The sequence below is a fragment of the Thunnus thynnus genome, chromosome 5 (assembly GCF_963924715.1).
Source record: "Thunnus thynnus chromosome 5, fThuThy2.1, whole genome shotgun sequence".
Lineage (NCBI taxonomy): Eukaryota > Metazoa > Chordata > Actinopteri > Scombriformes > Scombridae > Thunnus > Thunnus thynnus.
The window spans coordinates 22,503,677-22,610,556 of NC_089521.1; the positions used below are offsets into that span (position 1 = coordinate 22,503,677).

The following is a 106,880-nucleotide window of genomic DNA, read 5'->3' on the forward strand; positions in this document are numbered from 1 at the left end:
CTTCAAAACAAGAGTTACACAGTGCTTCACATTAAAAGCAACAAGCAAACATGAAAGTAGCAACAAGGTTTATGTTTACAGCAATTTTAGCATGCGCAATAAGGCAGCACTTTTAGCATGCACACAATTTTGTGATGTTGTGTCTGTGTGCTTTGGTGGATCATATTATGCTAAGGAGTAAATGTCCAAAACTACAAGTATGCTTGTTATTCGGTGTGTCTTACAAACCAATTTGAGTTATTTTGCAAAGTTCTCCCAAATTTGCAAATGCCTGGAGACTATATTTAAAGCTCACTCCCCAGCAGCAACCAAGTACAGCAGCTAATGATGTTGAGTATGAATTATTTTATCTTCATCTGGTCTGTTACTATACATAAACATACCCACAGGTGTCAGTTGTGAGAAAAGGTACAGAGTTATGCAAGACCAAATTAGCACTTTTTGTTCAACAATAATGTGGTTTGTAGATGTCTCTCCATGCATATCCTGTACAATGATTCATCATGTCAGAAACCTTTTTTACTCAGAATAGAAAATTGCACTGTGTTTCCACTGTGAGAATCCATGGTTGTACTTTGCCACAACCAAATCCATGCTTGAGTTATCATTCTTTACTCCTGCATCTTGGACTCTAAATGATTTTCTCTCCTGTCAAAGTATGAAATGATTGTGTGTTGCAAATGATTCATGATCTCAATGGACAGAGCATATAAAATGATGTTGATGGTGCTCCATCCGTCTTTACACATGCGAATGCATGCACAGATCCTGTGCTAAACTGCAGCCATAAGTATGGATATAAATAGTCCACAATCTGTGTTTTCTGCTGAGCTGTTTATGCTGAGCTCAATAATGTACAATAATGTCTTCTGTTGACAATTAGTGGTGTCCCCACTTCAGGGTGTGACACTGTACTTCCTGGATATCTGATTAACCCTAGCCAGTTCTGCATCTCTTTGAACGCTGTCTGAACTCTGTTAATCAGGGCTACAGGATACTTAATGATATCTATATTTCTGTGGGCTTGGGGCTATAAAACTGCCATCTAATGTAATGTAAATACATTACAGTCCCCAATCTTCCCAATGAGATTTCATTCCTCCAGGATGCACTGTGTGCTAGTCCTGTAAGACCCAGATCCACTCAGAGGCAGCTGCTCCATGCCTTATTTTTCATGGGACAAACTGTGTATTATGGTCCTCCTGCTGTGCCCCAGGTTGGAGGCTGTTGTCATCATTAATTCTGGTCTCAGCATAGTGTCGCTACGACCCATTACAAACCCACACCTCCATCTTGGCTCTGTGTTGATGCATTGCTCTGTGCTTCTCATTAATAACCCTTGCTGCATACAGCTAGGTGGGGGAAGAGAGGAGAGAAGTGGGCCACAACTGACAATGAAGCCCACAGAGTTCTTGGTCCATATAGGCACAGAGAAGCAGTAGACATTGATGACACAACAAAGGAGGGAGCAACAGACCACCTGCATAGGCTAATCACTGCGATAATCCAATAGTTCAACTAAAACGTCATCCATCATACAATAGCTATTTCCATTGATGCTGCTTGGAAATGGTTTGCAAGTATTTAACAACTGCATGTTGGTTGTGAAGAGGTTGTGAGGTATGGCTTTACATTTATCTTTCAGGAGATACACCAGTGAAAGAGAAGCTGAAAGTCTGTAGAATTAATAAAAATAGCATCCAGGTCCAGTCCCATTGTTTTTCAGTGGGAACCCATTGTTCTTCTCCTGGTTGCTTTCCCAGTTTTGGGTGCGAGTTTCTCGTAGTGTTAAAAAAGCTTTCATTTACTGTCAAAGAAACGTGAGTTCATTAAGCTTTGTGTTGAATTAATATAATTTCCAATTGTGAGCGTCTACAGCATCAGCGTTGAAATTGAGAAATCAAGTCATTTGTGATTAATAGGCCTTTATCTTCCTGCATACACGACTACAATATGCTATAGTAGAGGTCTTTACAGGTCCACTCCATTACTAGTAACTGAGACCCAATTTAGAACTTTGTTGGGTTGGGTCAAATTATATTTAGTCCATTACATCTAGATTAAATTAGTCTAATCAGTTCCAGGTAAGGTCCTCAATTACCACAGTTCATGGGTCTTTTCCCAATTTGAGTATTAGACATACTGACACACAATGGACTCGCTATTAGCTCTGAACCCATCGTGTGTCATAATCATTGCAGGAGACAGAGCCACAAGACAGAGAGTCAAGTTCTGGAAAAAGAACCTGTATTCCTACTCTTGTCGACTACGGCTGCTTGCTTATTGGTGTCGCATCGTGCTGCTGCCAGTGCTGGTGTCTCTCTATTTGGATCTGTTGGGGTTGGCACTTTTTTAGTGAGTCCAGTCAGGCCTAGTCTTTTCAGACTCAGTTGAGTCTGTCAGAGAATTGGTCTGAAGTTTTGAATCCATGAAGATCTCTTCTCCAGTGGTAACCAACCCTGCTCCTGGAGAGCTACAACACACCCGATTATTATTATTAACTCGTTATCAAGCAGCTGAAACTTGTCAAGGGCTTGATAAAGAGTTAATAATCAGAATCATGTGTGTTATGTGTGTTATCTAAAACATACAGGGCTAAAACATGCCACTGGAGTAGAGGTCTTCATGGATTCAAAACTTCGGACCCAATCTTAAACAGACTCAACTCGAGGACAGTCAGGCCTGGTCTGAAAAGACATGATGATAACTAAACTCAATAGAGAAAAGTGCCGACCCCAACAGATCCAAATAGAGAGAGAACACCAATTGGTTTGGTGACCACTGCTCTACTCTATAGCTGTCAATAATAATACCATTTCTAAAACAAACGTTAATGTCCATAAATTGCACAGTTCTGACAGAGATACATCACAACATATACCATTAATTACATAAATAATAGATTGTTTGGCAGACTAGCCTCTGCTTCTCAAAGTGTTCCATAACAATCACAGCAAAGGATGCTCTTATTTTTCCTTTTAGATTGGGTGACATTGCCCTTTAAGACCTTTGGCTTACCTTTTACACAGCCTAACACACAACAGCTGCCGGTATCCCTGCCCTTCACATTTACGTATTTGTTAGAAAAGGGGGAGCGATGATGTGTTCATGATTCATACACTGTCAGATTGAAATGTTCCAGTTCAATATTACAGGTTTCTGTGGCGTGTCACTTGAATTTTTTTAATGAGTTGTTGAAAAGTTTGTGGTGTTTTTCAGGACTCCACGTAATGCTCTACCAAAAAGTCTTCTCTGGACAGTTGCTGAGTGGAACATTTTTACTGCATGCAGTTAAAATATTTAGAGTATTAAAATCCAATGATTACACGACTTTCAACTCAACTTCAAACTTCTTCTTCAATAAAATATTTGATTGTTTTCAGCTCCATATTTCTTTGCTACAGTGCCTGTTAGCAGTACAGACTTAAAAACAGCTTGCAGGTGATGTCATGGTGTCTGCTTTATGTAGGCCATTTTTTTTTTTGTTTTTTTTAGGCTGCTGCATCTAGACAATTATTTGCATGTGGAGTCATTTACTTTTGTATTCCAATTAATTTCACGTATTTTTCTTTTGATTGTTGTTAGCACATTCACTACAGTGCTTCATGCTGTTGATATAATTATATTTTCCATATCATAATTAGATCAAGAGAAAACAAATGAGCTGGGTTATAGCCAAGATGCAACTCCCAAATGCCAAATATCAAAACTGTACATACTCTGTAGTCTTATACATCCAACTCTTTTGTCTGTGTGTCTAATACCCAAGTTAGTCAGAGTGGAGTCACTATTAGCTCTGAACACGTGGTGTGTCAAAATCATCGCAGAACACAAAAGTGATTTTTGCCACAAGTTCAGGAAGAGTTCAGGAAAAATGTTTTCCTTCTTCTTTCAACCACAGCTGCTTGCTGATTGGTGTTGCATCATGCTGCTGCCAGTGTTGGTGTTCTCTCTCTATTTAGATATTTTGTATTATGTTACCCTCCCCAGGCATCCTCATGTCTTCTCAGACCAGACCTGACTGTCTTTGCACCCTTTTTTGTTGGCACCCTGTTTAAATTTGCAGTGAGTAAGTAGGCCTACTGTACTGCATGCCATAAGCCATTACTCTTACACATATCTGTGACAAAGTAATTGTTGAAGAAATCAGGAAAACTGTGTGATGGAGAAAACATGTCTCTGATCAGTGACATCTACAAAATAGGAAGTTTATGAGTCAAGGCCCAGAGGAAGAGCATGAGGATCTGGGTTTGACATGGTGAAGATAACAGAAAGGTAAAAAATGTTCAGCTGCTTGTTGGAAAACATAAAGAATTAAACCTTCCTTCACATTCCTGTTGTTTTAGACGGTCTCCACTATTTGGTTTTCCCATTTCTTTTTCCATTGTTTTTATCACTCCCTCGACTACTTGGAAAGTTTACCTGTGTTGTGCTCATTTTGTGTTCTCTCAACACAGTACAGCTCTGTCAGTTACTCTAAATGAAGCTGAGTGTTTTTATTTGTGCAAATCAAGAACATGTGCCACTTGCCGTCAGGGTGACCGTAAATCTCCATAGAGAGACAATTTGGCACATAACATTTCCCAGAATGAAGAGTGTTGAGGGGCACTGCCAGGATTCCTTCGTGGCACCATCACACTGTCACTTGGTGGTATACACAGAGGCTTCCTCATTAATTCAAATTATCATGACAAGGGCAGCTTGTATCACTTAATTTTGATATTTGACTCAACAGTATATCAATTGATATTCAACAGAATTTCATTTTTTCAGTTGACTGTCAAATAGAATAAAAGTCTGTCAAACTGGGTACTTGACCAACAACACATATTTTAGATTCTGTTGCTATAACCCTGTCAAGCTCTGTGCTCTTGCACTGTGCATATGCAATACAAAATGTCAGTTTTGCTGGCAGAAATAAGTACTATTTATGGCATTTTATCAGCAATTTTATCAGCTATGGCTAGCTAGCTAATTAAGCTAACATTAGCTTCATGAATTGGTTCAAAAAAGCTCCTACAGCTAACTTTTTAATGTTTCCAGTTGACTGGTTTTTAAACTAGAATTCTGAAAATGGGTCTTAAATGAGCACTTGATGGTTACGTACTTGATATCATGCTAAAGGGCTGAGGCTAAAGCTGCATGTCCCAGGCAAAACATCATTCAAGTAGAAGACTGGAAATAAAGGAGCAGCATTGTTCTTGTATTGCTAGTTAGTCCTAAGAGTATTATAAGTATTACAATATAAGGAAAAATTTAAGATCAGATTGCATTTTATATTTGAGCAGACAAATGCACTGTTAAATTAATTTCTTATCATTTTGTACCTGTCTTTTTGGTTGTAGAAAGGCCAAAAAAAACACTCCACTCTTTTCAGCATTCAGGGAAATCCAAATCTTGACAGACCCTCTGCGGCTAGTTATAGTTGTTAGCTATGATTGAAGCATTTAGCGAACAGTTCATTTATATCCTTTACCTGTAAGGTAATTGTTAGGTAGCTGAAGCCTGTTGAGTTATTTACAGGTATTTACAGTAAAGATGAATCATTATAGTAACAGTTTGTTGATCACATGTTGTGTGTGCAGCGAGAACAGAAACGAAAGTACTGTATATCGAAACGTCTTTTCAGCTAATTCTGATGGCATTCAAAAAACATCCTACATGGTCTGTTTTTGAGGCCTTTTGGATGGAGTTGTACAGTTTGAGAGGATCTTTAGTCTTCGATGAGGAACATGCAGCGAGACATTAAAGCTCCTGAAAACAGGGACTGAGGAATTTGTGAGTTTTCTTGCTTAGGAGATTTACAGGGTGTGGATTTAAACTTAGGACTTGTGAAGATGACACTATATTTCCTGCTCTCTTTGTACCGCTCGCTTTAAAATATTAAAACTCCATGAGAACAACGCCATCAGTTGTCCTTTAAAGATTAACTTCTGAAGTACAGACATCTAGGGAGACATCCTTAGCAATTCTGATGAGAGCTGTTAGCTTTTGACTATGCTCTTACACTGACAGCAAACACTTAACAGTCTACAGCTAGTGAGTTTCTGAAGTGCCTCTTATGGCTGATAGTTAGATCATCACCTATTGTAAGTGTGAAAGTCCAGACATGTCGCTCCATCTGTTGAGAGGGAACAGTGATTATTAGCTTGCATTGGGGTTCTTATCACTGCTTAAGCTCTCCAAAGAGTCATGTGTTCAAAGATGAACCATCAAGCTCAGAGGATTAATGTGCCTGCATGAGGTGGGAATAGACTAGAGTGCTGCATATCCCTTTTTTTAAAAACAACAACAATGTCCTCAAACCCCCAAAAAAGCATCACTGACCACTTGAAATCCATTTTCAGCAGACCAAGCCCAGTTTCTCCAGAAATAAAAGGGGTCCGGTTCGTTTGATAGTGATAATAGCAGTGGAAAGAATCAGATAACAAGCAAGGCGCCGATACAGTCTCCTTGTCTGTGTCTGATCCCTCTAACTTTTCTCGTCTTTCTTATCCCCAGAGTGTAACTGTCATCTGTGGGCCAAGCTCAGTTTCTTAGCTTAAAAGATCTCCTTTCCCAAAGTACAGGCTATACTGGTGTTTCATCTTTCATCCTTCTGCACAGCTCTGAACTGGACAACCTTTAAGAGAAATGCTATTAATGGAGAGTTTGACAGTTTTGACCTCTGCCTGCATATTAAGTGGGTATGATTGTATAAAGTTTTCTCTATGGGCAACCATGAGTAACAATACCTTTGTATTTCATTGTTCACCTTGTTATTTTCTGTCCTGGAACATGAAAAAGCAAGAAACATTCATTCTTACTGAGTAGAAATGAGTGTAAGAATAGACACAAATTTATTTCTGTATAAAAAGTAGCACAGGAAACAAACAAATGATGTTGGTGTTTGTTGTATCCCTCCCAAAAGTTTTTTGTTCTAGTATAATGACATATAAATAAAATGACATATATGGAGCATCTGAAACAAGCACCTTATTTGCATCATGGACTAGCTGCTTTGGTTCTGAAGTTATAAGTGTTTACTCTGTCAATTGCTTATGAATCAAAATGAACTAGCAAAGATTATTTTTAAGCTGTCCATTCAAAACAAAGGAGGTCTTTCCCTTGACTAAAAGTTGCCCAGTTTTTGAACAGTATTTATTTTGCTGCTTACCCGTCTCCTTTTTTGCAAGGAGATCTTCCACATATCATCTTTCATGTGGATGGCTGAAGGAGGACAGAACAGTCCAACAGATTGTGACATAACACTCTCCCTTATTTACATAATATGTAAAAAGCACCAGTGAAGAGAAAGGACAAGACCACAATGATTCATTTACAGCCTTTACTTGTGTAAATGTTTTGACACTACTGCGTCTTCATCAGAGTCACAGCAAGTGTGGCCTGCAGCGTGTTTCTGTCCTCTCTCCTCGCTGAAGTTTCCTGACCTTGATCAAAGATGCACTTCACTCAGCTGCTGGAAGATGTGCAGAAATCCCTCTTAATGTTAAATGCTACTCATAGCCACTGATCAGACTCAATCCCGGAGCCAGAGTATGATAAAGTAGGTGTTGTAATCATAGACTGTAAAAACTAATGGACGTAGCCACCATGACGTCATCCATCGGATTGTGGACTCCCGTTTTGAAGCCTTGAGTTTGCCATTTTGACTGTCTCCATCTTGGATTTTTGGAGCCAGAAGTGATGAGAAGTGACTATATTTGGACAAGAGGGTGGAGCTGACCCTAATGCTAGCTGCCAGCTTGGTTTGCACGGTGCATTTACAGTCTATGGTTAACTGTGATAACTAATTATCTCTCGCAAAAAACAGGTTTAAATATATTAAAAAACTGAAAAAATAAAATAAAACTGAACATCCGACTCCTTAGAGGGTCTTTTAGTCCAACCAAATGCTGAACAAGACTTTTTTTAGGTGACCAAAATATTACAATTAACTTTCATGAACTGAAAACACACTGAAATAGCGACGGCTATGCCTACAGTCTGCGAATCTGGGCTATGGTTACATTACCTAACCAACGTTGTCACTGTGGTAGCGACTTGTCAATCACAACATAACCACGCCCTAAGGCATACGCCACTTTATCGTCAAATTTAAATTAAATGCACCCATAATTTACAAAATGAACATCATGCTGTATTGAAGAAGACTTGAAACAAGCAATTGAGACCATAAACTCATTAGGAAAGTGTTTACTGAGGTAATAAATCAAGTGAGAAGTAGGGTCATTTTCTCATAGATTTCTATACAAACTGACCTCTTTTTGAAACCAGTGGAGTCGCCCCTGATAGCTTTTAGAGAGAATGCAGTTTTAAGCCATATTGGCTTCATTTTTCAGACCCGGAACTACCCTCTTGGTTGTAATTTAGCACTGATGGGTGAGTTTTCTCATTTTTAGCAACATAGCATCTCTTAAAGGGTAACATTATGTCATATAAATAATGTACAGGACAAATTTCTTGCACTGGCCTGGACCAATGTCGGGGGAGCTGTGTAGGACACAGCTTTACCCCAGAGTTAAATAAAAAATATAAATTACAGAATCAGTTTTTTTCAGAAATGCTGCATCCCTGACCTGTGTGTGAGACCTCTTACATGAATGGGACAATGGGACCTTCCTCTGAATTGCCAGGTTTTTGTTTGTTTGTTTGTTTGTTTGTTTGTTTGTTTTTACATTAAAATACCAAACCCCATGCATGCTGTATTAAAGTCTGTGTATGATCAGTTGTGTCTGTGTGCCTCAACCTTGAGTTTTCATTCCTAATTTCCCCAAATTGTCTAAAGAGGTATTCACTCATGTTCAGGACATTTTAAGGATATTCCACCGGCAACTGCAGATGACCCTTTTGCCAGTTTAAGGTCACTTCAAGGAGTCAGGTCAATTCCCTTTTCTTCCCTGGCGGTCTCAATTATACCAGAGCTCTCAACCATCTTTGACGAACTTGCAGTTTTTCTGGATAGTGACTGATTTGACATGCAGCCGTTAAATTATAGTGACAAATAGGCTCATTTAAATAGCCAAGCACTTCAGTAAGTGGATCACAGCACACCTGGTTTGAAACAACATAGCAACACAGCGGGAGAGTGATAATGATATGCGTGCAGTGGGAAACAGTGCTACAATTCGTTGATATCATTAATTTAGCTGGGATGTCATCTTTTCTACTCCATTAGGTTGCAAAGGTCTTCAGGGGAATACTGAAATATCCTACATGTAGAATGTAACCACCCAGAAAGTAATTATTGCACAACCAGCAACCTCTAAATTTTCTCTCTGGCCAATCCTGCAGAGACCACATGTTAAACTTGGTCTTTGACAGTTAGAGCGGCGGATCTCTTGGTATTTTCCTCACACTTTCACATTTTCCTTATGTGTCTGTGAGAAACTGGGCTAGTCTCCTGGCACATGGTGCTCCAGAAATACCTGCAGGTGATAACTAACTGAGGTTTTGTAGCGGCTGTCCTCTCACCTTGACCATTATGTATGCATCATACCTGTGGGTGGAGGTGGTAATTAACTGTTGCTTTGCCATATTTAGAACGTTGCCATGACAGCTATCTCCGCTATCGCTTTCTTCTCACCATTACTGTCACCTATTTTCAGCGTTTCTCTCTGTTCCATTGTCCCTTCAGATGTTCGTTATTTCAATTTTTTTCTCTCCCTCTTGTCCTTATTTAATATTTTTAGCATGCAGTGTTTCCATAACGTATAGTAGAAACGCAGCTGACACAGAATCCTCTTACTCTACATACATGGTGAACGTGTCTGTGCACGTGTGTGTGTGTGTGTATGTGTGTTTATAAGTTCAGAGTGGTCCTGATGAGCTGACAGTACCATCCATCATGGGCAGATCAAGTCGCAGACTCTGCCTACTGGGCTGTGGCCTGCAGGTAACAGCAGCTGCAGCACAGTGTCTCAGCTGTCATCTTTTTTACAGAGTGTCAGTCTGACAAGTCCTGTTCACTTCAGTCTGCTGCAGTTCTCAGGACATTGCTGTGCATAAAATGACCGGTCTCTTTATGCTCCAAGTCCGCAAATAAAACCAAATGTTTTTGCTAGATTGACATTAATATCCAGGTCTGTGGCTGATTATTTATGGTCCTGTCACTCGTGAGTTTTTTGTGAGGTTTTTGGGCCGCAGCTGATTTCACCCGCTTTTATAGTGTAATAAATCTAATCACATTGAATAAAGATACTTTTATAGTCATGCCTTTATATATGCAATAAAGCTGAAACAATTAGTCAATTAATCAGTTGATTGACAGAATTAATCATCAGAATTTTTAAAATAGATTTAAGACGTTTTAAAAATGTCCAACATTCTCTGGTTGCAGCATTTCCAATGATTTAGGAATTGCAGCTTTTCTCTTTAATGTCAATGTAAACTTAATATCTTTGGGTTTTGAATGCTGTTGTTTTAGGCTCTGAGAAACTACGCCCAACAATTTTCAGTATTTTGACATTTTTATAGACTAAACTGACTAATTTATACCAACATCAGAGGATTAATCAATAACAACAAAAGCTGTTAGTTGCAGCCCTAATATTAACTTGTTATAGCAGTTTTTAGTTAAGTTCAAAACCTTAAGACATTCAATACATGACAAAGGAAAACAGCAAACTGTCACATTTGAGAGGCTGGAAACAAATCATATTTGGCATTTTTGCTTGGAAAAATCACTGAAACATTCACATTCAGTTCAAACCACCGCTGTGTCTTAGTATATCCTCACAGAGCTGCTAGTGTGACTGTAGACTCCTAGTCTTGTTATCAGTCAGTAACCAAACTAACCACTAAGAAAACATGAGTGTGTGAAATTCTTTCATTTATTCTGTCAGCATGTGGTAAACACTATAAAAGTGACACCTGAACAGCCCTGCATTAAAAACTCTTTTTTGTTAAACCTGTTCTATTTTTTGTTGAGACTGTATTAGAGGTTGTGATTCAGCCCTGATCATATTTGAGACTATGGTTTGTGGTTCTGTTGTATTGCATTATAAAGTATATTTGATATAATTAGTTTCTGTAGGTAGAGCAATAAGCAATTAAGTTCAGCTATACTACAGACACAGACATTACCTGCACTTACATCCCTTTCTGTAATATCTATTTTAGTTTTATAGTTTTAGATCACATTACATTATCCAGGTTTGCTTTTAATCTGTCCATCCCCTGAATATAACAAGTACAATTTGTCACATTGAAATGATGATTCCCTCTCTTGTTCACAGCTACCATTCCTTGACAAATGGAATAATACAATGAAACGGCTGCCTGCGGTAAAATATTTAATAACCAGGATAGCAAATATTAATGTTTGAAAGTAGAAGTGCGATACCATCAAAGAGTGAGCGTTAGTTTAAGAGGGAGATGACATTTGAGTGATGATAATCTGAGGTCTGCGAAAGCTCCTCTCTGTGTCTGTTATTACACTGGAGATGGAGAACAGAGGGGATGTAGTACAGACATGCCAACATTAACATGTTACTGTAAATCAGTCATGCTTCTCCCTCTTTTGGGGTGATGATTGCCTGCAAGACTCAATCACTTGTTATCGCTAAGGATTTTCAGCAGCTTATAATATCTAATATCTTCCCCTATGTTCCATTTTCAAGTAGTTGCTTAGCCAGGATTTGATGTTGTAGTCCTATTGTGCTAAAATGCTGGGAGACTTTACACAAGTCCATTACAGGACAGTGTTCCTGCATACAAATGGGGCCAGGACATTAATCTAAAGGACCATTAGGCAGATGGCACTATATACCTTTCTGAATGTTATCTGTAGTTTCCAGCAGAGCGAGCTTACCTTTTCGTTTTACAGTCTGAAATTGCAAATGAAAAAAAAAACAAAAACACACTTAATTGAGAACAGACTGTAGCCAGTGTTTCAGAGGAGCAATATTAGATGTAATATACACACGTGATGTGCAGACTGGATATCAAGGATTTGTCCATACCACAGGCAGGCTTAGAGAAGCAGGCTATTAGATTTTCATTGATGTCCCCAAAGATTCAATAAAAGATACGACGCCCAGATCCAAAGCAGTGCTCGCTTCCCTTCTTCTGTGTCCTTGGCACAGACTAATTCTCACTCATGGTGGCATATTTATGGTGTGAAGCACTAGTTGACTGCCAGGTGACAGTATTCACCTTTGACTTTTATGTGTGTGTTTGTGTGTATCTGCGTGTGGCAAAATCTCTGATGGCTTGTCAACAGTCAGAGATGTTGCCATAAAATTTATGCTGTGATATCTGTCCCTTTTAAAGGATAGGTTTGGGTTTTATCAAGTCTGTCTTAATACAATACTGACGTGCCAATGTGTACGTGGAAATAGGTGTTGGTTGTTGTAACAATTCCTACTCTCCACACCTTGAAGCTATTCTCCTGGAATGTGATTACACTGTAAGAAATGTGAAAAAATGCTTTCAATGTTCAGCTGATGCTAATATGATGCTTCAGCCGTCTGAGTTAAGTAATCAAGTCGGTATCTTCCAAAGTTGCAGCCTGTTTAGAACAAAATTCCCTCTTTTTGCTTCTCTGAAAGGTTCCTGCGGCGAAAGGAAACATTCTAGTAGTCGTATATAGATTTGTTGCTGGAACTGACTTTTTACTCACATTACAGATTGAACTACATACTACGTATTCATTTACACTTACTCCCCTCGTCAGCTGTTGTCAGGTGCGGCCGTGTTCTGCAGACATTTTCTTACAGCTTCTCATCTTCTACAGAGCCTTGCAAACGCTGTATTTATGTCCATTTTGGAACCCTTGTGGATTTCGTTCCCTGTTCCTTACAGTGTAGTCCTGTTCTTTGAAAATAGCTTCAGGCTCAGTGTGGAGAGCAGGAAGTGTTAGAGTGACCAAGACCCATTTCCACGTACATATTGGCACGTCAGTATTGTATTAAGACAGACAGCTTTTCAATAGATTTTCCAGAAACATTACTATATCACGATGTTTCTACTTTGTACATTTACAAAAACACAGTCATTGCATGTCCATAAATGCATACATACATGTGCCAGCTGACATGACCACTCTTTTTAATTCATATGTAAAATACTAAACCCTGATTTAGTCAAAATGATAATAATTCAATTAAATAGCAGATTTAATTTAAGAATTGATGGTTGAGTTTGTTACCATTTACATTTATTATAGTGACATTATTTCCAAATAACAAACACTGTACTGTAGCTCTCCATAGGGAAATGGTGACAGTTCGTCAGTAGCTTGTTAAGTAGTCCATGACCCATTATCATCTCAAATAACTCTGAAATACAAGTACGCCTACACCATGTAATGATCATAACAGTATGTCATACCCTCGACAGCTGTTCTGCTGCAGCGGATGTTGTATAAGAACTGGTGGCTTCACTATTTGGATGAATTAGTCGGCTGCATGATTTCAAATGTCTTTGTTGGTCTCCTGGTACCACTGCAGCTCACTTTAGGCAAACAACTCCGACTACTCTCAAGCTCCTTAGCAAAATAAGGAGGCAATAATATTAGATGAGCATTGCAATGGTGAGTTAATGACAACAATCTAATTATGTTTTAATCCACCCTAAAATATGTCAACAATCAATGATTAATTTCCTGTTGGGGTCTCACTAACAAGCATTTTATGAGACCCTATAGAAAGAACGTTTCTATTAAGCCTTCAGCAGATCACTGGACCATAATGTGAGTAGAGTCAGGTGTCTGTCTCCGTCTGTCCCTCCTCTCTCTGTCATGTCTTGATGTCTCATTAGCTGCATGCTCTAGGGTTATTGATCTCTGGGAGACGTTAATTATGTTATCAAAGCTTGAGTTGTATCTTTCAATATAGTAAACACAGGAAATGAGGATCTGAGGTTGATTATGATTACTGTTTTCAGTCATGTACTGGCTTGAGCCTCCGTCTGAACCCTGAGTATAATTTCTCAGAAAATATGAATCGATTCATGTGCGGGAAGTAATAAAAGCTTGTTGCATCTCGTTTTATGACCATGGTTTTCACAGAAGGGATAGTTTTGCTTCTATAATATCCGTTTCATTATATTAGGGCTAACTAACAATTATCATTATTATCAACATTATTACGTAATCTTGCAATATTTCTTTTTGATTTCTGGGTAATTCCAGATATCTTCCATGTATCTACCCAATACCAGTCCAAAATCTGTAAACTTAACTGTGTGAAGCCCTTTGGGATCATTCTGATGTACAGTAACATGACTGTAACTTCACATCACTTCTTAACCATCATACTTTTTAGGTTTGTGAGATGTTTTAATTATATTGTTCTTGGCAGTTTATGAGATTGCATCATTATAATGCATCAACCTCTGTTCAATTTTTTTTTTATCACATATGGACTTGAGGGCAGACATCACGTTCAGCAGCTTGATGAAACCAAAGAGTTCAATAATAAGATTGACGAAAAATAGAGTGGAGCTGCAACGATTAGCTGCCAACTGTTTTAATTATCAATTATTCATTTGGAGTCATTTTCTAAGAAAAAAATTCTCTGGCTCCAGCTTCTCAAATATGAATATTTTCTGGTCTCTATGATGGTAAACTGAATATCTTTGTGTTGTGGACTGTTGGTCGGAACAAAAGAAGACATTTGAGGATGTTGTCTTGGCCTTTGTGAAACAATAAAACAGCAAATGTTTGGGTTTTTTGCTGTGGATTAATTTTGTGTTGATAAAAATGATAATTAATACTTTCAGCTCTATTTTATATTTGTTGTGGCACAACCTACTCTGTTGGACTACAAAACCAGTCACCTGGAAAGTGACTGGGGCCAGACGTGGCTGGGCTCGTGTCTTTCTACATTAACAGCTACATAATCCGAGGCTGCAGCTATGAGCATTAGAATGGATTAGTATGCTACGCAGTGGTTGTGTCCCCGGCTTCTCTTGAGCTTACTTTCACTCTTATGTGATTTCTGTCCTCTTGGCTGTTCTGTTGTTCGGCTGTCAGACCAAAGTGCAAATTCTATCAGCAGGGGTTTATTCAATTCAGTTCTCCGTTGCCAGAAACCCGTGGACCAAGAAAATGGAATGATTTTCCCCCTTTCACAGTGTTCACACACCATCCAATTAGGGCACCGAAACACAAGGGAGGGAGCAATAGGCAGGCAGAGATGTGGGCAGGATAACAGGACAAAAGAAGAGCAGTAGTGTGACTGGTTATAGAATATAGCTGGAGAAAGAGAGACAAAAGAGGAGGGGTTTATGATGCCTTAAAGTATCAGTATATGCATTGTTAACCTGAATTTATGAGTTGCGCTTGATCACCGTTTTCACTCAATCACTTCAATGTGTTTTTCTATATTGTGCAGAAAATTAATGCAAAATTATCTGTCTCACTGTACTAGAGCTGCACCGATATATCGACCCTGCACAGAGACTGAATGATAAGAACTTTCAGCAAAGTAAAATGAGAAATATGTACTGTAATATACATATTAGCCTATCTATAGCTCAAGTTTCAAATCTCTGACATAAATGAAAGTGACTGTTTGGAAGGAAGGAAAAACACTCTTCCAGCAGTCAATTTCAATATACACTCAGAAAATATCTAATCTATCAATCATGTGGCAGCAACTCGATGCATAAAGCGTGCAGACACGGTCAAGAGGTTCAGTTGTTGTTCAGACTAAAACATCAGAATGGGGATGAAGTGTGATCAAAGTGACTTTGACCGTGGAATGATTTCTGGTTCCAGACAAGATGGTTTGGTTATCTCAGAAACACAAGAGCTGTAGAAGGGATTTGCTCATGCACCCGTCTCCAGAGTTTACAGAGAATGGTGTGAAAAACAAAAACAATCCAATAAGTGGCAGCTCTGTGGATGAAAAGAGAGGTCAGAGGAGAATGGCCAGACTGGTTCAAGCTGACAGGAAGGTGATTCAAATAACCACTAGTTACAACAGTGGTGTGTAGAAGAGCATCTCTGAACGTCAAACCTTGAAGCAGCAGAAGACCGCATCACGTTCCACTCCTGTCAGCTAAGAACAGGAACCTGAGGCTTCACCTGCTATAGGTTCTCACCAACTGGACAGTAGAAGGTTATTAAAAACGTGGCTTGGTCTGACGAATCTCAATTTCTGCTGTGACATGCAGGTGGTAGGGTCAGAATTTGGCGTAAACAATATGAATCCATTGATGCATCTTGCCTTGTGTCAACAGTGGTGGTGTGATCATGTGGGGAATATTTTCTTGGCACACATTAGGCCCCTTAATACCAACTGAGCAGTGTTTAAATACCAAATCCTACATACTAAGTATTATTGCTGGCCATGTGACTCCCTTTATAGCCACAGTCTACCCATCTTTTAATGGCTACTTCAAGAGTCTACAGTGACCAGTCCACAGTCACCAGATCTTAATCGAATAGAGCACCTTTAGAATATGGTGGATCAGGAGAGGGTCACAATATGAATGATACCGTCATGTCAACAAAGGACCAGAATCTCAAAAGAATGTTTCCAGCACCTTGTTGAATCCAGGCCATGAAGAATTTAGGCTTTTCTGGGGGCAAAGACAGTATAAAAAATGTGTACCTTTATAAAGTGAGTGTCTGGTGTGTGGTATTATGTAAAGAATACTAATTTGGTCCAATTAGGAAAACAAAAGTGTTCTCACTGCATCAGAATCTTTGCTGCAGCTTTATCTGTGTGATCTGCACATCACCACCAGTCAGGGAGCAGAGATTTATGTTTGAATGTTGCTCAGCGTCGCCTCCTTGCAGCTGTGATGGGCAGGACCACTGCACCTTGCGCTCCTGCAGTGGGTTTTGTGATAATAAAAAAAAAAAAGTTGACAGGACAATATTTACTGTTGTTGGCCTCTAAACAGCTTCAACAAAGGTGAAATATTTATAAGTTTTGAAATATGCTGTCACAGAGGTGAGAAAACCTCAGTGGGATTATGACTTTATTTTAGGTTGTGGCAGAAAAGTATCAAAGCACTGACGCAAAATGATAAATTACACACACACAAAAGTATATATTCCAATAGATTTCGGAGTGAAGAAGGTGGAGCCGCCAAAGAACTCATCAAAAACTCTGTGAACTGTTAAAGGTTGTCAGGATATAAATGGCATAAGGAGCCCTTTTGTTGCTCATTCTTTTACCACATACTTCGCCCCTGCCAGTTTTGGCAAGTCAGTGAATTTGCAGAAATATTGAGCTCTCTTCAAATGTCAGGGCACCACTGAGCTGTCAGCGACGGTTGAGAAGCAGAAAAAAGAAATCCACTCATCTTTTTTTTTTTCACCTGCATTCATCGTCTTATTGTTAGCTTCTTGTTTTAAATGGACACAGTGTCTTGCACAGTGATTCCAGATAAATGAGCATGAACGTGCAAAGAGAATCCTTAAGTACTTCATGCTACATTTGTTGAAGTGATCGATAATCTGTTAATATAAAAATGAAGACAGGTGCTGTTTGAATCACGCTCTAGTTTTGTTTTAAAAGATCGTGTAAGATTTATGCCCGGTGTTAAAAACTGTATCGTGTTCAAACTAAATCCTGTATCCATAACAAAATAGCCGTTTAGAGATGACTGCCAGACACAAACACTTTGCTTCTAACAAAGACAGAGAGTCTGCTATCTCTCTGTGAATTACTATAGCTAATTGCCCCTAATTATGAAGCCTTGATTAAGGTGCAGCTTCTGATTTAAGAGGAAGCCAGCAGTAATGATCACTGTCTCAGTTTCTCTCTATTTTAATTGTCCGTTTTAGTATTCACTTCTTCTTTAATTGTTCCAGTCGTAGGACCTTATGCATAAATGCATTACATTTGTGCAAAAACAAGCCTTTCCTGAATGACTTAGTCTGCGGATTGCAACTCTGTGAACTCAAATTAATTAAAGTATTACTTTATTTTTCACGCACTTCAGTCCTCTATATAATTCTTTTAAAAATAGCTTCAATTACTTTAAATTTGTCTCGTCACAGCTTAGATTAACCATCGCTTTATATGGTTTTGATATTACATGTCTCTTGTGATGCTGGCTAAGATTTTACATGTTTCATTTCCAATTAAACTCCAGTACAGCAGCCATTCATTCACTCATTAAACCTTTATTTATACAGGGTGGTCCACTGACAGAAGTTCACTCTGTTTCGCATGGGCGCCCTGCGCACACAGGACAATTAAAGCAAGGGCAAAAAAACAAACATTTAGACTTATAAAACTGCAAATAAATTTTAAGGATGAAATGGTAAAAGTATAAGAAAGACATTAAATCAGAAATAAATAGTTTGACGACAACAGTAGTCAACCATAAAGGTCTACACTTTACTCAGATGTAACCATTGCAGGTACAGGTCTTGTCAATGACAATGTCAGTTTTTAATCAGCCAAAAATAATGAGGCTTCCAATCATGCTGCAGTTTATTCCACCTGAGTGAAGCAAAACATTTTAAGGCCTTTTTTTACCAAGTTGTTTTACATTTTTGGAACCTTCAGAGAGTGAGACAGGCCAGCCTACACTCCTGAACAAGTGAGCGTGACGAATCCTAAAGCCACTGTTTTATGAAAAATTAAATGTTAATCAGAAAATGATGGGTGTGGTTTTACAGCATCGTGCCATGTCCCTACACTCCACACAGTAAATGTTCATAAACAGACATCTTTGCTTCCTCTCATGACACTGACACAGTGTTTTAATTTACTAAAATGTGACAAGATTTGAAAAATGTTTTTAAATTTTGATCGCAATAACTACGATATTTTATTTAGTCCACCTTTTAAACTTAATAGCACTGAGCCAGAAGCACATTGGATGTAATTTTCCATTTCTTCAAATACTCCATAAAGTACTCAACCCGGTTCATTTTGGAGTGCCCGGTTACGGGTTTGCTATAATTAGATTCCTATGCTTGAAAGGCTTGCGGGGTGTTGATCATTGTTATTTCATGAGGCATGCAGCACTATGAATCTCATCCTCTCAGACTACCCATTCTCTTCTTACAGACAAGCAGGGCCCTCAAGATATTTAGAAATATGAAAATAATAACTTCCCAATGGCCATAAATCATGAGGGGTCTTAGGTTGTTTTTTAACTTTCAGTAAGATCAAAAGTAAATTATTTTGTGCTATTTTTATGGTATTAAAAAGACAACTGCAACATGTTATTGTTCCCTAATCCATAGATAATCTCTATGGTGATTTTATAACATTATCTTTGACAAAAGATAGATGAGTTGGGAGACATTTATACACAGGGAAGAGCTGCTTGAACAAAAATGGAGAGCTGGCGCCCTCTGGCTCTAACAATGTAAATGATATCTTAAAATTGGTAATAATATTGTATATTTCTACCACTTCTTTCTATAGCGCCTTTATGTCTATACAAGCATCAGTCAGAAAGGCAAATTAGGCTAATCTTGCACATCTAACATCATCACAGGACGTTTTTATTCTTAAGTGCTGTGAAAATACTGGAGAACATTGTCTCCAGTTAAAAGCTTATGATAATGTGTTCTTTCATTTTCATTTCCTTTCAGATCCCTTTTTTCATCTCCAGGGGAGGAGGCCATGGTTCCAGTAAGTATAAGATTCAATTAAAACCTTTAACGCTATCCTCATTCAGTCCAAGAATGAATAATCCTGCTGCAGTACAATTGCTACTTGAGAGGCTTTGTTAGCATCTGCGTGTGATGGTTTTGATGTAGCAGACCAGCAGTGAAACAGGAGAATAAAACACTTTAAATGTGTTATTACCTGAAAACAACAGGCTTTACTTGTTGGACGTTTACATACATGGATATTAAGAGCTCTTAAAGCTTAAAGGTAAAATTTGCCTGGTTCAGCGTGTCATTCAAGGACTCACACTTGTTCATGAGAGGAAGCTGATAATTCAAAAGGACAAACAAAACTGGTTAACATGTATTCAAAAACAAAGCCAAGCATCCCAGCAGGCCGTGATTACAAAACTACAGTTTATGAAAAAGAGCCAAACACTTAGATAAGATGCAAGTTTAAAAAAAAATATTTATAATATGATACAAGGATATTTTGTGAGGTTGATGGGGTTGTGAAACCTGTACATTATGAACAAAGCACTTGAAATTCAACCTGAAAGCTGAACATGGCTATTGGGCCATGATTGTGTCAAACGGCTAACTGTCAAGATACTAGCTGTATTATACAAATGGTTTCCACTAGTATACAATGGCTGTATAGGATTAGATTACATATTTATATAAAGTGCAATAGGAATAAACACTTACAGTGAAGGCCTGAAGTCCTTCGTGACTGAGTGTAAACCACCACATGCTGAAAGCCTTCTCATCATATGGCCAGGTGGTTGGGCAAGAACAATCTACAGACTTGGCAGGGCAGTATCACAAACTGTTGGCCAGAGTTCAGTGGCAGAATATATACTGTATTACAAAATGTATGAAAGGGTTACCAATCTGTGCAATATATCCAATCTTACAAATATAATCAGTATGAACAGTTGTGAGAAAGTTATCTAAAATTCCCCTTTTTACAATTATAAATAGACACTTGTTTACTGCTTCTACTACAATGAATCATAGCACCACAGACTCTCATTTTTTTTTCAACCTTGAATATGAAATAACCTGAAATAAATGAGAAGATTCATTCTTATCTCAGGGGAATAAGACATCTTTGACATTAAAGATATAAGAAAATATATGCACTGTTAGTGACTAGATTACATGCTTTGTTTATAGTTCATAATTCTTGTTTTCTTCTTACTGGTTTGTCTCTATAATGTTTCAAGGTTATAAAAAGCAAGTGAATTCAGCATCACAGTTGAGTCTCAAGAATACAGGAGAGCAAAGAGGCATCAAGCGGTCTATCAGACTCTGTCCAGCACCTCTCCATGCCAAACACCAGCAGCTGGGGATTCTGGGGGATTATCTAGGTCTGCTGGGAACCCTGTTGAAAGACAATACAATATAAGTGGTACGTATATGGTGGACACATGAGTGAAACGGAAGACTGGGTAAATATAACTATATATAACAAGCTACTGAGTGGTACACTTCATTGAAATTGGTCCTTACTGAATTGGTTCTTTTACGTTTCCAGCAGTCTGGATTGAGCCTTTTCTGCTCCTCAGCCAGAGCCTTGGCCTCCATGGTGTACATCCTCCTCTCCTCACTTTTCATCTTCTTCCACTTGTCACCCAGGATGACACTAATGGCTCTGAAATGAAAGGTTAGAGTCAGAAGATCAAGGGCTCACCTTTTTCAGATTATTATTGTCTTAAAAGGATCTGTGAAACTTTCTTTTTCTTTCTCTTTTTTTCCCCATTATCTTTTTATGTACTAAGAAAATGACTAAAGCCTGTGTGCATTTTTACAGGATCTGCAACTACAGCTCTTTAAAATTAAAATTTATCATTTAATTTTAGGTCGCAGGTATTAAATGATGAACTAACAGTATACACTGTGTGGTTTTCCAGAGTGCCTAATTAAATGACTTAATTTGGTAAGCCAACATATTCACTGGACGTAATGCGGAAGGTCTTCTATGATGTCAGCAGTGGGACCCACACTGGCTGAGTGATGATTAACTTAATAAATTATCAGGCAAATTCTGGTGGTGAGATAAGTGCATTTCTCATGGGCTCCTTGGTGGAGGAGAGAGGAGAGAGTGTTTTTCATTTGCTACCACATTTTCACAGCTGGTCCAAGTATTAGAACTGGCAATCTACCAGTGTAATTGTCACTTTTCCTGCCTCTACATTACTGCCAAAACAAATACAGAGCTGAAAGAATGACCCAGATGCTCCCTGGGCTCCTTTTTTTTTTTTTTAACTTTCTTAAGATTTTACTATCCAAGAGTGTTACTTTATCCTCGCCCTTTGGACTGGGTACTGCTTGAAAAGAACTAGTTCATTCGACGTGTTCTCTGACCACATCAGAAGACAAAAGTATTTATAGCTGTTCTGAACGGCGACACTCGAAGGCAGGGTGAAAAGCTGACCGTCATAGAGAGGGAAAGGCAATCATAATGTTGCGCTTGTTTATACACACAAAAAACGACAGAATGAGAAGAGAAATCTTCAGAGAGAAGTTCAAACCCTACTTTCACCTCCACACACCTGGCCAACCACTGTGTGAAGTGGGCACGCATGTTGGATTGGCTGTTTCTGAAAGTTACAGAAATTGTCGGATACAGCCACCTAATTTTCAGTGTTAAAACTGTGTTAACACCTGATGAAGAACACTGGCAGCTTTAGGGTCTTTGAGGTTCATGAGGCATAGCATTAGCCTTACACTACCAGACTATAAACTGCAACACTGTGCTCGTGATTACTCTGCTCAATATTTATTTATTTTTAACATTGGACCATGACACGGTTAGTTGGAAGGCCTAACGTGACCTTAAGATGTGACACAGTGATGAAGACATTCATTAACCTCATTCTCCTATACAAGAAAAGCTATTGTTATGTATGATAGTGTGATGAGTGCATTGAGTCCATTTAGCACACCTGTTGTCCTTCCCAGGATACATCTGTGTGTACTCCACTCTGTACTTCTTGGCAAAGAGCATGAAGGCATTCATTGGCCGCTTGCATTTTGTAGGTGTGGCACCACTGGCTGTCCCTGAGGCGTGGCTCCTGTTTGATTTGCTATTCGAGGATTGTGGGGAGCTGGAGCGCTCAAGTTTATCACAGTCTGGACTGACAGCACCACTGCTGGACAGGGAGGTTCTGCGCTGACGAGCCATGCTGCTGAGAACATACACTGCTGAGGAATCTAATGGGGTGAAGTCATAACTGTAGCAGAGGGGAAGGAAAAGAAAGACAGAAATTAATACTATGTTCCTCTAAGCGGTCACATTTTATCTGTAACTTTTTTTGTGTATTTGTATGTACAAGTGTAGTTTGTATATCAACCAAAAGTCAAAAAAATGGCCTTTAAACTTTGGTCAAATTGTCAAGATTTCTCTTGAATCTATAAATAATTTTGAACAATTGTAGACACACATGTTCCATGTAATGAGTGAACACAAAAACATATTTATGAATTAGTTATTTTGTTTTCAGGGTGCAATATATTATTATTATAATATTTGTAACTCTTGTTTGTAGTGGTCTTTATTCAAAGCTATATATAGACAGAAGAACAATCACACTTTATGCAGTATAATTTGTTCTACAAGCTTTAAGTCATAATAAAAAGAAGTCTATGAATTGTTTATATACTTTGTTAAATAAGATAATAAAGATGTAAAATATTTAAATACAATTGAGTACAATAAAGTTTCATGTTACCATTGTATAGATAATAGATGGCATTTATAGATATTAACTTTGAAGTTCAAATATTTCTGTCCTGAGAAGAAACAAGACTGTACTTAATATCAAACTTAATATTATGTCAAAATTCAAGGGGAGCAAGGCTGCTTCTTTGGGGTGTGTGTGTGTACATTCAACTATGTGTTTGCATTAGACTTTCATTAACGATATAAGCAGAAAGTGTTCTTCACACAGATACTGTAGACACAAATGCTGTACTTCAGTCTCTTATGCAAAGAAAGATCACATTAGTTGGGGGGTTTGTACCTTCTGAAAGTGTCAAAGACAACAGAGTCATCACAGTTAATGGCATCTGGGTGGTTTGGCGGCAGGCACACATCGCCCAGTTGCATCTCATAGCAAGGGATCCCATGGTGCACCACAGTAAGGCTCGGATAAAAGGAGGCCCACCCTGAAAAACACAGATGGTTGATTACAGATTAATTTTATCTCAAAGCTGTTTATTTTTTAAAAAGCTGTTATTCATAAAACTAAATAATTTGCATTTGCAAACAACATTTGGTCAGTGAAAGCAAAGCTTATGTTGGCAAATACTCATTCCCCATATTGCTTTAAAAATCTGTTTTTGATGTAATTTTGCCAACAAAGCTGACATGTATCTTATGGACTAAAAACAGAAAACAAGAAATAGTTAAAGAATTGATTTTAAACAGTATTATTTTACCTTTACTTCTGACAAAAAATGGGTGATCCAATCGGCATTCAGCTGTCAAAAGGCCGTCATCAGGTGAGCCAGGGTCAAAGGTCAGTTTAAGAACTGCCTGGCCAAAAGATATTGTCTCTTCATGGCTCACTAATTTAAGCCCCTCTGAACCAAATCTCTGTAAATGAAACAAAAGGCCAATCAGATGAATCTTTACTCACCAGCAAGACAAAATAACTGAAATCACCGCCAAATAAGAATTGGTGTAAAAACAACTTTGTGCCCAATTGTCTGAAAACTTAGTCTATGTAATACTTTATTAGACTGCCACTCCAACTCATCAAGGATGTTATGTGTTTGAGGACTTTTCTTGCACTCAGTCTCCGTCACTGTAATTCTTTCTGCCATCTTGTGGCCATTCAAAGAATTTGTAAAGTCTACAGAAGACACACTGAAAAGGAATCACTGATCTAGCAAGAGAGGCAGCAATGCTAGATTTCAGGTTTATATGAATATATCAAGTATTCTAGAGTATAGCAGAATATTTTGGATCATTTTACAGACATATCACTATTTGTTGCCCACCTTGAGAGAGGAGGAGGATGACATCATAGTCTCATCATCTGAATCATCATCAGAATCCCCGAGTTCATCAGCCTCCTGCCACTCCACATTAGGACCTCGATGGAAGCGCAGGCGAGTTCCTGAATATCAACACAACAATGTAAAATGATGAATGAGCAGATATCTCTTGGGGCTGATAGGAGAATGCTGGAAATGAATGCAATATTGCTGTTTGGACACCAGAGGGCAGACCTTCTCTATAAATACTTTAATTAATGTTTTTCTTGGTTGGGAATGATTGTAAATGAAGGATCTTCTCAGCAAACAACAGATTACTGTCTGTCATCAGCACACTTCAAGAGCCGTGAAGTTAATGGCCCAATTAGTAATGTTTTGACCACATAAATTGCAGGCATATTTACATACATTGTTGAAATGTTTGACTGATAGATGGAAATAAAATTGCTTCTAAACTGATCATAATAGAAAATGTGGTATAAAAACTTTAATCAGCTTTATGTTAATGAATGACTTTGTTGTTTTGTAGTGTTATTACAAGACCTGTCGATCCATTTAGGAGCACGTTCCATCCCTGTAAACTTGTGACTGGGCAACACGTACGTTAACATGTGGACTGTTACCTTTTATTGTGCTTTTAAGCCATGAGGCTTTTCTTTTTCTAGAAATTCTAAGAAAAGACCACGGTGATACTGAATGTGAGTGTGTAGATGGGTGTAAGTGTGTGTATGTACTGACAGATGACTATGTACATGAGTGTATATCTACATACCTTTAAGGAAGCAGTGCCAGGCAGTGGAGGGCCAGGAGTGAGACCAGGCCATGTCTTCGTCATCAGAAAATGATGAGGACATCGAGAAAACTCCAGACTCTGATTCACTGCTGGCCTGTTGTACATAATTAAAAAAAACATGTTAGAACACAATGAACTCTAAGAAACAATGTCAGTATGCCAGTAGGCAATACTGATACAGAATTTAAAAGAACATAATCACAGGACTGGATGTTTTTTAGAAGTGAAAAGTTACCCTGACACGCCTGCGCTCCCTGAGGTGGCCTCTGGAGGGGTTGGGTGCACTACTGGCTAATGGGGGCCGGGCGTAGGAATGTAAACTATTACTGTTGCCAAAGATGTGGACTGGAGATGATCTGAAAAAAAATAAAATGTCATTAATATATATTATGATCATAAGTGAACATATGACATGTGATACTGTATATTTTTTAAAGTGATATCTATAACTACTAAAAACAGAATGAAATCAAGTATTCAACACCACAAAATTGGTTAAACAGGTTTATTGTGAAAATTATTTTGCAATATCCTGGTCATAATGGTGTTAATATAGTAAGCCATTGCTGAAAAATCAACAAAATCTAAGAGGATATTTCATAACAGCAATGTGACTAACTTGCCAATCCTACATGTTATGACATGTGTTGTGAACTTCTTTTTGTGTTTTTGTCAGATATATGTATTCATCAGACTTAACTGATTTTATTGCTGGTAAGCATTCGTACAAACCTCTTATGTGGGGCGTCCTTCAGCAGTGGGCTCTGAGGACTGGTGGCAATGTTAGCCAGCTCAGCAAGCCAGTTGGTGCTGGGAGAGCAGCTGAGCTCCTGGTGAGACACTCCTGCTCCAACCTGAAATAACCCCGGAGACCTCTGGTCCTCCTCCACCTCTTGCAGCTCTGGCATGTCATCTTAAGAGAGGCCACCAGTAATACCCATAATTAATATGTACAATAGTTCATTTTGCTTACATATGGAATGTGATTTATAATGCTATTTTGGCATTTTACCATAATCCATTTGGCACCCAGGTGAGGAGGGCAGGTCCTCATTACATTTCAGTGGATCAAAGGATTCATCCATTCTTACAATGATCTGCTGTCTCCTCTATGTTAACAGGCTGCAGGTCAATTTACTCAGCTTCCATCATCATATTCTGCCACGTCAGCTGGTTTCAGGCAAAACCAAAAGACAAATTTAGAGCTTTCACTAACAAAGGGAAACTGCTGCACAGTGCTATTTCAATTAGCGATAACCACCACTCACAATAGTAGGAAAAAGAGTAACTATTACCACATGTAATTCCATAAGTAAGTCAGAAAGATGGTATGTGGATTTGGGACAGTAATATTGTAGTTTCATTATGGCATGATAAAAACATACAGATTAAAAAACATTAACATAACACACTTAAGCTACCAAAGATTTCTGACCACAGCCAATAATAAAAAATCCAGACAGCATGTAATAATTGCAAGACATGTCATGTACTGCCATGTATTGCGTCAATATCATGGAAAAGGTAGGCAGCCTTTTGGGAATCCTTTGTCTCTGAATCGACACAGTAAACCTCTGTGACTGGTCATGTGACTCGCTGCGTGGAGGCCTTGTTTATAAACTTAAAAGGATTTGGCGCATGCGCACCAGAGCTCATTCATTCATAACTGCGTAGCAAAAGTGATAAAAAGCTGCACTTCGTTGTAAAAAGTGGCGTATAGAGACTCGAAAACACTGCGTTTAAAGTATGTATTAGAAAGCGAACGGCAGAATTAAAAATATTCAGTGTTGATTTGTAATTTATCTGGTTTCACACGACAGTTAAAGAAAATATGTTTAAAATATAAAAGAGGCTGTGAACGTCAAATAAATCAGATTACATGGAGCAACTAACGATCCGTTGTGTTTCTCACAAGCGTTCAACTGTCGCTGCACGCTCTGACAAACCGTTGCTTCGTGAACGCGGATATAACGTTACTGACGACATTATTGTCAGTCCGTTAATGTCAGTCAATAAAACGTTTCTGTAATATTATCATCTCCAAAAAAGACTGTCTGAAGGCCAGGCCTGCTGTTTTCCCACTCGTCTAGAGCAGCAGCAGTGTCCTCAGCTCAAATACAGAGGTTGTCGGGTCTAACACTGTAAACAAAAGAATGTCAACAAGTTGAGGCATGACGCAACCCCTCTGCCCCGTTCAAAATGAATGACATGAAAACCTCTAGAAGCCTTTCGACGACATTTTCACACTCATTAAAGCAAATTTTATCGACTGAATGACTTGTTGCGAAACAATAAACTGCTATCGAATTTTGTTATGACCAAAACAACAAGCGTCACAGCGGAAAAAAAATGTCAAGAACACAACCTGTCATTTCGACATTAAATAAGCGCTTGACAACCTCGCTAAAACATCGTGTTAGAATTGCAAAGACACGGGTCACGCATTGTTCGCGTTAAAAAATAGTTTAAACCTTTTGTTTCATCGAAAAAAGTAGACAACTTCCCACTTACCAGATCTGTCGCCATCAAGAAACTCTCTGGCATTCACTCGAGGGGTGGGAATTAATGTGTTCAGAGAAGGCCTCCTATTGGTGAATAAGAACGCCAATAATGAGAATCTAGAGATTCTATTGGATTAGACAGTTGGGAAAAATACAAAAGGCGGGGCCTAGTTTGTTTATCATCGTTTCATTGGATGAAAGTACACGCCTGTTACTACCCAGTAACAGCTGATTGGCAATAACAGGAACAATACATGGTTATTTTTTTATCTGTTATGTTGCAAGTACAACAAGAGCTAATTGCTCACATTGCTTTCTCTATTACAAATGTCCTTTTTCTGGAAATAACATCATTGCTTAAACTTCTGACTGCATGAACCAATGAATGAATAAATTAATGACTGTATGAAAAGGAATGAATGAATGGTGAATGAGTGCTGAATGAATAGGTTTGAAAATGTGCTACCCCTAATTTTAACAAATAAATATACAAATAAATATAAAAATGTTCTTTATTGACATGAAAAGTGAAACATACAGTACTTCCAGCCAGTATTATGGGTTCGCCTTCAAAAATTACCAGAACTACCTGCACATGGGGGGGAAAATAAAAGTATAATGTTTTAATGTTAAACCAGCTTTAAACAATTTAAGCTGCAGTAAACCACAGACAAAATACAGAAGACTTCAATTATTCATTTTAAAAAGAGAGAGAGAGAGAGAGAGAGAGGAGGGGGGACCCACTGTAGTTTCCTGTTGAGAGGGAACATTACAATATATGTTTCCAAACAGCATTAGTTGTTGGCAGAGGTAGACAGCAATAATGGATGTCATAATCATAATGTATGTTTCACTGACACAAAAACAGTATGACTTAAATTTTACATTAAAACACAAGAAAATTAACTGTCTCGAGACATTGCTTATAATGACTACAGTCTAGTGGGGCAACTTATTCAATTAAAGGTGGGCCTATATAATAACAGTAAATACTCAATTTCAAATTGTACAGCAATGTGTTTGTATATTCATACAAAACTATCAGCTATCTCTCTGAAGTTTTTTTTTGTTGCAAAAGCATAGTATTAGGCTAACAGCCACAAACACTTACCAACAATGATATACAGTTTATGAACATGGATTGAATCTTATGATTAACAGAAATGTATTCTGTAAAAATGTTGAAGTACTGCCAAATCTACATTCTGTAGTGATCAAAAGTGTGAAAGATGTTATTCAAACACAGAATCAAATCAGTTCCTTTACAAACATTGTTTATCTTTCTTCATGTTGGGGCACTCTTGTACTAGTGTGCCTCACGTTGCAAGTGTTAGTGAGTGCTCTTGCCAGAAATGACAAGAGACTGTAACATATCTGCTCACAATTATCCAGTAAGAAATTACCTTTGGCATCTGATTTTAACAAACTATGTTTAGAAATTTACAAAGGATATTAATGCTGTAGGTGCAACTATAACACTGTGAAAAAAAGGTGAGCGTTAACAAAAGTGTTCAATATACAAACAAATCTGACACTGACAGGTAAAATGTACACTTACATTTTTAAAGAGTCGTGAGAAATCTAATTTAAACAAGCTTTAAGCAACTCTGCTTTGGCTTACATTACTTTTCTCATAACACTCTGTGGCAAACTGTTAAAATGTCTCACATGGGAAACTGACATAGTCTGTTTTATTTATCTGACACACAAATCTTGTAGTGTATATTCACATTTCTTGTAAGAAAAGCTGTTTAAGTGGTTATGAGGGGAAAAAACATCCGTACAAGCCTTTTTTTTTTTCATCAACCAATTCATGGTCCATTGGGGCCGTCTCATGCACTTTGTTGCTCAATCTCAGTGCTACTTCCAAACAGGGTCACCAGCTGCTCCTCATAGTTAGCAATGTTTCTCTTCATGATGTCCATGCATGGACCCAACAATCTCTCAAAGGCTTTAACATCCATGACTGGCAAACAAAAGAAGAGAAGAGTCAGACATGCGTGTAGTTTAAGGAGAGTAATGCAACGGAAGAAGACCTGCCTTTACTCATATTTATGTTCTCTATTATAAAGATAAATCTAAACTAACATAAGGTAATTGGTGGCATATTGGGAAATTTAATGGCTAGAAACAATGTATGAATTGTCACAAAGTTGCACAAAATGTACCCAAGCATTTGACGCTTCCCACAGCATAGGCTGATGCAGCTCTCGGCTTGTTTGTGACAAGCGCCAGTTCCCCGAAATACTGGCCCCTGGAGCACGTGGCAATTTCCACCTCCTCTTCCTCCTGGTCTTTTTTCGTCTGAAAAGAATGAAACATGCATACTATAAGATACCACACAGAAAACACCAATGTATAAACTGTATGAATATAATCAGAAGTAGACTGCTTCTCGTCTCATACCCTGCTTCTCTTCATGTTGATTTTAACTTGGCCAGACTCAACAATGTAGAAGCAATCAGCTAGATCCCCCTGTAATACAAAGCATGAATGGAATTGTAAACGAGCACAAAAAAGAACGTGTGTTTATAAATGCTGAAAAGTCTGATCTAGGTACAGATAATACAAAGAGATTAATCACCTGAGCAATAATCTGCTGTGAATCAGTGTACACTCTGGTGGATATCACATCTACTACCTTCATTCTCTCTGAGAGCTGTGGATGAAAAGAAACTTAGATGACCATGGCTTTACTGTAGGTGCACACTGCAGCTTCTTAACGCTGGAGGATGAAACTTATCTTAACCTCTAATGACGTAAGCAGTGGTAGTGTTTCAATGAATGCCTCATACAGCTTCCTTTTCTTGGCATTGTTTTTCACTATGATCCTCCTGAATGTCAGACGATCCTGAGAGAGAGATTCAGAGGAAAAAACATTCAGGTTTATGTTAACAACCACTTGAGAAACAATCCGAGTTGCTCAATAAGTCTGGTAGCCTGTAACATGTATTTTTAAATGCTGCACTTGTCCCTGTACTCTCTGGAAATCAGGATAGCTAGGTACTCATTTGCATTTTCCCTCCAGTTCTAGACATTTCCGGTACCCTTTCACCAAATAATATCTCATATGAAACAACATTTCACAGCAGGGGTCGCTGTAAACCAGATTTTAAGTAAGCAGGTCCCCTGAAAACCATAACACCACCCAAGATAAACTGCAGCACCCATGTGCTCAAGTCATTCTGCTGCTTTTGATTACAAACTTTTAAATTTCATTTGTCATTTCAGGATGATATACAGTTTAGAAACAAATGATGGCCGGCGACATGTTACATGGCAACAGTGGTTAGGTGGTCACACACTGTAGAGTAGGCATTATAGGCAGCTGCTTAGGGCTCATGCTACTATAGTCTACTGTTTGCTCAGAGGCCCTTCAGCAGCACTGTCCCTCCTCAACCTAAAGGGCTTGATGCTCGGACTTGGCTGACACAAAATGCTGCACACTGTTCCACTTGGCTGCTTGTTCACAGACCGAAACACACACTACAAGTACCCAGGTCAACAGGGGATACAGCTGGAACCTGCCCGGTCTGCATACAGATGACATAACAAAACCGTTACCCACAGTTTAAGGACACAACTCTCACTGAGTCATTAATATATAAACTGCATCACAGAAACAGGATCAAGTAGCAACGGAATATTCAAAACAGCTGTTCTGGCTACAATTTAGAAAATAGTTGGATGTTGTTTAGCTAAAATACCATTCAACTGAAGCCATTCAGACAATACTATTTATTTCTACTTCATGATGGGTTTGGCAGCCCCAGTTTGCAGATTTTGATAATTTATAACATCTTGAGTATTTAGCTACCTGAGTTCATCTGAGGTGCATACTTACTAAAACAGACAAGTTTTGCCTTGATTGTCTGAACTGATAGTTGAGCTCTCTGAATGGGCCTGTATTATCATTCATGAGTATCATTTCTCATACCCGGTTTGCACATTCATTAGTTTTAATATTGGCATTAATGAATTAATGTCCAGGGGCAAGATTAGAGTTCTCTCATTCTTTAGGGTTTGTGTGTTAACTCAATGAGACGGCTCGATCTCACCTGTGGCACCAGGGCAATCAGTGCCACAGACAACATGGATATTTACTGTAAATCATGAGAACTGACTGTTATAAAACCGAACTATGGAGCAGACTGTGCTCTTACATGAGGATTTTTTGGTTTACTCACTAGGCACCAAAGGGCTCCAAGCGAAGTGGCAATTATTGTGGCTGCCCTGGGGGTGTTGTACATCAACGCCAATTCTCCGAAGCTGCCTCGGTTGTCATAGCTGCCTACCAGCTTCTCCACACCATCAACCTTTACAAAAATGTTATACGTCCCACTGAAAAAAAAGGAAAACAGACAAGCAGAGAAAATATGAAGACACAACAGGCATACTGGTGTTTCCTTAAATCTTTAACAGCAGAAAACATTTTCCAAATACATTTGTCAATCATAATCTGATTCAGATGTAACCACTGACTAAGCATGACATGAAAGAGCACCTTTCAAGAACATAGAAGTTGTCCCCATCATCATCTTGATCAATGATGTGCTCCCCTTCTGTGCAGAACTTCTCAAACATTGCATCCAGCACCTGAGACATCTCTTCCTGTGATGGTATGATGTAGCAGTGTTTAACAAAAAAACAACAGTCAAGTATTTGAATTTTATGTGTTGAAACAATCCACTCGGTGTGTTGTTTCAGCTTAAATATGACCATCTTTAAATATCATGCATGGTGCACTGAGTTGTGGCAAAAACCCGCAGGTTCTGCATGTTCTCCTTTGTGTAATTTAAGAGATGGCAGAGCACAAAGTAATCTACTCACCGGATCCAAATTCTTGAACAGAAGAATGTCCCTACATGCTTCCTGTAGTCTCTGTCTCTGCTCATCTGTTTTTGGGTGGGTGACCTGCAAATTAAATCAATCTTGTTAGTCGGCCATATAGCAGCCTACACATTAAATTACATACAGAAGACTATTTTCTTTAGACTCAGAGTTTCGTACTCTTCAGGTAAAATCAAACCAGACAAGAGAACCAAATGTTTGTGGCACAAAAACACAGTTTACCCGTGGCTCTTTATCCTCATCATCTTCATCAGGATTGAACGCTTCAGCACACACTGCATGACAGAGACCAACAAATTAATGAACTACAAGCTGCAAATTCAACTAAAACTTCAAATTTCTGACGGGTCTTTCATAAAAGGAGGACAACAAAATTTTAACACAAACATTGAAGTACACACAATCCTCATTCAGATCTAACAACAAAATCCAAATCCCAGGGATGATTCAGCATCAATTCATGCAATAAAACAGTAAACACAACTTTTCTCATCTTAAGTGTGGCGCTTTAGGGGGGTGCAGTGATGGTGGTAGCATTTCACATTTCCTTCCTGTATTTTAATGGTAAGATACAGTTGTAAAATCTTTTACTTGAATGAACCTAACTGGCTGCTATTGTAGCTTCTTAATTTATGTTGAGGATGTTAATTTCCTATTTTAAGTGATAAAAAGTAAGAAATATGCTTCAGGAAATGTGATCGAGTACATTCACTTGCTCATACTTGTGTCCATTCAGACTGTCAAACAGCAAAGTTACTCTTGTGAAGCTACAACCTCATTATTATCGTAAGCGAGAGATTATGATTAGTAGCAGTACTTGTCTTGAACTCCCCGCACACATCATTCATTGACATTGTTAACCAGGCTCGAGACAAAACTCTAATAAATCAACACTATTACATAATGCTGAAGACAGTGAGAAAAGACAGATGGAAAAATACTTCCATATTGTTTGTACTGGAGCAAATCTGATGCAGATGTGTATGTCAAAGAACTTTTATATATTTGCAGCAGTGACACTGTCCAGAGTCTTCCTCTTGACAGATCAGGCTCTTAACAGCAAGATTAAACCAGGCAGCAAATGACAACTCACCAGATGCTCTTCTGATGAATCTGTTTATTACCGGGGCTGCAAAAGCATAAAATATAGATTAACGTGTTAGATTCTATCATAAAGTAAATCTATCTTACAGTAACTGAATTATCACTGGAAAGGGTTGGATGAATGTGCTGTTGTTCAAAATCCACAGCACTATACGTGTACTAGAGAATACCCAGCCCTGTGCTCATTAGGGATCCATATTCATTTGGGTAAAACCTGAATAAGGACAGCTGCTTTGAAGTGTGTTTGTCTCTTTGAATCAAATTTAAATGAGAGACAAATTCAAATGTAAAACACAGTAAAAAAAAAAAGTGCCAAGCTCTGACACAATAGCTTGGTATGAAATATACATTAGATAGGAGGTCTCATCCATTAATAACCTGGCAGCCAGTGTTGTCCCAGGGAGCTCACTGGAATATCAGGGGCACACGGTACCAGTCGTGTCATTTTTGGGCAATGTCATGACCCACAAATACTACAATAAATACTACAATAGTTAGTTTAATAATTGAATATTGTGCACTTGTCCTTATGTAACCATTGCAGCCAGCCTCACAGACCCCACCACTCATCGGGATGCTGTGTCAGAGCTCTGGGTTGCTATGCTACTTGCTGCACCTTATGGCAATCCTGCACCGGCCATTGTGTTAAATATGACCCCAGTTTCTGTAGCAAAAATTAATCTAGCTCAGTATTTGCTATTTTATATTTGCTTGCATCATCATTCAGTTTTCTACCTTGGTCTGATTTGTCATTATTATTTGATACATAATCAGGGTAGGCCCATCAGGCCTGCACCTAAAACTGAAAATATTCAAATGACCTAGAGGTGCAGGGTCTCTCTGAAAACACACACACACACACACAATCCCTTTTTTTCTGCAGCTATTGTGCCTTAACGATGTCCTTATCACAAAAACGTGTCTGCACAGATGAAGAGCAGGAGACGTTCATTAAACCATCATTCAGCCTCCCTGACCATATATGGCAAATGACAGAGCCATGGTGGATGCAAGGTGGCGGGCGCTGGAGCATCACTGCGCTCAATGTGTTTCTTATTCTCACCAGCCAGAGCAGACGGGCTACTGCTCATCACTCAAAATAAACAAAGGTTATCCATATTCACATATCTGCCTGGCATCTGTTAGCCTACCTATGAATTCCTCGTCATCGTCGTCCTCCTCCTCTCCGTTTTCCGAATCGATCTGCATGGCTTCGTCAATGAAATTGACCGCTTTTCCAGGTCTTGGGGCCGAATTTTGGTCATTGCCAAATGAGGCCTCTTTGGTCTCACTGTCCTTCAGCTGGGTGAAGTACTGTAATGCAAACTCGAGCAGGTCCCTGGGCTGATTCCTCAACACTTCCACGGTAAAGCTCTGTAACAGCTCCGTCAGTCCTTCAGGAATTTCTATACTCATTCCTATTATCAGTCTATGGATGTGGACAAAACCGGTTTGCTGCGAATTTGAAATAATCAAAAGCACACAGCTGAGGTTGTTTTTTTTTGAAAAGCCAAATTAGCAGACGGGTGTAGTCAGGTCACCCAGTCAGTCAGCAAGCCATCCACAGCGGATCCCTTCTTTTTCTTGAGTGAAAATGGCTCTGGATTTTTGATCCAAGCATCTTCTGCTGCTTCTGGCTACAGGAAACCCACGCATGTGACCCAGGAATCCATGGCAACCACCTATCCAGGGATTGCGTATGAGCAGCAGCAGCAGCGCAGAAGCTGCAGTCAGTCGCAAAATACAAATGATGAGAAAGAGAAACAGGAAGCCTCGATTGTCCCTGTCAGATATCGATAGAGAGATGAGATGGGAGATCGGAGGTCCATATTATGTCTTTTGTTAAATAGTAAGTTTAAAATGTTGTGTTTTATGGACACAATGTTTTTTTTTTGTTTGTTTTTTTTTATCTTTTCTGAATTCACACAGACGGTAAATATCTTATAAGATGGCTCTATAGCCTATAATGTTTTTAAAAAATGGCCATATAAAATAAAAACGGGTCTCATATAACATGTAATAAAAAGATCAAGTAATAAAAGCCTAGTAAAGATTAAAAAACATGATATCACAGATTAATGAATAGAACATTTGGGGGAAAATGTGTAGATTTTCTATATAATGCAGATGATAATTAATGATTTACTTTGGGATCAAACAGCTAAAACTTAAAGTAGTAATGTACAAGAAGAGCAGTGGGGATAAAACAAAAAATACAATTATTAATTAAGATTAATTAAGATTATGAACTAATTAATAACCTTAAGTCAAGGCTCATTATAGTGGGACTGTCCCTTTAATAGCAGCAGCAGAGTATGGACTCAATTCCTTGTACCAGAGGAAGAAAAATTAATAAATCTTATGCTTATGTTAATATTACGGGACCTCCCAGAACATTTTGACTCACAGGCAGATAGTTTTTAATTGTGTAAACTGCGAGCATAGATTAAATGTTTGAAAGAAAACTACTGTGACAAAAATATTTTTGGTCTAGACATCTACAATGAGCCTTCATACTGAAAAGCTGCAGTTATCTGGGTTTTAAAAATACTGATAAGTGAATATTGGCCATATTTCCCAAATGGACAAACACTTTTTTTTAGAATCTAGCCTTTCCTTTAAATTTTCTCATAACAGAAGAAAATTTCTATAATCCACATGTGCCCTTAAACTTGTAAAAGAGGAAACTACATCTGTGCTCTTAAATGTGGTTTCTCAGGTTACTCAACTCAACTGAACTCAGTTTTATTTACTGGAAATAGCATCCAAAGTGCTTCACAACAAAGGGAGAAACAGAGGGGGGGAAATGGGAGGACAAGAAAAATAAAATGTTTATGACAACATGCACGAGACATCAAACTCCTACAGAGAGAAGCAAATGATATATGGCTTTAGAAGAAATACAGCAGGATGAGTTTAAAAGACAGTAAGTAAAAGTGCATTTTAAGTGTTATCTTAAAAGCATTGATGAGTAAAAAAAACTATTACAGGAAGAAGAGAATTCCATAGTTTTGGAGCAACAGACAGACCTGTCACCATGGTATTTAAACCATGATTTAGGGACAGTCAGGTGGCTGTGGTCAGGGGATCTGAGGTTAGTGTTTTGATTGGGAGAGATGGTGGTCTAACTGCTATTGTATGGAAACAATTGTGTGTGCGCAACATGGACTATCATATTGTGATGGAATTTGTTGAGCAGAGGGCAAAGAGCAATGAATGAACAATGCTTCAGATTATCAGCAGGGAATACAGCTATTATATGCCACGGTTATCAGTCCTCTGTGGCTCCACAATGAGACCCCTCCCCCTGCCGTGGCCCATATCTGTCACCCTTTATTAAGAAGCCACAACATTTTCTAACTCAGGCGAACATATGGGAGCAAGACCATGGTTTGGCCTGTAATCCTGCATTGTTGCTGCTTAACCGAGCTCTTCGACTCACCATTGGAGACTACAGGTTTCAACTGTGAGCTGTGTGAGGGATTTTACTCGGGTGTGTGCACTACAGCCCCATCCTACTGTAAGAAGACATCAGAGACAGTTGTTGGTGGAGAGCAAACAGTGTGCATCAGCCCTGCTCTCTGAACCGTATATCCTGAAGATTGTTTCTGCTTAATGCTCTCCAACAGACCAACAGAGCTTTGCAGCTGTGGAATTACTATAATTCAAAATGCAACGAATATCTGAATTGTTATCAGGGGGTGAAAAAACTTTCAGCTGTCATTGTAAAATGCAATAATGTTAGGAATGGTTAGGAATGAGGTTTACATGAAAGCAAGAAGGCTCTGTTGACATTTGAAATAAGACTCCTTATTTAAACAGAAAGAACAAAAGGCAGTTAATCTACTGTATTTGAAGATTAGTTGAGAGATGTGGGTGACAGATTAGACGGTTTATTAGGTCGACCTAGCTAAAACTAATGTTATCTTACACAACAGCCCTGTAATAAATCCTACCTTCATGAGGGATATGATAAAATATTAATATTTAGCCCACCCTAACTGATATCAACAGGGTGGACAAATATCAGAAACTTCTCTCAGTAAAAAACATTACAGTTCAACAGCACCACACTTCAGCCTAAAAATGAACATGAAGTTGACTCGATATCTCTTTAAAACAGGCTGAAAAAAAGCTAAACATTAAGCTAAACATTAAAACCTTCATGAGTAGACATGCTGCCATCTGCACTTAAAGACATGTGGTGTTTAAGTGGTCAAGCAATGCAAATTAAATTAGCTTTTTTTAAAGTATTGTACACTATGTTAATGGATTTCCCATATTGCCACCAAAACTATGAAGTGTAATAGCTATTAGGAGGTGCAGAGTAGATGAGAAACTGGCCAAAGAGTCTATTAAGGCTCAGTATCATATAAAACACATTAACACAGTATAAGTGACATCAGCTATTCCCAATTTAACTCTAGTGGTGTAATGCAACAAAGTACACTTACTCAAGTACTGTACTTTTTGAGGTACTTGTACTTTACTTACTACAAGTCCATCTTATGCTACTTTATACTGGTACTCCACTACATTTCAGAGGGAAATACTGTACTTTTTACTCCAGCAGATTTATTTCACATATCTCAGCAGTTAATGCCTGTTATAAAACCAAGATATGCAGCTTCTGTAAATGTGACTTATGATGGCAAAGACAATAAAGAGGTGAATGCTTCCTCCCCATTTAGGTCTAGCCATCAGGGGCTCTTTAATAGTCTGAAATGCATTTTTTGGATTGTTTATGGTAAAGATCCTGCTGTATGACTGAACTATGCATAGCTAGCTTTATTGTGTAATAAATTTCTCTCATAATGGCAGCAATGTAATCAGCAATTTTATAATGACATAAATTATATGATAAAGAAGAAGCAGAAGAATGAATCGGAGCTAGAATGCATAATGTTGCTCATTAAAGCCTTAAACCAATCATATCTGCTATTATATCTCCTTATAGCTTTTTGGTGTTAGGACCAGAAAATGTTGTACTGGAGGTCTGATTAAGGCAAGATAATTTTTAGCTGCGTCATGAGAACGGGTATAAAGTATGTATGGTGAGGGGATATTATGCAGTGTTTGTCTTTAAAGGTTTTTAATGATGCACATTATGTAAATGAGCCAGAATAGTTTTCTCACGACTCAACTGATAATTTTGGAGATTCTTTTAATATAGTGTGTAAAATAAAGATATAAAGCTAAATATCATCATCTTATCAGCTTTTATTAGCCTTTGAAAAGCTGTAAAGGTGTTCTTTATTAAACTCTTGTGAACTCATAGATTTAAAAATGAAATATCTACTGATAAGTCCAAAAAATATTGTATGGTTATTATAGTTTGAGGCTGTCCTGTCTAAACACATTTACTAGAAGAGTCACCTTTCTTTGAGGTGGGTGACTGTGCCACCTGCTGGGCATAGCTTGACATTGTAATGCATTGTTAAAATTAATTACAGTTTATTTTCTCTTTGCATATCTAAAGTCTGATGAATCATTCTGGTATTTAGTCAGATCCTCCATTAAACAACATCTTCCTGATCTGTTTCCTGCAACTTAATGACAGTGTGCTGGAGGGAACATAAGATGTTGTATAAAGAGAGGCGTTTGAGTGTATAAATAAAGTGAGATTGGGTCGTAAAATTAAACATTCAGTTATTCATTAGATCTGCGCAGGAGAGAAAGGGCCAACTTCACCAGCTGTCACAAAATAGAGTGTTAACATTTTTATCACATGGTATATGTGGTATTACATTAAAAAATGTACTGTGAACTGTGAATATTCAGATACATTTAACCTTTTTGGTTGTACATTCTTTTTTACTTTTTAGTGTTATGCTAGTATAGAGGATAGTAAATATGAAAAGCATAATAACTAGCAAACTAAAATAGCAAAGAAGCTTTGTAAACCATGATAAACCAAGGTTCTGCTGTATGAGTTTCCACAACAGTAACTCTTAGATATTGAGATAAGGCCATACAATTGGCTCATATCAGATTTCAGAGTTGTTACTAAACTACACACAGACGCCGCTGATAAGAAGAGTCAACCCTGCAGTTTCCACTGAAGTCTTGACATTTACATGATGGCAGCTTAAGACTTCATGAGTTGAGATATAATTCACTTATTATTCGCCTTATGTTACGGCTCTATTGACTGAAGAATGATTAAGTTTACATAATACATTTCTGTTGATGCATCAACACAATTGATACACAGACGTGTTTATTCCATAAAGGCTGATTGTTAGATTCTCTGAGGCCCCACCCTTTCCTTCACCTCTTCTCTCACAGTTAGAGGTTGGTTAGAACTCTGGTACTACTTTATTTGTGATATTTGATATTTGTGCTGCCTGGGATGACCACAGTGAAAAGACTGTGTGGATCAACTTTTACCACCTTGATTCCAACTTGGATTTGTATTGATAAACCCTCTTTACAACAACAGTATAAAAGTACAACTATAGCATCCAACAAGACAGCAAGATATTGCTATTAATATGCAAATTAAGTGTAGAATGTCCATTGTGCATTAGCCACTCAGTGGAGGAGTTTCCCCTCCCTACTAGGGATGTGCCCGAAAACAAATACGTTATTTGGCAAAGCACAAATAGTGGGTTTTTAACGAATATTTGTTTCATACAAATATTTTGAAAATTATTTGTTTTTGGGAAGAAAAAAAAAACAGGTTTGTTACATCGCTATCTCAGTCTCTCTCCTCTGCTCCGCTGTGACGTCTATCAGCAGGTCTAAACAAGGGGAGTCACATCCAGCTGCTACATGACACACATTTCCTAATTTGGACATGACTCCCGGAGTTGGGGGTGTTCCCCAGAGATAAAGCTGAGTTACTCTACACACACAAAGTGTTTACAAGAGACTCTCCATAACCTGTTGTTGCTCTTTTTCCTTTCCACAATGTTAGGTTGTAAAAAATAGGCAATAATTGAAAAGTGCAGAGCAATAATCGCCGTTGAAGTTCTTCCCTACATGTTACAGGCTGTGCTGTCTCTGTGTTATGGGTGTATAAATAGGTAGAGGTCTGTGTGCGATGAGGCAATGAGTTAAGTTTTAGCTCAGTAGTCAGCGCAGTCGTCTATGATCTGGGAGACTTCATTTTGAGACCCAGTGTGGGGACCTTCTTCATAAGGTAGTTCATTCATGAACACTTATTGTAACACTTTAATTTTCTAAAATTAAAAGTGTAATAAAAAAAAAAACAGGACTTTTAAGCCTCTTTCCACTTTTATTCAAATACAAGTACAAATAATTTTGCTGCCTCAACAAATACAGATACAGATACTGGGCTCTCTGCACATCCCTACTTCCTACACAGAGGAGTCATTGTAGATGGCTACTGCAGTGAGCAGAAATGACCTCCTGTAACGGTCCTTATTGAAGCGGAGCTGAAGGAGCCTCTGACTGGAGACACTCTGTTGTCTGTCCAGAAGGTTGTGTAGGGGGTGTGTAGTGTTGTCTCTTATGTTGAGCGACTCGTGCAACATCCATCTCTCCACAACCAACTCTAGGTGCTCCAGAGAAAGTCCCCAGCACACAGGCCGCCTTCTTTATCAGTTTGGCAAACCAGTAGTAACAAGGCATCATGGGTAATAATGAACCATATGTAAGATGTCAAGGCTGAATATGCTCTTTTAGGGGATGAAGTAATCGACTGGAGTGGCTGAGGGGTCTCACTATGGCCGCGACACTGCCAGATGATTTTAACTACTGAGCATTTGTCTTTTGTAGTTTGAAGAAGCTTCCAAGAATATTTGTGATGTTTCCATTAAACTGTTGAAATTTGATGGCATCCTGTTGATTCAAAGTTTTTACCTCGAAAGAGACAAACAAGTAAAGATGACAATCCATGTGAAAAAGATGACATTGAGCAAGAAATCGAATTTCTCACAATCCATTTTTCAGAGGCATACTTTAAGAGACTGGTTGAAAAAATAAACATTTTGACAAAACTTGTAGGAAAGACTCAGTTGGTGTAACAGAAAAAAAACCCCAACACACAAACTGCTTCCCTTCTGTTTGACAATATTTCACCTTTTCCCCTTTAGCATTTTAAATAATTTTGCAGTATTTTTGACCAGTGGATCTGCAACCTGAGCACAGATGATTTAGCCTCTAGAGACTAGTTACATCAGCTTGCATTTAAAAACTGAAAGTGCTGTCAGAAACAGCACTTTGTAGCTGGTAAAATGCTGACTGGCAGTCAACCTGACATGCTTTACCTTTGAGCAATTCTGAGTTAATTAAAATCCTTTTGTCATTGTTATTCATACAACCACAATCTGCTGTGACTTTATAAAATCCACATTACATAGTTGCTCCCCTCTCTTCACTTGAGCAGGCTTTTTCAGTTACCTGTCCCCTTTAAACACCAGACAAACATTATGTCCTTTTTTCAGGAAACATTTATTTGATCAAGAGACAGGATCGCATCTTTCCATAAACAGGTCAGTTAAATATTAACAAATTTACAGTCATGAGGAATGTAATAAAAAAAAAAAAAAACAAACAAACAATGCTCGCCTTAAAAAACCCCAACCCAGGGACCCCACCCAGGATAATGTCAACCACGGTGGCGCTGGAACAAGACTCCAGCTTCATTGTTACATGCTCCTCCATTCAGTGTTTCACAGTTCAATTTTGTGTCTTTTTGTCTGTAAGGAAACAAAATTTAAGTTATGAATGAAAAGCCAGAAGAGCACATACTCCAGAATTTTATCAGTTTACATTCTTAAGATGCCATAGCATGTGTTCTCACCGATTCGTCATCATCTTCCTCATCTACAATTTCCTCTTTATCTTCAGAGTCTTCCTCAGCAGGCTCTTCTGCTTCTTCCTCAGCAGGCTCTTCTGGTTCTTCCTCTGGCTCTTCTTCAATCTGCAGGACAGTCACATAATATTTAACACAACACACCCACACAATCTCCAACCATCGCATCGCTAACACACTTAATGACCACACTGGCCAACTTAAAAACCCCACTTATAGTCAGTAAGTAAATATAGTCAAAGTGGAACTACTGTATTTCCAATGCAAAATGAGCCCTGTTTGATCTATTCACAGATAGGATTAGTTCACCGGCTGTGGAAGAGCAGATATGACTTGACACGTACACACTGAAACTGAAAACATTTGCCATTCAAATGTTCCCACAGTAATGTGACAGCTGACGTTGACTTGCCTGTTCGTCCAGGGGAACATTCATGCTGAGTCGGAGCATGCGCTCTATCCTGTCTCCATAAGCCTTTGTGTCAGCCAGCTGGTAGCCTGAGCGCAGCGTGGCTGTCTCAAACAGAATCACAGCCATATCTGACGCGTACTGGTCCTCAGCGTCATCCTGAAGAACATCAAGAAAGGAGACTATTAAGTTCTCTGCTCTGATCAGTGCACTAATACCACTGAATTCATATCTATCTTACAGTTCACATTACAAATCACAACTACTTAGTGTTCCTTTGCTGTCAGCTGTTAAACTGTAAAATGCTGCTGACAAAATTTGTTACTTTTTGGTACGTAATGTATCACCATTTAAATAACACATATGAAGACAAACTGTTTGACAATAATAATGTTGAAACTTACATTGACTCGTTTAAGCATCTGCTTAATGAGAGGATGTTTGGGGTTGAGTTCTAATGTTTTCTTCTGGCTGGCATAATAACTGAAAAAGAGGAAATGCAATGTTTAAGCAAAGCTCAGGGTAAACAGTCAGACGTGCTCTAACATGTTACAATGAGGTAATAATGAGGAGTATCAACATTCTTAGTACACACAGGATCATCATTACTCACTTTGTGGAAATGTCTTTTCCTGTCTGGTAAGCTTGTGCCTTCATGATCCTCTCCATGTTTCCTGACCAGCCGTACTGACTGGCAACCAAAGCACAGGGCGAGTTGGTAAGCCTTTGAGAGAGGACGGCCTTCTCAATCTGTGGGGGAAAAACAACATGAGTATGAAATAATGTGACTGATGGAAGAGATATAACAGCTGCAACAAAACGTCAGCACTTCTGTGGCTAGTGTTTTTCATGTGTTGATTATTACAATATAATTTGTACTCTACCTTTTCCTTCAGGGGATGGTCCTTCAGCCATGTGGTGAGTGGTTCAAACTCCTTCTCCATGGCCTCCCTCTTCTCCTTCGCCTTGTCGCTCTCGTCGAATTTGACACCCTCCTTTGCCACGTTCTGGAAGCGTTTTCCATCGAACTCGGGTAGTGCCTGGATGCAGTACTCATCCACAGGCTCCGTCAGGTAGATCACCTCATAACCCTTCTTCAGCAGCCTCTCCACGAAGGGAGAAGCCTCGGCCTGCGGAGGGAAATTAGGGCAAATGATCAATGCCATGACTCTTTCATTGTAAATGTTACCTGGGTGTTCAATTAAATTAGAAAAGCTTTGTGCAGTATAAATAGGTAAATGTCATTAATTACAGTTTTATACAATTTCTTTTTTTTACATCCTCTCACCTCCTTCCTGCTGGTACCAGCCATGAAGTAGATCTTGTCCTGCTTCTCCTTCATGCGCTCCACATACTGCTCCAGGCTGGCCAGTTCTTTATCGCTGTTGGAGGTCTGGAAGCGGAGCAGCTTGGCCAGACGGGTCCTGTTTGAGTGGTCCTCAATGACACCCAGCTTGATGTTGGTTCCAAACTCCTTCCAGAACTTTTCGTTGTACTGTTCCTCTGCAATCTTCTTGATCATGTCCAAAGTCTTACGCACCAGCTTCTTACGGATAACCTGAATAGGGACATGAAAAATAGTGACTTCCTTTGTCATTTTTCCTTTCCAAAAGCTTTTATTTTTCCTTAGATAATCCTGTCACATTAAATTCAAATGAGAAACTGCAGAATGCATAAATCATTGCTGTACTTTTTTTTTTTTTTTTTTTTATAGACATGAAGCTCACCTTGAGCAGTTTGTGCTGCTGCAGAGTCTCTCTGGACACATTCAGGGGAAGGTCATCAGAGTCAACCTAACAAAATAAATTTCCATTAATCATAGTGCAGGCACTATTAAAGAAAAGGCCAACTAGCTTCTGTAGTTTATATCTTCACATGGCTGCATCACAACTAGAGTTAGAAATAACTCACCACTCCCTTGACGAAGTTCAGGTACTTGGGCATCATGTCGTTGAAGTCGTCTGTGATGAAAACTCTCCTGACGAACAGCTGTGACAGAAAGAGACGTTAATTTAGAAACTGTTGAAGGAATTCCTTAATACCACCCTAGAAGAAAATACCCCTAAAATGGATACTAAATACTGCTTAACATACCTTGATGAAGTCATTCTTCTTGGAGCCATACTCGTCAAACAGGCCGCGAGGAGCTGAATTGGGCACAAACAGGATGGACTTGAAGGTAACCTCACCCTCAGCGGTGAAGTGGATATGAGCCAGAGGGTCATCGCTGTCCTGTTGAAACAGTTATAAAAACATTTACTTGCTGGACCTTCAGATAGTGCTTAAAGAACTCACTCTACACCACAGTTTGACATAGCATTATTGTTCAAGCGTCTACCTTAGAGAAGGTCTTGTAGAAAGCAGTGTATTCATCCTCCTCAACCTCCTTCGCTGGTCTCTGCCAGATGGGCTTGATATCATTCATCAGTTCCCAGTCCCACACAGTCTTCTCAACCTACAAACACAATCACACATTTTCAAACATGCCCAAAAAATATTCCTTTTGTAACAAAAAAGAATAACCCAAATTGTTTCAATACTCTCATGGTTAAAAACTTGTGTATAAATAAAAGAAGAAACATTTTATGGATCTCAAAAGCATTCAATTCTCTAGCACCTCCAGCCATTAAAATACTGTTGAGATAATCATTAACATATTAATCTTGTCCATATCAACCAATCCAACAATGACGTCCTACCTTCTTTGTCTTGGGCTTGTCTTTGTCCTCCTCCTCTTCCTCAACCTCAGCCTCATCTTCAGCAGCCTCTTTCTCGGTTTCATCTGCTGCCTCAGCATCTTCCTCGATGGGCTCTTCAACTGTCTCAGTCTGTTGTGTCAAGAGGAAGAAATTGTGCAATGGCCATGTGTTCATTTGCATATGTTTCAGTTTCATAATATAACTGTGTCTCTTGAATATTGAGTAATCACCTTGCTGGCCCAAACATAGATGGGGAAGTTGATGAATTGAGAGTACTTCCTGACAAGGTTCTTGATGGTCTCCAGCTCCAGATAGTCTGAGGCCTCCTCTTTCAGGACCAGTCTGAAAAAAGAGAAAGGGGAGGATTTAATTTCTCTGTCAATACTATTTGTTATAACATAATACTATTTTTATACATAATTGTCATCTGAATAAAATGTAAACCCACGTGATGGTGGTTCCTCTGCCCAGTGTGTCGCCACGAGGGTCCTCAATGACAGAGAACTGATTGGAGTCAGACTCCCAGATGTGCTGGGTGCCATTGTTGTGCTTGGATGTCACGATGACCTTGTCGGCGACGAGGAAAGCAGAGTAGAAACCCACACCAAACTGGCCGATCAACTCTGAGGTAGATTGATCCTCAGCCTGCATCTCTGTCATCTTGTTGAGGAACTCGCTGGTGCCAGACTTGGCGATGGTGCCCAAGTTCTTCACCAGATCCTCTTTGGTCATTCCAATACCCGTGTCAGTGATGTGGAGCATGTTCTTCTCCTTATCAGACTGTAGAGAGGAACAACACAGTTGTGTTACAAACAGAACAAAAACTATTAACATGACCAGTTAACGCTGCAGCACTGATTAACACCAACCCCTCCCCCCACTTCTCTTGTGCATACTTTTATTTTGATGGTCAGCTCTTCATTGGCAGCCATTGCATCTTCATTGGTGAGTGACAACAAGCGGATCTTATCCAGAGCATCTGAGGCATTGGAAATCAGCTCCCTAAGGAAGATCTAAAAACAGAAAACACACAAATAGTTCATTACCTCACCCCTCCTTGACAACATCTGCAAGCCATACTGTGTAAGTAAATCCATAGAAATTATCACATACTGCTTAACGTAAACTGATATGATGATATTTATTCCTGCTCACCTCCTTGTTCTTGTAGAGGGAGTTGATAATCAGCTTCATCATGCGGTTGACCTCTGCCTGAAAGGCGTGTTTCTCTGACTTTTCTCTGATTTCCTTAATCTGAGCTGCATTCAATCCATCCAGCTGGATAGCCTCCTCCTCTCTGAGAATACACAGATGCACACACAGGTGAGATCAGGGAATTGCACAACAACAAGTCATTGCTGTCAAAGCTGTTCTCCCCTCTAGGGATCAGTATCCAGATTGAAGCCAAAACACACAAGATGTCCTTGTCTTAATTTGAGATGTGCAATAAATGAAAACACTGCAAAGCTTGGCCACTACTACAATGCAAGGGTTGCTATGAGCATTTGTGTGCACAAGCTTGGTCATGCTGACCTTGTGCTCTTAACTAAAGGTTCAGTCGATCTTTCCTGATAGGGACAAGTGCAGTTCATTCAACAGGCTGAAAGTGACAAGATATTCAAAGAGACACCTACCTCTGAACCACCTCATCATCTGTTCTGGAGCCATCCCTGCTTTTACCCAGGTCCTCCTCTACTGTCCCATCCACATCAAGTTCATCCTCTGCCTTTACAGAAGCTGCAAAGGAACAAAAAGTTGTTAGATTAAAAAAAAATCATCTGTCTTACTGTGTATCTGAAAAAATATTAAGCATTACAGATTATATAATCGTGAATGGAGCTCTGCAATGACGCGCTGAAAATCATCAAATGAGTCTGGTTAGCTGTTAGACATGCTAGCTTTATTAAAGACAGAATATGGACATCTATGCAACAATAAGACTTCTCCTGAGTGATGTTAGCTGTCGTCAGGTAGATATAACATGGTTTCTTCTATGAGAAACTTCTGGAAAAGCAAGCAAGTTAGGAAAGACGGATAACGTTACTAGCGTTGCTATGAGAAACGTGTTGACGCCGTATCGATAACGCTGTTTATCGCTAACAAATGGCCAAAATGAAGCAAGGAAAATGCAAAATATCAGGCTTCTAGTCATGAATGAGCAGACAAGGAAACACAAAAGCAAGTTAACGCTAGCTTATTGGCTAATGTTAGCTAAAACGTTAACTAATGATAAAAAAGTGACATAAGAGAGCAAATCCTTCCGCTACTCACCAAAGGCTAAAAGTGCGAAGAGGAGACCTATCACCCAGGCACGTTTCATTTTGATATATTGCTCGATTGACGACGTGAGTCTTGAGCTCCTAAGACAAAAGCCGGGGATCAGTGCACGCAGCACTGCCTTTACAAGAGAGACTGACAAGACACCTCTCCCACCGAAAGAGCCCACTCTATTAAACCCGTGACAACCGACCAATGGCTGCGCACCACGCACAAACTTAGACCAATCACAGCACAGTCTACGGTACATGACGTCCAATCAGATTCTTCTACATAAGTCAATACCCGCAAATCGTGGCTGGCCACCATTGGCCAAGAATGAATAATCAGCACATCACTTCCTAAAATTTACCTCTCAAGCTGGGGAAAAAAATCTCTGTCAACACGTTAGTTAAACTTTGATTTTCTGCTGCAATGTCAAAGTCAAGTGACACGGAAGCGTAACGATACTCAAGATGCAGACACGTTTTAGTTTATGGCTCTACTGCCATTGTAGCATATTGTTTCTGTGTGGTGTAAGTCTGTGGCTTGTCTAAAGAATATTTATCTATGCATATGGTATAGTAGATAGGTTATCTGCATTTCCTTCCCTAAAATGGTGTGACTTCATTGTTCCGCTGCAGACACTGAACATTGAATGAGTATATAATGAGTAGATGAGTCCATAAGATGGCACTGTTTAGCTCTACTGAGTTGAAGTCATGGATGTACTGTGGAAAACAACCTTTTTTCTTTAAAGTTTTGAGGAAAAACTGTATAGATGGTATGTAAAATTATCACACAAATGTGCTCATTATAATATTGTTTTTTTAAAAACCTGTCTGCTGGCTGTGTGAGTATATGATCAGGCTTGGGCTGTTATGGTTGTGGAGGGGTGGGGTGTGTGTAATATTAGGTGTGTATGTGGGGGAGGAGGTTATGCTGACTGTAACAATCCTTACTTTGTGCATTAAAGTATTGGTTGAATTTTCTTTACACTAAATACAGTATGATAACTCATTCTAACACACAATTATTAAAGGAGAGAGTGAATATATACTTTGAAAGATTTGAAAGTCTGTATGAAGTTTGATTGAACACAGTGTCGGCTTAAAACAACAGCCAGGTGCTCATATGAACACTGAAAGAGGTTTTCCTCACTGTTATCATTCCTCCTGTTCATACTGGCTTCAAATGCACTTTAAATGTAAGTGATGGGGGTCAAAATCCACAGTGTGTCCACACAGTCATTTTGAGTAAAATGCATTTAAAAGTTTATATGGTTATATGAGGCTTCGGCAGTCTGAGTTAGTCATATAAAGTGGATATCTCAGTCTTTTTAGCATAAGCTTCCCTCTTTGTGTTTCCTCAGTCAGTGTTTCCCTGTTGAGCTTTTGAAATCATGAGATACTGAGGTAAAAGTTTGAAATAGTAAGTCAAATTTTTTACTTAAAAAATCTCATACTGTTGACGTAAAAAGGCACAAGAATGAGTTCATAAATGTACTGAGTTCAATATGTGTCTCATAACTCTAAGTATCTGAAGTTTGAATAAGACTGATTATTTTTTACTTAGTATATAATAAGTTTGATTTAAAAAGTCTAAATTATGACTTAGTATCTCATAATAATTCTGACTTAATGATTTTTCATTCTTAACATTTATCAATATTGTTTGATCTCCAGTCCATGTGGAGCTTGAGAAAGAGAAAATGCTGCTGGCTTGTACGTTACATTAGCTCTGTGTAATAGTGAATAATTTTCTGGGTTATGCATATTTAATGCATGTATCTGATGACATATCGCAGATGTTTATGGATAGTAGGAGGTGCATCAGCCTCGCCGGTTGGCTGGTTGGCTGGTTGGTTGAGAGACCAGGCTGGGACTGTACCAAACGCGGAAGTGACGCGCAAAGCTGCCATCCAGGGACCTTTTCGGTATTTACAGAAGACACCGTCCACCGCATGCAGTCGTCTGGGAGCCAACCTCGACCTATACACGGGCTGCCACGCAAAGATCAAAGCCATGGCTCCCTTGTCCTTACCCCTGTTTTCTCTTCTGAAGCACAAGGAGTGTCTGCAGAAGGCGAATATTTTCTGTAATGTCTTACAAGGTTTACAGCACCGGACGTTCAGATCTCGTTTATGGAAACGGAATTTCGGTGCGGTATCTCATGGAGTAGGTCAACTACTGTCACACCAACCCAGAGCCAAAAACTACGCAGCATCTGTGTGTAGCAGCTCTGCAGACGGCCAGGACATGACAGAGAAGCTATGGTCTGTTTACAATGAGACCAAAAGGCAGACTGAAGGTATGAACGCACAGTGTAGAAACCATTGATATATTCCAAACTGTTAATAACCCTGTTATGATCAATATTTCCAGCAGCTAATGCACCAACTATTTCCATCGCCACACTGTCTGCCAAAGTCTCACTTTAGCAGCCTTTCAAGCAATAAACACATCCTGCAAATGTCGTGGAAATGATGCATACTTGTTAATACTTGTTAATTTGTTGTTCAGATAAATGGGGGTGGACAAAACAACATGAACACTTGACAAATTAAATGCAATCCATACCTTTATGAAGCTCATAACATCCTAATTATGTTTGATTTCAGTTGTGTGCAGGTGATGTATTGTATTATAATCGAAGGTGTTTCTGTATTTTTGTCCATCCCCTGATCATAAGATTAAAACACACATGTCTCTCAAGAAAGTAGGTCATAGCCAAATCTTTACAGCGTCAACACAAAACCATGAAAATTCCTGAAGAATCTTAACAGATTTGGAGGTGCTAGCAGAAATCGAAGCTCAACTATGTTGTATCTCACACAGCTGCACATTTTTGCCTCCTTTTGCTGCATGTTTGAGCAGGAAACAGGCTCATTTCGCCTGACACTTAAAATAATTACACCATGAGCACAACCATTCATTACAAAGTGGTGCTGCAATAGTTGGACAGAAATCTAACTCGCAGGTACTCCATATCAGTGATTAGTGGCCTAATTTAAGCACAATACTGAACACCATATCTAAAGCAACACACCCACAACCCTCAAGAAACTTTGTCATACGTTGTTATCAGACCACAGCTCTTGTCATCTTAAGATATATCTTTCTATCGTAACAACCTGCAAGTGGAATGCTCTTGCAAAAGTTGTTTAGTAGTGTTTCTTCCAACAACATAACCTCAGTTGTTTATCTCCTCTCAGGTTTGATCCCGGATATATCCACAAACTCGGTTGACCCTGACACCATCTTTGCCAACAACGAGATGAGCCTCCGAGACATAGAGATCTATGGCTTCGACTACGACTACACCCTGGCGTTTTACTCCAGCCACCTCCACACTCTCATCTTCAACATAGCACGGGACATCCTCATCACTAAACACAGGGTGAGTGTGTGTGTGTGTTTGTGTGTTCTCTCTAAAACCAGGCACATCAAACATACAATACTTCTGCTCCGGATAGTGACAGAATCATTCATCTTTTTCTGAAACTGACTTGTCAGCTTTGTAACTGATCAACTCATAGAACACAACAATACACAACAATATATGTCATTAGTAATATGTCCTATAAAAATCTGATCAGGCTTCCATTAGATAAACACTGTCACATTTCCAGTAAGAGATCAGTAGTGGAAACTTTATATTCACCTGACATTTCAGGTTTTTAAATGGCTTACGACTGTGTAACACCATCAAGCACTGTTTTACCTGCATCCTGTAGGTGGATTGTGGATTATTGTTATGGTTTACTCTAATCATCTGTTTTGTTGTCATACCAACTTCTGATTTTTTGTGGGGACTAGTATCCAGAGGGTCTGCGAAAGTATGAATATATTCCCGATTTTGCTGTAAGAGGACTTCACTATGATGTTCAGAAGGTAGGAAGAGCTTTGTCTATCTCAAAAACTGGCAGCTTTGTTTAAAATAAATGTTTGCATCATTTGTACTGTAAGTACTAATATTCAATGAATTTTGATAGGCACTGCTGATGAAGATTGATGCTTTTCACTACATCCAGCTGGGAACTGTATACAGGTATCTGTATTATATACTACATCTCACATCAATCAATCAATCAATCAATCAATTTTTATTTATATAGCGCCATATCACAACAGAATCTCAAGGCACTTTTCACATAGAGCAGGTCAAGACCGTACTCTTTACACATCAGGGTAGTGGGTTAATGAATAAAACACTGATGAAAGTAGAAGGTTTTTTTTCTTGGTTAACAAAATATTACAGTAAACAACACAATCTTTTAACATTTCAGGGTTCACATGTCTTTTTTGGTGTTTCATTATCCCCCTTGTTGTCCAAGCTGCACATGACTCACCATGAATTCTATTATTATCATTATCTATCTTTGTGATATTTTGTGTTTCTTCCACAGGGGTCTTCATCCAGTTAGTGATGAGGAAGTAATTGCCATGTATGAAGGTTGTCACATACCTCTAGAGATCATGAGCGACTTCTACGGAAAGGTAAGATCACTTCCACACCTATCTGTACTATCACAGGTACTGCGAACATAAAAAAACAACAGAATATGACATATGTTAACTGCTGTCCTGCAGAGTCATCATGGCCTCTCCATGAAACAGTTCATGGACATATTCTCCCTGCCAGAGATGACCCTCCTGTCCTGCGTCAATGACTTCTTCATGGGGCACAACATTGACTATGAGCCAGTCCATCTGTACAAAGATGTGAAGGTGAAATATCTTGTTATCTTCTACATTCTTTGATCAGTGTTTTGGGAAAATGCATGAAACAATCCTGCAATAATCTGATCAGATCCAGTCACATGTACTACAAAATTGTGCTGTCATACTCCAGCCATTCAATGCCATCTTAATTTTAGCTCTGAAAACCCGGTGTCTAATTTTAGTCGAGCAAGCCTGCCTCCAGCCATCTGCGCCTGTTCTCCGGTGGCTCTGCCACTTCAGAGGGAGTGGGGCGAGAAATCAGCGTTGTGTTCCCCCTTTGAGGGCAGCTGTCATGCTGGTTTTGTCTATTCTGTGTGGCGCTGTAGTGTTTTTGACAGAGCGCTGCCATTAAAAGCCCTCACACACACTCTCCGCTCCACGAGTGCCTCTCATATCTTTTCAAAGGCACCCTCCTAAATCTTTTCTCTCCAAGCCTGATTTAGTATTCAGTATTAACCCTGTCATTTTTCAACTTTATTTCCCCTTGACTTTTGTGTGCATCAAACAATCTTTGTATATGATAAACTTCCTTTAAGTTTGCCTTTAAATGTGCAACCTTGCCGGGGAGAGCCTATTCACTCATTCACGTATTCAAAGGCACTTTACACTGTTAAAAATGTGGTGGAAAGTTTTTCTCAGTGTCACCGAAGTAACTGAACTCCACAGCTTGCTTTCTTCATATTTAATTTGTATTCAGAGATGCACTTTCTTTGTGCTTCTAAGTCAACCGTTTATATACAGAGCAAAGTGTTGCTACTGGAGCTGAATGTTAACATTGTGCCATTGAAGTCATGACTTCCTGGCTGAGAGCTGTTTACTTTTTCCTCTTTGCAGGAAGCCATTAGAGATGTTCACGTCAAGGGCATTATGTACCGAGCTGTGGAAGCAGATATTGGTAATGTTCTTTGATTTATATGACTTTGTTTGAACTAATATAAAATGAATTATACAGCCACATTTGAATGGTTGCCAAGACATAAAAAATTAATTCAGAAACAAAGAGGCTGTGATATGGAAAAAAAACAGTTTTGTTTGCACAAATTATATCAGGACAACTCATGCCCAGCCTTTTCCCCCTAACCCTCTATTTCTGTTTGTCTTTCGCTCTCTGTTTTCTTAATTTGCAGGGAAATACATTTGCTATGGCGAGCAAAGCCACGCTGTGCTGAAGAAGCTGTCAGAGCACGGAAAAAAGATGTTCCTCATTACCAATAGCCCCTTTGACTTTGTGTAAGTGTGCGTAGACAGGGTGCAAGTGTTTGTTAGCACGGTTAATTAAAAATGTCAGGAATGAGCGCTGTACTATTTTTTTTTTTTTTTTATTGTCGCTACCATATAACACCACAACTTGTATGGATTTGCAAAAACACATCAAAGGGTTTTCCGCTCACTAGCACTTGTAAATCATTGACTATGATATTATGATTCCTTTGATGTCAGAGTTGATTGCACAAAATGACCAGCTACACGTATCCCACCTCAAAGGGCTTCCCAGAGCAGAAAAATATTGAACCCATGTCCTTGAATTAATAGTTTGTTTGTTTCGTGCAGAATTATAAGCAGGAACTCACTCCTTCTACTTGGAAAAATAGTGTGGGATGGACACACACTAGGGTTGCTGGTGTTTGCATCACTATCTGTCTGCTCTGTGCCCTGAGCTCAGACGCTTGTTAAGGTATCCTTATGATGAGCTCTAAAGTGTTGCAGACACAAGTATAAAAGGTAATGTCTTGAATTTCTGCCTTTCTCAGGGACCATGGGATGAGGTACATCGTGGGGAAGGACTGGAGGGACCTCTTTGATGTTGTTATTGTTCAAGCAGACAAACCTAGTTTCTTCAACGACAGGAGAAAGTAAGTGCGTTTGTGTGTCTGTACTGTAGTTTATACTACGCCCATGCTGTGCCTCGTTTACGCCAGTAGAGGTCTCATGAGCACGTGTAGTATGGTACCACACTGCCAGTAGATTGACTCGCCAGTAGACCTTGTACACTATTTGTACAGAAAACATGGATTGATGCATGTTTGTTTGGGAGCTGCCAGTATTATAATGAATAAGGTTTGTCTTTGTGTATTTTGCTCCAGACCTTTCAGGCGAGTGACAGACAAAGGTGCGTTGCTGTGGGACAGGATTCACAAACTGGAAAAAGGGCAAATCTACAAACAGGTGTTGTGCCAAAGAATTACAACGATATGCCAGTTAAAGATTTCTGACAAGTTAACTCCTGGATACACTTTATAGAGTATATTATTGATTTTATTTTTATGTGTGTGTGTGTGTGTGTGTGTGTGTTTGAATACTCTAGGGAAACCTTTATGAGTTCCTGAGACTCACCGGCTGGAGAGGATCCAAAGTGCTCTACTTTGGTGATCACATCTACAGTGACTTGGCAGTAAGCAGCAGCAAGACATATTCACAACAAAGGACTTCCCATAACAATACACAAGTGTTAGTAGCATGAAAGATTATGATACTATGAATAGAGAGAGTAACCCCGCATTGATCACTCGCCATTTAAGATCTTATTTTAGACTCAACTGTGATTCCCTTGAACTTGAATGGCTGGAGTTATAATCAGTAAGTGTCTGTGAGAAGATGCAGATAGTGAGATACTGACTGAATGTTTGAAAGAGAACAGTGACGCTAGTCGAGAATATAATCCTCTGTGCATAGTTACATTAGCTCTGCATTGGGTTTGGATGACATTTATGGCGTTTTAATGAGAGACAGTGTCTCTTGATACTCCTGCAACATATACAGTAGTGAGAATCATTGCACTTTATTTACATTTCTATACCTTAAACCTGTGAATTTACCAACAGCTGCCTTCCAGCTGACAAACTAACCAACATTAGTTTTCTGCTGCATCAGTGAGTTATAACGACATGAATATGTGAATGTTTGTCACATCAACTTTAGGTGGTGTTAATGAACGTTTACATCTTTGGCGTAATGCCTCGCTGGTGGCTGGCAGCCAGCTGTCAAACATGTCGTCTTGCTTATTTAGAAAGATGGAATGTGGCGTGTGTGGTTTACACCAAGCACAGCGTACACTCTCTGACTGTAGGATGAGATCATTACTGCAAATAGACACGCAGCAGAAACATCTCTGAGCTACCAGGGAGATACAGAAGAGGGAGAGATGGATGGAGCAATATTTTATTTCTCGATTATGCGGTTTTATTAAAAATTCCAAACGCACAAAATCCGAAAACATGTTCTCACAATCCTGGATCCATTTAAGCTGGAATTTTCATTCATCCATCTCTTTTCCAGCCATGTAACAGTGAACAAATTCTTCATTTAGGCTTAAAGTCTATTTTCTTTCATGTCATATGTACAACTACATTGATTGTGTATTGAGCCCTGAGCACTATCAAAATGCTTCTAAGTACACAACAGTACTAAGCGTATCAACTGTGACACTGTTGCTATTGTGCTGCTGATGTGCTGCTTTCACCACATGACCGTCATAGACTAGGCCTTTTTATAATAATTGTCTCAATAGGTAATCAAAAATGTCAATGACAAATCCACAGTGTAACAGCAATTATAACACTCAGACTGTATGATATGTACCTCAAACCCTCCCTTGTGTTTATTATTGCTTGATTATTTCCTGCATGTAGACACATGACTCTCAAGCCAAACAAGTGAATTCCTAATTGTCAAATTGACAGATTATCCTGTACCCGGTGTTGCGATTTAAAACGGGCCTTTTACCTTTCAGGATCTGACGCTGAAGCACGGCTGGAGGACAGGCGCCATCATCCCTGAGCTGAGAAAGGAGATCAAGATCATGAACACAGAGCAGTATGTTCACATGATGACCTGGTTACAGGCACTGACTGGACTTATCGAGCAGATGCAGGTAAGGAGACAGTGGAAATCGTTTGTGTGTGTTTCCCACGTGGTGTTTTCTCCTTTTCTTTCTCTCTTTTCAAAATGATGTGCTTAGCCTCTGTGCTCTGCTCCCAAATAGGTACACAGGGATCCCGCATCTCAAGCTGTCGTTGAAGAGTGGATCAGAGAGAGAGATGCCATGAGGTAAAGGAGATTATTACTTAGGAAATTACTTTTGATGATTTATTCTTGTAAAAGTAATCTAACCTCCTCTTGATGTGTTTTTTATGGAAGGCCACAGACAAAGGACATCTTCAACGCTCAGTTCGGGAGTCTCTTCCGGACTTACCACAACCCCACCTACTTCTCACGCCGACTGTCGCGCTTTGCTGACATCTACATGGCCTCCATTAGCTGCCTGCTCAACTACGACTTCCAGCACACCTTTTTCCCTCGCCGCACTCCTCTGCAACACGAGTCCCCTTCTGGCCTGAACACTCCCCTTAGGGTCTGAGCATCTTCTCACAGCTCCACAGGACCAAAGCAGAGTCCGATTAGAGAGATGATCAGAGAAAGAGGAAGCTGACTTAAACATAAGCGTGTTGTAAGTTTTGAGATATGTCGTTTTAGAAAATGCACGGCACATTTTAACTTATGTACAACGGTAACAATCATGTAAAATGTTGATGTTTGATTTATTTATTAAGCTTTAAACTAATTAGTTATGTAAATCCTTTCAAAGAATTAAGTGTGCTAAAGGGACAGTGGATCTAGTGCTTTTTAAGCCAAATGAAACATGCAACAGATTGTATTTACTTTTTCATTTTAAACCTGGATACCTTGTATTTTATGTTATTAATATTCACACAGACTTTGGAACATTGAATGTATTGATTGTTTCAGGTTTGTGTGTGTGTGTTTGTGTTTGTGTGTGTGTGTCTTTGTATGTATGAGAGAGAGAGGGGTAGTGAGAAATGATATAAATATGATGCACTTACACAGTCTAAGCAATAGGGGGCAGTCACACATTAAGTCTATCATGGTCTATATCTGTACTGTAGTATTGATTGTACATCCTTTTAAGATTATATTTGCCTTTTCATCATTTGCATCTATAACACTGTAAGAAACTGCTGGTTAAATGGAAATACTGAGATGTGACATTTACATCATAAACTCAGTTGCCTTAATCTCTTATTCACATTACTGCGATGTATATTTTTGTAATAGCCTAATATAATTTATGGTAATCAAGCTTTTCAAATGTTGCCAGGCAGCATTTTAGTCAATTTCATCATGAATTGCACATTGATGTTCTGAGATCTTTGAGTTTAATTGTGTTAACCATTTTTACACAACGCGGCCTGTATGTCTCATTTTAGCAGATGGAAAATGTTCACATTTGTCAGGGAAAAAAATGGAACATCATTGCTATGTTTAGCACTAGTGTTGCTGTTTGATCTGTGAAGGCAGCACTGAGTTTTGTCTTTATGGGTTTAACACTTCTGCAAAAAATGTGTGAACTGTGTTATCATGTGCAAGATTGAAGAATTCAGATTGATATATTTGATAAACAAGCTGGAGCTTTTAATAATTTGGAAAAAGGAAATTCTTAAACAGTGGCCACAACCCAGACCTCATGGTTTTATTTGTGTTTCTGTAGCTTTTAATTTTTGTTGACTTTTTTTGCTTTTGGTGGAGTGTATTTTTATTTCACTATTTATTAAAATGTAAATGATCTTAATGATCCTATCCAAGTGTTCATGTCATTAATTTGAATTTATTTGGATTAGGATAATTGTCCTGTAATTAGATTTAATTAGCAGGTGTTTGTTTACTGAATGTCTTGTCCATTCTTGCATCATGCTCCTATTTTCCTTTGTTATTAGCTGTATAAACAACAAAAGGACATACTTCCAAATTTGAAAACTGATTTTGAGGACTAACTGGCCCCATGTTAATAACCCTCAACTTTCCAATTACCATTATAGCAGCTGGTTCATTGGGATTAATCCCTCCAAATCGTGTTACCGACCAATTTCCCATATTACATTTGGGGCTTTCTCTATCAGATAGAAGCACAATCTGAGATCTCAGAAAATAAGAAAAGCTGAGTGGTTGGACAGGGATCAGAAATGATAAGATCAATGACGCTGGGTCCTGAGCTGAGCAGAGTGTCTGTGGGCTCAGTGTCACAGTTTCACCAAAGCTGGACTTCATTTAGGCACCATGGACAGCAACAGCACGCCGTGGAGCTCCGGCTCGCATCCTCCATCCTTCCACGCCGAGTTGGAGACTGTGGTGCCCACCATCTTCCCGCAAGTGGGCTACTGCATACTTTCTTTCCTCATGTTCATCAACACAGTTTTATCAGTTTTTAACAACGGTCTGGTAATAACCGTGATGCTGAGGAATCCGTCTCTGCTCCAGCCCATGAATGTGTTCATCCTCAGCCTCGCCGTATCTGACCTCATGATAGGCCTGTGCGGCTCTCTGGTCGTCACCATCACCAACTACCAAGGCTCTTTCTTTATTGGTCACGCAGCCTGCGTGTTTCAAGGATTTGCAGTCAATTATTTTGGTAAGTGGAGCTGTGAGAGAGCAGTGAGTGTGTTATACACCATTTAGAGACCAATGGCTGGAGGTCTATCATTGTGAAACATCATTACAAAGAATTACAAAATTGTTAAGGTTAAAACCAGAAATGGTTTCTTCATTTCACGTCTGAGTGATTTCTAACTGCAAAACTGTTCATGTTCTGGGCTTTTGATGCTTTTTTAAGTCTTTCTACACTTATCAAATGTATTTTCTTCAAACACTCGGAAACTAAACAAAAAAATCTATAGGTCTACTCATTAGCTTTTTCCAGATCTTTTAACCACATCTCGTGCTCCTCTCAGTGGATGGAGTTATTGGAGATGTTCTCCATTACATCCAAGCATCTTACTGAGATGTGGATGTAAGCTTTGGAAAAAGATAGTTCAAGATTGTTCATTTGTTCCTCTCTTCTAGGTCTGGTGTCTCTCTGCACCCTGACTCTGCTTGCCTATGAGCGGTACCACGTTGTGTGTAAGCCTAAAGCTGGTTTAAAGCTGAGCATGCGGAGAAGCATCAACGGGCTACTAGTTGTCTGGGTCTTCTGCTTGTTTTGGGCTGTGGCACCCTTACTCGGCTGGAGTTCTTACGGACCCGAGGGAGTCCAGACCTCCTGCTCTCTGGCCTGGGAGGAGAGGTCGTGGAGCAACTACAGCTATCTCATCCTCTACACACTCCTCTGCTTCATTATCCCTGTTGTAGTCATCATCTACTGCTACTATAAAGTGCTGAAATCCTTGAATAAGGTAGGTTATTAATGGCTTCTGCATATTTATTGCACGTGTGCACCATTAGAGCAAGATCTAAAATTCATCCTGTTTGCAATCTACCGCCTACAGACTAAAACAAGTTATTAGCCTTTAATGGGAGTCAAATTTGCTTTCTACTCATAGCTGAACAGGAGTGTGGAGCTTCAGGGTGGGCGTTCCAGCCAGAAAGAGAATGAGCACGCCATTAGTATGGTACTCGCTATGATCATAGCTTTTTTTGTTTGCTGGCTGCCCTACACGATCTTGTCGATGGTGATAGTTATGGATCCAGAGCTCTACATCCCTCCACTGGTTGCCACCATGCCCATGTACTTTGCCAAGACTAGCCCTGTCTATAACCCCATCATCTACTTCCTTTCCAACAAGCAGGTAAACAGCTTTAGTGTATGACTGCTCTAAAATTGAAATACAAAGTCTGAGGGTGAACAAATATAGAAAACACAAGGAAAACATTGTGTTTGAGTGGCTTGTTATGTTTCCTGACAGTGTGTTTGTGTATTTTCATGTCCAACAGTTTCGTGACGCTGCTCTGGAGGTGCTGTCATGCGGCCGCTACATTCCCCACGGGCCTACCAGTGTCAGCATCAACATGCGCTCCTTGAACAGGTGGAGCCGGCTGACTTCCCTAAGCAGGAACATCAACACTCAAAGTAAGGTGTTGCCTCTGTGACTTTCTCCAGCAAACACAAGAAGCTGCCATGGTTGTTACTGTTTATTGGTGCTTCATCAGGGACACAGACCTGCACATCTACAGGCCCATGTCTTTCAGAGAGGTCTTCACTGTAGCCCAATGAGAACAGAATCGGCTCAGAGACTAATAGCTGATAAACAGAAGGTGGACAAAATAGGAATCCTAATGCGATCCAATACAATACCACTCAAAAGAGTGCTTATTTTGTTCACTTTTTGTTAAGACTGTGTCCAGGTAGAGATGATTAATCTCTTTTCGATGCTGTAGTTCCTTTTGGCATTTTATTGAATTGCATTATATTGCAGGGTGTTCATGTAGTATTTGTCCATCACTTTTTTTTTTCTAGAACAGTGAGAGCATTCAGTAAGATGGCTTTATATCTGTATGTTTAGATCAATAAAATGTTACCTTTTTTCATATTGATGTTTGCAAGTGTGTGTGTGTGCATGTGGAAAAGTAGTCCCCAAAAAAAAGAAAAAGGTGATCTTGAAAGGACAGAAAACACCGACTGAATTGAATGTTTTGTGAGAAATGTCTTTTCCATATGTAATTTTCCATTTGTATACATTTTTCACAAGACTGGGAGAGTCAAATACAGCTGGACTGCAGAGAGAGAGAGAGAGCCTGTGAGGAAGTGAGACCCTTTACCCCTGAATTTTTGTTCATAAATAAAATGCATTGGACATGTTTTCATGCAGTGTGAGAAAAAACTTCCTCCTTTCTGAAAGTCAGTTAGATGCTTAACATTTTCAGGGTGTTGGGCAATGCATTCTGTGTGTTTATTGATTCATGCTTACAGTAGACTGTGCAACACTTTTTATATTACAAGGTCTTTTTCTGGGAACAAATACTTTGATTTTGTGTTAGTTAAACACCTACTGCACTTCTCTTCTTCTGACATAATATCATTACCCAGCTACATCATCTAATCAACACTCACATCCAGACCAAATAATTGTATTTATTGTGGATTACTCAGTATTCAAGTCCTGCCTTTTGCCAACTCTCACATTTTTCAGACGTCCAAACCCAATTTACTCGGGAAAAATATTTATTAGTTGTAGGAAAACAGCAAAGGCAACATAATATGTTCTCCCTCAGATTGTACAGCTGACCTAATACATCAGAGTAACATAAGGCATATTTTTTTAAATCACTACAGCAATACCAACAACATCACATGGGAAATTTGGATGCACTTGTCAGGCGATCCTGCCTCACTTAGTGCATATTATAATGCTGAGAATCAGGGGAGTCAGTGATGCAGTGAAAGACTTTGAGCCTTCTTGGCTGACCCGCTCTGTGGTCTGCCAGGTTTTTACATTTTTTTAAAAATCATTTTGCAGTTCAGAGAAAGATGACGTAATGACAAAGTCTTTGGGTCTGATACAAAAGCATGGTTTCGTGTCTCACATGGCACACGCCTGAGCCCCCTGAGTCACCAGCATGAAGATTAATATGAATTACTGAATAAAGATGAAATAAGAGGGCCTATTTGGGGAGAAATTTAACCGTTGAGTTGGTGTTTGATATGCTTCACTTGATTCAAGAGGGGTTTTCTACTGGTGTAGTTTACTTTATTTTATTCATTGATATATTTTTCAGTTTGTTGATATGTTTGCTTTAGCCAATGATGTCATTAGACCTATAAAACCTCGACCTTTAATGAAAATAAAATAAACCTGTAAAATGTCAATGGACTTCCTTATTTTTCCAGAAATTTACAAAAATAGGACTGTATCTTACATGCAAGTCTGGTGGCACTATTTTTTCTTCACTTTTTCTTGCTTGATCAAACCCTCCAAGTATGATCAGCTTGTCCTTCCCACCGTTGAACACCAGAATCGTCTCTCACAGGTCAGATTGAAATCCAGCAGTCCAATCCCCAGCATGGACAACCAAGCATAAAGACTATTAGCATGAAGAGAAAGTTAATTCACCCTTTGACTTTGCTTGCCTATTCTGTGCTCTGTAGAGCAACCATGTGGTTTGACAGATCTGCACTTGGTCTGCTCATTACACTGTGCACACAAAAGTGATATCTATACACCAGGTTAGTGGTGGGTACCCCTATTGTATTGATTTGAAATAGTCTCTTTGTAGCTATGTTAGGATTTTTTGATTAGTTTGGTTTTGTTCGTGAGAATAGTCAGGGTGAATTTTCTTTTTTTTTGGTACCACCAGTTTTGTCCTGTTCCTTCTTACTTGTTTGGCACCCTTGATGTAAATATTGTAAATGGAAATCTGATTCTAAATAAAGTGTTTCTGATTTGCAATTACTCTTTTGCCTCATCATTTCTATTTAAACAAGTTAGTTGTCACTTTGTCTCAGTTCATGTTAAAATTATTTGTTAGCAGCAGGTTTTATGAAAGCTTTGTAGTTGTAGTTTGGTGGAGTTTTCTCTTCCATTATGCAGTTATATAATTTTTAAGGGGAATTTGTCTAATAATATGATGGTCAGGAGGAAAATATATTGTGTTGATCTAATCCCAGATTTGGCATAGTCCATAAGCTTGCACATTTGAAGCAAAGAGCATTTCACACTTTATCTCCAAACAGGATTACACAGTGTCATGCTATAATCCAGCAGCATGGCTTTCTTTATTTCCTGAGCCAATTCAAGAACTCCCAAGTCATCCATCTGGCACAGTTAATGCAAAGCTTTGTGTTATACTGGTTTAAATGAAATGGACAGCTGTTCACTTCACACACATATGCATGTCCTTTGCATCACAATACTATATCATTCAAGACTGGATATAAGGATTGAGACGATAGTGACGTAACTACTTTTCAATTAACAGCTATCCTTTTTTCCCCCCTGTCGTCTCTTCTGTGAATACACAGCACAGTTTTTAATGAATGTGAATAGTGAGGACTCCCAGGTGACTTGCTGGTGCTGTGGAGTGATAATGAAAAGGGCGGATGCTTTGGCTTAACTTGTCTAAAGTACAGGTTCAATTAGTCATTCAGTAGAGAATCACATGCCCGACAAGAGAAGCAGGCTTAATGTATGTTTGGACAGCGTAGTAAGACTGAAGATACAGAACTAAACATGTTGACTCTTTGAGCCTGGAGATGAGAGGCGAGCCTACACCTGCATGGGACTATGGGAACAACACCGTTTGGGAGAAATACATTGACATCTCTTTCATTGTGGCAAACTGCTTGATTCTGTTGATCACTTCTCTTGTAGGTATTGCAGCAAATATTTTTGTCATACTGGCAGTCTACCACCAAAAATCACTGCAAACGTGGAATAATGCGCTAGTGGTGAATCTTGCAGTTATTGACATTCTTCGATGTGTAATTGACTGCCCCATTCTCCTTTTCATTGTTCTGGTTGGGTATCAAAGAGGACATGTGGACGAGTTGATCTGTGATACACAAGTGGCTTCTTTCTCTTTCAGCTGCTGCATTCAATTGATTACACTGGCTTGTATAAGTGCGGAGAGATACCAGGCCATTGCACAGCCTTTCAAAACTGCTCAAAGGAGAAGACGGATTATGGTATTGATTCCTCTCACATGGATCTTAGCTATTCTGGTGGCTGGTTTTTGTCTGATATTTGTGAGAGACTCACCCGTGCATGTTAAATGCAAAGGATCACAAGGAGAAACATCATCCTCCTATGATACCTTTGGACTTTACATGTTGTTCCCACTATGGGCAGCTTGCTTTGGTGTGATCAGTGGATTCTATGCTCGCATATTTACCCTTGTAAGGTCACACAATCGAAAAATATTTGACAAAGGTACTTTTCCCCTCTCTAAAAAAGAGAAAACAGAGGATAAACAGAAGAAAGAAGAATCCGTGGCTGTGGAAAATGGACAAGGAAAGTCAGAGCAAACCCAGACTTTGAACAGTGTTGCTCAGGTGGAGCTGGTGACACAAGCTGAACCAAATTCATCCAAGAAAGATTCAACAACTGCTCTACTGACCTCAAAAAAAGTGACACAAAGTGTCTCCATCGATTCAGAGAATAAGAAAGGATTAAACAATACAGTGGAGATAACTGAGTTGGGAACAGAACATCATCATCCTGCAGTGCAGACTGACAAGAAACCTTTTAAAGCAGAGCAGTCTAACCCGTGTACTATGAAAGTTGAAGCAAAACTATCAAAAAGGGATGGTGCCTCTAGTGTTATGAGCTCAACCGCAAAGCCCCAGAAGGTGTCAGGCAATTTCGACACAGAAAAGCAGTCCAAAGAGAGAGTGAAAAGTGACAAAGCACCCTCTGAAATGAAAGAAACAAGTCCCCATGTTCCCTCCTCTGCACAGTTAGACAATCCTGAATCCACTTCTGTTTTGCTGATTGAACCGAAACAGGTTAAGAACAGCAACGGAGGAGTAACATTGGCTGTTGTAACAGTAGGTCAAGTGTCTTCATTGCCTCCAGTGTCAAATACCCTCCCTGAAGTAGAATCTACAAAACAAAATGTGGAAACGGAAGGTGCCGTTTGCATGATGCCTTCAAAAGCCGGTAAAGAAAGAGCGAACAAAAAGAAGGAAAGCAAGATGGCCAAACGTGCTGGTTACATAATTATGACCTTCCTCTTATTCTGGCTACCTTTGATCACAACTATCCTGATAAATTTCATAGTTCACAAAAACAAGAATACACAGGTAAGTGTAGAGATAAGGATGCATCTTTTACTGGCAATTTGTATGTCATACAGTGGAAGAAACAGTTTTTGTTCATAGTATGCGGTGCTTCTCAACCTTGTATGAATTTTGGCTGCTTACTTTTAGGCTTCCAAAAATTGTTATGAACCCAGCAAATATAAAATTGTCAAATATATCAAACAAATATGTATATATTAGCCTTAGAAATTTCCCATGACCTTGTTCACATATCAACTGACCCAATGTGGGGCCCTGAACCCAAGTTTGAGAACCTGAATTTGAATTAATATAACCTAGAAACTGATTAGCTGTGACATGTTTGTTTAACGTTCCTTAACACTTTCTAAATTCTCCATTATTTTTTCAGATTACAGTCATTCAGGACGTGGAGATCCTGTCGGTGTCTGTTGCCTGCATCACATCACTGAGTGACCCAATAATATACGCCGCAGTCAACCCTCAGTTTCGGACAGAGTTTTACAGGCTCAAGAACAGGGTTAAATCCATATTCAATAAGAAATGATAATGTTTCCACTTTTGTCTACCAGTGAGTGACACTAGACCAAATGACCACATTCAATATTCACTATTATTCATTTATTCTTATTCGAGATTATTACTATTATATTAAAATGGTTAACCTTTGTCTAGTCATTGCTCAGATATGAACTAAATTAAACCCCAGACTTACAAGTGTGAATTTCCATTTTGCTTATAGGAGACCTATCATTACAGTGTGCTGCTGTGTTATCTTAGATTTTATGCAGATTGACTTCTCAGCAGTTACTAAACACTGCAGAGCAGAGGTGCTGCACGCTGTGAGAAACAGCCTGGACCAACATAATCAGCCCAGCAGGGGGACACTGTTGAGCTCCCAGTCAAACAATCACTGAGACCTGCTTGTCTGTCTCCAGAGACCCTTCAGCCAGGACCCACTGCTGGGCCAGTCAGGTCCTCACATGTCCTCCAGCAGCACCTAATTATTATGTTCCCATCTGGTTATTGAAGATACTCTTAGAGTAATCAGGCAAAATTTTATGACATCCATCGAAGTGTGTTCTCTTTGTCTTATTAAAAAAAAAAAAAAGACATGGGTCATTTAATGGATGTTTCAGTAGAGCTACAGTATTTATTTTATCCACTGCATCAAATGCACAATGTGTGATTATTTGTCCCTTGTCCTTACCCTTTATATATGTAGTCCATGACAAGATTTGTATTTCATTAAAAGCAGTGTTGCAGAATTTACATCATAACATACACCAGCCTCATTGTGTTTCCTTTCATCAATCTCATTTTTACTGACAAACCTCCAACAGTAAGCAGAGACATACTTTAATAAAACAGAATTCTGCAATGACAGCATGCAAATCCTTAATTCAACCAGCTAACAGACAGAAATAGTATGCCAACAACTGTCAACTAAATCTAGAAATAAGAGGATCCAACTTCGAATGCGGTTGATAAAGTTCTAAACGAGATATTTACAATATGAAAAATGTACAAAATGGCCCTTTAACACAGTGAACTCTACAAAGTCTTGCTTTTGAATATTATAATTTAGGATTAACTCAATCGAAAGGATGTTCAACACTCTTTCATATTCCAGGTCAATACTATGTGTCCAAATTAGGGTTAGTATTAGTTAAGTGTTGCTGAGAACATTCACTTATATTTCTACCTTGTGACCTAACTAATATGTACCCTGTATATTTCTCACTGTCAATTGTTATTTAATGAACGTGGCTTTCACATAAATCCATATCAGAATGTCAAATATGTAAGGTAACACAGACTTTGTCTTTTTGACTTTCACTTGCACATTTCACAAACATGTCATGATGCGTAGTATATTTTACTCATCAAGCGATGACATCAACCAGTTAATGAATCAGTTAATGAATATTCACAACAGTTATCCATTCCAGTGGATGCATGTTTTCTGAATTTACAACAGTGAGGGGACTATTAGAGACCAGTTAATTGAGGGGTTTCAAAACAATCTATTTAACTGGGTGGTGAGTGAAGTGAACATTTCTAATGTGTAAGTAGACTGATTTAATATTCACAAAGATGGTCCCCAGTTAATGAATATGTGTGCTTTGTCATCAGAGGTCATCAAGAATGACCTTTAAACATCTGCCTTTCGTCCTTTGAATCAGAAGACAACAAATACGACTACATTACATATTCAAAAATAAAGTTTTTCTCAGTACTTTTAGGCAACAACAATAACCACGCAATCCCAACTCTTCCTTGCTCTGCTGTGCTTAATGGAGCAAGATCTGCTGGTCGCTTTTCTTCCAAGGAAGCCGTCCACACCACTCTAATACCATGCAGAGTTTGACATCAGATGAGATCACTACTTGAAAAAACCCCGACCTCTGCTAATCTTATAATCCCTCTAGATTATGGCAGGTTGATGCTCGGTGGTCCCTCTCCTCAGCATCTGGTGCTTCTTGAGACCAGTTAGCTGATCAGATAGGCATGACATCTACAAGGCAGATACTCGGACAATGTTGCTCTGAGAGTATGTGGTGGTGGTGGAGCCGTCCCTGTCTGATGAGGTCACCACCGGGGCAGATAGGCTGACCATGGAGGGAGTGATGTAAGGTTCTTCACATTTCAAGGGCACAGTCTCATCGAGTTTGGCATTCAGGCTAGAGCGGCTGTAAGAGAAAACACAGGATGAAAGAGGATGAGAGACCTGACCTTGTGGATGTATTACACAAAGCCTGTATTACACAGTGTCCTTTTGTACATTTTCAAACTCTATAAAAGCCACTATTAAGGCATATTCACATTCTTTGTACAGCAAATATATGGAGGATAATTGGTTGAAGGTACTCATAAAGGTACATCTCAGTTTTAAGTGTGGACTTCTGCAGCCTTTGTCAGAGTATAAGAAGTATATAATGCATAAGAAGGAAGTGTATATAAAGTCAAATGTCAAGACTCAATATTGTATGTCTTGCATACAACTCTCTTTGATATGTAGTCCATCCTGTAAAAAATTTTAAAACCTACATACAGTATAAAATGTATTTGTTAAATGTGCATGCACAGTATGAACTGTCTTGTATGTGAAAGTTTCTAACATTAAATTAATATTATCATAAGCAGGCGCACTCAAGAACAAGAATTTGCAATTCTCAACTAAAGTATAAAAGAATATTTTCACACCAAAATTAATGGATCAGTTCACCCAATTTATGAAATAACTAGTTTTCCCACTTACCCCTCGTGTTATCTGGATATGCAGACAGTTTTTACTAGCCTATGTTTTGAGATATCTTATCTATCTTTGAGAGTACTCTGCTGTTCCCCAATGTAATGGAGTTGAATGAAATCTCATTTGTGTTGCTTACAGCACAGAAAAATTACATTTTAAAAGTGTCTTTCCAGAAACAATGTCCCTGTTATTCTGAATAACCCACAGAACAAGCTGTTGACAGGTTTCACAGGGAGCAGTGGCTATTTCTTGGGTAGAAAGTAGTTCTACTAAAAGATTTTCACAGGGAGGTCTGCAATTTATCTAAATAAACAGGGACACTGTTTGACATGTTGGTATTTTGCACATTTTAAATGCTTTGAGCACCACAAACAAAATGCCATTATCCTAGGTATTATGAGGATACCTTCAAACCTGACGAAAAAAAGTCAAACTATCTACATACCCCCAGGGGTTAAGGGAAAAAAACATGATTTTTGTACTTTGGGTGAACCAAACCACGTGATGTATAAAAAAACCTTTTCCCAAATGTCATCTTATCATCAAAAAAGAAAAACAGCTTTGTGACAGTGTATTTTTAGGTCATTCAATGAGATTTTAGAGGGATTTTTAGAGATACGAGAGAATTGAATCTCTAGATCTACGTGGTTTTCAACAAACAGCCAGAATGTGGATTTTTACTTCTTTATAAGGAATAATTGTCTCTCAGTACCAGTCAAAAATTGGGACACATCCTCCCATTCCCTTGAATGAGAAAGTGTGTCTGTACTGTAAATCCATCAGTTTATGTATTATCTTATAATACAGATTCAGTTTTTAGCATGTGTGTGAGAGACAAAAAAGCAAGAAAGACTGACCTGTTGGCCACTGGCCTCTCTCTTATCTGTATGGTGCTGAGCTCCTGGTTGTTTGTGCTGGGCAGGCTGAAGCTGCTCTTCTTCCTGTGGCGTCGAGAACAGCACGAGCTGAGGCCATGCGGGGACGAGGACAGCGAGGAAGTACGGGAGCCCGATTTGTTCATTATGGAGATCTCCATGCAGTTGGCCTGAAACGTCTGCTCGTCCACAAACTCATGATTCTGGTATAGGAACATAGTGGAAATTTGGATGTTGCTCATGAATCACTCTATTACATCAATGATTGGCTTTGCTAAATAATGAGTAAAGATGTTTCACAGTAAAGACTAAACAGACTGAACAGAATCCACAGCAAAATTGGTTAATAATTGGAAAATGAATCATCAAGGGAATAGAAATATATTGGCCCAGATGTCCATATTAAGTACCATCTGTGAAAACATTCACAACTGTTATCCCTGTGACAAATGAGCATGACTTGAAGGTCAGTCTCCAAGTACGTTTCAGGTCCTGCCAGCAGGTGGCAGAGTGACACCATGCAGAATCTGATGCCATGCCCTGAATCATACCTCCTTTCTTCTAACCTTCCTTCTGTCACTCCTGCTCTATACTCTGCCATCCATAATGCACAGCATGAGAGGTTTGTTATAAACATGTGCGCTGGCATCTGAATGGCATGAAGCCTTTATGGAGCTTTTCCCAGATGACCGGCAAGCCTTTTACTGAGGGGGGATCATCTATGAAGAAGAACAGTGATTTACTGCCTGTCCACGTCTCTGTACAGGGTTTAAAGCTGCAAGTGTAAAACTCATGTCACAGCCAAGCATTAAAGAGGCTCTTACGTCTCTAAATTATAGATAGTGTAAAATCAAGTATGCTGGTTTGTTTGGAGGGAATAATGTTACTTGCTGGCAGAGTCATGTTATCTTTAGCATGTTGCTGGTGAGAGGATTCAACATTTCCCAGCCCCATTTACAGCTATTTTTAACTTGTGCTGCATATGAAATAGACTCTACAGTTTGTGCATGGATGAAAAAACTCACTTTGTTTCTATTTGTAACACACTGTAACAGGATGGCACTATGATGATGCAGCGCAGACTGCAGAAGTGATGCAACTTTACATAAAAGGCAGTTTTTACAGTGAACAATTTTAAGCTGTGTAAAATCTCTTACGGGAACGGTTAAAATGAAAGATGTCAGAGTGATTGAGTGTTTTCCAGTGGACACTGCTTTTATTGTCCATAAAAAAAGGGATTTTACCGTGGTCTTCTCCAGGCAGTGCAGCAGGTGATGATGTTGGCTCTCAAATGGAGGGGTGGCGGCCTTCCCCACCAGGGCTTGTCCTGCCTCCTTGGAGGCCTTGGAAAACAGAAAGTAAAAAATAAAAGAACAGTGTAGTTAAACACGTTCAGACTCTGGATAGAAAAAAAGAGTCTCAGGCAAGAGGTAGCTCGGTGATGTAGTGGAGAGTACGCAAAGCATAGAGGGTTGAAAATGCTGATCTGTAGCGCGGCAGCCAATCTACTGAGAACCTAGTGAGACGGGGATGTTTTAGAGATGCATAAAGACAGTGGCTGATTACAACATGTTTCACTTATTTAATTGATTTTGCCATTCTTACGCTGATTTGGTGAGAAGGACCAGAAAAGTCAAATCATAGCTGAACTCATTTCAGTGCAACAGCAGTGGCGCACCTAGACACAGATCAAACAGATTGCACCAAACACAGCACAGATTCTGAACCACAACAACACTACACACTTTGATGAAGCTCTGCACGGCTCTGGGATGGAAGGTATGTTATGTTAGTCCTCACTACAACCCAACCTGGATGCTCTAGAAATAACACACGGAACACACAACAGATCAAAAACAGAGTTTAGAGGAGATGCAGGCTGAGCAGTCAGCCTCCATAGGTGACCTACTGTCCAGTAAGCCCTTGGTTCCCTCCTTCCCCTCCAAACCCTGTTGGACAGACATGCAGAGCTTGTTCATGAGTCAGTGTGACTGTAATGGCTGTGCTCCACCAGAAGGCAAGTGTGCCTGCCTGGCCCTCCTGCTGTATGGACAGAGAGAGAGTGTTGACGAAGCATGTCAATGTCGTAGCTGAGAGGTGTGATGTAAGAGAGTGGACGATCACACGGAAGCACTGAAATGACAGCAGCCCCTGTGTTACAGCATGAGAAGCCCGCCCCCCTCCCTGTGTGTGGTGGCATGGCCCCCCGAGCAGAGCGGCATGCAAGCATCAGCGAGGCCCCGGTCAGTCAGCCCCCAAGCCGCTGCTTGGCCCCGTTACCTCCTCCAGTGAGTCGATCAGGAGCCCATTTTGTTTGTAGCGCATATAGGCATTAGTGCCTCGAATCTTCACAGCACGGATTCTAGCAAGCCGAGTTTTCTGTTTGAACAAACAGACCTCTGTTTTAGCCTCTGACGGTTTGTCTGTCACACTAATTGGCTCTGTCTCCCTCTGGCAGCCACAGTATTTAGTAGGAAGAGGTTATGCTTAAATCTACGATTAGGAAATTCTGCCTTAGCAAACACTTTTAGGAGGAAATGCACAAATTGCTACTGAAAAGCTGCTGACAGTTTATTCTGAAGATCATTTGTTCGGTCATTGTCATTCTTTCTCTTACTTCTCTCTCCCACTGAAATATACTCAGGCAAGTTTAGCCACCCTATACACACATACACAGAAACACAATATAAGATTAATATTCTGGAAGATAGTGTTTGCCCTGTCATTCTGTTACGTGCGGATAAGACAGGGACAGAGGAAAGAGGCAGATAGAAGCAAAATAAAGAGAGATAGAGAGAAAGGGGAAGAGAGAATGAGACAGACAGAGGGAGGGGGAAAGTCAGTACCCTCTGGGCTCGTCGTTTCTCTGCCCGCTGGCTTTGGTGGTAGATACGGCTGAAGTTTGACACAATGACAGGGACAGGCAAGGCGATGACCAGCACCCCACTCAGAGAGCATATGGACCCAAACACCTTCCCCACGATAGTTTTTGGCACCATGTCACCGTACCTGAAGGACAGAAAAACAGACAACAGTGGGTACATTAGAGTAGAAAAATAAGAAAACACAATACTTTTAAAGAATTCACACTGGAGGCTTGTTTTATCATGTTCAGCTGTTGTGTGTTTAATGTTATTTTTAATCGTCTTGAAATAGTTATAGTGACCTTGGATTTTTTCATGACTTCAAATAAAAAGTCACACATTTGAAGTGGGTGAGGAATAAATAGGACTTTTCTGAAGTCTCTTCTTCCTGGCCTACTTTCAACATGCCATCATGATGTTCCTCTTTTAAAACTCTGTTTCATATATAATTACACACCTGCTGTTACTGGCTAATGCTTTCACGTCGTGACCAAACGTGCTACATATCCCCTGTGACCTCTCTTAGCCAAACAGCTTGTGAAAGATACAGGGAGTAGTATCACATCGAGTAAAAGAAAAAGGGGAAGAGAACGGTGTGATGACAGACCCTAGAGAGATTGTTTAAGTCCGTGTGCCTCGGTAACGGCCACTTGTGAGTATTGTTCTGTGGTGAAACCGCATTAAAACAAGTCATGTTTGAGACAGAGAGAAAAGCAGCTCTTTGGAAATCATTATCATGCATGACGCTGGTTCGATAGAGTAGCTAAGCACAAGTGTGTCATTTTTCAACATTATACAAATGTTACAGACTACATTCAGCATGAACAGATTAATGGTTGTACATATGTCAGATGGGACTGAATCATCCTCATTAAAGAGATGAATGTGCCTGTCTTCTAGCAGGCAGTCGGACCAGCCTGTGCTCAAGGTAAAGCTAAAATCAAACTGCCTTCAGGATCTCATTTTCTTTACATTAAGCCAACACATTCGGTGCCACTAACCAGCCAAATACAACCAAGACTAAACATTTAGCAACAAACACAATGACACACTGTTGCCACACAGGGAGGTTATTGTCATTCAGTAACATTAAACAATTAGGGAGCAAACCCTGATTAGGTTAGGCCACAGGCAGCTCTGAGGTTTTAAAAAAAAGAGTACAAATGTTTCAGAGCGTGTGCTTTTCCTGTGTGTCCTAAACATCCCTCAATGTGCTGCAGAGGACCAGCAATCCACAGGATTGCAGGTGGGTGAGATGAATGATCGAGACCCTAATGCGCAAATGACCTGAGAAGACCATTACCTCCTGAGAGTAAGATGAATGCAGGTAGGAAAGGACATCAGCATTGCTCAGTGGCTGTGACAGCCGTGCGTCTCTCAAGTGAGGCAGGGTAATGTGAATGTATCGCTACACGGGAGGTTGACTATTTCATAAATGAAGTTGTCTAATGCCCACGGCCGTCTGCTTCAGTCATTAGCCCGAGGTTTCCATCACATTGGGCCCAACAGCCTGGGCTTTTACAGAGCTTGGTTGGAAAGATGTAAAAGTGGACATTTTAATATCACGCTTGATGGGACTTCATGTACAACAGTTTGCTTTCAAGTTGAGTAATCTCACACAGATGTCATTAGTTTTACAGTTCATTACAGGTCAAGTCATTTTCCTATGTAATCACCGACAAAGCCTGACAGCAGGTGTCAATTATGGATTCCGGATGTACTGTTGAAAGCCTATTAAGAGATCCACATAAAAAATGCAGGATAGCATTCCTGCACATGAATATGACTGCTCACATGCATTTTATTCCAGTGGGAGGAGTGGCAAAACGCTGCTGGAAAAACAAGTTTGAACAGTCAACTGTGCAATACAATATATTGCAGTCCTTTCAGCGAGAATCGTCTTTTGAAAGCAAAGCATAGTAGTGAGCAGGTGAAAAAAAGAAAGGAGCGAGCGGACTCTGGAGAAAAGCACTAACAGTGATGGATTGTTCATAAGGGGGAAGCTGAGATACACAAAGCTCTGCCTCCTGGATGATGGCAGAGGTAGGAATTAACAGCAGCAAGAGATTAAAGTAATGTTCCTGCTTTGTTCTTGTTGTCTCTGACTACCAGGTACCCACATTTGCTACCCTGAGCTGACATGGGTGAGACACGAAGATGGATGGCCAGATCCTTATCCACCCTGCAGAAGAGGAAGAGGAGTGTCGAAATGACTGAGTATCAATTCCCCAGTTCCACCCACCTGAAACCATACTGCGCTTGCACTCGCGCCGGTCTTAAAAACAGCCCATTCTGTAGAATTGTCCTACAGTGAGATGACAGCATTGCAGATGAAGCCCGGCACAGTGAGAGAGGGTGATACTGGGGGTTCGCCTCAGACGGTGTAGGAGAAATGTCACACTAAAAGGAATATTTGAATTCCAGAACCGGGGCATGAACGTCCCTGCCCGGCTTGGATAATAGACCAATCAAACATTCATGAGTCCCTGTATCAACCTGTGTGGCAGAGTTTGTGCGGTTGACCTTAAGAGCGTGCGGTATTCCATCAGGGGGTGCTCTGAGACAGATTTCTGTACATGACCTCACTGCCTTACAGTGCGTGTCGACACCCAAAACATGGACACGCCTGGACACACAGGAAAGCACACACACACACTCACACATGCAGTCATAAAAACATGTACTTGTTTGTGCGCATATGTGTGCGTGTTTGTGGGCGTATGTGTGTGAAAAGGCCTTTAATTTGACATCTAGTTAAACCAATCCTCCTTCCTAAAAAAGCAATCTTGTTCCTTGATTGTCTTCCAGAACCCTGTGTCTGAAATCTGACTGCCATCTGGTTAGTGCGAAGTGAGAAAAAAAAACAACTACAAGATATCTGGATGACTCTACAGACACGTCATTTGTTTATTTCTCTTCTCAGAGACAGGGCAGGTCTTTTTTTCTAACATCAAACAAAATGAAAAGGAATCTTTTTAGGTGAAATAAGAAGCCCCACTTGTAAAAATCTGACCTTTTCTGGTCATTTGATCCGCTGTGTCTGCTGCACATAAATACGCCAACCTGTTTACAGAAAATGTTTGGGGGGGGGGGGGGGGGGGGGGGGGGGGGTTGCCAGGAGAAAGGCAACACTTATGCACATACCCCCTCTTAAGTGGGCACAGCCTCAAGTTTCTGATGTAATCATAGAGGTCTAAACTAAGTCCTGCCGTCCCTCAAACTCGCACGCCAGTTGAGATCATCACAAACAGCTTAGCAGTGCTGACAATTAGGATCCAAGAAGGATTGTGGCAGATCTTTCAGCTGGGAGGGCTTTTGTCAACAGCGTTAAAATCCAATCATCCACTGGCACCTCTGTCATGGTACATCTAGCTTCCACTCCCTGAGTTTTACCGTGAAACTAACTTGCCTCCTGCAAAAGTAACTGTGGTGAATTAATAAAAGCAAAGGGAATGAATGACACTCAAATGGCCTCACGAAATTCAGTTCCACTGATGTGAGCGATCAAGGTCAAGGTGTTGAAATGAAGAAAAATCTTGTGATGAAGATACTAAAGGTGCTGGACTGTAAGGAGGCATCCTATTAAATCTGTCATGGCAAAGACAGTAAATCTCTATTTTATCAAACCACACTTTGATCTACTCCACTTTGATATTTCAGTGAGAAGCAATGGAATGAAACTAATTTGATTAATACATTAAGAATTTTGATTCATCAGCTAATTAGAATCAAGATGAATTAAGCACACTGTCCTATCTTGTGCGCCATCTCTCCCAGTTGTTTCATGCCAATAATTACTGAGGAGGCCTGCAATCTGATAATCTGAATCTTAAATTAATTTCAATCTCACCTTTTTCCATGATTGGTTTAACTTTGTATTCCACTCAGCGACTGTCTCTTATTATCTGGAAACAGGAGAAATTGTCCTGAGACATTGCCTTCATTGGCATCGGTTATGCGTGTTCAGTAACAGTGAACTTACTATGAGATGCTCTTTGAGATGCTAAAACAAAGTGTTCATTTGAAGAAGCACTTTATTAAGGAAAAAAAAAGTCAAGGTCAACCACTTTTACTCCGACATGATATTAGCATTTTTTATCATTTCAAAAAGATAAGTTTGGTGAAGTCCAAACAAGCTCTCTGCATAGAGTGTCTTCAGCATGTCTATAATAATTCTCTGAATGCGTGATTTTCTGTTTGACCTTCACCGAATATCCCATCGCACACTGAGCTCCCTATCAGTGCTTCCTGGGGTAATTCACTCGCTCAGTTTCACAGTTCAATGGCCACTGCGGCACAGACAAGCCCTCCGAACCTGTGAGACCAAAAACTGTCAATTATCCTGAAATTCCGATACTGTCACTGACTGTACCAATCAAAAGTTGATAATGACAGAGAGAGGCAGAGCAGTGACAATGAGATAGTGGCAAGGTCAGAAAGTATCACATACCCTTAAAGTGGCTACATCTCCTGAGGGCGTGATGTGAAATGTAAAGCCACCGCAGAGGATCAAAGAGTGTCAGAGCGGACACAACATTAAAATCTTATCTGAGGACTTGACATGGAAGTGATGAAGCCTTACGCTGACCAACTGAGAAAGGCTACATTTTTTACAAGTCATGACAAGGAGCAAATGGAGCAATGCTCCACGACAATGCGTTTCTCTGTACCTTCTCCACAAGGCTGAAAGAGCACAATATTCATCCTTGCTGACAGTTAAATAATAGATGTACCAAAAAAATGTAATTTTCCTCCTGAACTCCATCGTGCTCATACAACTATGGATTCAGAATCTCAAGAAAATGGATTATACTGCCTGCACGTCATAGAAGCATACTAGCATGGGTGACAAGAGATACACATTTTCCGGGATGTATCTTGTGAGACCACAAGATTTATGGAGTACTGCAGGAGAGGTCTTGAGGGTGGTTATGTCATATTAAGAGCCCTCATAAAAGATTCAGTTCGTAAAAACAAGAAAGGAAAGGCTATAAGATCGTTCTTTTCTGTGCCAATAGGCATGTGAATCTAACCACTGTGTCAGAAAAGATAAACGCAGCAAACCGAGATTGCTGCATTTACAGATAAACAACAGTAGGTGAAGCAAGTTGAATAAAGGAAAAAAAATTCTCTTGTGTACTGAATATTTATATTATTGATGAACCAAATGTAAATCTGTTTTGTGTTTTGGTCAGAATGTTAAAATATTAAGCACAGTCTGTATTTATCTATCTCCACGAACAGACTGTAAAACAGTAGAATAAAATCTTTGTAATGCTAGAGAGACTGGAAGCATCACCGGTGGCAAAAAACCTGCAAGAATTTTTCTCAATGCAGTGGCACATCTACAGTATGTATTGCTGCAATGCAATCCTCGGGGAGATACATTGCAAGGTTTCACAAATCAGAAGCACAATAAATGAACATGATCTCCAACATGATCCCTAAACACCACATATCATTCCTGGTGTTCTACACTGCATCTCTGGCTGCAGCCCGGGAGCACAACATCCAAAACGCTGCCTCTCTTGGGTTTGGACACCAAAGACTGATGGGATTAAGAGTGTGTGGGCTGATAGGACTCTGCTCTGATGCTATCCCTCAGATATACATCATTATAGAGGGGGGAATCCCACAGGCGCTGGGATTAGCCCGCTAGATTTTCACTGCAGGTGATAAGGGAGAGAAGGAGAGGCTGGCAGAACTACACAACATAATGGAGAGATGGGAAAGCAGAGATAGGAGGGAGCCGGAGGACCGCACTGCCTGGTGTAATGCGTGTGGTACGGGAAAAACAGAGCGCTCCACTATGAGTAACCGTGAACAATAGCTACAGGGAAGGACAACTTTGAGATAGGTGAACATCCCCCGACTGACGAACAGACAACATTGTTCTGACTGGATGTTGAAATGCAGTCAAATTGAGTGTGGAGCGGATGTGAGAGATCTTTTTTTATGCTCTCCATAATGCAGCTGAGATCTAGTCTCTGCAGAATTGTGAGCGGAGCTGAAGGTTAGCATGTGAAGTTGAGGGAAGCAGCCATCGTATGCATGGCTACACGCCAGTCGGTGTTAATGCATTGTAAATGAAGACATTGTGATGCAGCAATGTCAATGTGGCTTTGATCTTCTGGCTGAACATTCACCCTGGAGTCTCAGTAACTACACAGATGCCAATAAAGGCCAGTAAAATTTCTCTTTTAGCCATGCAGACACAGATAAACCATATAGAATAATCCCCCACATATAGCTCTGGCAAAGGCACCTCAGCTCTCTCTCGCTCACATATCAAACATGTATTCCCTCAGCCCTCCAAATCCCAGCTTAACCCTCACCCCGCGAAACCAGGCGGCTAGTTATCACCACGGCTTTGACATTAGCATGCACGCCCTCTCTCATTTGGGAGATCTTCTTAAGAGTCAGGGATGATAAAAAGCTTTCCTCTCTACCGCTCTTCCGTTCCTGACTTTGACTCACCCTTCCTCTGCCTGGACCTGCCTGCCTCTAACTATGAGTTGGAGATGAAACGCTTCATTCTCCTTCTTTTTCTCCTCCTTTTCTATTATCATGCAGCGCTAGCACAGCCATGCTTGACATTTTTCTTTTCTTCTGCTCTTCTCCAGTCTCTCAGTCTACACCTGCTGACACTTGAGAAACAACTGCTGTCCTACGCAAAAAAGCAGCCCTATTCCATCGCTATTATATGCCAAGTCACCTCTACTTCAGCTCCTCATCCTCATGATTATGACCATTTCCTTGTGGCAATTTCTTTTAATTACTAGATGAATGGCTGTATTAATAGAAGTTTTACGAGGGTTAAGTATCCACATGGACCCATTAAATAGCATGCCATCCTGCCAACATGCAAATGTGACAATAATAATTTATATGTGTCAGAGGGAGGTCTAATGATGCAAGTCCTCGATCAGTCTTGGCATGATGAAACCTTGGTAAACCGACTCAACCATTGCTCAAAGTCCAATTTGTCACTCCATGTTTAGATTTCTTGCCCATCCTCCTTACATTTCTTTGGAAAGCCAGAGGCTAAAAATATATTCCCACAACGTCAGTATAATACTTTGATAATGCAATTACACCGCTTCGTGGCTGAATAGGGAGGGCAAAGGAACATGAAAGAGGGGTTGGAAGCACGAAGGGGCGCCAGAGCTATGGATTATGAGAGTACGTGATAATAAAATGAAATCATCAGACACTCAAGAGATTATGCTAATGAACTCATTCCGTATTCATCATAGGTTAATCGGCATGCAGGCAAGAGAGCGGTGGCCTTTTCTTGAACACACAAGGCTTTGATCGAGCAAGGAGCGAATTACCTCACCTCTGGCTTGTGAAGGCCTGAGGTAGGGGTTAAAGGTGAAAACAGAAATTTAGTGATGACCAATTTAATATGAAAAATAGTGTAGTGGTAGCAGTGGTAGCATTAGTAATAGCAGTGTTAACAGCATTAGCTGTAGTGTTGTTTATCCTCACATGATGACACACAACCAGGATGCTGCTCATAAGCACAGAACAGACCAAACTAGCCTCTGAAACATACTGTACATAAAGACCTATGCTCAATTATACCGTCCAGATGAGATTTCAAAGCGACCCCTGCGACCTTTCTTGTGCGGTCAGGTGATGGAGAAGAGGGAAAACGTGAAAGGTCTTGCGGATTAGTGCCTCTGTGGTGGAAAGGGGAACTGGTCCAGGAGCCTCATCACACTGACAGCAGATTAGTGCTCTGCGGCGCCAGAGCAGACGGTGCAAGATTAACTTTGATGTGCGATTCCACTCTGAGCAGCCGCTGGATATCAGCTCCCTCCACCAAATGGCCCCTTAACTCTGAGTTTGCAATGTGTGCATTCACAAGCTGCAGTATCTAAAAATCTGCTATTTTAATAGGAGGAAACAGTTTCACCAGATCTGGGACTCTGTGAATTTGTGTTGTTGTTATATTACATCCACCATAAAGAAACATTTACATGGTTTATTTTATTGTTCGTCTGTTATAGGCCTGCAACCACTCAATTAAACTTGATGGCTTTCTTTTGATTAATCCATTAATCTATTGAATAAAAATTATTCAAATCATCACAGTTTCCAAGAGCTGAAGGTGAAATAATCAAAGTGCTTGTTTTTCAAAACCCATAACTGATTTTCAGTTATACAAGACAAAGAAAAGCAACAATTTATCTTCATTCAAGATTCTGAAACCAGTGAATGTTTGGCATTTTTGCTTGATAAATGACTTAAATGATTGATTGTTTATAACAATTGTGGTAGATTAATATTTCTGCCAACCAATTAAGCAAAAAATTACCTAATTTTGTCAAATTTGGTCAAACCACTCTTTATAAGGTCAAGAATAAATTTTCATATTTCACTTTTAAGAAGACAAAAAGTCCTAAAAGTGGTATGGATGAAATAAAGCTACTCAGCTTGCATGTCAACATGAAAACTGAGCAAAGTCAAAAGTTGATTATTACAGAGAGAGGCATTAAAACTGCAAAGGAAGATCATGTGATATAGTTGAAAGCCATGGAAAAATAGTATGTGGACCTTTAATTGAGATTGTTTGGTGAAATTACCATTTCCAGGGCCAAGAATGAACTTTCAGGATTAATTGACTAGTTGTTTATGTATTGCTCTGCAGGGCAGGATGATGTTACAACAGAGTTTCAAAATATGTGCTGGCAAGATAAAAGTTTAGCACATATATTAATGGCTAGCAGGCCAAATGTATTTCTAGAATTTGGAGAAAAGGAAAGTCTCAGGATAATACATGATGGGGGAAAACGATTGATTTTCCTTGTCCTAAAACGAGAAAAGTTTCATATTCTGTTTGAGCTGCAACTCTCTATATCAGCTTTTTACACTGAAGACTTGCAGCCCCTCATCTTCAAGTTTACTTCTTGTACATGCCAAACTACGCGCATACTCAGGATGGATAATGTCTCATATGAGATACGGTGTATAGATACAGAACTCAATATAGAAATGGCCCCAGATTGTTTGTAGTAATGGAAGTATTTAAAATTCCTCAGAGAATTTCTTTGAAACAAACATCAAGGTAGGAAATCCAGCCGTTTAAAAAAAAAAAAAGCTACAAGTTCAAAGGAACACTTCAAAATCTCAGTGAAACTGAGGGGAATAGTGGAGGTTGGGATGAGACAGAAAGAGTGGTGAAGCGTAAAAATGTACTGAGCGCTCTCTCAGAGAATGTGGACAGCAGCCAGGCTGGCGACAGCAGCAGGCCCAGATAACAGCGAGTACCAAGAACCAGTGAGAACCTGTAGGGAAGTGTTGGGAAGAGCTGAATTTCCTCTAACAGCTGCTGACTGGCCCCTGGGGCAGAGTAGAGCTGCTAGCTGCAGCCATATCCACCATCTCCCCAACCTGCACCGTGTTACTTCATGCGCATGGGGACATCATTACTTTTTCCATTTCACTCCACGAGACTTCTCCTGTCAAATCAAAAAATGACATGAAAAATAATAACTCAGGGCCATGGGTAGAACAACAACAACACAACTGAAAGGTCATTTTGTTGATGAAAATTGGTCTTGCATCCACACAATCTATCAGTCATCAACGGGTTTATTGCTACGTCTGCTTTCACAGCAGGGGTGGCTGATGCCTGGATTAAACTGACCCTGGGCCAGAGGGAAAACGTATGAGTACTTAATGACACAACTCCCATTATTTATAACTTCAACATCTCTGTCACTGCAGAGGACAAGCCTCCTGATGAATAATGATGTTACCGCTCTGAAGACAAGTTTTGGCTTCACCACAGACGGCACATTCGAATGTACCGTTAACAATCGTGACTGAATGAAGGTTATTCATTTTAATCACACTACAGAACGCCCTCCCTCCCACTATCCCAGGGGGTTGCTATATTTAAGCACTTTTTCATTTCTTCTCCTTTTTTTGGTCTTGGCTGATGGCAAGGCAATTGCTTTGTGGGACGTCTGCCCTTGAAGAATCAGACAACAGAAGGAGATATTTATACCTACTGTAGATGTGGAGTGAGAATAAGCTGTATCAAATTCAACGCCTTCCTCTTTGACTGTGTAGTGTTGAGAAATCAAATCACAGGTTTTTTTTCCGCCTTGCTTTTTAGCTTTTTATTTATCTTTTTTTTTTTTTTTTTTAATGTTTCCCCTCCAAAACAGAAGCGATGTTGGTTTTGTACCTGTACTCTAAGATTAGCTATTTGTCCTGGGGGAGAGAGAAAGAGTTGGAACGTTCGTCTCCCATTTCTCCCATTCATTCTCCTGCTTTCTAATTGGACTTCTCCATCTGTTGAGGTCTACAAACTGTCTTCTGGGAACGCTATGGCTAAAACATCCTATCAAACACACAAATACATCAGGGACAGTCTTTTTGGAGTGCTGCCATACCAGGCACTGAAAGAGTAGTGTGTGTGTGTGTGTGCCCGTGTGATGTATAATCAGAAGTCCAGCAGCATACAGCTTTGAGATAAGTAGATATACAGTATCCGCTGAACTCTGATATGAAGCTGGCAGGATTGGCTACTTGGAAAATTTATCTAGCAGATCTGTCGCTAGCAAGTGACATTCTTTAATAAGAGTTATTTCACAAGATGACAACGTTGATGGGTGCCCGAGACACACTGTCACTAGTATTGACTGTCTGTCGCATGCACATGTAATAAATGTTTCTCTTCTGCAGTCCCCAAAGATGTTGCGCAAACAGATGAGATTTTCAAATTCTAAAAAATGTTGTTTTGGATGAAGTTTCTGGATTCTCGTCCAATTCTCACTTGGAGTTGTTAATGATATGGGAAATTGTGTTCCTCACGCTTGTCACTCTTTACATCCCATTGACTGGGAGTTGAATACTCAGGAGCGAGCAGTGGGACGTGTGACAGTGTATTTGTGGTGATGATTACAGCCCATTAACTTTGATAGATGCTATTTCATAGAAAAGACGATGGGAGTTGGAACAACAGCGGTGCAGCTTGTTTTCTGTCACCAACATGTGTACACAAAATTGTGGAGAAGAGCCCGGAGGAGTAAACTGTGGCAAAGTCCATGCAAAATTGATTTTTGGATCCGAATGAGACCGCTTCACCTTTGGAGGTAATTGGATGTCACATTAGAGAGGCTGATGCTGGATCTGTCCCCTAGGATGCTCAGCCATGATTCCCCTGTGACCTCCAGAGGACGGACGAGGTCCAGAGGATCCAACATCACCACATATGCTACCAGCAGATGCATCAGGAATGTACATTTTGTGTGTGCCATGTGTGATTCAATGCATGTGAGAGTGTGTCTGCAGGTGCAAGTAAATTTGAAATTGATTGCAGTGTCTGCCTTTATTAATGCTTACTGTCTAGGCGGTTTTCTTCTCTGCTCAACTCGCTTGCTTGTCTTTGCCTTTCGGCCCAAATGTGTGGCTTAGTCAAAACCAGACACACTCCATTTATCTGGGGCCGTTATGTAAAGATAAGGCCATGCGTGCCAGAAATCTAACTCTTAAGCTCCTCCACAGGGATTACGGACAATTGGCTAAGGGGAAAAATACAAATAATAATCAACTGTTTACGGTTTTCCTCTAATACCTTGAAAAAGAAGCAAAAATCCCCACATGGAAACGCAATCCTTAAGCAGTTGAGATACTCCTGTGGCGATACACACAGGCAGTAAATCCTCTAGGTGGGAGCTGAACCCGCACTTCAATAACACCTAGACAAACATATCAATCTACACTAGCTATCATCTACCCTGTTCTAAATAAAGCTTTTAAATTGTTGCCATTTTTAAGTCAATGAAATCCAACCTGTTCAGCATCAGAGAAGAATTCACAGGATAGGATTAGGATTTGTTATTTAGTTTTTTTTTTTCACTTTCAACTTTAATATGCTTACCTGCTGTGACCTTGTTATTCGTACTCCTAATTTACTCCCCTGGAATGTGTATTCACTACCTGCATGTAGGCTTAAAAAACTGAGCACATCACAAATAAAGTTTTATTATACTGACTTTGTATTTTATAATCTGGCCAGTGGTGGAAAAAGCACTTGGATGCTTTACTTGAGTAAAAGCAGCAATACTTAAATGAAAGTAAAAGTCCTGCATTCAAGATTTTACCTAAGTAAATGTACAGAGGTATTATCCACAAAGTGTACTTAAAATATCAAAAGTAAAAGTACTTATAATCCAGAAAGGGCCCTTTCATAGTTTTATAATAATATATGCATCATATTATTGGATCTTAATTATTGATGCATTCACATGAATGCATCAATAATTAAGATCCAATAATATATGCATACATTTAACTTTTCTAGTGGTGGTGAGGCTAATTTTAACTACATCATATACTGCTGGGTAGTTACATCTAGAATAATACGTTATATTTTATTTATTGATTATGTTCTGTATAAAAAATCCGAGTCTCCAAAGTAACAGGTCACCATAGCTGTCAAATAATTGTGATAAAGGAGGAAATTCAAATTTCCCTCTGAAATGTAGTGGAATAGAAGTATAAAGAAGCTCAAAATTTTACTACAGTACAATTCTTAAGTAAATACACAAAGTCACCTTCCACCATGGGATCTGGCTACATGTCAGATGAGTAAATGAGATCATTTGAGGCTACAGCAGAGTTACAGCGAACTGTCCTGACCACGCTGTTCCCCCTGCAGCATCTTGTCACAGGTAACACATTAGCCATGGGTATGCAAGATAAAGCTTAGCAGATTGACAGCAGAATGTAAATTATCAACCCGATAACCAGTAAAAATACAGAGGAAATTTAAGCAGTAATGTAAAACTGATCTGTGATAATTAAATACAAAAGTCAAGAATTTGCTAGCCCCACACAATGTAATGTAATTTCATTGCACAAACAAAAAAAAAAAACAACCATTCCCATTCACCTGTATTTGGTGTTTATGCAGAGACCTGTGAAGAAATACTACTACAGATTTATCGCAGTGGACTGTAAATTATCGTGAAATACAGACAAAAGACAGACTCTGATATGTGCTGTCTTCCACCTGTTATGTGACCGCTCTGAATTTACAGGGGTTTGGGCACAACAAAAGCATCGTCACCATTTCCCCTCGTGAAGATTTAATGCTCAGACCTTGTTGAGATTGTGGCAGTGACGTGCTGATTTAAAACGGTGGTCATTTTTTAAGACCATAGTTTGTGGCGATTCAATTACATCATCTCGTTTGTGTGTGATTGATATTTTGACCACATGAGATAACAGGAAGCAACACCTTTCTGACACAAAAACTAAAAAAACAATGCAAGCTAGTTATTGCAGGGCTACTGTAATGCAATGGTTGTATTATCGTGTCCACCACTTATAAAGTAGCCTATAACAGTAACTGGTGGTTATCTTTACATTTACATGACAGATAGCAGAATATTAACAGAATATTTATCATATTCATTTATAAAATCAATTGCACGTGCGTTAGAGCAGCTGAAATGATCAGTTGAAGGTGTCTGAAGGTGACATGAAATAATAGCGCTACATGATCGCCACTTACTATATCATCAATCCATTGGAGACAGTTAGAGAAGAGGAAAATATTAAGACTGTGGTGGTGACACTGATACACCTGTACATGAGAAATTAGTTTGAGGTGGGGGAGAAAAACATAGCCCCAGTGCATATGCCCTGTTTAGTTTCTGTTTGACCAAATGGCCTACATTAGGTGATATATTTAGCTATTTATAGAAGCTGGGGCAGGCAGGAAACAGCTGCCATGCGTCAGGGTGACAGGCTGACATCCCTCATCTCAGCAGGACCTCCCTGCCAGGCAGACAGGAGGAAGCTCTTTATACCTTAACTGAAATGGGACAGAGCTTCTTATCATTCATACTGCATACAGAAACTAATAATCTATGGAGCCCGTGGCAAAGACTCAACAATGAAACTGGGTTAACGGTGGCTAGTATGGGCAGCCTGATTCAAAGCCACACTTGCGCACTTTAAAGAGATCTGTATTCTGCCTTTATAGTGAACGCTGCGGATTTCATTCAAGTAGGATCAGTATTGATCATGAGGAGCTTTTACTGTGGTATCCTGGCGCCATAAACTGGCACGAGATGCCTCAGCTCTGACAGAAATGAGACGGTTCATGAACAGTGAAACAGAGCTTTAAGCTGACAAAAGGGCTGAATCAATATTCATGTCTTTGCCATGAAGCCGCTCACGTTTAGGTGTTATGAATGGGCTGTAAACCAAGTTTCAATTAAAGTGTTAGCATCAAAGTTTTACCGCTCTCTCTGAGACTGATGAGAAACTACGCCTTCTGTTAGTGTGTTAAATGAAAGTCTATATTGATTTCAATGCGCTCACAGGATACAAGGTGGTAACTGGTGTTAACATTACCCGCTGTAATACACCGTAAGTGTGTCACCATGAAATAAATGTATGCTACACAGCATTTAAGTGTACATACTTTAAAAAAACGAGGGTAACTGTCAAGGTAATGGATTTCTCTCATTCCGCTGCAGTTAATGTTTTGCTGAGAGGCTTTAAAAACAGCACAAAACCTTATCTACAGTGATATCCACTCACTTCTGAAATGAGGTGTCAGACAGGCAGAAGTTACATCACTCTTTGAATTCTTTTCTGTTTCGTTCACACAGCAGTCTGATGATTGCTGTTAGCTATAATCTCTGAATCTCTGCTGATCACAGATGTTGGCTTGCTGGCTGAGGGGCGTTTTTGATAAAGAGACAAATGTCAGAGGGAGGGATACTCACACTCTGGCATTATGAAAGCTGGCACCATTTCAAGATATTGTGTTTGCTATGCCGTCCCATGTGCCTGAGAGAAATAATCGGCGCAAAGAGCGATCCACCCCTCCCAAAGCCTTCTCAGTGACATGTGGAACCATCATCACCTCACTCACAACTTTTTGCTCCTACATCTGTGCTGCAAAGCTGGATTTTGAGGTCAGGAAGGGGCAAAAATGCTGGTTTGGGTGTGGGGAATGCAGTATAACGAATTCTAGTTCAAGGTTTACCATAGTGACAGTGGCATCTAAAAATAAAAGAACAACTGTTTCTCCAACAAGCAGTACTCATTACATGCCAATGCGGGGTGTAGTGTAATGTTCAGACAGGCATAGCAGACATTAAAAAATGTTACAACTCTGCATGAAAACAAACCGCAGCTTGTGCTTTGTATGCTGATTAGCTCAAGAATTACACAAAAGTAACAAGTGCAAGGCCAGTGATTTGCATACTGTATGTTTAACGCTACAATTTATTACAATGACTTTTTTCGTAATGCTAATGTGTCCATGTGGGAATAGTTCATACATTCATTCCTCTGTTATTTCAACAATATATTCTCTCTCATTGAGTTGATAATTAGTTTGCTGACCTTACAGTGAGACCCTGACCATGAAAATTTAAACAAGGGACAATTTCTCACCAAGGCTACTTTTAGTGGCTGTTCTTAAACTAGCTGTATAATCCATACAAAAACTAAAGTGTAACATTATGGTTTTGGTTATGTGCCTACTACTACTACCAACTACTTCTTGGCTTAACGTCATGACAACTGGTACCCCTGTCTTCTAGAAATTACATTCATATACCAGAAATTGCAACAGCACATACAGTATGTTTTTAGCTGGGTGCTGGCTGATTTAGTTTTGTCTCAACAAAATGAGAAAATGTTGTCAATTAACACATTTAGCAAGTTGCTACAATGTTGATACTGAACATATGAGTGAAATTCAGTGACAACTTGTTTCTTTTTTCGTTTTCCAGGAAGCAAAACACAAGCGAATGAAGAAAAGACTTTCACCACTTTGATAACACTTAAGGGGAAAAAAATCAAAAAATAAACCACAATCAAATTTTAAAAACTCATTCACCATTTACACTTAAAGAAACTCTCTTCAAATGGAAAAACAGAAGCAAATACAGAATACTGCAAGTTCACAGAGCCAACTAAAAATTCATGAACATGATAATCATTGTAAAGTTTAAGCTATCTGTGTAGCCAGTAAGATAATATCATAATCATAAGTGTTTAAACTAAAATTAACATTGTTAGTTAATTTACCAACACCCTTAAAGAGCTCTCAACTCAAGCAAATTGCACATCCTTGCATGTTTGGCAGTTTTTAGTTATCCCTGGAAACTTCTGTTGTTTTGAGTTTCTTTATTTGTTTTTGTGTATTTATGTGTGCAGCGCATGCATTGATGAATAGGTGAATGTGTTTCTAAATTTGCTTGTGTTTTATTTATTGGCAGCATTTTTTTTTGACACATGACGTTTGTTTGTCAAAGTGATGTTTTTCTTTGTTTGCTTGTGTTTTCTTAAAGAGGACACTGATGCACATTTCCAGGTCTGTATTTATATTCTGGGGCTCTATTGGAATATCTTTGCATAATTTACAGTTCAAAAAACTCCTTATTTAACTTATACTGGTGGCGCGCCCCAGTAGCCTACTGGTTAAGACTCCGTTCTGATTGGTTAGCTCCCATTAGCTGCCCCTCGACAGACTTCCAATGGCTCCGGAGGCTACATAGACAAACAATAGTAGTCAGATTTCGCTTATTTTTCCTGTTCTATATGCAAAATATAAATTTCTCAAATACATCTGTACACATTCGAGCTTAAATCCAATCTGAAATATGGGAATGGACAATGCGAACAGCCCATGGAACAACCTTAGCAACAACCTTAGCAACAGACACCCATTTGTGGGAATGTGTGAACAATCTGACATCTATTTGACAGGGAAGTAGAGGTAACTTTGCAGATGGAGCATTAGGAGGAGGCTGAAGCCCTGGTTTTTGACTTGAGCACTCATGTTTTGAAACTTTGACCATGTTAACATAGACATCCAGCATTATAACAGTATAAAAATGGCACATGATCACAAAAACCATTATATGTCCCCTTTAAGTTGCAGTGTGTTGGGTGGGTGTGTAAGGGTTGGCAGACACCATTAGTATCAACACTTCTGTATTGTTTTGGATATCAATACTTGTATCAATATGATCAATACAAAAAAAACCCAAATCTGTCTGTCACAAATTTTAATGCATGGACTCACACACCAATCACTTTATTGGTTCTTATTGGTTCTTAGGATTCACACTATTCACTTCTTACATTACAGATTACATATGAATGAAAACTGCATGTGATTAAGTTACTGACTAATTTCTTTACTATCGAGTAGTAGAGAGAAGAGATGTTTGGCAAATCATTTGGCGGTAATGAAATTTTCTTCAGAAGGGCACATTTTTCACCCCTACATGCCATTACATAGATGACTTGATAAGAGTTATTGATATTAGTGATTGTGGCCCCGGTATTACTTGGTATCAGACCGAAATGAAAATTTGTGGGCCATCCCTGATGAGTTGAGCACTCTTGGCCACAGTAGGATAGCTTCTGTAAATGACTGAAACAGCTGCCTTTGTCAATTGCCTTAAAGGTTCAGTGTTTAGAAGAATGAGCTCTACATATAGCCTGACGATCCCAAAGTCTTGCATATTTTTTTGTAGAGCATATTTATCATGATCCTGGCATAGTAACTGGATCTAATGAATCTAATAGTACGCACAATGTAAACCAAAAGACTAAACTAAACAGAATCCACTTAGAATACTGTTGTATATTTCAAGAAAGTGATGAGGAGGCATTATGTGTGTCTGCATACCAATCTCCATGACCAGACAAGCCATTTTCATCTGTATGTAAATGCTGAGTATGTAAATAAGCCATGCAGCACAGGAGGAGATAGCTGTTGGGCTTGGGTTTATCATTTGCACCCTATTTGATCCACTGATCTTTTGGTATACACTTTACATCCAGTATATTTTACAACATATCAACTTTCAAGATAGGACAATGTCACGTAATAGGCAATATCTCCTCATTTTATTCATTTACGCAAGCTGGGTCAGGGTTTCTGGGCTGTTAGATTGGATGGAAGTGGAGCCAGGCAGAGAAAATGCTTTCTAACAACAATGAAATCGAGGTGATGTGTTTTCTCACATATCCCCTTATTTCCTAATGCAGTGATGCTGCATTCATTCGGAGTAACTTTAATCTTGTTCTGGAAAATTCCATTAATCTTTGACGTTGCTTGCAATACAAAGAAGAAGATGAAAATGCTGAGTAGTGGAAAAAACACGGGTGCCATATTTTACGTCCTCACACTTCGTTACCCGGACCCAAGTGCAGAACATGCTAGTCTATTTCCCTTGTTTAATGCAGCACATTCAAAGTGAATTAATGAAAACCCCCCGCGTGGAATGAGTGTTTCTGGTGCTCCCTCGAAGACTGGTTGTCAAAGAAATCGAATCAAATGGAAGGACAGCCATTTTGTCCTTGCCATATAGATTATTTATCAATCTGACCGTCCGCAGTGACGCATGCCTGCTTTTAGAGTCAGTTCACACACACCATATCCTCACATCAACCAACCAGCTGGTCATAATCTGTTTTTCAGTTCAGGGTTGAGTGACCACAGATACATTTCCTTTTTGACATTGTATTATTCAGAAAAAAGAATACATATACTATACTATTAAAATGTAATGTAAAGGGAAATGGAAATAAGTTTCCACCCATAAAAGTACATAAATACAATGTAATAAATCTGGAATATATGAATGCCTATAAAATGTTAATCAATCATTCAACTCACACCTCCACAACCGCCTTTTAAACTGCCAGAGTAAAACAGTTTCAGTGATGAAAACAAAGAGAATAAAGAAAAAGCAGCAGAAAAAAGAGCATCTTGTTCTCTTTTTTCTTTTTTTTTCATAGATTCTGTCTTTCACAATGATCTTAATCTCCCCTGAAGAAGGCAGCCTGTTCCCGCCCCTCGCTCTCACTCCTCCATTTCGCAGTCATTTGCATGGGCAGAGAGGAGCTCGCACAGAACACATTTCAGTGCCAGGTTCCCCTCATTAAGTCACCTGTCACTTCAGGACCATTATATCAGCCTCATATTAGCATCACCTCTCCTCCCCAATAAAGCACCTGGAGGGGCACTGTGAGCCTACAGGCTAATGACAGCCTACACATCTCATATCAGCCACTTTTGCTTTACACAGTAATACATCACATCGCACATAATGGATTGCTGATTTTCATAATGTGCATAACATACAGTGGTGTAATGTATTCTACTGAACACAAAAATTACACCCATTGCAGTACATAATCAAACACACCAAATGTTCTCGCTGACTGTTGTGCTCAGTTGAAAAAGAAAAAAAAAAAAAAAAAAAAGAGTGAAAATCCTCTGCATCGCCTGCCAGGGGCATGGTAACTTATCCCACCACATGAGTACTATATTATCATGAATGCATTTGTTATCTCTTGGGTGCAGATACAGTAAAAGGCCCTCCAGATTGTTCCTGTATATTTCAATTATGTCTGACATGCAGTGAAGGGTTTGGACTTCAAAAAGCTTCGCTCTGCACCACATTGAACCATGAAGTTAAGGCTTTGCATGTATGCTTTGATTGCCATGGGGTTGAGGTGTCAAACTGGCAAGCATGATAATGGTTATACTTCCAGTGGTTTATGGGCCCCACAGTGACCCTCGTGTCTGTTAACCTTGCCTCCTCTGTCTTATAAATCCTATCCTGAAAGGTTTATAGGGCTCACTTGTCAAGCCTTTCCAATCGTATGTGGTGGGTGGAGCTGTAGCACAGACAAACGACATGGTGATAAATTCTGCATCTGTTGAGTGACTACAATGTACAGCTGCATTTGTTGCACCGTAGGACAAAGCGTATAGTAAATGTCACAACAAATCAGTAATTAGAATGATCATTCCTCTTGGCATTGTCAGGAGGCAGTAGCTGAAGGAAGGATACTGATATAAGGATTGGGAGAAAAGTGTGTGTGTGTTTAAAAGCAGTGTGTTTGTGTCGGAAACGAGGGCCTCTTATGTCTATCAAAGGTGATGTCTGTTTGTGTCCAAAGGAACGTGTGTACCTCTATGCCAGACTAAACCCTGTCCTCCCCACTCTTCTTCCCTTGTGGGTTGCGCTTGACTTCCACCGTTTTCACAGCTGCTCTCAGTAGTGCACTCCATTACACCTTAAATCACTTAAAAGATCTGAAGCACCAAAAACTCCCTCTGCAGCTAATTCACCCTGACTGTGTGGGTCATCTTGAGAAAACAAGAGCAAGCAAACACTGAAACATCTGATTCCAGTCTAATAAAGCGCAATGCTATCTTTATATCAGTATCTGTTGCTGGTTTAAATGGACTATATTTAATCAAGTCTCAAAATTATACTCTCAGACCTTAGTGCAGTTTTCCAAGATATTGCAAAACACAATACCACAGATAAAAATCTCATATTTTACACTCAGTCACCCAATTCTTGAAGATCTTGACAAGAGCGTTCTAACAGAGGCAGATTCCCCCTTTGTTGGGTATCCGAGAGCAGCCACAGAGATTATGCTCAATAAATAAGGAGGGATAAGTGGGTCTTGTCCTGTGTTTGGTGGCACAGAGCAGTAGACACACAGAGGCGTGACACACAGCTGCACAGTGCTATTGATTCTCCGCTGGTCTCCAGGCACCCTTCCCTTTCATTCAGGCTGCCTGCCAAGTGGCTCTGAACAGGAGCCCCTGCTCTCCCAATGTCTGCACGTCTGCTTAAGCACAATCAATGGGCCATCAGCAGGGGAGAGAACGCATGCCACTGTCTTTACTTCCAGAGTGTGTGAGTCAGGGAAATTGAAAATATATGTAGTGGAAAGGCATCATGATACCATGCAGGCATAAAGCATCATTGACTATCAGAATAAAATCAAATGCTTTCAAAAGCTCCAAATGGAGGTTCCAGCCAGTAGCGCCCCTGCTAATCTTTGAAGAGCTTATTTGCCACCGAATAAAAAGACTACAGTAACCTATTCATATCTGACTTAAATAACTATTTGTTAGACGTGGATCAATTTTTCTGCATGCTGAGCTCTGAAACAAACCATCAGAATACCTCATTTCCCCTGATCAGATAAGCATTTGAAGGTTACTGGAGGAGAATACAACAACAGATATTTTCCTCACTTCAATGCATTCGGCAGACAATGACAACCACAATTCAACTCCACCACAGGGCTGCATGAGATATGTTTTTTAAAAGCGCAACACAAGACAATGATGGATCATGAGAAGGAGTCGACTTTGTCTTTCAGTAAGGTGTACTCAGCCTCTCCACCGGTGGTCCACTATGCAGCATTCTGCACCACTGCAAGGCTTCAATTCAGGTTGCATATCTGTCAGCCTGGCTGTCATGGTTCACAATAGAGTGACAGAAACGTCCCCATTACCGAGGACATTTCAGTTTTGTTCTCGCACGGCAGAACATCTTTTTCAAATCCATCTCAAGCAACACAAAGGGGATTCCGAGATGAATGCAGAAATATCTTTGTTGCTCCCCAAAGATAAATAATGTACCCTCTTACACAACTCATCTTTCATCTGCGCTTTGAATCTGAATGGAAAGCATGGCCGATGCAGCAATACGTTTGAGGTGGCCGCTTCAATCTCCGGATCGTGCATATCACTACATATGCTCTCATTGGTCATTTTGAGGGTGAGTGGTAGTTCGACTGGTATTGAGTGAGTGCAGGGGAAGCTTTGTATGCCAATAAGAAAGCAGGAAAATCCACTAACTCAGTGTCACCACAGCATGACAGCAGATAGAGAAAGGTTAGCATAGTGACTGTCAATATTTATAATAATAATAATAATAATAATAATAATTATAATAATAAATATGTTCACCATAGACCTAAAGGGTAAACATGTGCTGAGTGGCTGCATAAATGCAGGTATAAGGGCAGAAAGGCATTAATATCAAACGCATGCAAAGTCAAACATACAATTAATCTTGTTTTTATGATGCATGAACATCCCTGTATCAACAATAATACAGAGAAGTGCAAGTTTAAACTGTATATGTACAGAATTATGTCTGACACCTCTCTCAAACACACACTACACATACACATACAAAAACACACACACACACACACAGATACACACACACACACATACACACACACACACACACACAGAGCCAGTGGCAATTTATTTAGCAATGTTTGATCTGGTGACTTTGAAATGAAAAGACAACATAATTTCAACAGGACCTAATTTCTATGTCATCAGAGAAGAGGAGCGTGTGAGGACTAACATGGGTTGACTGAGTGGCTTGTTCAACCTCATACGTGCAGCTGTGAGTGAAGAAGCAATCAGGATATTTTTACACACACATTAAGAACGGTCTGATTATCATTTTACCACTGTTCAACTTGCAATCGCGCTTCAGGCAGCCAAACACTGCGTTCGGTTTATACATTTTGAACAGTTAAAAAAAAAAACCCAAATGGCAACCAGTCGCCTCACTGACAACTTTTCAGCACCTTGGAAAGCGCAGCACCGCCGCAGAATGCTGAGCTGGAGTGAATAATGGTAATAATAACAATAATAATAATAACCCACGTCTAGCAGCTGAGCGGTTGAGTGCGCTCATCAATACAAATTAATTTGATGTAATCGTCTTAACCGCCTTTAATTATTTTATGCTACATCAGCACATAGTACAGCTGAGGCTGCTCATGAGCATGAAATTAGCATTCAGATATTTACTGTACCCCGTTGAAGGAAGAGAGAGGAGCTGAGAGAGAATGAATGAGAGACAGAGGGGTGGCTGTGTGTAGTGTGTGTGTAGTGTGTAGTGTGTGTGTGTGTGTGTGTGTGTGTGTGTGTGTGTGTGTGTGTGTGTGCGTAGCCCATACATCCTGTTAACTACTTTGCCTTTAACTTAATAGCTGCACTAGTGCTTCAGTTTGGCCTGTTTATGCGGCATGCAGGTTCTCCATCAGTTAGAATTTTTGTTTTTTCTGTGTTTTTTCCTAAGAGCTCTCCTGTCATGTAGAATATAAAATGAACGCCTGTTAATTGAGCAGATTGTTTGTGTTCACCTTTCCAAAACAGCGCAGAAAGCGAGGCCTAACCTTCGGATAAGGGCTGTTTGTGAAGTGCAAGGCTCATTGAGAGGCAGTGAACGGCGCACTGAAGCCTCCATAAAAAAAAACACCTCGCCGCAGCCCTCTGATTGGCTGAGCAGCGTTGGGGGGCCTTTAATAAGCCAAATAAATGCACACCTGTGGCCGCACGACAATAAGTTCAAATACTGGCAGAAAATATGCGCTGATTAGGCCCCGTGTCGCTCGACAAATAAGCAATTTTACCATTCCTTGAGAAAATAGAAGAGTTGATCAGCAGACGGAATTACTGAGATTAAGAAATTGAGGAGTTTTTACTGCGTGTCATCAATACACGTTTCACATATTATGCAAATCAGTTAAGACGGTGATTAATGGTGTGGTACCAAGGCTTTAAGGCTTTATGGACTTATATGCAGCCACCTACCCCAGTGTTGTCATGGTGACAATGGTGTACCAAAACGCTGCGGGGATACTGGTGAACTTGCTGGCTGTGGAGCCTTTCTCTGCATAAAACATGACCGTTGCAAAGATAATGATGGCCATGGTGAGGGAGAATAGTAGGAAGCCCAGCTCGGAGGCGCAGCTCTTCAAGGTGTAGCCCAGGATGCGTAGCCCCGCGGAGTGCCGGGAGAACTTGAAAATCCGAAAGACCCGGAAGACTCTCAGCGTGACGAAAGCGCCGCTCACCTGGTCATTGTCGGTCATGACCAGACCGATGTAGTAAGGCATGATGGCGACCACGTCAATGACGCTCATCACACTTTTCATGAACTTGTACCGGCTGGGAGCTGCGATTAAACGGAGGAGATACTCAACAGTGAATATCATGACGCACGCAGTGTCTAAACAAAAGAAGGCCAGAGCGTAACGGTCTCCACAGGAAATCTCCTTTGACCTGTTGGGCAAAGTCCCACACGGAACCGTCTCCACCACATTGGCCATCACTGATATGGCGATGAAGAAGCCTGTGACATAGTAGAAGACCAGCGCTAAGGTGCTGGTGTGAGGGTTTTCAAAGGCCCGCCACAGGTACTCCCGGGGTGTCAGGTTCACCGGTGTGACGTCATTGTTCATGTCCATCTCCTCGTCGTCTTGAAGCCTCTCTGCATTTTCGCGCCTCCGGTCCTTGTACTCCTCATAACAGCAGTCCCCAATGATCTCGGGGATTATACCAAAAAAAGCGAGCTCCTCGTCGTACGCCGATATGCATTCTTGGCGCGGATAGTGTAGCTTCCCCGTGCGGTAAAAATTGAGGATATGTCTAAAGATGTCAGGGTCACGGTCGAAAAAGTACTCATTTGTCTCCTCGTGGAAAAAGAAGTCTCTCTCCGTGCTCCCCAGCAAAGTGTCCGGGTACCTTTCCAAAGTGGTTCGCCACGTCTGAAACTTGGTCCCACTCACGTTGAGGATGATGAGACCGTCCTGGGCTTTCCTCTTGTCTTGAGGAGGGATGGGCATCGGGGTGCTCGCCACGGGCATCCATCCTATGGCCGCTGCTCGGGCGAATGGGAGCCATGCCGCTACACCTGCTGCCATGCTGACCTATAATGTTTAATACGACCCTGCTCCGGTTATCACAGTGCTACGGCTCAGAGATGAATTGCATCTGCAGGAAGAACAGCAGATAGAGACACTGATGGTTAGGCTCCTGAAGCACCCAGGCTTAAGAGAATGTGATAAGAAAACACACAACCCCATTTACTTATACTGATACTGCGCATAGCACTGTTGAGTATCACTCTCAAGCCTTATCCACATTGTAACTGTTCAGTTATGGAAGCCTACTTTGCGGCAGAATATGAATTGGATTTCGAAAACGTCACCAATCAGCAAGAATGGGTTTTTGTTTTCAATGAAAATCTTAGTAAAAGAAAACCACCCACCTTAGGGAAGGCTGCTCTTAAAAACTGCATCCACGGAGAGTTTAATAAAAAATACCTATCCTCGGAAGAGAATACTTGCGATTTCGCCACCCATCTATCTGTTACTGCAGCCAGACGATACAGGAAAAACAGTAACGTCGCATCAACAAGTTAAACAATTCAAGCGGCAGTTTCTCAGCAGAAAGTGATAATTCGTCCAAGCGCGATGTTTTCTTTTCCTCTCTCTTCCTACCATCCGCAAGGTAACGGTGCTTAGTAGCGTGCGTTTTTCCTCCCGTTGCAGCTACTCCTCAATAAACTCCTGTTCCTCCCGTCGACTGCAAGACCACCCTCCCCCCTCCTCACCACCAAGCCCCGACTGTGGAGAGAGGAGAGAAAATCATATGCAGAGAGAGAGGAGTGGTTCTATCTGCACCCAGAAATTCCTCTGCTGCTTCACTGTGGGGGGAACTAATCAATGCGTAATGGTAGTCCAAGTAGGCGGCATCTCCAAAACCGCAAGTTAACGGTTATGTTTATGTGTTTCCTCCCGTTGTACACCACGAAACCTCAACTATAATATTACCTAAAATATAACACAATTCATATCATGAAATATCTTAAATACGGTGGCTTGTTTTCAGTGGAGGTTGTAATGAATTTGGGCTTTTAACTACATTAACGCACGAAGTCCTTTGAAGTCTTTGTTTTTTTCTGTCAACCCCCCACTATAGTATTCCTAATATAGAGTATATAATCTGATACCATTCATTTTGATGGAGTTTGGAGAGAAATCGTTGTTTGTGTTATGTTTAAAAACCTTTATTACAGGGTACCATGTGTATACTTTCATGTCGATATGTTTTGATATGTTCAGGCTTATTAGTTTTTGTCTGAAATGATACGGATTTCTAATCTGCAGCAAATCGTGATCAATGGGCTATTGTTTTTTGAATTGCATCGTTCTGTGATGCTGTTGAACAGAGTTACACTGCTTAAAAGGTCAACATCATTGGGCTACACTGCGCTACTGACATTTTCCAAAATAACCATAATCAATGAAATGTCTCTTGTGTTCCATAACACAACACTGGCGTATCCGAAGGGATTCGAGGCAGCTGCGTCCACTATGAAGCATGTGTTGCGGCGTGGACCATATTTGGCTTCAGATCCACGCATCAGGACATGGAGGAACGCAAAAGAGAGCGTTCCCATTGCGCGCTTTACATGATTCAATCCGCATTCTGACCATTTTTGTTTTTCAGCACCATGGACAGCACCCGAGCTTTCAACGTCTTTGCAGACGTCAGCTTCTCGTGCCTTTGGGTGCCTGCAGGTTACAGCTTCCTGGCATCTTTTATACTGTAGTCACTTAGCTGTAGATCTCGTCCAGCTTCGGCTGAGCACACAGGGGTTCAGAGTCATGCTTAAGTACACACAGCTGCTGAGTTTCTAGAAAATGGATGGTCTCTCTGACCACTAACTCAGACTCCCGGTCCCAACCCGGTCTCCCTTAGAAAATGCATTGCAGCTGTTGCTCTTATTCAAAGTACTGTAATTTGCAACAAGTGAGTAGGAAGGGGCTCAGTGTCTTGCTCAAGGACAGTTTGACAGGATAAGTGGGTGCTGATGGACACATTAGATGTTGCACCAGTCAGACCTGTGGCCTTTTGCTTTCCAGATCTTCAGCCAGTGCATTACATTCACACTCAGACTCTGGCCCCCTCTGGCACAATGCCGAGTTTTTGTGGGATGAATGCACAGGACTGTCAGAAGTCCTATTAGTGTATGCTGAACATGTCAGAGCACACTCAGTGCTCAGTTTGAGCAGTCAGGCCCAGGGGCTATGTATTCATCAGGGCATTTACATATTCCAGTGGTTGCCAAATGGCACCAAACACAGGCATCCCAGTGGAGCTGGAAGCCAGACTAGCTGCAAGCTTGTCAGAGCACAGATAGCCACAGTGTTTTAATTTAAAAGAGTCAAAGTGGTTCTTTAGCATTTACATATCCGCTACTTTAAGCAAGGTTAAGCAATTTGTCCAAAGTGTTCCGCACTTCTGATAGTTCTAACAAAACACTTTATAAAATGAGTATGGGTGTGTGAGGGAGTGAAAATATTTGGCAGTTTTTAGACTTCCATTCCTCATATATCCATTGACCTTTGGTTGGTTAATCTTCTAAATCATTGTACAATCTATCAGCAAGTGAAACCAGAGCTCTCTCCAATGTTTTTCTCTCGATTATACTGACAGACTATAGACAAATGGGCAATTTGTACAGGTTTTTTTTTTTTTTTAGATTACTTTTAATTGCATTTTTGCCTTTATTGGACAGTGGGCAGTGAAGAGGCAGACAGGAAACAAGGGGAGGGAGAGAGAGATGGGTATGACATGCAATAAAGGTCCCTGGCTGGATTCAGGAACCAGGGATATTGCGGTTATGTGTAACCATTCAGCTACAGGGGAACTCCATTTTGCATGGTTTTGGTCTGTAGTGTTGCTCTGTGGTGTGGTGGGATGGTCAGAATGACATCATCCCAGGTGCTGACATACTTCTATGAACACGCTCTATTCTAAGAAGCGCCAAGGTCATTTCAGATGATTGGTGTTGACATAGAGCTATGCAGATGATTTAATTACATTGTCTGTGTGTTTATGGATTTACTCTTTGGATCAAGTAATTAGCATGTGTCCTTAACAAGGTTGAACAACTCATCTTGTCATTTTTGTGGTATTTTGCGTGGACATAGGTTCAAATATGGAAACCACTGATTTTGTTCTACAGTAAATGCATGAATCTAAAATGTTTATTATGGTTTTCAGTGGTTCACGGTAATGATAATACATAATCAGGCTCTCGTCCTGCCCCGCCAGATAGTGCTTGCAGACATTTTGAACTTGTACCACTGGAGTGATGCTGAAGCCTTTGGGATTAGGTTGTGTAACAGGATAAATTTTGTAAACAGGTACTTAAGTGTGCTCAGTGTCGTAACGCAAAAGCAGCCATCCAAAACAAACACACTCACTGACTGACTGATAAAACTTTAGGCATTCATCAAGGCGCACGCACACACATAAACATCTGTTTTTTGCATTTGATACATTGACAGTATGTCTGTCCAGTGTATTACATTGGCACAGCCCTCACTGCTTTCTGTATTCTATATTTAGTCAGGTCCAGCACAGTGATTGAGATGATTAAACAGATGAGTCCCCTTCACTGGAGACATGCCAGGGCTTGTTAAAGAAGAAGTGAAGGGGCAGACGCCATTTCATTCGGGTCATCAATAGAGAAACTTATAATATTTGAAACTATTGAAGCGATTTTGTAAGTTTAAGCCAGAAATAACAAGAGAACAGAGTGAATCATCTACAGTACAAATATTTGCTTCGATGCCTACAATGCCGCTGGGTTAGTAGAGGGACAGTGGTCTATTTTAACCTCATAATAAACTTTATTTTTATGGAGCATTTCAACGAGATGCAAAGTTCATGACAAACGATAAAAGGATAATAAATAAAAAGCCAATAGGATGAGCAGTAAAAATCCCAGAAAGGGAGAAAAAGGTTAGAGAATGAATAAAACAGGCAAATTACACATAGTACCCTATTTCAGGCCTGGAAACACCCTGGCATGTTTTATGACATGCTGCTAATGAAGTCATGAATCGTCCTCATGACCTCTGGACACAATGACATGCTGATATCCTCAGGTGAACAGCCCACAGCCACACAGCCCATCTCCCACCACGTCACCTCCCTCAGCTGCCTCTGCCTTTCCTCAGCTCTAATGAGTTATTGACCCCCTGCGGATGTGTAAAATAGAGTAGGTCTTCTTGGTTCTTTATTGCATATGGCAGCTGGTGTGCTTGTGTCTGTGTCTCTGTGTCCGTGTGTGTATGTGTACACAAGCATGTGCTCATGTGTGAAGCTATTTATATGTGTGTACATGTTTTCGTGCTATGTACTGCAGGGAAGGGAGTTGCCGGGAGTGGGAGGCTGATATTTGTGCTTTAGGACAGTATGACTAGTTTTTTTCCCTGTCAGGATTGCTGGGATAATCTGTAATTTAACAACTGCTGGTTGTCAGAAAGCTACAAATAGGCCATATGGGTATGTTTGGTTCACAGCACTTGTAATGCTACCTGTATATTTTAGCTTTAAAAGCGTATTCATTTTTGTGACTTCACTTTCTGCTGGCACTAAAGACAAAGCCTATGTAACTACCGCCATTACAGGCTGGCAAAAACACAAAACTGCTCTTTAAATATGGCTTTACTCATTAAATTATTCTATTATTTCTATACAGTAAGTTCCAGATGGGAAACAATGAGATAGGGAGATAAGTGTTCCACCCACTAGCACATTTTTAATTTTTTTTTTCACCTAGCTCCTTCTCACCGTCTCTATAGGGAAAGTAGCTCTCGTCATCTGGTGAAGAGGTGTAGAAGGGATTAGAAAAGAAAGGGAGGTGTCTGTCACTGTGAGTGCTTGTGCCTATAGCTAAAGCACATACACTGCAGCATGTGTCTCGGGTTTTGAGAACACCTCGAGTACAGTATCACTGCACAATCAGTCATGAGTCCCTTAACTACCGCTGCTCTAGGGCACATCAGCTGGAAAATGTAAAGCGCGGCCATGAAAGTAAAACTGAACTACCCTTTCCTTCACCTTGCCCTGTCAGTTCAAAGTTGTAGTATTTCCTTTGGCCTTGAAGCCGTGCAAGAAAATACAGATGTGGGTTTGTCTCACAGTGTGTAATTAAAAACCAAAGACAGCATGGCGCCTGACTAGCAAACCCTCATTGAAATAGTAATTCTTTTCCAAGGACATCGCATTGTTTACCCGCCTCATCTGTTGAACACAATCCCCATTGCAGAGGTGCTGAGCACACGCTATGTGAACATTTGAACACATGGCTTATAACAGGTTCACACTTTGTGTGCAGACACAGCCCAAAATTGAAATTAAGCTTTTTTTTCAGCTGTGGCAAGTGTTGAAACCTTTATGTGCCAGCTGCTTCTGTGCACTGAAGTGATGGCTAAGAAAAGACAGAAATTAGCAGTAGTGTTCAGCTCAAGATTAGATCTGACATTCACCAGCGTATTCAGAGTTCATTGCCCATCACTGATGCACATAAATTTGTGTGATGGTTATGTAGGGGCACATGGAATTGCATCCAAGATAGAAAAAATATGATCTAATCTGCCTCAACATTGAAATCATATTTGTTTGGCAGATGTGAGGTACTGTTTCACTGGATTGTGTTCAGAATTTCATTGGCACTTCAGCTGATTGATACTTAAATCTCTCAGTTGGCTCAGATGTCGATGTTTAATCTATTTTTTTGGATCTGCTTTCTGCTTTCTGTTGTTTCTTTTCAGATGAACCCTGCTAGGGTGACCGTTCAAATATACTCTCAAGTTTAGGTCATCACTGGTTTCTCCACACTCCCTAAACTTCTCTCTAATCCCTAAAGATATATTATTCTGTTTTTTTAGTCATCCAGCTCGTCTCCAGAGGGACTGTCTCTGAGTGTTATGCTAGGATAAGCTTTAATTCCTAGATCGCCATCGCCATCATTATAAGCAATTGACAGTGAGGCAAGGGTCAGGAGGGAATCGGACTCGGTGGCAGGGTTGTTTGTTTGGGCAGTGACAGTGTGGGCTTCTCCTGACGTCATTTGTCAGGACTTGGCATTGGCTGGCCTGACCAGTGACATTTGCTTTCCCACCATGTGGCCCCTGTACTTTGAGGCCAGATGGCAGATGATGCAGACAACACACAAACACTCATAAGGGTGTATCCAGACACAGACGCGTACACAGATAAGCACACATTTACATAAGCATGCACATACACACACATTGCTCGCAATCAACTTTCCCTTCACTCAGCAGAGAGAGAGGGGCAAAGAAACAGATCGATTTGTCACCCAAAATAATTTATAAAGTCCTGATAGAATGCCAGAAAGTAAACTTGGGGAAAAGTGGATGTATTATGATTGGAGCCAGGTAAATCGATGCTTTCCTCTCTCTGTGAGCCTCAGCTTGTTTGTTCAGGGTGAAATATCATCAAGAAGGCACAGCACACAGCTCTTCCACCTCCTCTTTATCTGGGCTGCAAAATTTGTTTCTCTTCTACTCTCTGTCTCGTTTCCCCTCCTTTTTTTCTTGTATGCATGCTTTCGTCCCATTTGAAGGAATCGTCAGTCATCTGTGAATAGTATTCAGTGGAAAAACCAGTGAGTTGAGATTTATCATCGAACCACATATCTTGTGATGTAGTCCAGAGGCCCAGGGAGACAGGGGTTGAAAAGCAAACTGAACACTTTGTGGGGTGTATATAAGTGTGGCCTCTTAACCCTGCTAGGGGGAGGCAATTCAATTTTCTCCCTTTGAAAGTTTTATCAATCATAAGCATCACAGCTTGGAGGAAGTCTAAATGAAGGAGGGCTTTCTCTAAATACATCATATCAGTAAACTGCGATAAGCATCAGCACTTTAATCTAAAGCTCCTTTGAGCTGCTTTTGTAAGATCATTTCTGCTTTACTAGAAACCGCACAACACAGTCACAGGAAATTATATGGACAGAGAGGCGATGACAGGGAATGGACATGGTGCTCAATCTGTAAAAAAAAAGCTCAGTGCGAGCTGCTTCTCTTAGAATATTTCATTATTTCCACATTTACTTCCCACCGCTTTTGTTGTGTAACCACATGTGTCACCACATACTAAATGAACAATTATTTTCTATGGGAAATTGAACACAAGCAATACTAAACTTGACCAAATGAATGCACATTGCATCACTTATGGGACATGTGTGCAACAGTTAAAGGAATAGTTGGCAGTGTTTCCGGCAGAGAGTTAGATGAGTAGATTGACACCACTGTCACATTTGTCCGTTAGCTCAGCTGGTTAGCTTAACCTAGCATAAAGACTGGAAACAGGGAAACAGCTAGCCTGCCTCTGTCCCAAGGTAAGAAAATCTGCTGCACCTCTAAAGCTCACTAATGAACTCATGATATCTCATTTGTTTAATCTGTACAAAAATCAAAGTGTAAAAACAACGTTTTGCATCAGGGACTATATCTTGGCTGGGAGCAGTAACTTCCTGGAGTCTCCACTGGTTGCATGGCAACTGTTGAGAGCAAAGGAATAGTCCAACATATAACCCTCTCAAACAATGAATTTTCATTTTTACAATTGAGCTTTTATATGGATTAAACAAACAAGATATGTTTAGTGAGCTTTAGATAGATTGATTTTGTTTACTGTTGGACACAGAAAGGCTAGCTGTTACCCCGTTTCCAGTGTTTGTGCTAAGCTAAGCTAACCGTCTGCTGGCTGTAAATTGATCTTTAACAGACAAATATGAAAGTGGTATTGATTTTCTCATCTATCTACCCACCAGCATATTTTCCAAACTACTATATTGAGGTATTAGAATGACATCAGCAGCTATTTTCAGAGTGATGTATTAACAAGAAAACTTTGTAATCAGCACCTTTAGCTGTGGAAGTGTACACACTGAAAGTGAAGACAGGTATAGATAGGCTATGTGTCATAAACTCAATTGAAATTCAACTGAGCATCCAATTGTCTTACCCTTTTAAGAAAATCTTTACATGGAACAGCTTGATACAAAGATAATGATGTATTTCAGTCTTGCAGAAAGAGCAATATAGCAAATGAACGGGTGAGCTGCAATAAATAACGAGATAACCTGCCTATTAAAGATAAAGGGGAGGTGTTGAGGTCATCAGCTCCAGAGCAGCTGCTCTTGGATGGCAGTTCAATTTAAGAGGGGGTGGACCGTCCTTTGAGAGTTTTGTAATTAATCAAAGTCCCCCTTTAAACTCAACTATTTCACGTTCAATTTTATCTGCTCGTCTCTCACGTGCAAAGCCCTTGTGTGATGTGAGCCCATATCTTAATTACTCTCAGATCACTGATACCCCCCCACACACATTCCCGGTATCTCTTGAAGAGACAGAAAATCATTTTACAGCTGAGCAGATAAGTCCCCGTGCTCCCTTTAACAGCCCCCCTAGCCAAAGCACATCTGACAGTGTTGTAATGGCAGACAGGGAGCGAAGGGCCTTGTTCCGATAATTCCTCGGCTACATAGGCTACTAGTAATGAGCCCCCCACACCCGTGATGGATTTCAAATTGAGCCCCTGCAAAAATATTATAATTTCAAAGCAGACATACATCGTTAATATGTTATTAATGGCAATGGCTGCTGGAAATGGCCTGCTGCTGTACAAGTTTTTCAAGTTGAGTGAAGGATCATTATCGAACGTGTGTTTGGGCATGGGTATGTGCATTTGTGGGCATTTACTGAAGATGTGTCCTGCTTTATTACTGACCTACACTAAGGCCACTAATCACTGAGTCTAATTTGATGTCATGTTCTACTTAATGTAACATTTGATCATATTCAGCCTGCAAGAGAACAGAGCAGTCACCCAAAGCATTCAAAATGTCACGTGGCTGTTTTTCTGCACCTCTTTTTTTCTTGGGTACTGCAACTGTAAAGCATTCAATTCCCTTTAAAATGATTAGAGAAATACTTGTTAAAAGTTAATCCATAAAAGTTTTAATGTATGTTTCATGAGTAATTAAAGATTTGTGCACCCGCAGGAGCAACTGCGATGGCTGTAAAAGTGGTTGCAAAATGTATGTGTTTGTTTGTTTGCGCTCATGAATAACTAAATGAAAAAACTTTGGACACAGAGCACCATTGAAATCTCAGGAAACACAGTCAGAATTGGACGCTTGCTCACATTACACAGTGAAGTGCCTGGAGCTGCTTGTCAGATGATGGCAAGCAGTACATACGAGCTTTAGAATGACACAATCCACTGCGTCTTTTGATGCTAAAATAATTATAAATCCTTCGTTCTATAAATAAACCTGCCACATTAAAGTACAATATTTTGATATGCGAAGCCATGTGTTTCTTTATCTGCAAAGGAAAAAAATGCCAGAGGGCAATGCTAGGACTTTGAGCGTAGCTCAGGGGCTACGCTGACAACACAAGCATGTGGTTAAATTAAACAAGAGACTGAAATAAACCCAAGGTGACAGACCCAAACTGAACCACTGATATTAAATAGATTTCGACTTTCTGGTCCGCCTGAATAGACACAGCAACATGAAAGCATTTCCATTTCACTGTGCCTTGGTGTGCCTTCTGTCTGAATTATAGTAGTAAAACCACATTTTATTACATTTTAAGATTCTCATTATGGTTAGGCGAGTATAAACATCGTTAGAGCAACTATTACTGCATAAAGCAACACAAATATTCACCTGTGGCGGTTTGGTTTTTCCCACTAGCGGATGAATCAGCACGCAGTTGTCTAATCACCTCCTTTCACTCTTTCAGCTTGTTACTGGCTAATCATGCCTATTTAAATGGCTCAAATGTGTAATTACCGCTGTCAAGCAGTCCCAGGCCTAACAGGTCAGCTTGCTCAGAGGGCCAAGCCCATTATGGAGACGTTAAGTTATGATCATAGCTGTAGGCCAGCTGTAGTAATACAACCCCCGGGAACAAATGCCAGCCCTTCTCATTGGGAAAATAAAGTGTTTGTTTAACATAGAACGAGGTGTGTGTAGTGTGTTGCTTTCATTAGCATAAATGACCATAACTCATTTATGGCTCATCAGAGTCTGCTGTTTTCCAATCAGACCATTTCAATGAAATTTAGTGAGCCCTAATGATGAAAACAGTGACTTTGTGCTTCTGTTTTTCTTGTAATAGAAAAGTCTAATTGTGTTGGTGAAAGCTAATGATGGTCATGATGAAGCAAGGCTCATGCAGTTGA

General features: G+C 40.0%; 7 protein-coding genes across 9 annotated transcripts; 3 read left to right on the forward strand and 4 right to left on the reverse strand.

The window, feature by feature from the left end:
* Positions 1 to 19,934: 19,934 nt before the first annotated feature.
* Positions 19,935 to 27,923, reverse strand: hbp1 (HMG-box transcription factor 1). Its single transcript, XM_067590162.1, has 11 exons — positions 27,846 to 27,923; positions 26,347 to 26,504; positions 26,067 to 26,247; positions 25,570 to 25,690; positions 25,314 to 25,428; positions 24,545 to 24,663; positions 23,981 to 24,137; positions 23,563 to 23,707; positions 22,486 to 22,773; positions 21,050 to 21,191; positions 19,935 to 20,921 (listed from the first exon to the last, which is right to left on the reverse strand). Exons 2-11 carry the CDS (start codon positions 26,417 to 26,419, stop codon positions 20,904 to 20,906), a joined length of 1,359 nt encoding a protein of 452 aa, XP_067446263.1. The 5' UTR covers positions 26,420 to 26,504; positions 27,846 to 27,923; the 3' UTR covers positions 19,935 to 20,903.
* Positions 27,924 to 28,333: 410 nt separating this feature from the next.
* Positions 28,334 to 35,538, reverse strand: LOC137183251 (cAMP-dependent protein kinase type II-beta regulatory subunit). Its single transcript, XM_067590167.1, has 11 exons — positions 34,942 to 35,538; positions 33,780 to 33,815; positions 32,909 to 32,961; positions 32,666 to 32,749; positions 32,340 to 32,446; positions 32,023 to 32,176; positions 30,585 to 30,686; positions 30,420 to 30,494; positions 30,242 to 30,310; positions 30,004 to 30,139; positions 28,334 to 29,801 (listed from the first exon to the last, which is right to left on the reverse strand). The coding sequence occupies exons 1-11, from the start codon at positions 35,204 to 35,206 to the stop codon at positions 29,668 to 29,670; spliced, it is 1,215 nt and encodes a 404-aa protein (XP_067446268.1). The 5' UTR covers positions 35,207 to 35,538; the 3' UTR covers positions 28,334 to 29,667.
* A 5,472-nt stretch (positions 35,539 to 41,010) lies between these two features.
* hsp90b1 (heat shock protein 90, beta (grp94), member 1) lies at positions 41,011 to 48,111 on the reverse strand. Of its 2 annotated transcripts, none has more exons than XM_067590164.1 (18): positions 47,952 to 48,111; positions 47,315 to 47,417; positions 46,836 to 46,977; positions 46,577 to 46,693; positions 46,129 to 46,460; positions 45,911 to 46,022; positions 45,681 to 45,809; positions 45,320 to 45,436; positions 45,076 to 45,213; positions 44,893 to 44,970; positions 44,709 to 44,774; positions 44,270 to 44,539; positions 43,866 to 44,111; positions 43,595 to 43,731; positions 43,386 to 43,464; positions 42,985 to 43,140; positions 42,561 to 42,680; positions 41,011 to 42,456 (listed from the first exon to the last, which is right to left on the reverse strand). In XM_067590164.1, exons 1-18 carry the CDS (start codon positions 47,998 to 48,000, stop codon positions 42,430 to 42,432), a joined length of 2,418 nt encoding a protein of 805 aa, XP_067446265.1. In that variant the 5' UTR covers positions 48,001 to 48,111; the 3' UTR covers positions 41,011 to 42,429. The 2 variants fall into 2 exon arrangements, with proteins under 2 accessions (XP_067446265.1, XP_067446266.1); XM_067590165.1 differs by having other exon boundaries at positions 46,836 to 46,973; positions 47,311 to 47,417.
* A 1,594-nt stretch (positions 48,112 to 49,705) lies between these two features.
* On the forward strand, positions 49,706 to 58,255 carry nt5dc3 (5'-nucleotidase domain containing 3). Its single transcript, XM_067590168.1, has 14 exons — positions 49,706 to 50,246; positions 51,151 to 51,335; positions 51,755 to 51,829; positions 51,931 to 51,986; positions 52,345 to 52,435; positions 52,529 to 52,666; positions 53,495 to 53,555; positions 53,788 to 53,890; positions 54,412 to 54,513; positions 54,745 to 54,826; positions 54,966 to 55,052; positions 56,391 to 56,531; positions 56,643 to 56,707; positions 56,798 to 58,255. Exons 1-14 carry the CDS (start codon positions 49,721 to 49,723, stop codon positions 57,015 to 57,017), a joined length of 1,932 nt encoding a protein of 643 aa, XP_067446269.1. The 5' UTR covers positions 49,706 to 49,720; the 3' UTR covers positions 57,018 to 58,255.
* Positions 58,256 to 58,732: 477 nt separating this feature from the next.
* Positions 58,733 to 61,059, forward strand: parietopsin. The gene is made up of 4 exons (XM_067591122.1): positions 58,733 to 59,084; positions 59,516 to 59,844; positions 59,992 to 60,237; positions 60,383 to 61,059. Exons 1-4 carry the CDS (start codon positions 58,733 to 58,735, stop codon positions 60,536 to 60,538), a joined length of 1,083 nt encoding a protein of 360 aa, XP_067447223.1. The 3' UTR covers positions 60,539 to 61,059.
* A 2,579-nt stretch (positions 61,060 to 63,638) lies between these two features.
* Positions 63,639 to 65,709, forward strand: LOC137183774 (D(2) dopamine receptor A-like). Its single transcript, XM_067591076.1, has 2 exons — positions 63,639 to 65,186; positions 65,554 to 65,709. Exons 1-2 carry the CDS (start codon positions 63,639 to 63,641, stop codon positions 65,707 to 65,709), a joined length of 1,704 nt encoding a protein of 567 aa, XP_067447177.1.
* LOC137183253 (potassium voltage-gated channel subfamily D member 2-like) lies at positions 65,247 to 97,362 on the reverse strand. Of its 2 annotated transcripts, XM_067590170.1 has the most exons (7): positions 97,060 to 97,362; positions 95,601 to 96,782; positions 72,140 to 72,302; positions 71,574 to 71,672; positions 70,538 to 70,636; positions 69,276 to 69,496; positions 65,247 to 67,855 (listed from the first exon to the last, which is right to left on the reverse strand). In XM_067590170.1, exons 2-7 carry the CDS (start codon positions 96,710 to 96,712, stop codon positions 67,681 to 67,683), a joined length of 1,869 nt encoding a protein of 622 aa, XP_067446271.1. In that variant the 5' UTR covers positions 96,713 to 96,782; positions 97,060 to 97,362; the 3' UTR covers positions 65,247 to 67,680. The 2 variants fall into 2 exon arrangements, with proteins under 2 accessions (XP_067446271.1, XP_067446270.1); XM_067590169.1 differs by lacking the exon at positions 71,574 to 71,672 and having other exon boundaries at positions 65,249 to 67,855.
* Positions 97,363 to 106,880: the final 9,518 nt, after the last annotated feature.

What these genes read in the sequence shown, in the direction of transcription:
- LOC137183253 (XM_067590170.1), bottom strand. Translation starts at nt 96,712, where the DNA reads ATGGCAGCAGGTGTAGCGGCATGGCTCCCATTCGCCCGAGCAGCGGCC. An exon ending in TGATCGACTCACTGGAGGAG is followed by an intron (nt 70,637 to 71,573) that starts GTAACGGGGCCA and finishes CTGTTTTCCAAG; the next exon opens with GCCTCCAAGGAGGCAGGACA. An exon ending in ACTGCCTGGAGAAGACCACG is followed by an intron (nt 69,497 to 70,537) that starts GTAAAATCCCTT and finishes TTCCTATACCAG; the next exon opens with AATCATGAGTTTGTGGACGA.
- LOC137183251 (XM_067590167.1), bottom strand. Translation starts at nt 35,206, where the DNA reads ATGAGTATAGAAATTCCTGAAGGACTGACGGAGCTGTTACAGAGCTTT. An exon ending in CGATGACGAGGAATTCATAG is followed by an intron (nt 33,816 to 34,941) that starts GTAGGCTAACAG and finishes ATGCTTTTGCAG; the next exon opens with CCCCGGTAATAAACAGATTC. An exon ending in GGGAAGCGTCAAATGCTTGG is followed by an intron (nt 29,802 to 30,003) that starts GTACATTTTGTG and finishes TTTGTTTGCCAG; the next exon opens with TCATGGATGTTAAAGCCTTT.
- hsp90b1 (XM_067590164.1), bottom strand. Translation starts at nt 48,000, where the DNA reads ATGAAACGTGCCTGGGTGATAGGTCTCCTCTTCGCACTTTTAGCCTTT. An exon ending in TCTACAAGACCTTCTCTAAG is followed by an intron (nt 45,214 to 45,319) that starts GTAGACGCTTGA and finishes CTGTTTCAACAG; the next exon opens with GACAGCGATGACCCTCTGGC. An exon ending in AGGAAGATGATGACGAATCG is followed by an intron (nt 42,457 to 42,560) that starts GTGAGAACACAT and finishes GTTTCCTTACAG; the next exon opens with ACAAAAAGACACAAAATTGA.
- LOC137183774 (XM_067591076.1), top strand. Translation starts at nt 63,639, where the DNA reads ATGAGAGGCGAGCCTACACCTGCATGGGACTATGGGAACAACACCGTT. An exon ending in ACAAAAACAAGAATACACAG is followed by an intron (nt 65,187 to 65,553) that starts GTAAGTGTAGAG and finishes TTATTTTTTCAG; the next exon opens with ATTACAGTCATTCAGGACGT.
- nt5dc3 (XM_067590168.1), top strand. Translation starts at nt 49,721, where the DNA reads ATGTATCTGATGACATATCGCAGATGTTTATGGATAGTAGGAGGTGCA. An exon ending in GACCAAAAGGCAGACTGAAG is followed by an intron (nt 50,247 to 51,150) that starts GTATGAACGCAC and finishes ATCTCCTCTCAG; the next exon opens with GTTTGATCCCGGATATATCC. An exon ending in AATAGCCCCTTTGACTTTGT is followed by an intron (nt 53,891 to 54,411) that starts GTAAGTGTGCGT and finishes TGCCTTTCTCAG; the next exon opens with GGACCATGGGATGAGGTACA.
- parietopsin (XM_067591122.1), top strand. Translation starts at nt 58,733, where the DNA reads ATGGACAGCAACAGCACGCCGTGGAGCTCCGGCTCGCATCCTCCATCC. An exon ending in ATTTGCAGTCAATTATTTTG is followed by an intron (nt 59,085 to 59,515) that starts GTAAGTGGAGCT and finishes CCTCTCTTCTAG; the next exon opens with GTCTGGTGTCTCTCTGCACC. An exon ending in TGCTGAAATCCTTGAATAAG is followed by an intron (nt 59,845 to 59,991) that starts GTAGGTTATTAA and finishes TTCTACTCATAG; the next exon opens with CTGAACAGGAGTGTGGAGCT.
- hbp1 (XM_067590162.1), bottom strand. Translation starts at nt 26,419, where the DNA reads ATGGATGAATCCTTTGATCCACTGAAATGTAATGAGGACCTGCCCTCC. An exon ending in TGGGTGCCAAATGGATTATG is followed by an intron (nt 26,248 to 26,346) that starts GTAAAATGCCAA and finishes GCCTCTCTTAAG; the next exon opens with ATGACATGCCAGAGCTGCAA. An exon ending in GTCTTTGACACTTTCAGAAG is followed by an intron (nt 22,774 to 23,562) that starts GTACAAACCCCC and finishes CCTCTGCTACAG; the next exon opens with TTATGACTTCACCCCATTAG.